The sequence below is a fragment of the Lotus japonicus genome, chromosome 3 (genome assembly GCF_012489685.1).
Source record: "Lotus japonicus ecotype B-129 chromosome 3, LjGifu_v1.2".
NCBI classification, from domain to species: Eukaryota; Viridiplantae; Streptophyta; class Magnoliopsida; order Fabales; family Fabaceae; genus Lotus; species Lotus japonicus.
The window spans coordinates 89,328,157-89,454,191 of record NC_080043.1 but is presented as its reverse complement, the minus strand read 5'-3'; the positions used below and the strand labels follow the sequence as shown (position 1 = coordinate 89,454,191).

Below are 126,035 nucleotides of genomic sequence, written 5' to 3'. Positions count from 1 at the left end.
TTTTTATATCAAGTTAAGAAACTGCATTGTAAGTTCACAGAGACAAAATGAACATGTATGTATGCTTATACTAGACACTGAATACTAAAAATTGAGTCCATATGATATGAGTAGAAAGTAAACCAATTTCAGGATAAAAAATAAACAGGCACACTTAAGCTCGTGAATTGGGCCAACAAGCACACCCTTCGGCTTTGGCCCAAAAGAATACGGGCAAGCCTTCTCTCAATGTGGAATAACCTACAGTAAAATCAAGCCTAAATAGTAAATACCACTGATTTTATTGGTACAATTTAAGGGTGTTTATAACCCAATTCAATTTAATCTAAAGCGATAAACATTAGATCGAATTGGTTTAAAATAAAATAAAAATCAATTTTTTTCCCGAATGAACTTAGATTCAAAAACATGGGCCAAAGCCCAAGTAGATTTAAAAAAAAATCAATTGGATGATAAAGTGATTTAGATTTTTCCCTCAAATCGAACCAATCCAGCCCAACAAGACCTTTCAACCCAAACAAAAACATGTCAACCACTCATTCCAATGGAGAACCCTTTTCTTCAATAACTTAGGGTTTAGGCGTTCAAACGTTGCAACATGTCTAGGAGAGTGGCTAGAGGATGCTGGAGGAGAAGCTTAACCCAAACCAATTGGGGTTGCAACTCTCAAACTTATAAACCATTCAATTTGTTCTTAGTAATATGAGAGTTCTTTCTTATATTTTCTTCAAATCCTATATTTATATTTTCTATTTTTAGTAATTTAGATATTAAATAATTTCATATTTTTGAAAATAAATAATGTAATAGTATTGTATTTAATAGTTGTTAATCAATATCAATCAATCAATCAATATCAATCAATATCAATATCAATATCAATATCAATCAATATATATTAGAAAAGAACAACTTCTAGCATGACGTGTCGCTCTCACAGGCCAAGTTAGTGACGTGTCGCTCCTAGATTAATTCTCACCTAATATTTTACATGTAAGTTCTTTCTCCTTGGCCCCACTTGCCACATGTGCACTGATTTTTCCTTACTTTATTTCTCCTTAATAAAAAAAATACATTTTTAAATTTTAGATTTGATTAGGATTTAGGTTTTTTATTTCTTGATTTTATCTTAATTTATTTTTGATTTATTTTTAGAGTATTAATTAATTTTTAAGGTATTTTTGTTGAATTTTCGGATTTTTAATTAATTCCGGATTTTATAAGTTTTTATTGTGATTTGCTAGATTTTGATAGTTTTTATCTATATTTATTTAGTACATTTTTTAATTTTAGATTTGATTAGGATTTATGTTGTTCTTTTCTTCAGGTTTTTTTTAAAGATATTCCACCAAAAGAGATTCTTTGGAAGCTATGGACGGTGAGTCCATTTTATATTCTATATGGAATTTTGCAATATTTTGATTTGTTTTTTATGTTTTCTGATTCTCCTTTGTATGTGATTCTATTTTATTCGTTTTTCTTAATTTGCATCTAAAATTTGTGTCCTATGTTATAGGAGGTGAAACATTGATATGTGTATGTTTTGATTAACCTAATCATTGTCAGTGAAGTGGATTGGGGGAGTGAAAGAATTGAGGGGAGAGAAAGGAGAAGTTGTAGATTTTTTTCCTTGCAACTTTTTTATTTGGTAATTTTTTCTTTTTGCCTGCTTCTTGCACCAAGGAAATTAATTATTATTGTTGGTGCTTGCCGTTACAACTACAGAACTACATATCATGGATGAGATTTTACTGCTTATCTTTGTTCGCTCAAGCTATACTATTGAGGTTAGGCTTTTAAAACTGGTGCTATCCTTTCTAATATGCTAAAACGCCTAAACCAATGTTCTAACAATAAATTGATTTCCTTGGCTTCCCTGGAAACATTTGACATGAATTTATCCGTAGGTACAGAACGGCAATGAGGTGCATACCTCTTTCTGACTACACTCTCTGATTCTCAGCTAGCTGATGATGAAACATGATTGATGACTCAAGATCTTATCTTGCTCTCATTTCAAGTAAGCCACGAAACATGTGAGATCAGTACTCATGGAGGTTTTTCTCAGTCCATTATATGTATGTATTCACCAGATAAGAAATAGAGATGTGTGTTTGGTGTTGCACTACTGTGATGCATATGTATATATTCACCAGATAAGAGATAGAGGTGTGTGTTTGGTGTTGCACTACCATGATGCATATATAGTTTTACTGACTTAGTTCATCAATTCTACATCTATCTATCATCATTACATATATTAAAAGTCACTTTTCGAAGACAATATTAGATTTTATAATTAATCATTGTTCTACTATGGTTCAATTAATCAAACTTTAGTGTGATTGGAAGTCTTGCTTGCATGAGTGTGTAATTATCACATTACGATTTAGTATCAGCATATATTTTTGATTTGGTTATTGTACTTTCAACAACAGTGCTACATAAAGCAAAGAGTTGTTTTAGCCGCTCAACAAATATAATGGGTCTACAATTTCTAGAGGGGTTTTCTTCCATTCATCTTCTTTAGTAGCATGTGATTAGTTTCCCCTTACAAATAGATCTGATTGGTTATGGAAACCACTGGAAGGCCATAGCCAAAAAGTGGCTTCAATTCATTCTTTGGCTTTCATATCTGTCTGCAAATTTGATTGCTATCTTTGCACTATCATAGCTAGATTGATGTTGCACATATTGCTATTATGTTTGGTGGTCTTTAGTCTATCCTACTCTAACATGTCTATCAATCTCACTTCATGAGTTCTTGATTTTCTGTTACTTAGAATGCAGATATGGCTGGAAGCTGCTGATTTGGAAGCAAGTTTGATTTGAATTAGCATGAGTTCATATTAATTCATGTTAAAGTTGGACAACAATCAGGAATAGCACCTAGGATTGCTGCTGATTTGGAAGCAAGTTTCATTTGATTTTTTAATTAGAAATAAATATTTTAATGATTTAAATTCAAAATGTGATACCTTCTTACTTTATGAAGTGCTTTTTTATGCCAAAGAACAGACTCTGGTTGCAGTGAAAACAAAATTTGCATATGATGTTAGGTACTGTGTGGAATTTGTGAGTGTGTTTGTGGATAATTTATAAGAAAAGCGGTGGTGATAATGAGGTAGAGAAATCTGAGAGAGATTTTGATGTAAATGGAGATTTTTCTTTCTTATGAGATTGCACTTTTAATCCTTATTCACACCATTCGAAATTTCCATTATTAATACTATTATTTTCGACACTTATGTCACTGACAAATAATAATTAGGTTCTGATGTAATGTATATTCTTTGTAATGGAGAATTAAGTAGTTGTTTTTAAGAGTCTTTTATATATAATTCAGATGCAAACAATATGCACCCAGCTATCACTTGAACACTAGAGCAAGTAAAGGGAGCATACTACGACTGCTTTACTATTCTGAATTTTTTTATCGCAGAAATGCTTCGGTAAGTACAACAAGCTCAAAAGCAGAATAGCATGATGAAACTACTAGATATTATTAATGAACCAAACCTTTCAGTTCCTAACTGTCAAGACCTTCGCTAGAAATTTGTTCTAAAGTACGCCCATTAGTACTACTATAAGAGCAAAGCAACATGCTTCTTATATTGGGAGATAGACAAAAGCAGAAGTTGCCTTAGTAAGCTTTCTTACCTAGATCAACAGAAAAAGCAACTGAAACTCGATCGTTGAAAGTTGGAATGACAAGGTTTACTCTTAAAGTCTTCGGCAGGAAGAGGATACAAGAGATCGACCTTGAAGCAAGCAAGGTATGGTGGGTGTCATCATCTTCATCGATATTACCCACCAGATAGACTTGAGAAAAGACTTTCAGGCATCCTAAGAGTAAGGAGAAGTTGTATCTAAATGTATTAGAAAGAGCCTAAAATCTTTTATATATAGGAAGAATGTTTTACATGAAAATACTTCTACATAAAAATAAATGTTAATAAGATTTCATCAGAATTTTTTTTTGTTACAAGAAAAACATAATATAATATAGTTTGATGTTAATTTTTTACTACATAATAATATAGTCCATTTTAATTTTTTTGTACAAATTATTATAGGAGTTAAATTCTCCTACGAGAAGAAATATATTTTAACAAGAAAGTACCTTCATTAAGTATTAATTAATGTATCAAATACAATAACAAATTTCGCGGTACATTCTTTTTTTTCTAAGATTAAAATGTGTTCTGTATGCTTTATTGGTGATTCTTCATATCTATAATTTGTGTTATTGTCTTTAGGCTCATGAAGAATGTGAAACGACTTCATGTTGATATGGGTCAAACATAGTTTATTTTATTGTGTAAAAAATGAACTCGCATAATCACGTACATAAAGAATCTTTTCTCTTTTTTTCATTGTAGATTAAATCAGCTATTGTTTATTAGCCATCATTAAACCACATCCCCTAATATGTTTTGCATAATTTGAGATTTGGTTAACCAATTTTTTTATTAGTTATTCAATTGTACGAAGTTCAATCTATGCAACAAGGGTTTTAATTTATATTAAGACTTTTTGTCCACTTTGCTCATCATTTCATACTCTTCTATTTCATCCGTTGTTTATTATATTTTTAATGATCAAGATATTAATTGACCTATCAAATATAATAGATGTATTCCCCGTGCAACGCGCGGGTAAAAAACACTAGTGACATTAAAATAATTAACAACAGTCAATTGTGGTTTTTTTCGAAAATAACTACTGTATTAATTTGATATTTAATGGTTGTTAATGACATTAGAATAATTAATAAAAGTCAATTGTGACTTTTTTACCATTAAGATTGATGTATGATGGAAAAGTTTTTTTTAATGATTATGGTTAATTTTTATATTACTCCCTCCGGTCCTATTTATAAGCAGCAAAAAAAAAATCACATAGTTTAAGAAATGTAGTTAAACTAGATAAAATGCATTAAATATGTCTTGAATCAAAATAAACTTCCAAAATTACCCTTTGTTATTAGTGTTGGAAAGTGGGAAAGAGAGAGAATAATTAATGAGACACATTTTACAAGCTAGAATTAATAAGGGCATCATTGGAAAAAAATAATTAATATAGCTCAAACTTTCATTTGGTTCTTATAAAAAGGACCAAGATTTTTCTTCTCTTTCATGCTTATAAATAGGACCGGAGGGAGTACAAAATAAAAAATTGAATGTACTCTAATTTTTTTTTCCTAATGTATCGAAAAAAAATGGTATCAAATATGACATAAAAAAATTTATATCAAATAGTTTTAAATGATTGATTTGGAAATTAACTCAAAATTTTTGTATTTTATGTTTTCGTATATACATCTGAAAGATTAAAATGGTTTTCATATATTAATTCAAAGGATAATAAATTAGAAAAAAAATGAATTAGAATGTAACTATGATTAGAAAAAAAAATTAAATAGGTGGTATGCGTATTGAAAACAGAAAAATGAGAGAGAAAATATGAAAATGTCTGATGTATGCCGACAAAGTACTTTTATTCCATCCGTACATGACGCGTGATCAATACTAGTAGAAACTATCACAAATTCCACTTGCTCCCAGATTGTCAATTTATAGTACATGAGAGGAAATTCAAGCAGGCTTTACAGAATTTACAGATTAAAGAATCTGGTTTGGTTTAACACAAACAATATGCTGACATGTAGATCAAATCATCATATAATTAGTATCAAACAATAAAATACTATTCAGTCTATTTGTGTTATATTTATGCATAAAAGTTTACAATATCAATTTATTGAAGTTTTATCTGAACATGTTACAATCTCTGTCCATAACTATCTCATAATGGCATTTTCTGCTTACAAGGGGAATGAGATGAGAGTCATGGGACCTTAAAGGGGACAAAGGGGAATGAGATGAGTGTCATGGGACCTAAGGTACCATGGTGTTGTCTCAAGAGGAATTTCTAAAGGATCAACTGTACCATGTTATAGTAGATTAGTAGATATTGCAAGCCCCACTTTCTTGAGAGAAGGACAACATACTAATCCGATTGAAATAAATCAGATGTATGATCACATTCACAAACAGCAGGAATTGACTCTTAAGTTATCCAAAGCCTTGCAATTCGTTTGGCTAATATTAATTGCCAGTTGTGAGACAAGTGGGTGCTCTATATTGGCCACATGATATCTCATTGGTATCCACTCGATCCAACAATCATTTTTCTTTGAGTTGGGTTTTCAAGGAACCTAAAAAACTATAAATACACTCATCTTGCCTTCACAAACATTCCAACAACACAAGTCAGAAGCATCCTCAACCCTTTAAAGACAATCTTCTGAAGTTGGAGATCTTTGCTTTGTTCTTATTTCTTCAAACAAACACAAAATATGGGTTTCTGTTTACATTCTATTCGACAGGCATCGTTCACAACTACACAAGCGGCTTCAAAATCTGTAGAAGTGCCAAAGGGATATCTTGCAGTGTATGTTGGAGTGAAACAGAAGCGGTTTGTGATCCCTATTTCATACTTGAGCCAACTATCATTCCAAGTGTTGCTAAGTCAGGCTGAGGAAGAGTTTGGATATGATCATTCCATGGGTGGCCTCACAATTCCTTGCAGTGAAGATGTCTTCCAACACATAACTTCTTGCTTGAATGGACTTATAAATCTCACTATTTAGTAGACTGACATAGAATAGTGGAGAAATTTTGTACAACTGGCATCTTCTTAACTTATAAAGATTACCCTTTCATGAGAAATGAGGAAATAATTACTATCTGAATTACAAATTGGCAAATTCAATCCTCTATTTTTCTTTGTAAATGAATGACTAATGACGATGAATTCAGCTAGCCTGGCCCTTATGATGCACAATTCTGGTTCTCTATACAGTAGATCACAAGACACAAATTATAGTCATTTGCTTAAGCCATATAGCAATAAGATATTCTGTTTCTTTACATTAACTAAGTTTTTTACTTGTCTCTCAATATTAGCATAATAAGTGCCATTTTTCCAAACCTCTCCCTAAATACTAGCATCTTGTACAATAGCATCTTCTTAACTTGTAAAGTACCCCTTTCCATGTAAAATGGGAAAAACTTACTATCTGAACTACAAATTGACAGTTTGTACTCTATTTTTTAGTGTAATGACAATGAACTCAGTTACCAAGTCTTTCTGTATCTCAAGATTTTCAAATCTCTCAGCAACCTTATACAGTAGCTAAGATTTGGGGAGGATTAATATCAAACAGGCAGCTAAGATTAGTATCAAACATTAGTTTATTTGGGGAGGTTTTTAAATCTTGTGCACTCACTTGTAAAATTAAAATGAATAGCTCCACTCATACATAAAGTGATAAAGATGCTTCCCCAGCCAACTTTCAAGGCAGTTAGCAATTGACTAAAAATCAAGGTTTAATTACTTCTTTACATGTTAACGGATGCCATCTTTTTTATTTAGGAAAGTAGGACAGAACCCTCCCGTGATTTATTAAGAGGCCTCACTTATGGATGACATCTATAGCTAAATAAATGTCTCATTCAATTAACTTATGGTTTAAACTCAATTCAAACAATTTGTGGCAATGAGACACATGACACATGTTAAGGGATGAATGGCAAATATGCTGGTGTTGGTCATAGGCAATAAGATATAAAATAAAAACCACCTTGTGTTCATGTTTTCAGTCATGTTATACTTTCTAAGTTTGATACTTGAAAGTTGCTGAGTATATACACGTAGAAAATGTGATTTCTACTTTTCTTTTTGTTACACTTCATAAATGAAAATACATTAAGAGTGTTAGAAAAAGTGTCCCCAAGTCTATGCCATAGCACCAAAAAACACCATCACACATAACTCAAACCTTATTCAGAGACCTTAATAGCAAAAATGGTATTGCTAATTCTATCGTTTTATTGGTCTCACTATTGATGAACTTTCAAAATTTGAATCAATACATGTTCTCATTCAATTTGTCAAATAGAGCCTGAATCAACAATTTTTTCAACAACCAGATGTTTATTCAGTCATTTAACACTTGAACCACACGTTCCCTACATACATTCTTGGCAAACCAGAAAAACTGTGAGTCTAACTAAAAATGTTGTAGCATTTAATTACACTCAGTAAGTCAGTACTCAGTATTAAAATAGAAGTCCAAAGATGTGGCACCTGCCCGATAGATAAAAATGTTGTAGCATTTCCCGCATTATAATTATAGTATAGTGCTAACGAAGATAGTGATCGATTGTGTTCTTTCATTTCAACGTTTTGTTATCCTGACAAAGCACGGTGGACGTCCCTTATCAAAGAGCCAAATATACACAACCTCCATTTGATTTCTTGATCCTTTTTTGCTTTCGTCAAGTGTACCTTAAAAACAACTCAAATTTCAAAATCCGTTGTTCTCAACCCCTTTAATATAATGAAAATCGGAAATGATGTGTGGACAATCACATTTAGCCGACATCCTTTCAACACATAGGTTATTAGTGGCAATGTTTAACCGCTGTTAATGTCTGCAATGACTAAAAATTGCCAGAAAAGTGTATCGGTTGTATGTATGGGGAATGTTCATATATCATTTTAAAAGTGTGTTGTTTTCTTGGAAAATCAACTACAATTGATTTGAAAGTCAAAATCAATTATGAGGAGAAACTTCATTGGGTAGTTTTTGTGTTTCAGAATTCGTCATGAAGAAAGAGAAGTTGGTCTAAACATTCTAATGTATGAGTTTTCTTTCTTTCAAGGATGGAGTGGCAGTTGAAAAGTTGAAGAGCTCATGCAAGAGTTAGAGAAGAATATCTCTAGGGTTGAGCATGTCATGTCATCCTTTGAATGATATGAAAATATAAGCTTTCTTTCTTTCAAAATGGTGATGCTTTTCCCTTTACTTTTCTGATTTTTATTACTTTTCTGCATCTCCCACATTTTGGTTTTCTGATTGATGCATTAAACTATTCAAAATTACAATAAACAACTGTGGTCAAGACCTTTATAAACCATGGATGAATTAGGAACATCATTTGCCTTGCCTAGTAAAGCCAAAAAACCAAAGCTACTTTAGGAGGGCGTGGAATGATTAAAGACATTGAATCATGCAAAACATGGTGACTGATTGGAAATAATTAACATTTCTTGAAGAATGGCCTCAATTTCTACTTCACGTGGACAGAAAAACATATAGAAAATATGAATTTTGCAGTAAAAGTACCAAAGATTCCTCAAAGCAATGTTACCTTTTTTATAGTGACAAAAGAAAAAGGAAGGAAAATGAAAGCCATTAACTCAGGCATGGGGCCAACTTGGAAATTAAAGCAATGTAGAAGTAGTGTTTCTCTAGTTCTTAAGAGGAAGATTTTTTTTGCATGATCTAATAAGTCCTATCTACTATCCAGTATGATCTAGAAAGAAGCCTAGAATATTCTCACAATTGAGCGAACATTTTTTGCAATAGTAGAGGAAAGTGATGAACATGAATCTGTTCAAGAAACTCAATTTTCTTCAATCTTCACTCATATTCAATGTCATATTAGTCTCTTCTACTCCTCATCATAATCAGACAAACTACTGTGAGAATATTAGAACTCAACAAACTCCTTTCTTGAATTCAAACTCTTCTTCTACACCTTCTCTATTAGCTAACATCACCCTGTGCAGATCTCAGAATCTGTACTTCAGAACATCCCTTGGCCTTTTCCATGTTTCTTCAGTTGATTATAATGTTAGATTATTAACAATCACTCACTCATCTTGTTCTTCTTCTCTTCAATATGTTTCTCCTCTAGAAATCACTGCTGGTTTCCCTTCTCCTCCAGAACCTAACTCACTTATTCTCTTCAATTGCTTAAGCAGAAGCGAACCCATTTCTCCATTTATGCAAGATCTTTGCAGAGACTTGTATACATGTGGAGATGCTGCTTCATCATCTTCTAAAACTCAAGACCATGAGAAAGAGAAACATCCTTATTCATGTTTAGTTGTTGAAGATCTAAGAAAAGTTGAAAAGGATTTTCATCCTAAACATTGGAACTGCTCTCACTACAGCTGGGTTCATAGAAACTCATCAGATGGTGGAGATGATGAAAGATATAAAGTGGGAATGAGGATAACTTTCGACATTCCAGCATCAGATATTTGCAAAGGGTGTGAAAATTCTAATGGAAGTTGTGGTGCTGGGTTGAAGTGTTTATGCCATCCAAAAGAGTGCAGTAAGTACCCTTAATTTGATCTTTAATCAGTTTGTGTTTACTTCCATTTGTTTTCAGTTATGAGAGGGCGAGTCTCTGCGCAATGGCTAATTGCTGCCATGCGACTTAACGGCAATAGGTTTGAGCCGTGGAATTAGCCTCTTGCAAAAATGCAAAGTAAAACTGTATACATTATATCCACAAAGTGAGTCCGGCCTCTCCCTGAGTGGATATAATGTATAGCGGGAGCTTTGTAGCACTAAATTTGCCTTTTTTAATGAAGAAAATATGGAATTGTTTGGTGGCTCTGACTAGAGAAATCTGATATGCTTTTGCAGCAGACAAGGTCATCTCCAAGACTGGGTCCATAAAACTCACTGGTGGTGTTTTTTACTCCCTGCTTTTTTCTTTCATTGGTTCAGCAGCCTTATTCATGCATGTCTAAAGCAAAAAGGACTGAATTTTTAGGTTAGAGTAATTTCTACACATTTTTCTATATATGCATCTAGTATCTAATTATTTATAATAGTTGAATCTCATTTGTTCAATGTAATTTGCATAAAACAGAGCTTAATCCTGCCCAGAATGTATGGTAAGTTGGTAAAATAAGTACTAAACATGAGGTATAGCAAAGAGTCTTAAATCAAATTAGTAGTTGTAATTGTTCACCAGAAAAATTTGATTTTTGACTGAGGGTACTGATTTTGGGAGATCCAATAAATGGAATAAGACTTTTATCAACAACTGCATAATATACTACTTTATAGATATAAAGTGTAGCTTTTGAACCAGCTTTGCACCTTGCAAGCAAAGTTTTCCTACATGAAACTAAGCCTTGAGTGAAATTATAATTTCTAAGGGACAAACAAGTTGTCGTATATGGTTTCCCAAAAAAAAATGATCCATTGACAATACAATTCTTTAATTAACAATAAGCCCCAATTATATTGAAGATAAATTGAACTCTGATATATCACAGCAACAATGACTAGAGACATAAAATAGAACAAAATAAACCAAAGCCAAAAGGAACTATTGCCAAGGTAAATATTGCCCTTGAACTACCGGTAAGGAACATAACTGATAACTGTGACTTAAACACGCATTGCACTTCATAAATATAAACTTTAAGGAACATAACTGTTACTTAATCAACTGAGTCCCTGATTATATGAACTTCTGAGACCAGTTTGGTAAGTTAACAAACCAAAAAAAAAAAATGGCAGAGGAGTTGTGATTGGAAGAATTCTTGACCAAAACAGTTTTCCTGAAGAAAGTTTAAGACAAAATGAACTCAAAATTGCTAACAAAGCAGAAGGCATGAAAGGCAGTAGTGTTTCGTTCACATTTTTCCTCATAATTTTTTCTCTCTTAGATTCTCCATCTCAAAAATTCTTATTTTTTCTTATTCTTAGAGAAATTATGATCGTATGGCTTAGAGATTAGAACACTTAACTGTAGTGATAAACAAACAAACACATTGCAGTAACGTTACTATAAAAAAATCTAAAAGATACAAAAATCATTTAACTCGTATTAACATAGATCAATTAGCCAAATTGTACATATTTGAATAGAGGCATCATATTTGAGCGTGTGGGGATGTAGTAAAGTGGCACTACCCGACTCGAACAAGTTTGGTTGGGGGAAGGATACAAGTGATTCAAACTAGGATTGAATTCTAACTCTAACCCGTACAAGACGTTGACGTGTTTCTTAAAGCCATCGTTGTCAAAATAAACGTCCTTGATCTTCTGAAACACTTGCATTGTATGCAAACTATCAGAACCAGCTTGATGTGATTTTCCAGCCACTCGATCCACTTTGAGAATCTGCCCAATCCTATCAAGACCGCCGTAGAGAGAATCGCAGAATTTCACCAAATGCTTGATATCATAAACCTTGTCTCCGAAAAACACCCTCACGACCCTCAAGAAATCCTCCAGTCGAGCCGGAAGGCTCCGGCGAGTCAGAATCTTGATCAAGTACGCGAAATCATACGCTGAGTGGAAAGTGAGCCAGCTCACAGCATTGTTGCGGAGAAGCCCGGACCACATCATCAAACGAGCGAAGCGGGCCGAATCAACGCCGGCGGCAGCGTTGCGTGCGAAGTCAATCCCCTGGCTGCGGAGCAGGGCGACGGAGTCAGGAGCGTGGGCGTCGCGGGTGACGTTGAAGTCGCAGAAGTTGAACTGCCAAATGAACGTGCAGTCGTCGGTGCCGAGGTCGGGGAGGTTGCCGGCGGCGTCGGAGAGGGTGAGACCAACTTGAATGAGGTTGAGCACGTCAACGTTGGCCTTGATGAAACGGTAGGTATCAGTGGGGCGGAGGTTGCGGTGGTTGTGGGGTTCAGCGGGCTTGAAGATGACGCCGGGGAACTCAGTATCCATGGAGATGAAAGGGTAGCGATGGATGAGTCCGCGGATGAGTTGGAATTCAGCTTCTAAGTTGAAGGCCCACACTTCTCGAATGATCACCGGCTTCAGTTTGGGTTTTGGGATGGAGTTCATGGTTGAATGTGAAATTGATTATCTTCAGTTCACTCACTTCACTTTTTCAGTTTCAGTCTAGTCGAGAGAGATGAACAAGAAAGACGTTGAGTGAGGGTTTCATTTGATAAACTGGATTTCATAAAGTGAATTTATAGTTTAATTAGTTTTAAATTACTTCATTTAATCAAACTGATTGATTTGGAAAAAAAGATTTGATTTCGTTGCTAAAATATTTCAGATTCGCTAAAAAAAATAGATTTGATAATATTTTTAATGAATGTCATTTAGTTTTATTAATAGTTCAGTTATTATTATCATATATAAATATAAATATGAATAAAGTATAATTGAAAAAAATCTCAACCTAAATATCTAACTATATCTGAGATAAATCTTTTGTGTAATAATTTATTTTTGAACGTGATTTTCAGAAGAAGTTTTAGAGAATAGCATCTAAATACCATAATAGATTTAGTTATGTTTTAAATTAATTTTATTATTAAGTGAATAAGAGAGAGTGACATTGCATTTTTTTTTTTTGGTTACAGGAGGAAAATAAAACGAAGAAACAGAAACTACAAACTAGCGTCTAAATACAATGACGCAAACATTGCAGAAGGTGGTTGTCCACAAATCTGATGCGGCGACCCCTCTCCACAAGTTGTTTATCTAACGGAAAAATCCAATTTTCACAAATAAAAAATTATATGGCCCATACTCAAATATCAAATGGATCACTAGCATCATTCCCACTTCCCACTGTAATTTAAAGGAAACATCAACCACAACAAGAACAAATAATAATAAAGGCTTAATTGCATTATTGGTCTCTCACCTATCGCGGTTATCTAACTATACAAGTAATTTGTCATCCATGTCTCGAAGCGAGACCAGGCCAGTTGAACAGCAGCTTCATCTTCATCAGACATTCCCGTGCTGTTCCACCTCTCGATTCCTTCTAGAGATCTGTTCATAAATGAGTGTCTCTAACCAGGATATATGTGTACCTCATAGAAAACTCGAGATTCCCTCAATTTATTATCCAAATCCTTAGCAGCCTGACACATCCAAAAATGTCATAAGATGGTGTTCTTGTATCAAAGAAATTTAGGCTCAGATCAACGTGTTTTCTAACTCTTCCCTTCCCCATTCAAACAAATATGAAGCTGAATAAAATCAATGTTACTACAGTCTTAGACAAACAATCACTAGGCTTTAGAAGTCTTTCGTACATTTTCTCTTACAAAAAAACACATAATGAATTTCACTTATCATTCCTAAACCTCAATCATTAGGTTTTTTAACAAACACACAGATCTGTTTTAGGAAAAGAGACTTTTTGCATACCAATTACAAAGAAATTAGTAGGATTGGGAAGGTAGGGAAGCTCCTTCCCTCACCAACAAGAAAATGAGGTGATATTGAATTGGAGAATACAGCTATAATAATATATGTAAACTGACTAAAGGGATTTCAACTTTCAAGTGTGTTGCAAACATACCTCAACATACCTCAACATCCGAAAAGTCAACAAATTCATCCAGCTCTCCAACCTGAACAGGACAATCGGAATTGGAAAGCAAGGAACAAGGAACGCCATAGAAAGCTACAACAGCATCAACAGGTGTTAAAAAGTAAGAGCTGGTAATAGCGAGAGCACCCCCCTTACAAAAGCCAGTTACACCAACCTGTTACAATCAAATATCAATTCACATTTTTCTTTAACCATCCTAACATATTCTATTAGCTTATCTAATCATGCCTAATAAAGTGTGTCAAACTGGCCCTCACACCAACTAAGAGTCAGTTTGGTTTCCGGTTGGAAGTACATTCGGCTTACATATTTAGTTCTCCAAGACAGTTAAGCAAAGTTGTTTGATTGAGAAAAATCACATTCACATCATCCAATCTAATGGATAAACAAATACACTCTACATCTTAAGCAGAAAGCTAATTTATGTCTGTTGAAAAATAAGAAGAACCTTTTGCAACCTTGGAATGGTGTCAAAAACAAAAATGACTCTTCAGACACAAGTATGTTGTTAACCAGGATAGTGTGGTGGATAGGAAATTCTAAAACAATAAATTTTCATCCTAGACAACACATGGAAAGAGACAAACCTTCTTAGAACCTTTAGTTTTAAGCCATTCAACTGAAGAATAAACATCCAACACAACACCTTCCCAATCATAACCTTTAAACAATTGCCTTACGTTTCCTCGGTACAGACTGGTGAAAAAAGCAAAACACATGAGTGATCCAAATTCCTAATACAGAATAATATGACACTGCATGATGCTTACAGAACAATTTTAGGTATCCTACTCTGGAATAAGAACTTTAAATCCACGACCAAGCTGAGAAATCCTCAAAGCATGATATTTTACACGATAATCCACACCCAACCAGTCCTGAAGCACAACAATTCCAGGCGCGTCGTCCTCACCAACAACATATGCATCAAATGTCTAATAATTGAAAACAGCAACATAACAGAATATTAGCGCGCAAAGTTCAAAAATATAATGTAATGTTTCTATACTGTAATTGCAATGCTAAAATCAGGCTAGAATGTAGAATTAGAAATGATAAAAGTACAAGATAACGTTACACATTGATGCCCAAAAATCAAGTTCTGTTACGAAAATTTAGTTTAAGTCTAAAACCTCAGAAAATCATAAAAAATGAAACTGTATCAGAGTATAGAGCAAAACAAATGAACCCCATGAGTTAAAAATGATTTTTTCAAGAAATAAAGGGAATCAAACAGCAAAGTATGAGAGGGGTTTGTGGCAACTCACAGCGTGATCACCCCATTTCCTTGGAATCTTGATTTTGTGGTAGGGAGCAGAGTCAGCGATGGAGGAGAAACGAGGAGGAGTAGCAAAGGGTGAAATGGTGGTGAAGAATTTGGGAGCGGAAGAAGAAGATGATCTCAAAACTCTCAACATTCTAAGTCTCTCACACTCACTTCAGTGTTGGCGCTCATTCAGGTTCAGGGTTAACATCTATTGATCATCTCAAATGTTGGCACCCGCCACAAGTCGAACTCTGGACTAAATAGCGCCCAACTATCAACCAGTGTTACCGCTTTTGAAGAGAGTAATAATATACATACACACTTCACTTTCTCTCTCGTCTCATTTCCATACATTTTTCTTCGTATCTCTCTGTCATTTTCTGTCTCATTACAAATCATATCATTCATTTTCTCTATTCTCTTCTCATTTAAATGAGATGTTAAGACAACGTTATTTTTTTAAAACTGTTTACTCCTTTAAAAATCGAAATTTAAAAACTTATTCATTTTCAAAAACGGTTTCCGACAACAGTTCTTAATTTCAGTTTTTAAAACTAAAATATCAGACCAACTAAAAAATCTTTTCTGACTCCGTTTTTAGTTCCCATATTACATTTTTTTTAATATTAGAAAATATCTCATTCAAACAACTTTTTTCTTTAAAAACAGTTTTGAAAAACTGCAATTAAACACACACTATGTGCTTTTTAAAAATAAAAAATTTATTTATGTTTGTCTAAAAAAAATATAAGTTGAAAATATAAATTTATTTTCACTTAAAAAATACACTAGAAATTATTAATTATTTCATGAGTTACTTAAAACAACTTTAAAAAATAATCAATTTTATGCTTCTTTTTTTGAAATGATAATTTTCAAAATCACACGAACACATAAAAATATACATAAGTGATAAATTATTTTTGAAAAAATGACTATTTAAGAAATAAGCAATGACAAGCAGGTCCTATAAGTAGCTGAAATTTTAAAAAATTAATTTAAAAATTAAAGAAATAAAATTATTTTATCTATTATCATCTATTTTTCTTTTTGAAACTTATTATCATCTAATTTCATACTGCTAAAAAGGAAAAACAAATATTATATTGAGAAAAGTCTTGTTACTCCCTCATGAAATAGCTTTTAAGGGACCCATTTTCCAACCGAGCAGAAATAAAAACTTTTCAAATTAAATCCATTAAAAAATATTAATTGAATTTTAAATGTTATTGAGAAAAGTCATGTCACTCCCTTATAAAATATTTCAAGTGCATGTACGATGAACGATTGATTTCAAAAATAAAATAAAATTGGTGTTATGGGTTTTAGTGGTTGTTGGGATTTGAGGTTGGAAATCTGATTTCTAGAGGTGATGATGATAAAGATTGAAGATGAAGATGATGAAGGTAGATGAAGAGAATGAAGATGGATGATGGAGGGTTTAATTTAGGGATTAGGTTATTAGGTGATTTAGATTACTGACTAAGGTTGTTTTTGTAATTCTAGTTATTTAATTATAAGATTAAATTAAATTAAATTATGAAAATTAAAGTTAATTAAAAATGACATGGATTATGCCACGTAAGCGTTGACCTATCCTGGATAACTTTGTCGGAGCTCCGCCCTCCAGCAAGGACTAATACAAAAAATGTTTCAAAGTTCAGGAATATATCGCTTAGTATTTTTTGAGGAGGGATTAAATTCAAAACTCGCTACAAAGACAGAGACTAATTCGATCATTTACCCTAATAACAATAACAATAACAATAATAATAATAATAACATATTATTCTGGAAGGAGAATGAGATGTTATAGGATCCGTAACCTTTTCCATCCTTTTCTCCTAGCCATCTATTATGGTTTCCTAAAATTGCTCTCCTTCATTATGTTTTGGAGTGTTCCAAAAAAATAAGAAACGACCATCCATTTATTTTGACTTTTTGACATTTTCAACAAATTTTTGTAATAGGTGGCTGGTAGTGCATTATCCTTATATAAAGGTTGATACCAAGGTGAGACACTTGCATGTTCTCATTAGAAGGGAATGCACTCATTTTATTAGAGGTCATCCCTGGATAAAATGGATGGGGTTGTCGAGGAATCATTACCTGCCAAGAGTCATGAAACCAAAGTTGGCATAAATGGTACCTTTTTTCCTCTCCTTCTTGTAATTTAGTTATTGTGATGCATGTTAACCATTCATATGTTTATATTTTATTTTAATGCAAGTGTTTGTGTTTCTGTATTAGTTTGGATTTTTGTTAAACTGTAAACTTAACGCTATAAAATCATGTTTTATTCATTTGTGGCGTGGGTTTAGATTTGTGAATTTATTTTTGTGTTAGTGCAACAATGTTATATGTAAGGAAAGAAAGTTGTAAAAAATGTTGATGTTGCATTTGTATTGTTTCAAAAGGAGAAACAAACATACACGAATCATTTCAACAACATTAATGTTATATGTTCGGAAGGAAAGTTACATAAAATGTTGATATGACATAGTTAATTGTGCTGTTTTTTCTTTTATGTGTTGAGATATGTGAAACTACGTTTGTATTGCTTCAAAAGGAGATAACACACACATCATTTCAATAACATCAATGTTATATGTTAAGAAAAAAAACTTGCAAAAAGTGTTAATGTGACAAAGGTTTTTTTTTTTTTGAATGCGATGTGACAAAGCTAATTAGTTTTACGGTCTAACTATTAGTTTTAACTTTTTATTTCTATAATTTTTAATCACACAAAAATGAATGATTAAATGTCAAAACTTGACATGGTAAACTTTTTTTTACGATTGAGAGGATCTATTTCCTTGATATTTAGTTAAATATTAAAAGTACAATATTCATTAATCATTCTTGTACGTAACATATTTGGTACGGAATATGATTATATAAATCCAACGTAACATATTTGGTAACTCTATCAACACTCATTTTTTCCTCTTATTCTTGTCAACATTTTGTCACGCTATTACTACCCATGCTTGAGGTTGATTCTGAAGGAAAAAATTCAAGTGTTGATTGTTTATTACGTTTACTATCACAATTTGCATAGAATTCAAGTCAAATTTACTCAGAAGTCAAATTTGTAGCTTCTAGAACGCAGGCTAAATATTTGTGTATTGTTGTAGATCACACAAAGGAGGAGGATGTCTACCCTATAGAGCAAGTCAAGCTCACTATTCCGATAGCTATTACAAAAACTGCTCTAAAAGGACAAGTAGAAGACATGCATACAAGAATCATGAAGAAAAACTATGAACATGTCTCAGAATGGTGGTTTGTCATCATTTTGATTGTAATGATTATCAATGCTTTGATATGTTGTAAGGCTTTGACAAGCAGCTCCAACTCCCTTGGTGGGGATTCTTGCTTTCTCTAGTGATTGCATTTGTTTTCACATTTCCAATTGGGGTCATTCAAGCAACGACAGACATGGTAATTTCCCTTGTCCTAGTAGAAAAAATGTATGTTTGAAAACTCTTCTACAATTAATTCTAATTCTAGGAAGAAGCTCATGTGAGTAGCTTCTAGGTTTCAAAATTGATTATGTTGAAAGAGAAGGTCTTCCAAACATGTTATATATCTATAATTGTTGAAAAGGTTGTTTTGCTTAACAGAAAGTAACTTGTTGTGCAGAAAATTGGACTCAATGTGATTACACAATTGATCTACAACGCTTCAATCATATGGGGAGTGGTGCGACCATAAAGAATGCTCACAAAAGATGACCTTTACCCTGACCTAAACCAGTTCTTCGACATTGATGGTCTACTTGCCCCTGTCCTAGTGTGGCTGCTTGCAAAGAAATTCCCCAACCACAAGTGGATTGAGCTCATCAACATGCCCTCATCATTCATGGTGTCAGTTGCATCCCTCCAATAAGATTAGTAAACTGCGCGCATTACTTGAGGAATGGTTGAAATCTTCTTCAACTTATATGTTTACAACAAGTTCTATCCATTTTTCTAAATGTATTTGAATTAGAAATCCATTAAGCATTGTTAGGTTATTTATTCGTCGTAATAATAATTTCCACTGCTATAACATTTTAATATATCTTTTTCCATTTTTTTTTCAATGGAAACAAGTTCTCCATAGCACAAGTGCACAAAAACTAGCTGTTTAAGTTTGGCCTATGAATCAAAATTCAAGGGTGAACTAAAAAAACAAATTAAACAAAACAATCCGAGATCGAGCTAAGCAAATATTTCACAAAATTTAGGTAAAGTCAAACCATACACAGAAACTGCTTTTCGGTACTTGACATTCACAAGTAGGGACGAATCCAAAAACTTCAAGTACTGGGGGAAATATTTGTTTATTTACCAAAATTTATGCTAAAACAACTTTGTATCGGTTGATTTATGCACTTGGTACAACATATATATATATATATATATATATATATATATATATATATATATACACGAAGCCATTTTTTTGAAAATAACCAATAAAATATTATAAAATTGCTAGCTGATGACAAAAGAGTAAGATTTAAAAAATTCTATTTTTTTATAGCCAAATATTAGTTGTTAGTATGTTAGTAAATTAGTCTATCTTCAAGGTTCGAACCCTGAACCCTGAACCTTTGCTAGTACTCAGTTTCATAAGCTGCAATGATGGAGAAATACCCAATTACTTTTCTGTTATGATTTATCAGAACACCCCAATTCCATTTATATATATTGATGATGTCTAATTTATTTTGAGTAAAATTATGGTGTTTCCTTCACTTTGTGATTTGTAGCCCATATCGTGCACATCATATACTCAACAATCTTAATTTAATTTGGTTTGACATTATTTAGCGTAGCTTTATGGTGATTTTACAAGACAAATTATAAAACGCATAATAGTCTACTAGAAAATGGCTTTCTCCTCCATTTCATAACAGCATTTTTATAACAAATTAAAGTATCACAAATATCAAATGTTACATAGTCCTTAAATATGAGGCTTACCATTTAGTAATGAAGCGCATAAATTTTCTCCATTTGAAGAGTCAGCTACAAGAAAGACCAAACATCCTTTCTGTTGCTATGAGAAGAAAATTCATGTACTTCATCACTTGAGGCAATAACCCTGTTATTAATTAAGCAACAAACAAAGCCAACTCGTCCAATTAAACAAACCTCTAGATATATAGCTCATATCACAACCCTGCAAGTGCTCGGTAGCAAACCGCTCCCTATGTTCAGGCCTCAGCACTATTCTTCAGAATGTTTTGTTACTGAGCACAAGGCTAGTGATAAGCTCCGCTAGCTAGCTACACTTAACTTAGAGCATGTTTGGATCAACTTCTCATTCGCCGGAAGCAATTTGGAAACTCAAAAGCTGCCTCCAGAAGCTTTTGATCCTGACAACAGAATCTGAAGGGTTTCCAAGCACGCTCTCACTATTCTTAATAAACAAAGGAAATTAAGGCGATAGAATGTTAATTAGGTCATGCATGAGCAAGAACTTCATCTTCATCCGACCCGGTAACACATTCATTCTCCTCCTCAAAAACTTCATCAAGAGAATTAGGAAGAAGAGGGTCATGACCCTTTCCAAAGGATCTAATGTGATCTTTGAGAGATCTCTTGTGCTTGAAATCTGAGCCACAAGTGCAATACCACAACTTGCCACAGTTCTTCTCATGAGTCCTCCAATCCCCTTTGACTGCAAATGTTTTCCCACATAATTTTCTGCACATGAAGGGCTTTGTCCCATGCTTTCTTTTGTAGTGGGTTTGGAGTGTTCTGAAGTCCTTTAAAGGCTTAGCCCTAGGATGGTTGATGTTGTTCTTGCAACCCTGAGCACAGCAATAGCATGGTAGCCTTAACATTGCAGCTGGTTGTGTTCCTCTAAGTGAGTCTGGTCCTTTTCTGAATTCAGATCCATGCCCCCACATATGCATCTGCAAATGGTAAACAATTGTACTAGCTTGAGTTAATTTACATTCTCATTTCTAATTTATCCACATGATTTTTCTATTGTGTACTAAGAAAAATCTAATTCATGCACATGTTAAATATTGTAAATAATTTGTAGTAAATGCTAGTAACAAAAAACATGTGGTTTATGGATATGTGGATAAGTTTTTTCACATAATTAATCCACTATAAAATTACTCATAATTCTAAACTTGCTTGAAACTAGATCAATAAAAATATAATCCTCATGTGTGTGCTTTATAATTTGACCTAGCAATGTTAATTAGAATCGTCCATGTTCTTGCCGTGATCATTATTTGAAGGAAAGTAATCCGTTCACATATAATTCTGCTCACAACCAGTAAAAGATATGAATGGAAAGATATAATGTGTGTTTTAATAGAAAATCTGGGATCACGTATCATTAAAAACTAAATGAATGAGAAATTCAGTGTGAACTATCAAAATCCTTATTAAAATATAATTGTCATTGATAGGGTCTAGTAAGTCAAACTCTCGTCAAAAAGCTACTGCTGTCCATAAAATTGATGAAATGTGTATCTCTCTTTGTATCCCATCTGTTTGAAATCTGAATTCCTTATATACAATATACAATACATTCAAAAGGAGAATCCAAAGTTTGAAAATTGTTTTCCTAATCTCAGATTTGGCCTAATACCACTCCTACCTACCGATGATTTATGCTATATAATACTAGTTTAAAACTATTCAGGTTTTTTTTTCCCAGTGAATAACCTCTTATGTGAGGAGGTGAGTTAAAAATATAATGTAAAATTATTTATGGATCTGCAGCCAAATTAGCAAATTAAAAAAAAAAAGTAAGCAGTTCTTTCTCTCCTCATTTATATAGCTCTAAAGTAAATCTAATCTTTGAGCTAGAATTGGCCTCTTGTGTCTCTAGCATTAATTCAATTTTTTAAAAGTGAAGGGAAATGCAAGAGACACAAGAGACCAATTCTAGCTCAAATTTATTAAAGTGAAAAAGAATGAAAGAAAAAGGTCAAGATCAAATAATGATGTATAAGTACACACTCAGTTGATTAATTGTATGATTGTTCTCTTGATTATCGTCATTGTCATTATCACCAAAATTAAACTACTGAAGCATCTACTTCAGTTTGGCTTGGATAAAATGCAATAAGGAATTAAAATTCAGAGTAGGTATGGAACAAATTAAAACTAATATAAATTATGTGTCTAATTGTATAATTGTAGGATAGATCTCCTGAATCATGGAAAAATTATATTTTCTGACTCTAGCTAGCTAGCTCACTAGGAGATCTATATAGTCCAAGGCTGTGATTGATGATTGTGAATAAAATTGAAATGCTCTTTAATTTGGAGACAATAATTATTAACCCCACCCCCGGATAATTTTACCACTTTTCAAAGAAAAAGAAATTTATTAATTCAATATCTTTTTGTGGAATGAAATTGAAGCCATTTTTTAAAGGTTAAATCCGTGCTACCTAGCTTTGTCGTGAGTGGTAACAAATCCTTCAAGGGACCACTTTTAAATACTTAGCTTAAGTTCCTCCTCCTGATCACACAATCTTTCACCTCGATCATTTCTAAAAAGAAAAGGAAAAATCATTTAAACTAATCTGTGTGTTCAGTTTTAAGTGAATCAATAGTAACCATCTCTATATATCTATATATATAAGTAAAGCACACTTGAACCATAACATTAAATATATTAGTAAAGATTGCATGTATTGTAATGCATTGAGTAATAACAAATTATCTTTGTAATAAATATATTAAATAATAAGATTAAAAACTGAAGAAAAAAATTTGTATTGTCAAAAGCTATTCAACTACCTACATTAAATATTCACAAAAATACCTATATTAAATAATAATAGTTATAATTTTAAAAAATTAACTTTAGCCGACAAATATTAATAATTAAAATTAATTGATTATAAATATTTTTTATAAAATTAATTAATTATAAATAATATTTAATTTAGATAAAATAGATTTAAAATTAATAAATATTTGTTATTAAATGATTATTGACAGTTAAAATTATCATAGAGTAATTTTTCTATTTAAATACATATATGGTGATAAATAAATTAAATATATTAAAAACTAAGCTAATTAAATTGGAGATATATATTAAATATGTTATGCATGTCATGTTAGTTAAAAAAATAGTAGAATAATTTAATTAAAATTATTTGTCTTAGAATTTTTTGCTGATAATAGTTATAATTTTGGTTTAAAATATGTTTTCTAATAATATTTAATATGAGTTTATAACCTCGTAAGAGGTTTATCATCGCTACACTCATCAACAATAGACTAAAAATGTATATAGTATACAGTGAAGTATTTAATAAACTTCCTAAATGAAATTATATTTGATATAGCTACAATATTTCTTTATGATAAAAAATAACAATCATTCTTAACCAACTTTCACTTTTGCACATTATTATAGTACACGAGTTTAAGAATCTTTTTAACTAAGTCCTTATAGTTTATTTAATTATTTGTGTTAACCACATGTATCAAGTGTAGTGAAAGTTAAAGGTCTATGCATTCCTTAAGGACGAAATCTTATCCGAAGAGTTAATTTTAACCCCTGCAATAGACATTCATTAGGTTGAACGATTTGTGTGTTGCAAATTGTTTTATGGAATTTTATAATTTTTTACTTTCTATAAAACTATAAAAAATTATCGAAAAAGATAAATTATTATCTTAATTCATAATTAAGTTAAAAAATATATGCTCTTACAAATTGCATATTAACTGATTAAATACTCATTATGCAATAAATAATATAATTTTTATATGTGTCACTAAGAATATGTTTCGACATTAAACTTTCATTAGCACACTTCCCATAAAGTTTCAAATGAAAATACTATTTTCATGGCAAAAACATGAAAGCAAGAGATAAATACCACTTTATAAAAGTCTTTTTACTTTTATAGATGATTTTACACAAACACAGACTAAATTATTCAGCTCTAATTATATATTTTCATCATTTTACTTAATATTGAGAGTGCATTACTATTTAAACATATAATCACCAAATAAATTGAAAATAATTTTTATTAAAGAAACATAAAATATAAAATACGTGCTTTACTATACTAAAAAAATTAACCCAAGAGGGTAGCTTAGTTGACAATACAGACAGAATGCGTGTGAAGAACTCTTGAATTCGATCCCCACACAATACACTTTGGGAAGGAATGAGGAGGCTTAATTATGACTAAATCTCAAATCTTCTTAATTATCTACTATTCAATAATTTTTCATATTACATAAATTATTCTTATAAATAATAGACACATAACTTAAAAACAAACTCGTGCAATGCACGGGGTTAATTTCTAGTTATGATTATGTTCCCCTGAAAGGAAAGGAAGCACATGCAATCTGACTTCCCTTTGGTATCACAAACCCTTTGCTAATAATGATCCCAACTTCAACCTTAATTTCCTTTGTAAACTTCACGTGTGTACTCTTACATATCATGAACTTCATTTCAAATTTATTTTAAAAAATTATAATAATTAGAAGCTCAATAATTCTCAGTCTTCACTCAATTTTTCTTTTATACCTTTCTAAAGCTTGATCCTTGCTCTTAGTTCTTACATAGTTTTTTCCACTTCGATCTCTTTATCAGTTTAAAAATTTGCAAGCATATGAAGTGGAGAAAATCTAGAGCTTTTATAATATTATTAGAAAAATGTTTTGTAGACATTTTTAAGGTGTAGACACCGAATAGACACTCAAAATGAGAAAGAAAGATAAGAGAGTTAGTGATGGATGATGTTATATATGATCGTTATGAGAAGATACACAGAGAAATTGCACATATGTGAAGTATCTATACTGTTTGGTGTCTGTATGATTACTGATCAGGTAAATATGAGAAGTAGAGATAAGCAACTAACCTGCATGTTGTTATACCTATTGAAGGTCTTGCTGCATATGGAGCAAACAAACTGCATCGGTCCAACAAGGATCTGGGCAGGAGTTGGTATCCAAAACCTTCTCTCCTGATTAAAAGAGCAGCCATTGAAGGTTTTCTTGGAGGGCTCTTCTTCCTTAACATTCAAAACCATCTTCTCATCATCATCATCACCTTCAAGAATATCTCCTCTAGTGTTTTCAGGCAATCCAATGTGCAAAGCCACAGTCACGTGTTCCACCTTTTCCTCTTTCACCTCCACTTGTTGTGTTCCAATATGATCTTCATCTTTCAAGGGCTTTCCACTTAAAATTGGAAAGAGTTGAATAGTCTCTTGGACAAGCTTCTTTTGAGTCACAGAAGAATATGTTCGTGTTGTTGATGATGATGATGGGGGTGTGGGAGTTAGATATGAAGCAGAGGAATTAGATGGTTTGAGCCACTCAATGAATGTTGGGGCATGAAGGCATAGATTCTTGTCCTCCACATCACACTCCATCAAACCCATATTCTTCAGGGAGAGAGAGAGTCCCTGCAGGATTAATTAGCGAAATTCTCTCCTCAAGAGAGAAAGGGCAATGTCTAAACTTTATGAGAGAAATTATTAAGCCTCCACTTATATGGTTGATATTAATGAAGAAAATGTGGAAGCTTTCTTTGTCACTTTGTGGACCTTTTCTTTACCTTTATTTATAGCCCTTGCTAGCTTTATTTCTCTCTTTTTTTTATTTTCCCTTGTTTGGCCTTTTGCTAGTTTCTTTTATTTTAGGGAGAGAAAGAGAGACTAATTGGAGAGGACCGAAAATGACATGTAAAGAGAAAGGATCCTAGAATAGCTAGCCTCTACTTATATATATGGTTGATATCAATCTAGGAAAGATACGCCCTGGTCATACATTTATCACTGAGAGATCTAGACATCATCAGCCCATATCATAAATTTTTTTTAAGGTAGCGTTTGGTATACAGGTGGGAAGGGAACGGAACAGGACACATGAGTTCCGTTCTGTGTTTGTCATGTTTTTAAGATGGAACGGAACGGGACAAAAGGCTCCAGGAACGGGACACTTTGGTTCCCTGGAAAAGGGTGGAACGGAAGGGAACGGAACGAAACCCTCTCTTAAAACTCTTACAAGTTCAAAAATACCCTTAATTTATATTTAAAAGTTTATGTATCTAAACAATTTAAAATCACTTCTAAAATTGAAAGCACTTATGAAAATCTACTTTTGTCAAAAAAATCACTTAAAATAAAATCAATTATTTTTTCAAATGTAAAATCACTTGTTGTAAGCAATGATAAACGGGTCAATTAGAGTGCGTTTGATTCAACTTATTTTAAAAAAATTACTTTTTAATAAAAAAATCACTTTTAAAATAAAAAAATCACTTTTTTAATCAAAATCTCACTTTTTGTGTTTGTTTCAGGTGAAGCTGAAAACAGATTATTTGAAACAGTTACTTTAGCTTATCATGAAAATCTATGATGATAGATGAGAGGAGATAAAAAACGTGATTTTAATTAGAGTAGTTAAACACGAATCAACTTAATTAAAATATGATCAATTATTTTTTCAAAAGTAAAATATGTTTTTGTAAGCAATGATAAACGAGCCAATTAGAGTGCGTTTGATTCAACTTATTTTGGAAAAATCACATTTTAATTAAAAAATCACTTTTTTATTCAAAATCTCACTTTTTGTGTTTGTTTCAGGTGAAGCTGAAAACAGATTATTTGAAACAGTTACTTTAGCTTATCATGAAATAAAAAAGTGATTTCAATAACATACTAAAACAACTTACACAATATATAAGTGATTATTTTAAAGAAATAAGTGATTACTTTAAAGAAATAAGTGATTATTCATGAAGCAAGCAATAACAAACGGTTTCTATGCAAAATGTTTAATTGAGTTCAATTTGTTTTCCTCAATCAAATATTAAACATGCAGGGTTATATATGTAATTAAAATCATGGTTCTGTTCTATTGACTTGGAGTTACCAAACACAACACACAGAACATTATTGTCCCATTTCATCCTGTTTTGTCCCGTTCCGTTCTGTTATGTCCTGTTCTGTTCTGTCACCAAACGCTACCATAAGGTTCCAGGAACAGGACACTTTGCTTCCCTGAAAAAGGGTGGAACGGAAGGGAACTGAACGGAACACTCTCTTAAAACTTTTGCAAGTTCAAAAATACCCCTAATTTATATTTGAAATTTTATGTATCTAGACAGTTTAAAATCACTTATAAAATCGAAAGCACTTATTATATTTGTAGACAAAGTTAAATAAAAATCTACTTTTTCAAAAAAAAATCACTTAAAATAAAATCAATTATTTTTTTCAAAAGTAAAATCACTTTTTATAAGCAATGATAAACAAGCCAATTAGAGTGCGTTTGATTCAACTTATTTTGGAAAAATCACTTTTTAATCAAAAAATCACTTTTAAAATAAAAAAATCACTTTTTTAATCAAATATCACTTTTTGTGTTTGTTTCAGCTGAAACTGAAAACGGATTATTTGAAACAGTTACTTTAGCTTATCATGAAAACCTATGATGATAGATGAGAGGAGATAAAAAAAAGTGATTTTAATTAGAGTAATCAAACACGAATCAACTTAATTAAAATAAAATCAATTATTTTTTTAAAAGTAAAATCAGTTTTTGTTAGCAATGATAAACGAGCTAATTAGAATGCTTTTAATTCAACTTATTTTGGAAAAATCACTTTTTAATCAAAAAATTACTTTTTGTGTTTGTTTCAGCTGAAGCTGAAAACAAATTATTTGAAACAGTTACTTTAACTTATAATGAAAATCTATGATGATAGATGAGGGGAGATAAAAAAAAGTGATTTTAATTAGAATAGTCGAACACGAATCAACTTATGTTTTTCTCAAAATCTCTTAAAAAAATTATAGTTAAAAATCAATATTTTTAATCTAAATAAACGCACTTAAAATAGCTTAAATAGATAATTAGGTTTCTGCTTTTTTCAATAGCATACTGAAACAACTTAAACAATATACAAGTGATTATTTTAAAGAAATAAGTGATTATTTCATGAAGTAAGCAATAACAAACGGTTTCTATGCAAAATGTTCAATTAAGTTCAATTTGTTTTCCTCAATCAAATATTAAACATGTAGGGTTATATATGTAATTAAAATCATGGTTCTGTTCTATTGACTTGGAGTTACCAAACACAACACATAGAACATTATTGTCCTGTTTCATTCTGTTCTGTCTCATTTCGTTCTGTTCTGTCTTGTTCCGTTCCGTCATCAAACGCTACCTAAGATAACACATGTTTTAGAGTAAAAATTAGCGTTGAAATTTATTTTAACTCTCATTTTTGCTCAGCATCAGTCAAACCGATGCTAATGTAAAACGTTGATTTTAAATTTTATTCCACTTAATGATAACGTCGACTCTCATGCAGTTATCGTTGGTTCCAACCGGCACTAATTAATCACTGGCCAAATTTGCGTCCACCTTCTATTTGTTAGTGGTGGTTCTGGCCGACGATAAATCATTGACCGACCAATTAGCTAACTGACGCTAAAGCGAAATGGATTTGACCCATCTCTTAAGCCCACAAGTTAGGGTTGGTCTGATCTACGCTAACCTTCGGTGATTTCTTCACCTGTGCATCCATTTAAGCTCGCTCACCTTTCAAACCCTCACGCGCTCTTAAACCCTCACTACCTCCAAAACGTCGTCACCCTCGCATCTACGCTCGCCCATCGCACGACCACAACTCCACCTTCTAGCTAGGCTCGCATTGAACCCGTTTTCAATTTAATTGGATCCACATGAATTTCAACCAATCAATTAGAGAGTGTTGGAAGAGAGTATTAAAGTGAGTGTTGGCCCACGATAAATCATTGACCGACCAACTAACCAAAGCTAAAGTGAAATGGATTTGAGTTGACCCATCTCTTAGACCCCCCAAATTAGCTAGGGTCGGTCTAACCTACGCTAACCTTTGTTGATTTCTTCACTCGTTCATCCATTTAAGCTCGCTCTCCTTAGAGGGTGAGATCATCACTCTCGACTCTCCCGATGAGACCCTCTTCAATATTTTATCTATTCTCTTGTTACTTAGTAAATTTCACACACTACCTACGAGAATGAGATTTCTCTAAGTTAAAATTTAAATTTAAATATCGTTTATTTTTATTTTTAAGGTTGAATCCTTATTTTTAAATTCAAATACAAAATATTTTACTAATTTTCTTCTAATTATGAAAGTCTTTTGAAAGTAATTTTCTTCTAATTATGATTATTATGATAATTTTATTTTTGATATAAATTCAAATTCATTTTTTAATAGTTTAAGTTGATGAATAGTTATATTAAAAGGTGTTATTAACACTCAATTTAACACTTTATTTTAACATTTTTCATGCATTCATTTTGATTGTTATTGTGGCCATGTTCAAGAGACATCTCCCGTGAAACAACACCTTTTTGAATCACTTGTCGCCTTTCGGAAATTTAGTTTATCTGAAGAGCACTGATAGTGGAGGACAGTACTTTTGAGGATTAGATACCTAAATGAAGTTCTTTTATGAGTTTGTCTTCTTCCTATATATCATCCTTGGATGAGTGGAGGATTTAATTACTTGGATTCGAAGGTAATGCACCTTTCCTTTACCAACCATATCCTCATCCAACTTCCTATATCAAAAAATTATCAATTCGGTCATTTGATTCAAGATTTGCATTTTATGTTGTTGAAGATCCAATTTTGTTCTAAGTTATTGAATGGTGTAAGATTGTGAATTTGGATCCTCTCCCCACAAACATCCTCATTCAGCAGTGTGCAGTAGAGTCTCAACACCCTTCATATTTATATTTAAAGGCCATGATTAATTTAAAGTGAGATAACAATTAAGTGATTAACTGTTTTATTGTGTAATTTATATTTTAACACTGCTGGAGGCAATTCAGGTTCTAAGATTAGCAGCGTGTTTATTTGAATTGTATAATTATAAGCATAATGCATTCTTTAATTAATTGTACTAAGTATTAAGTATTAACCAATGTTAAAAAGAAAGTATTAACCCTGAAAGAGTGACGTGGTGGTTGCTAATCACTTCATCTCTTAATTATAAAGTTGGAAGTTTAATTCTCACTCATGAAAATATAATATAGTTTGTGACAAATTATTTATCACTAGTGCCAACATTCACGATAATCCAATCTTTCACATCCATTAATGCTCAGAATATATATGCACGAAAATCTATTAAATTAATTTTCCAACGGAAAAACAAACAATTACTATATTAGTGTTCCAAGTTGTATCCATAGTTTCGTAACGCTCTTGCAATCTGAACCCCTCAAAAGTAGAGAACCACCCCACACCCATTTACTTCTGAATTTTGTTTCAAATTTTCCGGCGGATTTTGGTTAAAAAAATTTAAGAAAATTTTCCAAAGCAAAATTTGTAGAAAAAAATCACGGGAAGATTAACAGGAAACCACATTTTCGGAGACCATTGCTAATCTTTTCACAAAGGTGTGGTTGTCCTTAGTGTCGAGTGGTCTACGAATCATTGATGTCTTTAGTCACTGGATCATGCATTTTGATCATATGTGAAACCCTTCGTTGAGAAGTAACTCGGTTCACATGTATTATTTTCCCTAATGTTTCCTTCTCCGGGTTTCCTGCAAGGGTCGCCAACCTCATAAATAATTAACATTCATATACACGAATGAATCTGTTGTGCTTGTTAAGCCGAAAATGTTGAATTTCAAATATTTGAAATGTTATGTATATTACTCCAAAATGAAGCTTCCCCATAGGAAGAAATAAATGTTTCACGGCTGCGTCTAGCGTGAAACTGACCCACGGTGCTTCACTTTTATTTTTCAATGATAAGACTAAAATACCCTCATCTCCCCATCTTTGTTTTTCCCCTGTTTCTCTATCCACAACTTTCATCAACTTCTCCGGTGAGGAGTTCATGCCAAAACCAATTCACAAGAACAGAAATCTATGACATATACAAAATAACCCATATAATTAACACGATCCTCTAAAGCTAAGATGGATCATCATGCTCTTCCAATTAAGTGTAACAAAAATTCCAGAACAACCATGTGAAGACTTTTACGCCCAAAAACATGAGGAACATGAGAATTAAGGGATAAAGTTTGCGGATCATGTTGTTGATTTGAGGGTGCAGTGCTTAACGCAGAGTCAATTAACAATAAATGGAGTCAATAAAAAATAACATCAAAAGAATAAAGAAGATTGAAAGGTTAAAATAAATAACCAGATCTATTTTACATTGGATCCCAGTGCTTAGATTTGCAGTGCACTGGCTAGAGAAGAGAACCAATTCAAAATTGAAATTTAGCTAAAAAATAGATCTCAGACAAACGATGGTGTTGGTGGCTTCGACGATGAAACCCTAGAACAAAGGGAAAGAGCACCATGATTTTTTTTTTTTTAGATCTGCTTGTGAAATTGAAGGAGCTTTCTTTGCTTTTGCCTGAGAGATGAGTGATCTGAACGTCGCAGGCTCCAGCACTAGGATTGGATTACTCGATGCTGGGATCGGAAGATTTCCACAGGAACCACGACGTTGTTGTTGAACTTGTTCGCATCGTGGCCACGAACTTGGCTGGGCTCGGTGCTGGAGTTGATGGCGTGAAGGAACCCAGAGATGATGACGTCACACCAGAGAGCTCGGAGGAGGTGCCACCGGAGAACTTCCGGTCCTGGTGGCGTTAGACATGAAACCAGGAAGAAGCTTATGGGGTGTGGAGGAAAAGGATATTATTGAAATTGTAGTTTTAAACTTGATTCAATCTAAGTCATTGAATTGTTTAATATTACTTCCTCCGGTCCTATTTATAAGCATGAAAGAGAAGAAAAATATTGGTCCTTTTTATAAGAACCAAATGAAAGTTTGAGCTATATTAATTATTTTTTCCAATGATGCCCTTATTAATTTTAACTTGTAGAATGTGTCTCATTAATTATTCTCACTCTTTCCCACTTTCCAACACGATTAATAAAGGGTAATTTTGGAAGTTTATTTTGATTCAAGACAAATTTAATGCATTTTATCTAGTTTTCTATGCTGGTTGGGAAACACCACTGTCATGCCGGAGGAAGGGAAGTTGCATTACATGTCATTCCAGGAAACTAGCAATGGTAGGGATAAGAAGGGAGGGAGGAGTGTAATTTGGCTGTCAACTGTTTGGTTCCTGTGGCATTATAGAAATAGAGTTATTTTTCAAGGTGAGAGTGCAGACTTTTCTTTAGCTCTGGATTCAATACAATATAAATCATGGCTGTGGCTCAAAGGAAGAACAAAAAATTTCTGCTACTCTCTATATGAATGGACTTCCAATCCATTGATCTGTTTGGGATTCCTTTAAGATCATCATTTCAGTGACTGTAGGGACATATTCATAGTTTGCTGCGAGGCCCCTTTCCATTCGTGCTGGACAATAACAGAGCATATGTTTCCACTTGGTTGGTCTTGAAGGAGCTCTAAACTAAAAATGAGGCTTAGCCTTGTTGCTTTCTATTTGGTATTTCGCTGGATGTGTTATTTGAGAAAGAAGGCTATTGTTCCTTATGTTGAGCCTTTTCTTGTTATGTTTGCCTCTTTCTCTTCTTTGTATTTGTACATGGGTTGAGGCACCCCTTGTGCCTCATCTATATACTTTAGAAAAGAGGAAGGCTGTGAGCCCCACCTCCATGACTTGGCACTTCAAGATTTACTCTCCAACACCCCCCTCTTTACATGACAAGTGTCACCTTTTGATTGTTTTGGACCAAATTAATAGAGGCCCAATTTAATTTCAGTTTTTAAATGGAGGCCCAATAATCAAATCTTAATGATTTTGTTTTTATGGTTTATGACTCACAATTTATTGCATTCACACGATAAACTTAACGAGGAGGGGTTTACATCATCAACAATTTATTATTTCCATTAATCAGCAAATAATTCCAGCTCTGTGTAAGCATGGAAAATTCGAATTATTTGACTTCTTTTGCAACCAATAAAAACTGAATAATTTTCCTAATATGTTTTAAATGAAATTGAATGCAAAATGTGTAAATGCATTGACCAAATCATTATTACAATAAAATTAAGTAGTTTACGCATAACATTGAATTAAAAAATTGAAGGCATATTGTGTAAAGAGAATAATTTAATTGACCAAAACGCCGAGATGCTAATCATATTTAAATCATTCCTTATTTAAAATGGTGAAATTAATGATAATTACATGGTAAATTTGAATTCTGTCAAATATACACCACAATAAAATTAAGTGGTGTACGCATAACATTGAATAAAAAAATGAAGGCATATTGTGTAAAGACTTTGATTTCATTGACCAAAATGCCGAGATGCTATTCATATTTAAATCATTTCTTATTTAAAATGGTGGAATTAATGATAATTATATGGAAAATTTGAATTCTGTCAAATATACACCAAATGCTATGTGTTTAATCGTGACAAGCAAAAGTCAAGAATGAATATGAACCTTCAATTCCGCATATAATTATTTTTTCGTTACAAACTAATCTCTTCGTTACTTTTTTTTCCTTTTTTAAGATGATTATACCAGTAACCCTAATTCTCAAATTCCTATATAAATCACCTCATGGTATTCTTCAATTTCATAATTTTTTCCCACCAACTATTAGTTTTGAGATATACTTTGTTCGAATGGTAATCGACGATCTCGCCACCATCGATGTGACTTAGTCCGAGCTTATATGGATCCAAGCTTCCATTTTTCATGGACATGATTCTTATGGATGACAAGGTAAATCACTTTTCACATAAACATCATGTTTTACGTCCTTTTTTGCTTAATCTATAAATCTCTTATGTTCTCATTTTAATGAATTTCAGGGTTGTAAGATTTATGCGACCGTTAGGAAGACTCTGATATACCGATTCCAATCTTTACTAAGAAATCTTCAATTTGGAAAGTCAACATGACAATTGAAAATAAAAAAGTTGGGTACCTGCAACTTAAAGATGAAATCATTGAGTGTTTACTCCTATGGTTTAAAAATTAATTTGAAGTAAATTTCCCATAAGTTATGGCCACAGATATGTAATAGAATTAGTTTATTGTGTAGAGATTTCAGATCCCTCACAATATATGACCACAGTTATAAGTCAGAATTCACTCCATTTATGTAACGGTTTTTTACTTTTTAATTAGGGGATCAATTAGAAATTTGATATCAAAAAATATATAAAATCCATGGTGGTAGGCGGCATTGTGCATTCACCTACACCACAAAACGTTAAGAAGGTAGTTTCTGTTGAGGTCAGGGCAAAGAGAAAAGCAATATTATCAAATAGAAGAAATTGTGGTACCTCATCAAGATCATCCAACCCCAATTCTTCTACCTTAGATATCAATACTCAAGCTCTAGATACACCTCCTTCAATTTCAAGAAAATTTTTCTCAAGTACTGCAAAGATCTCTTCAAAACACCACTCCCAACAAGTCAATAGCAGTGCAAAAAAACCAAGGCTAAAGCATGTCAACCCCTTTCAAAAGATGAAAATTCTAAATGGGGGTAAGAAAAACTCTATTGAGGCAGTAAGATATTTAGTTGAGGAAGTTGGCATCAATGAAAAAAATTAGGGTAAAGTCATTCTACTGAATCCCCATATTCTGGTCCAACGCATTGACATTTCATGGAATACTCGATATATGTTTCTTAGCAAAGAGTTGGGTGCACCCAGAGATAGTGTTGTGAAAATGGTCAAAAAAACACCCCCAGCTTCTACATTACAGCATAGATGATGGATTATTCCCTAGAATAAATTTCCTAAGGAGCATAGGAATGAAAAATCCAGATATCTTGAAAGTCTTGATTAGCCTTACACTGTATTATTCATGGAATTGGAGTCCTAACAAAAAAAATCAATATTTCTCATTTAATTTTATTTTCTAATATAATTTATTTGCCTTATTTCATTTAATTTCCTTCAGATCTTCGTATAGAGGATGAAGAATTACAGAACTTATGTCTGATTGAGATTGAAAAAATATTGCAAGGCAATGAAAGGTCACTCAAGGAATTTCCATGTTTACCATATCCTAAATTTTCAGAAATTCATAATTTTGAAAATAGATTCGTTGCAGATGAGTTGAATTATAATAGGGATGAAATGGTAAAGATTCATGATGAATTGGTCAGTTCTCTTACTTCAGAGCAAAAGATTTTTTATAAGAATGTTTTGGATGTTGTTTTGTCTGATAACAGCGGATTCTTTTTCTATATGGTTTTGGAGGAACGGGAAAAACATTTGTTTGGAATACATTATCTGCTGCTTTGCGTTCAAGGGGCCTTATCGTCTTAAATGTCGCATCTAGCGGAATTGCATCGCTATTGTTACCTGGAGGTGGAACTGCTCATTCAAGGTTTTCTATTCTTATTTCAATAAATGAGATATCAACCTGTAATCTTTGTCACGGTTCCCCAAAAGCTGAGTTATTGAAAAAAGCAAGTCTTATTATTTGGGATGAAGCACCTATGTTAAACAAACATTGCTTTGAAGCTTTAGACAGATCTCTTAATGACATTATGAAGACTCAGTTTACCCATGATTATGACATTCCATTCGGAGGTAAAGTTGTGGTACTAGGAGGCGACTTTAGACAAATACTTCCAGTTATTTCCAAAGGAAGTCGTTCAGAAATTGTCGGTTCAGCTATCAATTCTTCATATTTGTGGAAGCATTGCAAGGTAATGAAGCTGACTATTAATATGAGATTGCAAAATGCTACATCGACTTCTTCAGCAGCAGAAATAAAAGAGTTTGCAGATTGGTTGCTTCAAGTGGGAGATGGTACAATTAAAACGATTGATGAGGAAGAAACACTTATTGAGATTCCTCCAGATCTTCTTATTGAACAGTGTAAGGAACCGTTGCTTGAATTAGTTAATTTTGCATATCCAAAACTTGCAAATAATTTGCAAAAAAATTCATTCTTTCAAGAAAGAGCGATCATTGCACCAACACTTGAATGTGTAGAGGAAATCAACAACTTTATGTTAGCAATGATTCCTGATGATGAAACAGAATATTTGAGTTGTGATACTCCGTGCAAGTTAGACGAAGATTCGGGTGTCAATGCAGAATGGTTTACATCTGAATTCCTAAATGATTTCAAATGCTCTGGAATTCCAAACCATGCAATTAAACTGAAAGTTGGTGTCCCTACATAGACCAAACTACAAGGTTGTGTAATGACACTCGAATGATAGTCAATGTTTTGACTAAATATATAATTGTTACTACTGTTTTGAATGGAAACAATATGGGTGAAACAACATTTATTTCAAGGATGAGCTTAACTCCATCTAATTCTGACATCCCATTCAAATTCCAGCGCAGACAATTCCCTGTTGCTCTATGTTTTGCAATGACTATAAATAAAATTCATGAGGAATCTTTATCTCATGTTGGACTGTATTTGTCAAGACCTGTCTTTACTCACGGGCAGTTATATGTTGCACTTTCTAGAGTTAAATCTAGAAAAGGGTTGAAGATGCTCATCATAGATGACGAAGGAGTTGTAACTAACACTACACGCAACGTAGTGTATCAAGAAGTCTTCGATAATATTTGACATGTAAGTGTTTATTTATCTTACATTTAATTTCAATTTCAATGGTAGAAATAGAAAAACTGATATAGTTAATCTCTTTATTGTTTTACAGCATAAAAAGATATCAAGCAAGTTATTGATCATCTAATTTGAAGGTGTATAGACGTTTCTATAAGGTTAGCTTACACTTTCAAATTATACACAGTTTATATTTGTATTAGTTACTGATTATTACACTAATAATTTTTCCTTCCTTTATAGGTTCTATAGCACAAATATGCTTGATTGACAACAAGCTCGGTTATGAAGTCTTTATCATTAACCATGCATGGACTACAATTTCGAATAAGGGTTCATGTTGCTGTCATTGTTATTTTTATCTTATTTCAATTTCCATGTAATGCATTACTTAAAATCGTGTTTTTTATTTCTATTCAAGTGTAGTCCATGTGAGGTATCTACAACCTCATTGAATAAATATATTTACTATGGTTAATTCATCTACATGTTTGTAACATATGTTCTGTTCCATATCTTTTATATATACTTACTGAAAAGAGACTAAACTAAGTTAAAAACACATTACTACTGATTTATCTTTACAATAAAATTAATCGCCGTGCGACGCACGGGTAAAGAACACTAGTTTGTCTATATATCTATTCACTTTGCTGATCAAAAAAAAAAATCTAGTTTTACTATATTTTTTAAACTATGTGAATTTTTTTTTTTGTTGCTTATAAATAAGAGCGGATCGGATGGTATTTATGAAAGTGAAGAACCGTGGGTCAGTTAGACGAAACCATGTTTCACTCTTGGTGACTTAATTTCTTCCGTAAGTGTTAAGGTGTTAGTGTGTAACCTGTTATTGGTTTATTCAAAATAGGAGTCCGCAATTAAAGGATGGGTCTTGGTGGATTTGATGGAGGGAAAGAAGAGACCAGTTGATTATTGTGTTGCCTGGACTCAAAAAGGTTGAAAGATCAAGGAGTATACTCTATATTCTTTCAATAAATGAGTGACAATTGGAGATTAATATGATCGTTGTGGTACACGTTTTACCTTCTTCTCATATGTAATGATTACGTCTATGAAGAGGATCAATAGTCAATACACTAGTCCACGAAGGAGTAATTTATTTTGGTTGGGGCCGGGTCTAATTAAGGCTGACCCTAAAGTCATAACCATAATTATATCTCCTGCATGTATTGAATTTTCAGTTGGGTTTTATATATAATAATAATGGTAGAATGAAGAGAATAGTTAAATAAGGTTTTGATATGGGTTATTTTCTTATTTAGCTATTCCCTCTCCATTATTATGATGGGAGCAATAAGTCATGATCGATCGGTTTGATGATATATATGTAGATTACCTTTATCTTATTGCTCGTTGATGGCAACTTGCATCATTTGTTAAACGTTTAAGGTATCTAAGCTTGCAGTATTATGCAAGCCAAACAACCCATAATTTGGAAATACTAACCATAAAAGCTCCAAGTTAGGAGCGTTCAAACGAGGTCAACCAATTTGCATTGATAGACAGAATAAGCGTCGGCTATATTCGATGCTATGTTTGTCTAAAAATAGTATTATAAAGTTTATTTAGTGTCGGCTAACTAGGTTCGCGCTAATTATATTCATCAACCAGAAAGTTGGACGATATGATGAGAGCTAATTAGTACGGCATTGTGTTGGCCATATATAGTGTCAAGCATGTTGACGTCATGACTAACGCTAAACCACCAGCTTCAAACTGTTTAGACCAGCGTTTTCTTTCTGTTCAGCCATTTAAATCTCTCTAAGAGTGCAACTTTTAAGAATCGAATTCTCACTTTAAAAGTTTAAAAAATTCATTGAATATTTCATGTATTTATTTAACTGCAAGTGTAATTTTTTCTGCATAAATAAAAATTTCTTATCATAAACATTCTCGGAACATTCTAAGCTAGGCACATTAATTAAAACACTAACACATGTCATATATTAGTTTTTAAATACCTATGATAAATCTATAAGAATTCTCCATCAATTTAGAATATAATTATTTTTAAGGTAAATTATCAATAGCTAAAAGTTCAAATGTTGGACGTTAGTGAAATTTATTTATTTATTTACTCCTATTTATTTTGAAATTACGTTAGTGGAAGTTGACATCACAACCTTGCATCATGGTGGTTGGTCTAGGACTTAAATTAATCCGTGACAAATACTTCTAACACATTTACAAAATTACACTCACATCATAAGGTTGAATTTAATTATTCACTTAGTGGAAGCAGTTTCTGCATTCCTGAGTGCCCAATTGACATTGACCATGGCAGCTTTGATTCCTTTGAACCGTTGGAATATGAAATGGGAGAATACCAACCAGAGAATGTTTATTTTCAATGGAGAAGACGCAAAGCTTTAGAAAAAAAAACTTAAGTGGGTGTTAATGTCTAGACTATGTTGGCACTCCATTGAATATGGGCTACACATGTTGGTCTTGTTTCAAAATTAGAGAACTTCGTCACTTCCAAATGTTCATCATTACTATGAAACTTTCAAGTAACTACGAGATGGAGGAAAACAAAAGGAGAAGATTACTTACTTCAATTATAATAACTTTGGGCTAATTTCTCTTTACTTTAACAATTATGACACTTGGAAGCATTCTTTGAATTGAATTTTATTATGGAATCATTCTTAAACATGCACTTTAGCATATATTGCATTAATTTGGTGTTTGTTGTACTACCTTGAGTTAATTCAAGGTGTGATATCTAAAATGAGTTAAATTTATTTGTTAAAAGTTCGATTTTATTATATCATAATAATGTAGTATTCCATTGTTAGAGACATGAAATTTGTTTGTTGTGTTTTTTAACATTTGTTCCTTCGTCAAATATGGTCATTTGACGCGCGTCGCCACCACCATCGTTCGTCTTCACTAATCGTTCATTTGTTATTAAAAAATAAATTTTATGGAATGAAGTTAATTGAAAAGTAAAATAAAATTTGAAAATGTACAATTTACATTGAACAACATAGTAATAATCTATTAAATAACTTAATGTGGGTATCACACCCAAAAAAAATTTATGGGCACCACAGAATTTACCATTTATTTTTCCTTAAAATTCATCTAAGTTTTTTCACAATTAATTTAGACATTAAAATCAACTCTTTCAAAAAACGCAACATTGTTGATGTGATTGGTTTGATTTTGTAAATGTCAATACATTTTTTAAAAAGTGCGATGAAAGTGTTGTTTTTATAATTAAAAAAAATCAACCAATTACATTTAATGTGTTGGAGAGATTGTTCAAAAAGTGTATGCTTGTTTTGATATGGGTGCAAACTCAAACACGATGTCACTTGTTTCAATGTTTAATTAACGGAGACATGAACCCTAGTTTGTAGAAGCAGAGTTATGCCGTATTAAGTTATATGTAAATTTATACTAAGTTCAACAGAAATTCAAACAAACAAACTTATTTCTTTCTATGCTGATTTTATTTTCAGTAAGCTTTAAGATGGGTCATTTTCTCATAAATTTTCAATGGGCTAAGCAACTATAGCTGCACGGTCTGCATTACCCTGTCCAAAAAAAGCTTGACTTTATCTACTAGTTAATACCAAAAAGAATATTTTTGAAGGTTAAGCTGGATTGACAAAAAAAAAAGGTGAAGCTCGACCTAAATCAGGCATTAACCTGGTGGTGATTGTCCAAAAAAAAATTAACCTGGTGGTGCTCAGCTTGTTTTCTAATTTCCAAAAGTCCATTGACCAAAAAAAAAATTTCCAAAAGTCCACACTACACAAGACCCAAAACAAAAGTGCATGCTAGTATGCTAAGGATGAAGAGTAATTTGTATCCCTTCATAGATAATGCTTTTTTATGAAGCTTCATAGATATTTAGCTGGAGGGATATATAAGCTCCAAATCTCAGATATATGTATAAAAAATCCAAATCTCATAGATATACAAAAAAAAAATACCGAGCAACACTGGCCAGAGATACATATGCAATCTTTTATCTTTTATGCGGCCCTACCAGACCAAGTAATTATTGTCTGAGATGTGCTATTGCATGCTTTGCAGGAGATATTTTATTTTATAATTAAACTAGTAAGTTACCCGTGCTGTTGCACGGGTCGCGGTCCGGACCGCGATCAATTTAACTAAACAATTCATATTTAAAATTATTTAAATATAAAGATAAATTGCTTTTTTTGAATAAAGCAATTACAATATATGTTTTAAAAATTATGCTGGAATTTTTAAAAAATTATTACTTTTGTTAGCATAGATATTTTCCCGTTGATTAATTAATTATTTATTTAAACATTAAAAAAATAATTTAATAGTTACGAATATAATTAAAATTATAATGAAATTGTTTATAGAATCATTGACAAATAATTATATATTAAAATTTAATGTAAATTAATATTGTATAATTGAAGATATAATTAATCTCTATATAATATAAAAATTTACTATGTAAGGTTTTTTCAAATTATAGGTTTTATTAGCATAGATATTTTTCCCCATAGATTAATGAAATTGTTTATTTTTTTGAAACTGAAATTTTTTGTTTAAACATTGAAAAATAATTTATTAGTTAACCATAATAATTTAAATGATAGTGAAATTAGTTATTTAAGATTTGAAAATTTATTTTTTAATAAAAGTTAATGTAAATTAGCTCCTAATTAGAAATGAAGATATAACTAATCACTATATAATATGAAAATTCACTATGTAAGAAATATCTAAAAAATATAATTTTTCTTAGCATAGATATATACCCCGTTGATTAATGAAATTAATTATTTAAACATTGAAAATTAATTAATTTAAATAATTTATTAGTTAACCAACATAATTTAAATTATAATGAAATTATATATATATATATATACATTTTTCAACATTAATTTTATAATAAAATTTAAGTAGTTTAAATCTTTATGAATGAAGATATATCAATCTCGATATAATATAAAAATTTACCATGTAAGGATTTTGAAAATTATAATTTTTGTTAGCATAGATATTTTTCCCCTTGACTAATGAAATCGTTTATTACTTTATTTCAACATTTAAAAGTAATTTGTTTAAATAATATTTAGTTAACCAAAATATTTTAAATGATACTGAATTTTTTTTTTTCAAAAAAATGACAATGAAATCATTTTTAAAATTACGTGGCTTGTTGGCAAAAGACGTGGGGTTAGAGTTTGAGGGAAATGATATTGATGCTATTCGGGGTTTGGAAAAGTTGTATGAGGATCATTTCGAGACTTGATTTTCGTTTGTTTCTCTCGGGCTTTGTTTTTTGCTTTTGTTCGGGTTGGGATTTTTTCAGCTTAGAGAGGTTTCTTTTGTTCGTCGGGTGTCTCTTTTATTGGGGTCTCTCGCCCCCTAAGAGCTTGTTCTTAGGGGTTTTTTTGTGGATAATAATATATAATCCTATATTTAAAAAAAAATCAATTTTAAAAATTTATTGTTTCATTTAGCATATATATATCTTCCCAATTGATTGAATAAATGATTTATTTGAAAAATGAAAAACATACTATTGAAATAATTTATTAGTTTTGTTTTGAAAAAAAAAATATTAGTTATGAAACATAATTTAAATTGTAATGAAATATTTAATGATTGAAAAAAAAATTCAAAAAAATCTATTGTAAATTAACTTTATGTTAATCATGATGTATCTAATCTATATATAAAATAAGATTTCATTAAGTAAGATTGTTTTTTAAGAGAAAAAGTGTTTAGTCACTACTTCAATTCACTTTATTTTATTTTGCCCACTTTGTACAAAAGGCTTTTATTTTCCCAATTTGTACAAATTTATCAAAAAAAAATACAAATTTAAAATTACATGAGAGTTTCATACCAAATAGCGCAACTCCTAGAAAAATCACTATAAACCAGATAATACACAACTTTAACCAAGACGATAGGACTTGACTAAATAAATGGAATATTGCATTTAGAGTGATGGGCTGTATCAAAACAATATATGGAATGTAAAAATTAAAACTCAAACAACAAAATTAAGCATTTAAAGATGTTAAATGCTATACATAAGGTTGTAGCCTTTGCCTATAATAGGTCTTGTTTTACGAAAGCAAAGTGGTCAATCAACTGCTTTAATAGGTCTTGCCCAGTGATAAAAGTTAAGCTTAGTCTAACTTCTAGTGAAGACACATCTAAGGGTGTTAAAGCATAAATATTCCTGAGACCAGAGATAAAGCCACCTAGTCCAACAAAGAAAGCAAGTCAAAGAATATATCAGTAATAAATTACAACATAGATGAAAGCAATCCAGGCTGATTTTTCTCATCCTTGAAAATACTCTTACAACAAAACTACCCAACTAAAGTATATAAAAACAGTTTGAAATTTGTATAAAACTTTCAGTGGACAATTTACAAATGCTCTGAAGCCAGCAATTAGATAGTAACAGTATGCTTTGTATAAAAGTGTTGCAAATGTCATAGCTATAGTAGGTATATTTACCTAGAAACTTGTGAAAGAAATTGTTACAATTTAGACTTCCATTTGCAACTAAATAAGGTCACAAACTGTAACTATAATTGCTATTAAGAATAGGATGAAACTTGATCAATTATAGTGAAGAAATAGCAAGTAATTTAACTGGGTTAGGAAATAGAGAACCCTCTTTGAATTTGATATTCAACTCCATCATCTGCCACTTTGAAAACAACATAAGCTCCAAATCGTTTATTAACTTTGTTAAGAATTAAGATAAATCAATTAAATTCTCTCAATCTTTCAAGCATTACATTAAATAGTTGTTAAGATCGTTCTTGTCAAAGATAGTTTGAAATGTATCATAAGCACTTCAATCACAAAATGGTTAAATCTGGAAAGGATCACATCAATATACAGACATATGCACAAAATAGTGAGACTGAAGAAGCTTTGTCTGAAATAGGTCAAATCTGAAATAGAACAAAAAAAATCAAAGCTTTGTCTTCAAAATCTGATAGTACACAAAAAAGGTCAAAGCTTTGTTATCAAAGAAAGCAATAAGTCAAGACACAAAAGAAGAACGCAAAAGAAATAGCAGATCTAGCTAAAGATCTAACAGTTGTGCTGGAATATTGGATATCCATGGAAACAATTTATGAAAGAGGAATTGCAAACATACTCTTTTTTACGCTCTTTAACACACTCCTTACTATTGATATAGTTTATGAAAGTCAACATCTTTATCATGTCATTGACCACATGCCAAACATTTTGTTGAAATTTTTCAAAAATTTAATCATAATCATAAAGAGGGAAATGATTACATTTCCCCGTTTCTGAAGTCATATTTGTTAGTACTTAATAGAGGAAAAAAGAAGAATGGTGGCAGTAGAAAGCGAAAGAATGAGGAAGAACAACAACAGAGGAAGAACAAAAGAAAAATAGCAGGGAAAAAAATAAAAATCAAACCTTGATGTGTTACCTCTTATGGAGAAGACAGAGGAAGAACAACAACAGCTTGCTTTTTGTTTTCCTGTCAAATGGTAAGCCTAATTTGAGAATGAGATAGATTACAGAGGAAGTAAAAATAAAAGCGTTGAAGAAAGCTACTTCAAACAAATGAGTGTAGAAGAGGAGCAGTGAAACATGATGAGAATGAGAGTATACTAAATTGGGAAGATGAACTCCACACCACAGCTCAAGGAAAAGAAAGGCAGAGAGAGAGAAGGAGGGAAATACAGAAATAGGAGTAGCAAGATTTGAGGGATTAGGACAATTTTGAATTTTGAAAATGAAAGAAATGTGAAAAGCTAAAATGAGCGGGATTTTAAATTGTAGTAACTTTTTCAACTTTTTCTAAGTAAAGGAGAGCATGACACGTGGCCAGTAAGGTCTTCTTTTCTTAGAGTATATTGATATAATAAGTAAAAGTGTTATTTGAATATATTTTGATACATTGAAAAAATAACTTACACCATCCAAATGATTAATCCCTCAACATTTTCCTTCCCGACTCATACGTCATTTAGCTCTTACCCGTTACCACTTGACTTCAATTCTATAAAACAAAGTTAGTGTTTAATGTTTAAATTCTATAAAACATTTCTGTCAAAGAAATCTAAGAAATATTTGTATAAATTTTTTTGAAGATATCAAATAAAATGAACTACTTTCTTATTATTTTTTTTTTGTAAGAAGGAAGCAGAAAAAACACAAGCGAAACAACAAGAAGGAAAAAACGGGCTAGTTTAAAATGAATAAAAAGGCCTTTGGATCCATATCTTGAATTTGATTAACTAACTAGGCTTAATTGCAACTTTGGTCCCTGACGTTTATCAATTCCACAATTTTAGTCCCCCACCTAATTTAATTACACGAATGGTCCCTGACTTTGATGCCCGTCTGCAATGTTGGTCCTGTCGTTTATTTGTTAACGGAGGAGGCTTACGTGGTTGTCCAATTGGAGAGAGAAAGAAGGACTAAAGAGAGAGGGAAGCACGTGAGTTGCACGTGAGACCTGCAACGGTCATCTACCCTCTTCCTCCTTAAAAAACAGAGCACCGTGAGGAAGATATTTCGAAGCTTGAGATATAGCGAAAATGGAAGAGATAAAGAACGAACGAGTCCCTAGAGGCGAAGAAGAAGGTTGAATCAGTTGCTGGTCTCTTTCTCTCTCCAATTCAACTTCCACATCAGCTAAGTGATCATCCACGTAAACTTCCTCCATTAACAAACAAACGGTAGGACCAACGTTGCAGACTGCCAGCAAAGTCAGGGACCATCTGTGTAATTAAATTAGGTGGGGGACTAAAATCGTGGAATTGGTAAACATCAGGGACCAAAGTTGTAATTAAGCCAAATAACTATTGATGTGATTGTTTAATAGGTCATGCATTCATTATCAGGCAATTGTCCTCATATTTTAGGTTTCCAATTGAAAATTGAGATCCGACAATCCGTCGCTATTAGACTTGAGTCTCGCCGTTATATTTATTTGTCTTTAATTTTTTTACATAAGCATTTATTTGTCTTTAATAATATTTTATAAACTATAAATTTTATTAAATTAATTATTTATAAAATATATGAAGTATATTAAGTTGTAAATAAATAGAAAAGTTAGTAATAATGTATTAAGTCATTTTATTTTGATTTATAATATTTAATTATTTTTTTTACTTCCCATTCACCAAAAGAATTATTTGATTTATAGTAATAGATTTTCTCTTGTAAAACAAAAGTATATATTTCGTAATATTTTTATTTTTTGAACGTGTATATTTCGTAATAAGTTATTGAATAGTATAAACATTTAATACTTGCATTTAATGTCTTTAAGGTGTCTTTTCTAAGAATGGGAGATTTCTCAAACATACAATTAATCACACCTCTCCAGAATTAAAGAATTTATATAATCGTTGTGATATCTATGTGCAAAAATCAATATCAATATCAATATCAATCAATCAATATATATTAGAAAAGAACAACTTCTAGCATGACGTGTCGCTCTCACAGGCCAAGTTAGTGACGTGTCGCTCCTAGATTAATTCTCACCTAATATTTTACATGTAAGCTCTATCTCCTTGGCCCCACTTGCCACATGTGCCCTGATTTTTCCTTACCTTATTTCTCCTTAATAAAAAAATACATTTTTAAATTTTAGATTTGATTAGGATTTAGGTTTTTTATTTCTTGATTTTATCTTAATTTATTTTTGATTTATTTTTAGAGTATTAATTAATTTTTATGATATTTTTATTGAATTTTCGGATTTTTAATTAATTCCGGATTTTATGAGTTTTTATTGTGATTTGCTATAATTTGATAGTTTTTATCTATTTTTATTTAGTACATTTTTAAATTTTAGATTTGATTAGGATTTATGTTGTTTATTTCTGTATTTTATCTTAATTTATATTATTATTTATTTTATCTTGCCGTTACAACTACATAACTACATATCATGGATGAGATTTTACTGCTTATCTTTGTTCGCTCAAGCTATACTATTGAGGTTAGACTTTTAAAACTGGTGCTATCCTTTCTAATATGCTAAACGCCTAAACCAATGTTCTAACAATAAATTGATTTCCTTGGCTTCCCTGGAAACATTTGACATGAATTTATCCGTAGGTACAGAACGACAATGAGGTGCATACCTCTTTCTGACTACACTCTCTGATTCTCAGCTAGCTGATGATGAAACATGATTGATGACTCAAGATCTTATCTTGCTCTCATTTCAAGTAAGCCACGAAACATGTGAGACCAGTACTCATTGAGGTTTTTCTCAGTCCATTATATGTATATATTCACCAGATAAGAGATAGAGATGTGTGTTTGGTGTTGCACTACTGTGATGCATATGTATATATTCACCAGATAAGAGATAGAGATGTGTGTTTGGTGTTGCACTACTGTGATGCATATATAGTTTTACTGACTTAGTTCATCAATTCTACATCTATCTATCATCATTACATATATTAAAAGTCACTTTTCGAAGGCAATATTAGATATTATAATTAATCATTGTTCTACTATGGTTCAATTAATCAAACTTTAGTGTGATTGGAAGTCTTGCTTGCATGAGTGTGTAATTATCACATTACGATTTAGTATCAGCATATGTTTTTGATTTGGTTATTATACTTTCAACAACAGTGCTACATAAAACAAAGAGTTGTTTTAGCTGTTCAACAAATATAATGGGTCTAAAATTTCTAGAGGGGTTTTCTTCCATTCATCTTCTTTAGTAGCATGTGATTAGTTTCCCCTTACAAATAGATCTGATTGGTTATGGAAACCACTGGAAGGCCATAGCCAAAAAGTGGCTTCAATTCATTCTTTGGCTTTCATATCTGTCTGCAAATTTGATTGCTATCTTTGCACTATCATAGCTAGATTGATGTTGCACATATTGCTATTATGTTTGGTGGTCTTTAGTCTATCCTACTCTAACATGTCTATCAATCTCACTTCATGAGTTCTTGATTTTCTGTTACTTAGAATGCAGATACGGCTGGAAGCTGCTGATTTGGAAGCAAGTTTCATTTGAATTAGCATGAGTTCATATTAATTCATGTTAAAGTTGGACAACAATCAGGAATAGCACCTAGGATTGCTGTTGATTTGGAAGCAAGTTTCATTTGATTTTTTAATTAGAAATAAATATTTTAATGATTTAAATTCAAAATGTGATACCTTCTTACTTTATGAAGTGCTTTTTTATGCAAGAGAACAGACTCTGGTTGCAGTGAAAACAAAATTTGCATATGATGTTAGGTACTGTGTGGAATTTGTGAGTGTGTTTGTGGATAATTTATAAGAAAAACGGTGGTGATAGTGAGGTAGAGAAATCTGAGAGAGATTTTGATGTAAATGGAGATTTTTCTTTCTTATGAGATTGGACTTTTAACCCTTATCCACACCATTCGAAATTTCCATTACTATTATTTTCGACACTTATGTCACTGACAAATAATAATTAGGTTATGATGTAATGTATATTCTTTGTAATGGAGAATTAAGTAGTTGTTTTTAAGAGTCTTTTATATATAATTCACATGCAAACAGTATGCACTCAGCTATCACTTGAGCACTAGAGCAAGTAAAGGGAGCATACTACGACTGCTTTACTATTCTGAATTTTTTTATCGCAGAAATGCTCCGGTAAGTACAACAAGCTCAAAAGCAGAATAACATGATGAAACTACTAGATATTATTAATGAACCAAACCTTTCAGTTCCAAACTGTCAAGACCTTCGCTAGAAATTTGTTCTAAAGTACGCCCATTAGTACTACTATAAGAGCAAAGCAACATGCTTCTTATATTGGGAGATAGACAAAAGCAGAGGTTGCCTTAGTAAGCTTTCTCACCTGGATCAACAGAAAAAGCAACTGAAACTCGATCGATGAAAGTTGGAATGGCAAGGTTTACTCTTAAAGTCTTCGGCAGGAGGAGGATACAAGAGATCGACCTTGAAGCAAGCAAGGTATGGTGGGTGTCATCATCTTCATCGATATTACCCACCAGATAGACTTGAGAAAAGACTTTCAGGCATCCTGAGAGTAAGGAGAAGCTGGATCTAAATGTATTAGAAAGAGCCTAAAAGCTTTTATATATATGAAGAATATTTTACATGAAAATACTTCTACATAAAAATAAATGTTAATAAGATTTCATCGGAATTTTTTTTTGTTACAAGAAAAACATAATATAATATAGTTTGATGTTAATTTTTTACTACATAACAATATAGTCCACTTTAATTTTTTTGTACAAATTATTATAGGAGTTAAATTCTCCTACGGGAAGAAATATATTTTAACAAGAAAGTACCTTCATTAAGTATTAATTAATGTATCAAATACAATAACAAATTTCGCGGTACATTCTTTTTTTTCTAAGATTAAAATGTGTTCTAAATGCTTTATTGGTGATTCTTCATATCTATAATTTGTGTTATTGTCTTTAGGCTCATGAAGAATGTGCGACTTCATGTTGATATGGGTCAAACTTAGTTTATTTTATTGTGTAAAAAATGAACTCGCATAATCACGTACATAAAGAATCTTTTCTCTTTTTTTCATTGTAGATTAAATCAGCTATTGTTTATTAGCTATCATTAAACCACATCCCCTAATATGTTTTGCATAATTTGAGATTTGGTTAACCAATTTTTTTATTAGTTATTCAATTGTACGAAGTTCAATCTACGTAACATGGGTTTTAATTTAAGAATTTTTGTCCACTTTGCTCATCATTTCATACTCTTCTATTTCATCAGTTGTTTTTTATATTTTTAATGATCAAGGTATTAATTGACCTATCAAATATAATAGATGTATTCCCCGTGCAACGCGCGGGTAAAAAACACTAGTAATGTTTAAAAAAACAATCTTTGTGAAAAAAAAAATTAAAATAATATATAATTTAAGGAAGAACATGTAATTGTGCAGACACTCAAGAGAGACATATTAACATTTTTCTATTTTATATAAAAAAAATTATTTCATTATCTTCTCTTTCTATGTCAGTCAAGATCCATACATTGTGCTAATATCTACATAATTTAAAGAGGATTAAAAGTTGGAGCAAATAACAATCTGACACAGCTTTCAGTGTAAAGCCAAGTAGACAGACCCTTTGGTCCAGTCTGTGAAAGCTAACAACATGAAATGTTTGAAGCACAATAAGAAGATGCTATGGAATCAGAAGGGTCAAGCCAACAAATATGCTGCTGTCTAATGGAACCTTGAAGAGGATATTCACCAACTTACACAGTTTTAAAAAGTCAAAGCTTCATCTTTAAGGACTCAAATTCAGCTAATCACTCCCCCATTAATGCAGAAAGGGTACCTAAGATCTACAAGTCAAAAGCAGAGGAAAAACTAAGGAAAGCATCTTTAGCTCATTGATTGAAAATTTGAAATCCTTCATTCTCTGACACACATCTGTGACAGGTAAGCATCTTAGTGTTTTTTATGTCTAAACAGAACATCCCATGTGGTCATTGTACTTAAAAAAAGTTTCAAAGATGAGATCTACCCTTTATTATTATTCCTTCAGGGATGGTTTCAAGAGCAGCAATAGTGTTACTCATGGGTCTTCTGGGAATGGTTTATCAGGGAACTCAACTTCCCCCTAATGATTCTGCTATTACTCCTGTGGTTTCACCAAGAATCAGACTCAGAGATGGAAGGTACATGGCTTACAGAGAAAGGGGCGTCCCCAAGGAGAAAGCAAAACACAGCATCATCATTGTTCATGGATTTGGAAGCTCCAAGGATATGAACTTTCAGGCACCCCAAGTACATGCCTCAATTTTTTTACTTTTTTTCTGAAAACTTGCTTATATATTGATCTGAAAATAGTGGTCATGGTGTTTGATCAATGGATTTAGATCCAATTAGCACAGTAGCTAAGAATGTTTGCAAGGAAATATGTGGAATAGATTCAAAATGCTAGGAGTACTATGCACAAATTAGTTCATGTTGTAGTTCTGATTAGACACTTGCATAAAACAATAGGTTTGTATTTGTCTTTTTATTGAGCCTTTTTAAAGTGTATTGGATTCTGAGTTTGGAAGCATATTTTCAATACATGAGGCTTATAGCATGTTTGCTATCAGCTTATATTTCCTCATAATCAATTATGGCGGTCAGAAACCACTCATAGAAGCTTCTCTCTAGAATCAATTTTGCATTTAAAATCAACGTAGAAAGATTTCCAAATATGCACTTAGACTTCGTTTAAGAAAGGTTACTTAGAGCAAGCGCTTATGCAAATGCTTGGAAGAGCTTATGAAAAAAGCTATAGCCTACCTATAACTATTATTGAGCTTATTTCCATAAGTTATTCAAATTACCTTATGAATTAAAGTTTATGCTGTAACTTATTTTCAACTTATTTCAATAAGTTTTTCAAACTGCCTTATGAATAAGTGCTTATACGATAAATGCTTATTGACGTAAGTGCTTGATCAAGTTTTTTGCACAAACACACTCTTAGATATGTTTAAAAGTTGCACTGCTACCCATTTAAATATGACAACTAAGATAACATTGACACTGAATCTGCAGGAACTGATAGATAAGTTGAATATACATATTGTGCAATATGATCGAGCTGGTTATGGAGAAAGTGATCCATACCCCAAACGCTCATTGGAAAGTGAAGCACTTGATATTGAAGAGCTTGCAGATCAATTGCAGATAGGATCAAAATTTTATGTGATTGGAGTCTCAATGGGGTCATATGCTGCCTGGAGTTGTCTGCACTACATCCCAAACAGGCAAATTTCAAGCCTCAAAATATGTATTACTATGTTTTCCCATATGAATATCGTTGGTAATTTTTTTACAATAAAAGTGAGTTGAAAGTGAAGTAATTTATGTTTGGATATGTTTAAAGAAAAAAAGTGATTTTTATGAGGTAATGTTATGAAATTCGTTTATGAAATCTCACAATTGATTATTTCTACTGCATAAGCTTCTCCCTGATCTCATAATCTATTCACTAAATCAAATGTTAAACATCTATAAATAGTCTTAATTTCATCACTAGTTCAACATTTTTGCAGGCTAGCAGGGGTGGCTATGATAGCCCCAATCATCAACTATAAGTGGCCTTCTCTTCCTGAGAGTCTGGTAAAGGATGACTATAGGAGGAAATTGGTCAAATTTTCTCTGTGGCTTGCAATCTATACACCTAAACTTTTGCACTGGTGGGTGTCTCAAAAGTGGCTCCCTTCAAATTCTGTCATAGAAAAAAATCCTGCATTCTTCAACGGAAGAGATATAGATATTTTAAAAAGAATTCCAGGGTTCCCAATGCTTACTAAGGTAAATTCCATGTTTCTTTTAACCTGTTTTATGTGAATATAAAATACTAAACAATAAATATAGCAAAAGACAAAACTTAAATACAGTATTATAGGTGCTAAGTATTATCTCATAAATATTTTTGAAGAGTCTCACATATATTCACATATTTAATGCACATAAAGAAAGAGATTGATACAAAAGTCAACATAAAAGAGTTTTCACATGAGATAATATGATCCATTCACCGTATAATACTGTGCATAAATTTTGTCCTATTGTAAATACCTCCTCTATGAAGACAATTGTAATGACTCCATGTTCCCACTTACTCAGGACAAGTTGAGGGACCAGGTAGTTTTTGACACTCTCAGGGGTGACTGGCTGGTGGCATTTGGAAACTGGGAATTTGATCCAATGAAGCTAAGTAGTCCATTCCCTCATAATAAAAGTTCAGTTCATATTTGGCAGGGCTATGAAGATAAGGTGGTGCCCTCTAAAATCCAGAGATATGTTTCAGAGAAACTTCCTTGGATACAATATCATGAAGTTCCTGATGGTGGCCATTTAGTTGTACACTATAGTGGTATATTTGAGGCTATTTTGAAGGCCCTTTTACTCGGGGAAGAAAATCTTTCATATAAACCTAGACCAGCAATATCTGTATCTTGATTTGCCATGATCTCATAGTCTAATATGTTTATTTTTGATTTATTTTTTAGGGGAATGTTAAAGATGTAAAGCACATTCTTTGGTTGAAAGGAGGGAAATCTCAAATATGTAAATTATACACACTTTTAAATAATGTTCATTTGATATTATCTTTTCTTTTTTTCTTTGTTGATCTAAGCTTCATAAAATTAAAGTCTAAGTCAAGTGAAATGAATAGAGAGTAATCAAACTTTAATGAAAGCACCACAGCTGAACACCACAAGTTCACATTACAATACAAGTCCCTTTGCTCTGATCCACCTACAATATTGGAAAGCTTAAAGGAAAAAATAAGAGAAAAATTATTCAGTCACCACCAACAATAAAACATTGGCAAATCAAATTACAAATGGCAAATCAAGAGGCTCCAAACTTCCTGCTGGTTAATTCCATTTTCAGCATTTTTTTCCCCTTGATAAAAATATTTTAGCATTTTGGTAGGTGTGCTAACACGATTCATGGAAGCTAACATTGAACTTGTCATGACACTATAAACTCCACAAGGAGTCACCGGCCAGAGTATTACGTGAGTGGTGGTGACTGAAGGAAAATAAAGAGGATGATGAAAAGGGAATGTGGATGGTGGCGGCCGGTGGTGGCTGCACATGGTGCGGAAGAAGTGAAGATGAAGAGAGGGAGAAAAAAAACACCAAAAAAAAAAGGAAGAGAAAATTATACATAATACATGTTTGAAAATCATTCTAGAATTGATTTTAAAGTCAAAATCAATTATGGGGAAAAGCTTATGTAAGTAGTTTTTAAGTGACATAATTGATTTAAAAAAAAAGTTGATACAAACAATGTTGATAGAGGATAAACTCTCTCATATGTGTAATTGTCAAAATTTTGAATTTGAGTTAGTCCTAATTCGAACTATAGTTACTTAGCAAAACATCTCAGTGAGAGATGAAGCTTGTAGTCGCGTCTAAAGAGAAACTCCAAAAAAAAACTTCATACCATTTTATTAGAAGTTGATAAGTGTTGTGCGAATGATCATGGGCCTACAATGGATGTTCTAGAGCATGTTACCTTTGAACTGAAGAAAACTTATGTGAAATTTATGGCGGTTATAAAATGCCACGACTGTATTTTATAATTGTATTTAAAACCCGTTCAGGGTTTATGACTATCTAAAACTACCACAAAACCCGTGTACGTCAAGTATTATTGAAATGTGCTAGAGAATACATATGTTGTTTATATGAACAATTAAAACACGTAAAAATTTAACTCCCGCAAAACAATCTTAGGATCTTGACCCTAATCCGCTGTGTTGTTCAGAGCTGAACCTAACCAATCTTACCAAACAAAATAGCATGGTTCGTGGTAGAAGTGAAATCGAATCAACTAAAGCTTGATTTAATAATATATAACAATTTAAGAACTAGTTATTTATCGACTTACACAAATGACAACCAGGGCGCGTACATGAAGTAACACAAGTGATTCTAACTTAAACAAAGATCTCTGTTCCGGTATAGAACTAAAGAAGCAGGGCTAAGCAAATCAGAGAGCGAAGAGAGAAAGAGAGAAAGTCAGAAATTGGGTAAAGAGTTGGATCCCCCACCGCTTGAGTGGTGTCTCATATTTATAACATGATTTTGACCCGCTTGGGATCATGGGTCGCCCGGACCAATAACTGTACAAATAATGAGAAGCCCAATACATCATAAAGCTGATACGCCCGTATCAGTACACAAGCCCACAAGACACCAAGTCTTAAAAGCTTTAAGACGAAGTGTGTCTTCTTTTCGAGCCCACAAGTAATCAACTCACCCAACACTAGACAAAGACTAACAAGTAATTGACACGCCCAAAATGTGCAAAGGAAATAATGGGCACACAGGCTGCAAAATTAAAATTTAAAAGACATAAAAGCTAAGTAGTCATTCCTTTGACATTTCAACTTTTGCTGATACTTCTTGATCTTTGTGTAGCGCGTGCAAGTTGACCCAAATCGTCTCTTCGCATCAATCACAGCCTCACTGTCATTATCATGATTAATTTTCTCTTCCCCTAAACCATGATCACAACCTGCTCTCATAATACCACAAGTAATAATGCACAATAATTTGAAACTTGAACAAAATAAAAATTAAAGACTTAAATGTAAATCAATAATATGGAACACACTTACTTCACATCGCTTGCACATTCATCTATGCTCAGTGTAGTGTATCCTTTGTAAGATGAACTTTATCATAGAAAACGATATTGTTTAATATCGCCCAAAGGACGATATTGTTTAATATCGCTCAACTAAAGAGTTCGAATACGACTTTTCATCAGAATCATCCCGCCTTTCTTTACTGTATATAGTAAAATAACTGTGAAGCAAATCTCATAGAATTTGTAGAGTTTTATCTCAATCAACTACTTTGGAATCATAAGGCCTTTGTGTATATAACTTAGTCAAAATTTCTCATTTCTTGACTTAGTTATTCATGGAAATCAAAGTCACAATATTTGATTTCATTAATATGCTCGCGTGGAGACTTGTGCTTAGTTTGGACAAGCTTAAATCCAATTTAAGGCTGTGCTTATGAATTCGTGGTCAAATGCTCTTGTTTTAAGAGACTTACTCTTTCTCAATTGTCTGACGTCGCCCAATTGATAGACCTTAGTTGATATGTTTCCGCCATGGGAACAAATAAAATGTTACGCCCTTGAACATTTTTTAAAAGGTTATGCTTCGTTAAAAACTCTCCCGCCTGGGGTAGAGAAAAGAGTGCATACCTGTTGCTCCTTTCTTTTTCTGTACATAATGTTTTATGCTTTGACTGTTTTTAGTCAACTCGTCACCTTGTTAGCATAAGATATGATATAATATAACACATTGACAATATCAAAGCTATTTGTTCCCATTCATGACAATTTTCAATTTAATTGATGATTCTTTCTTACAACTGGCCAAATTGTAAAAAGAAAGAACAATTAAATTGAAGGGTAACTTTGCACATTACGTTAGCAAGTTTGCAAACATTAATCTGTCATCTCTCTTATTCACTGAAGTTTCTCACTTCCCACTACTTGAGTAGTAATACGGTTTGAAGAACAAAATAATCACCTTCTCTATTTAAAACTGCAGCTTATCAATAATCCATCTTCACATATAAATAACACACAGTGGGTGGACTAAATTAATTTTATAAAATAGTTACTCTAATCACTTTAAAAATGGATATAGAAAATTAGTAATGCACCTTACCAATAAACTGACTGTATACCCAAAATGTTTTAACTGCCACGCCCACTTTGAAAAATTTAACCACTGCTCCACCCAATGTTTTAATTTTCACGCCCAAGTAAGAAAAACTAACCTCCATCTCATTTTATTGAAATTAAAAATTGCAATAACAAAACATAATCCTAACACTTGCACTCACTTGAAAAGTAGACACTTGCACTCTTTCAAAGAAGAATTTCGACACAGGAACAGTTCAAGCATATATATACAGACATCATGTATGTCACAAACTCATCATATAAATGTATCTCGAGAAAGAAAACATGTTTTAAGCACAGATCTTTCAAAAACAGTGTTGGAATAAAGATCCTTCAATCAACCAAGAATCAACATTAAAAGAAATGGAGTCAAAGAACCTGATTTACGGACAGCAATGAAGCAAATCAACTTTGCCATGAAGGGGCTGATAGGCGAATCAAACTATGGTTTACAGCGACCAAATCGCGCAACCATGAAATTCTCTCCGTGAAGGACACTTTTGAAATTCACCGACACAGATGTCATATCTTTGCGCCTTTGAAACTTTGGAAGGGCGGTCCAATTTGCGTCTAACTTCACTTTCCGCAGGTGCTATTGTAAGGTTCATAATCAAATGTAGCTCGCCCTTGACATTATGAACATTAATAGAGAAGTACTTAGCACAATTAAGTAAAAGAATTAACTAATGACTAATTATCAAAGCATTAATTTCAAAATGTAACCAGTGTCCTTAAGATATTCACTTTTCCTGTATCAAAGACAATTTTTACAGCCTACTCTGCCACTTTCTTTCATTTGGCCAAACTCATGGCAAATCATACTTCAAGGCATAAATAGCAGAAACAAGCAAATCATGCTTTGAAACACAAGCAACAGAACTAGAATAAGGGCAAAACAGGTAGCATAGCACACAGAGCTTCAAATAACAGGTTCAAAAGTTCTCTAATTTTTCCTTGTGCAACAGGAAAACAGATATATATAACTTAGAAATCAATCCAGGAAAGCATCCTTTAGAAAGTATTCTACCACAGTTCATGAAATTAAGCCAGAGGGAACCACAAAAACTATTTGTCATTTACGGTGGGCGCCAATGTTCCGGTATAGAACTAAAGAAGCAGGGCTAAGCAAATCAGAGAGCGAAGAGAGAAAGAGAGAAAGTCAGAAATTGGGTAAAGAGTTGGATCCCCCACCGCTTGGGTGGTGTCTCATATTTATAACATGATTTTGACCCGCTTGGGATCATGGGTCGCCCGGACCAATAACTGTACAAATAATGAGAAGCCCAATACATCATAAAGCTGATACGTCCGTATCAGTACAATCTCTAATTTAAGTTCATATATATATATTATGTAGGAAAAGTTATCCATTTTAGGTAAAAAGATGTTGGTATGCTACAATATATGATCTTAGTCACTATTGTCGAGGTTGGATAGCCGAGTTAAAAAACCAAAATTTTCATTCTTACTTTACCGTCCCGCGTTAATTTCGTTGTTATGTTCTTCCAAGAATATATAATATAATAGTGTGAGAATGTGATTACTGATTACGCCTCTTTCTTAATCGAAATTCTCAAGCTTGATCCACCATTGACTTACTTCAATTCCAATTCCAATTCCAATTCAAGGTAATCATCAATCTTCTTCTCTTCCTTCTCCTTCCAATCAATTCATCTCAAAACCCCCAAATTCGCTGCTCTCTCTCTCCTAGGGTTTCGCTCTCTCTCAAATCCCCAATTCACCTGCTTCGGAAATTATCAATTGATCCTATTTTGTTGTCTGCATTACGTTGGATTCTTCCGAGTTGCTTTGATTTTCTTGTTGGTTTTCGGAATTTAGTAGAATTTTCAACTCAATTTCCTGTTCTTCTCATCTTTTCTGACAATTTGGGGTTTTCGCATTGGAATTTGGTATTTTAGATCCCTTGAAGTTAGTGAAGTACATTGGGTTTTGTTATTCTAAGAATCAAAGCTGGTTAGTATAAGATTCTAATGCTAAGTAACTTTTATGTTGATTCTAGAAGCTGGAAAACATAGCTTCAAGTTAGTGCATTAACATTTCTCTCTTGAGCATGATTTAGCATAGCGTTTTTCTTCAGTAATTAGTTACATACTTCGGCTTGTACGATTCTGATGTATATCGATTGTGCTGAGCTTTATGTGAGCTGGGTATAGTTTTCTTTGTAGCAATTATACTTTATCTAGCTGCTTTACTACCTTATCTTGATGTAATGACGCATTTAGTAAAATCATGATATGCTTACCTCTGTGCTGTATCATCGAATTGCTGCCAGGAATTTGGAGGCTTTCTCTTGACCTGTGTTCCTAGCTTTTGAAAGGTCAGCACTTAGCGGCTTAATGTTGAGTTCTGGAAATAACTTAAACAGCAGCAGCGGCAGCGGGGCAGCAGATATGCCGCCCTTGCCCCAGTGTTTGCCACTAGATTCGATTACGGTAGGACATCAGAAATATACTGGAGAGCTAAGGAAGGTTTTAGGTGTTTCTGCTGGAAACACATCAGAAGACCATTCTTTTGGAGCTCAACATCCTAAATCAGTGGCCCCAGGAGCCTCAGGGGAGCTAAAGCACTTAAAAGAAAGTGTACAAGATGCCTCCAGAAAGGCAAGGTATAAATGTTATTTCATCCTTATTTCCTTCAACATAGTCTATAGATCTGAAGAACTTCATTCGTAAGGCTAAATGACTACAAAATTTAGGATGACTAGGTCAATTGTGATATGCATGGTCTAATTTTCTTACTGTTGGTCTTATGATTTTATATGAGGTGTTAAGTGGTGACACAATATTAACCATGATACAGCCAATGTTAAGTGACAGTTATGTGAAAATGATGTAGTTTTACTAGTTTCCATAATATTCATATGATGTAGTTGCCACTGGCTTCTTTCTCTTGTGATTCTGTTCTGTTGTAATTTCCTTTTTGGATGCTGGGGTTTTTTATTATTATAATCACCCTTGGGGTAAGTAAAATACTTGTGAGTACGTAATATGTTTCTATCTACTGTAGAAGTGTTAGTTTCGGATGTAGTTCGTTCACCTATTCCTAATAGAAGTGTAATATGTTCATCAGGGATAGATCCAAAATGTTTCGGGAATATATATCCAAATTGGATAGGTTCAGGGAGGCCTCAAACTCAAAGAAAAGACAAAGGGCTGATACATCAAGTGACAGGGGAGGTGGAGTAAACTTAACAAAGATGGGTAGCCAGATCCACAAAACCCCTAATGATAGTCTGACTCAGAGATCAGAGGTCAAGACCTCAAATGCAATGCTGAACAAGCGAATGCGCACGTCAGTAGCAGATCTGTGGGTGCGTATGTGGTGCACTATTCTTTGTCTGTATATTGCGAGATGGAATGTTTTAGACCTGCTTGGTTGCAGAGTATTGTTCTATGTATTATTACAGGTCTTTTAACACAATGGAGTTTCAATTTTGTCAAGGGTGTAACAAGAATGCATTATACACATACTTGTTTACACGTTTAGATTTTTAAGCTCCTATTTTATCTCAAAGAAATGGTTTAAAGTTTCTTTAAGCCTAGTTCAAAGTTCAAACACTGGGATGAAATCATTAGAGTCATATCATTTCACTGTCTAAGTAAGGCTGTAATAACAAAACATAACACAAGATATTAAAATTGGACAAATGTTCTTTATACTCTGTTTTCCTCTATAATCTTAAGACATAGTTTAGATATCTGAATTTCTGATAATCTGTTTGTGTGTCCATTTTCATTCTTTCTTCATGACTTTGTTCTTTTCATCATGCTGCTCCCAGGAGGAAAGTAGGTCTGCTGCTATTGGAAGGCAGCAGATGCCCACAGAGAAGGATGGAAATTTAATTCAGACACTTGGTGGGGGCTCTGTTCAAAATGAGGAGAAAACTCGCAGATTACTTGCTGGAGGTGAAGGATTGGATCATAAGATAAAAAAGAAGAGGTCTGTTGGAGCTGTAGGCAACAGAGTTATAACTGGTGAAAGGGACATAAAGCGAGCTACTATTCCAAAGACAAATACTGATTTGAAGACACGGCTTTATGATGCTCAGGGTTTTAGGTAGTATTTTTGGTCTTTTTTTAAATTGCATGGTATATTTTTCAACTGTAAGGTTAATTGTAGATGAAGTGTGTTGGAGGCATTTTAGGTCTTTCTGCAGATCATATATGCAATAATTTCACTCTTCTATGTTTTAGACTGAGGTGGTGATGCCTTGCCAGCACCCCCATAGGTGCACCCATTGCGTGTCGCAATGTTGATACTTGTGCTGCTTATATCATCTGTGTCGTTATCTGGTTCATTCTGTATTCTGTTGCTCTTGCTTCTTTTTCAAAGCATTACATTGTTTCTTGTTTAGAACACTGTTGAACTTGCATCCTCTTAACTGGCTGTTAAATAGAAGTGGACTCTCTGGACAATTGTCTGTTCTGTTTTGTTAAATTAAATCTTTTGTTTTGCAGGGTCTTGAGGAAGCTTTGATGTACCTTTCTTTCCAAATTCATGATTGTTAAGATTAACTTCCTTTTACATGTAATTTAGATGATTTGAATGATCCCTTGAACGTGTAGCTTTTACCGTTTGGAAAATTGATTAGCTAAAGAAGTCATTGATATTAAATCCAGATTCTAGATACTAATGATATTCCCCTTTTCTGTTCAAATTCAGAATTTGATCAAGAAGTACTTCTACTGAACTTGACCATACGCTGAAAAATTATTGATGGCAGTTTAAGCTTTAGAATACATAGAAGACTAGGCTTTCAGTTTGTTTCTTGTAGTGAAGTTATTATATATATGGTTTGCAGTAATGCATCCAAGAGAGAGCTTGTTAATCATAGATGATAATGATATAATATGAATGATTGTCATTGTATGCCTCTCCGTGTATTTCATGTAATCATCAAGGTTAATGATGAGCAATTTGCTTCATTGCTATAGGTTGGACTCAGCTTGAAAGTTCCAGTTTTTAATTACATGTATGTTTGCATGTATGGTGCCCTTGACTAACCTATTCTAAGTTTGTAACCATCATGAAATAAAAGTTTCTCTCAACATTGTTGTTTTCTTTCCCTGCTAGTCTGTTCCTCCAGTAGTTTATTTTCCTCTTAAAATGTATATGCTGTTTACTACACTTGGGCAGCTCTTCAAATATCTGGTAGTCACATCACATCATTGTCAAATGCTTTGATTCAATTTTAAATATTGAACAAAATAGAAACAATAAATATATTATATTAACAAGCTTATTGTGGTGCAGATTGAAGGCACTTGCTGGATCTAGTGGAAGCAACAAGGCTGAGAGCTTTTCAGAGCCTACTAATACAGGTGTGCATTCAATGCTTACTAGTGAGCAAGGTGTTTCTTCTCTTCACAGAGACCACATAGCTGAGCAGAGAGTTGTGCTGAAAAGAAGCAACAGGTTTGAACATATCTTTACAATGCTGTGGTGTTAATATATTTTTACAGCCTTGTTGCTTTAGCATTCAATTTTGTTAAATGTTGATGATTCCATAATCAGGGCAAACACTCAGGAGGACCCTGCGAGCAGCCCTAACACACTAATTAAAACCAAGGCATCTCGGGCACCAAGAACGGGTTCGGTTAGTGCGCTAGAATTGTCTAACATTCAACCTTCATCTGGAACTTTTCCAGGTTGGTAACAGCTTTTAAAATCCTGAAGTCTCTTAAGTTGGTATTGTATATAGCTAAAATCTTACAACATCTATAGGTTCTTCTATGCATCCAATGACCCAGTGGGTTGGTCAGAGGCCACCTAAAAATTCACGCTCACGAAGAATGAAAGTAGTTTCTCCTGCCTCACGCAATCTTGAAGTTCAGGTCTCATCTGAAGGCTGTCTGACTTCTGATTTCAGTGTTAAAGGTTCTTCTGTTGGCAACAATGGATTTCAACTAGCAAGCAGTGTAGACAACAGTACTCCAAAATATAAAAGAACACCTGATGATATTTCATCTCCATTTGGACTATCTGAAAGTGAAGAATCTGGAGCTGGGGAAAACAGAACACAAGAGAAAGGAGTGAATGGCAGTGACTTTGCTGTGGCTGTTGATAAGGATGGAGCTTCTATATTACAAAGGAGGAAGAATAAAATACCAACAGATGAACCTGGAGATAGTGTGCAGAGACAAGGAAGAACTGGAAGGAATTTATCGTTAACAAGGCCCGACCTTCCTCCAGGGAGGGAGAAGTCAGAGAATCCACCAATTCTGAAGCCAGTACTAGAATTGAGGGCTAATGATAAGAGTAAAACGTATGTTGATTTTATTTTTCTCTCAAGTTTATCCTTTCTCCTTCCGTTAACCAAAGCTGTTATCAATTATCATACCTTTTGTTGAATGCAGCAAATATGGGCGCCCTCCTACGAAAAAGCAGAGAGAGCGTAAAGTTTCGACTCGTGTAGGGAAGCAACTGATCATTGGTTCTGAATTTGGAGGTAGTGTTGATTTCGGAAACTAAGCTTTAATTGTATGGGGAAGTTTAGTTTTGTGGGGTGGGTGCCTAAATTCCTTCACATTTTAGTGTGTTGGTTTTCCCAACTTGAATATTTTCATATGTATATCTCAAACGGAACTATTTAGGCATTTAGAGGCTTGCATATCAAATCAAATACTTTTGAATAGTTATGTATATCAATATATATATATATATATATAATATTTATCATTCTACCTGGTCCAGATATCTCATGTTCTTGCATTAAATTTATTTTTCTTTATTTCTGGTATATTTTTATAGTAAGAATAATATATAGTCTTGTAATATTATATTCTATATTTGCTTTTAGTCATGTTTTCCCACATTGCCAAAATAAAATATGACTTTCTACTTTCTAGGTGAATCTGATGATGATCGCGAAGAATTAGAGAAAGCTGCAAATGCTGCTCGTAATGCTAGCAGTACGCACTTGAACCATTTTACCTTCTTTCCAAATTGCTGCATATCTTCCTACTGTTATTGCCTATGATATTCAATTTTATATCTCACTAGTTTGCTGTCTTATTTTATGTAGAACTTGCTTGTTCGAGTGCATTTTGGAATAAAATGGAGTGTATTTTTGCTTCTATCAGCTTGGATGATGCATCTTACTTGAAGCAACAGGTAGTAACTGGGTCTTGAACAGGCCATGCTTTTCTGGAAATGTGAAGTTATCGATTTATTCTCAATATGTTGAACAGTTTCTGACGTACTAGTTTTTGGTTTATTGGTTACTGAATCAGCTCAATATTGCTGAGGAATTCAATAAAAATTTATCTCATATGTTTGGGACAGATCATGATATCTTGGTAAGTATTTAGGATTGTACATAGATTGCGATAAATTTATTTTCTGAAATATATGTGGGAAATGGAACAACTTAAATATGAGCTAATCCTTTTGAGGAATGTTAGTAAGTAGTAACTGGTAAATTTTCATTTCCTCAGGGTGTTGTTATAAATAACAAAACCACTCAAGGTTCAGAGGAAAGAAAGAGAAGCCACTGTGATGAAGAATCAACTAAGTGTGATGCTTTAGATGGGAAGAATGAAATGGGAAGATTGGACAAGGTTACCCCATTATTCCAAAGACTTCTTTGTGCTCTTATTGAGGAGGATGAAAGTGAAGAATCATATCACCAAAGCGAAGGAAAGAATATATCTCGACAGTGTGCTAGTGATGATTCTCACTGTGGTTCTTGTAATCAAATTGATTTTGAACCCAAAGATCGGGATAGAATGGACTCTGAAGTTGAATCAAAGGTGGATCTTCAAATTCAGAAAAATTGCATGTTGGACAGACTATCTTGTGATAAGAGTACCACATCCAATACATTTAGGTATCCAAATACATCCAGTTCCTTGCAAAGCACTGGAGTTTGGCAGGGAGATGAAGAACTTTCCCTTTCAGATATTACACTCACCAGTGAAATATGTTCAAATGATCTTGATCAACTGCAGCCTGCTGAAATAAGTGTTCCTAGCTTTCCTTCTCCTGATGGACCGTATCAGCTGATGTCTCTGGATGACAGGCTGCTGCTTGAGTTGCAGAGCATTGGCTTATATCCTGAAATATTGGTAGGCTTTTATTTCATATATAGAATTACAAATGTCAGTTATTTGAAGCTTACTATATTTAGATTCATGGCTATAATCCCTGAACTTGCTTTGGTTGGTGCAGCCTGATTTAGCTGAGGAAGATGAAGCTATAAGTCAAGACATTGTGAAACTTGAGAAAGAACTATATGAACAGGTTTGCACTGCTACGTTTGTCATTGATATATTTTAAGCATATTTGTCTTATTGGCCTCTAATTTGGTCCAATCTTATATCATTGTCCCTTATTTTGATTGACCAATAGAATGGGAGGAAGAAGAAAAACTTGGACATAATTGACAGATCTATTCAAAAAGGGAGGGATATGGAAAGGCGGTATGTTCTGATGATGCTTTGCATGTTTTGCTTTTGATCCTTCTTTATATTCTATTTATTTCATGTTACAGATCATGTCCTCATTTCCTCGTTATCTTGCCAGCATTCAGGATCATGACTTCCCATTTATTGAGTTTGTGCTGAATATGTTATTGATTCTTATTAAGATTAATGTGCTTACTGTGTAGGAATATTGAGCAAGCTGCCTTTGACCATCTTACTGAAATGGCTTACAGAAAGAGATTGGTAATAAGCTTTCCTTTTCCAGCCTTCATTGTATTCTTTTTAAGATCTGCAAACTTCCATTTTTATGGTTATAAAATTTCATCTTTTTTATAATACTTAATTGCACTTGTTTGGACCTTGTTCTTAGTCTCATACAGAGCATCATAATTGGTTACACTGCTGACTCTGTTGACTGTTGCATCCTGGCCATAGGTATTATGGTGCTAGGGTTGGCTTCTTAAAGCCTAAATTCTTAAAGCCAGTCTTTTGTCAGGCTTAATTTCAATGCAGGGACTGATTTCCTGCAGGCTTAGTCGTTTACACCTTATTGTCTTAGCAATCCCCTTCTTAGTCTAATGGGAAAAAGTGAAGTATTGGAGTGCTATTACCAAATGCTCTTATTTAGAACCTATGGTAGATTTAGAGAGATGCAATTCAAATGCTGTTGGTTGTCAGTGTCTCTTTTTTTGGCCGAGATATATCGTTCAGTAATATGTGTCAGTTTTTAATTGACTAATGGGTGAAATACTGTGTACTTTGGCTTTCTGCCCCTTTTATAGCTTTCCTTATTCAGCTTATGCTGGTCATATTTTTCTGAGTCATAAACGCAAGTAAGGTCTCAAATTGACTAGAGATATACCAGTGCTGTTAATGGCAGATGGCGGACAGCCAAAAACCCAACATATTTGACAAATAAAGATGGCCGATGGCGGACACCAACAGACTATGGCAGGATATCGGCCATGGTAAAAAGCTAAAACCCGTCGTGGCGGATATTTGATAACACTGATATATACTTACAGAAGTCCTTATGGCAATCCTCACTCCCTAAGCTAGCTTTTGAGGCGGAGTTAGGTTTAGCCCAAATTTCAATATGGTACTAGAGGCCACACATGTTGGGCCTCCCGCCAATTTAGAGTTCAAGAATCAACCTGGCCTACGGTTGTTTCACGGCTATTTTAGGACAAATTAATGAAGTTCATATAGTTTCGTAAATATCCCATGATGGGAATAAGGGCATTTCCATAAATATGAAGTTTGTTATCTCCACGCTCCAAATATCCAGTCCTAGGCATAAGGGGTGTGTGTGTGTGTTAAGATCCCACATTGACTAGAGATATGACTGAAGAAGTTATTATTAAGGGTAGCGTAATCCTCACTCCTAAACTAGCCTTTAGGGTAGAGTTAGGTCTAGCCCTAATTTTAAGATGTTAGGATACAGTTTTTTAGGATTGGACTTCAATATTTGTTATTCCTTGTTATCTTATTGTTATAATTTGTTAGTTTGTTTCCCTATTTATTTTGTCCTGTACTAGGAAACCTTGTATATAAATATTTTACTTTTGCATCATGTTAATTATCAATCAATTATTTAGAATACTTCCAGTTTCAAGAGGAAACAACTTCATTAGTGGTTTGAAGTTTTGAACTTTTTCTCTGTTATTTTCATGGTTAATTTTGATCTACTTCAGATTCCACCCTACAATCCTTTTCTATTTCTTTGCTGCCTTGTTTCCTATGAATTCTTACTATTTTCTATGATGATGGAGGTGGCATGATCATATTCACCATCTTCTGTGTGATAAATACTCACAAATAAACAACTTACGTGAATTTAACGGTCTCTTCTGATAATCAATTTAGTTGAATTGTGGGTAGGGGGTTACAATTCAAAGGTCACTGGTAAATGGTAATATTACTTTAATGGATGATTCAAGGCATTTTGTGAGTCGTAAATCAACTTCAATTTTGGCAGGCATGTCGTGGAAGCAAGAATTCAAAAGGTGCTGTTCACAAAGTGCCAAAACAAGTTGCTTTGGCTTTTCTCAAACGCACGCTTGGAAGATGTAAAAGATATGAAGAAGCTGACATTAGCTGCTTTAGTGAACCTACCCTACAAAATATCATGTTTGCCCTCCCTTCACGTGAGAGTGATGCACAACCTGGTGATTGCATTGTTTCTGGAACAGCCAGTAATACATGTTACAAAGCTTCTCCTCAAATTGAAGTCAGAAAATCAGGTATTTCAAAAATATGCTTTTGCTTGTTCTTGTAATGGTGTCAATGGATGTGTTGTTAGTTGTTACCCCTTTAACATCTACGCCCTCTCTCCTTGCTTATGCAAGTGCTGTTTGTCTGTTTCATTGACCTTATTTTTGCCGACATTCAAGAGATTTGTCAGTGCTGGTTAATTAATTTTCATTTTCTTCTCAACTTTTGTTGTGTCTCTGCAGGTGCGGTTTCTAGTACTTCTGAGAAATATGATGTCCAGATAGATCATGCAGACAGGGGACTGGTTGATTCTTTTCAAGGTTCAATTCACTCATCAGAACAAGCATCATCTAAGAATGGGTCTGTGTTTATCAAGGAGAAGAAGAGGGAAATGCTGGTCAATGTTGTTGTCAGTGGTTCCTCTTCAAGAGCATCAAAATTTGATGGTGCTGTTCCTGGTGGAGTGAAGGGAAAGAGAAGTGAGAGGGATAGGAACCAGAGCCGAGATCAGACCAGACAAAATTCTATTCCCAGAGCTGGACGCTTGTCACTGGACAGTAGCCAAAATGAGAACAAACCAAAAGCTAAGCCCAAGCAAAAGAATACCGCATATGGACATGATAGGTTTATGGAACCAAAGGAATCTGCTTGTTTACCAATTCATGGTTCTAGTCTATCTGTGGTTGGTAACCAGGACACTTCTCAAGCAAAGGAATCAGCTGACCTTGGGAATTTGCCGCTACCTGATTTAGGTTCTATCGAAGAATTTGGTGTATCTGGTGAGCTTGGTGGGCCGCAAGATCTTAGTTCTTGGTTGAACAACTTTGATGACGATGGTTTGCAAGAGGATGATTGTATAGGCCTGGAAATACCAATGGATGACCTATCAGACTTAATGCTTATGTGAAAGAATGTAACTTATAGACTCTACCTGCAACAGGTATTGTATCCGAAGGAGAATTTGTATGTATTCAGTGAACTTTGTGGGTATGAAGATCTTGATGCTACTTGGGATTCTCAGGAAGTGGATATTTTGGTGGTTGGGAGAAGAATTTTGAACCAATTATAGAGTAAACCAAGTTGATCTTGTGTAGAAAGTTGTATAGAGGAAGTGGTTCAGAGGATCTTCTGCAAATAATGTTTTTGGTGAAATTGCTTCCAGATCCCTTTCGTATCTCAATGATACGAGTTGTTTAGCATCTTGAACATAACTGGTTTTGCTGTTCTGAAGTCCTGGTATTGAAGTGATTTTTTCTTTGGAAAATGTAACTTCAAATATTGAGATTGAAGCTATGTCATTCATTTAACCAAAGGTGTCTATGGATGGATTCTTTTTGTCCTTGCTGTGACTTCAGTTACATGCAATGTAAATAGTACTTCATTTGGGGCCTAAGAAAATGCCTCTCATTTATTCAAAGGTGCCTAAAGTTGGTTTCTTTGTCGACCTTAGCTTACACGATTTTGTTGATTAATGATTTACTATCTTATGGTCAAATAATGTACACCATGCTTGCTCTGTTCTTTCTGTCAGATTCTTTTTGTGGCTTCCCTTCCCATTTGAAAGACTGTTTTGTGATTTCAATTATGATGTAAACAATTAATGCTTGGAGAGTTAGCCATTTCTTCTCAATTATGATAGTGTTATGATATTGTGTGTATTGTAGTCATTCTCTTTTTATTTTATTAAATAGAATCATTTCTTAGGTCAGGTTCATTTTCTTTCAGCTTCCTATTGCCATTTGGCTACACACGCACGCGAAGTTCATTATTATAAAAATATATCGTATCTAAGAGGGCAGAAAGAATAGAACTCAATAAATTTAATTTTCCTTTGTAGCCTTGACAACAACAAGCATAATAACTATTTGAAACAACAAAATCTTCTTTCATTTTAGTATTGTCAAATTGAAGGTTTTTTAGTTAACTATTTGAAACCATTAGTTCAATACTTTAATGTAGTCCCCACTCTCAATCACATAATGACAAAGGGTGTATTACTTTGCTCTAAATTGATACCTAATCTAAAGAGACATATGCATTGGACAAAATAGAACAAAAAAAAGTTGTAATTTAAAATCTCATCAAGATTGGATGGTTAATATAGGAAACGCGAACATAATGACCCATATTTCTATCCTTCCTAATAATTAAATCCCTGTTGCCCATAATTGATTCAAAAGCAGTATATTAATCCTCAAGGACAAACTAATAGAACTACAAATATAAAAATAAATTATCATGATAGATCCTCATTCAGAGTAAAAGATTATCTTAACCAATTAATCATCTTCTAGAGTATGTCAACCAATATTTTCTATTTCTATTTCCCATTGGAAGCTACTGGAAAATCTTAATAATCAAATATCAGGATGCTCAATGCCAATTCAATACGACCTAAAAAGCATTGTCCTTTTTATTAGTTTAAACTTTAAACTCAAGTAGAAGCTTCAATTCCTCATCATTCACATTAAACTTGAATTCCATTTACAATAAAACGTCTACACGAAAGGGGTGGAGGATTTAAAATAAAAAAGAGAAAAGAAAAATAAATTAATATATATTCTTGATGATGCTGACACTCTTTCCATCTAAAGCAGCCCCAAAGATACATCCACTCTTTCATGCTAACATATAACTAGTGTCAATTACATATACATCCTTCAGAAATTAGAGAAATGACCCTGGTGAGATTGAACCATTTGCAATTCCGTGGTTGTTTGGCATGAGTTATCATCGCTGATCAAAGTCCTGTTGAACAAAAATATAATTAAAAAAATTAGGGTATCACATTTCAATGAAGCAGATTTTGAAGTTTGAGATACACAAGATTTGTTGTTGAAACTTGAATAAACGTGGTAAAGTTAAGAAGAAGAAAAAACTCATTTTGACTATTTTTTTCTTAATCAAGGTTATCTCACAGTCATTATTAGCCCGTGAATCATTTGTCCCACAATCAGTGACTATGTGATAGAGGACTGATTAATAAAAAAAAATTCATTCATAAAAATGAGAATTGAATCTCCGACTACTTACTTAAAGGATGAAATGCAAAACTAGGTATTTAACCCATTTAGAAGGATTAATTAATCCTTTTGACCAATTGATGAAGTGTTACAGATTTCAGATGTTGAAATTAAAATAATGTATTTAATTTCTTAGTATATGGTGTTAGATCTGCTTACTGCTGGTGATCTCGTGGTCTTGATGCCCAGAGAGAACTAAGAGCTCGAAGACGACCATAATACTCTCCAATCACAACAAAACACCTTGCTGCTTGACGAATTGTCAGTAATCTACATAATTGGTGAATACTCTGTTGCCTCAAATTATCAGCCTTCAATTCAATTCACAAACAAACAATTTTAATCAAAACAATTAATCAAGTAGTCAAAGGGAGCTGAGAGTATATTTTAATGAATAATCAGTCAAGTAATTAATATAAAAAGTGGAATCAAACAATTTTCAAACCCCAACTACCATATGAGATGGGTCCCCTTATCTAGCTAGGAGCACATATAGACAAGAGCAACATGCTATCAATAGGGTTGAAACTTATGAGGTTGTCTTATCTATGAACTAGACTTATTTTACATAAATATATCATCTTTTATGACTTTCCCTATCGTTAATCAAGAAAAAATTAATTCATAAAATAAAATGGTTTTTCTACAAATTAATTTCAGCATATAAGAAACATATTGTAAATAATTGGTACATAGTTTATGAGTGCATGGATTGATTTTAACATGGTCTAATAATAAAATTGCTCATATTTATATAGCACTTGAATTTAATTTAAAGAAACAATATGAAAATCTAGTTTAAAATTTTTAATAACTAAAAGTCTACTTGAGGTTTATGCTTAATTAAACAACAAGCCATCACTGTTTTCATTTTTTGTGGGGGTCTATTCCAGGCATCATTGTCTAAAACCAACTTGTGATTTAAACATTTTAAGATGGACAAAACACATCAAATGGCTGGCACTCAATGTTTTGTCAAACACATATATGCATGCACCTTGCTAAGTAATAAACTAAAGTACCCTAAAATTAACGATTTGATAATTAAAGATGTATACTAATTATATTGTACAACCGTGTCAAAAACGTAGTAGGTGATATATAAAGTCAACCTAGTTATTTACAAGAAATTATTAATTTATTTAATCACTTTGAAAGAACTTGATGCAATAGTGACACGCATGAAGTCTACAAGGGTAGTAGTATAATGCTTATCAAAGAACCAAAGATAGATATATAATATTTAATTTGTCATTTGGCAAGCGTACGTGTAGGGATTATTTAAAAGAAGTACTTTTCAAGCTTTGGCTTTTTTACATTTTAGCCATATACTGGGAAAAAACTCAAAAAAAGTGAATTATCTCAAGTTAAATTAAGCTAAGAATATTCTACTTTCTAGTATAAGACAAGGCAGAATTGCGGCGCAAAACATGCATGAAGTGGATGAATGAGCAAAAGAAACAGGATGACCTAGAATTTGAAAGTAACATTTCAGCTATAATTACTAATTATGCATCACATATCATTATCAATATTTGATATACAAATATTCATTTACACCACTATTTTTTCCTTTCGATTTTCACTTAACTATGTAAAATGTAAGGATATTATGTACTGTAATAATTAATAAAGAATGGTCCATAACTAGATCTTTAAATGATTTAAGTCAAAAGAGAATAAAACAAAGCTATGAACCGAATTGAATGGTCACCAATCCATTTTCAAACAAAAACTTGCTACATTTCACACCCTAGATTTACTCCTCTGTTCCTAAGTAACTGACACTAGTTCTAGCTGAATTTTGTTCCTATTTATCTGCCACTTTACAAAGTTCAAAAGAACATTAATTATACTTTACCAATTGTACCCTTCATTTATTGGTGGTAGGAAAATTGAAAAGGTAGAATTAATAAGAGAGATAATGGGTATAATAGGAAGTTAGATTGTAACTTTAATAAAACAAAAACATTAATTGTTATTTCTTAATACTTGTGCAACAACCTTAAAATGTCAGTTAAATAGGAATGGAGTGAGTATATCATAAAGAAATTATTAATTATGCTACAAATAATCATGACACAGATGTCATCACCATGAGGCTTTACGTCAACTCCCACACCAAATTTAATGCTCAAAAATACTTTAGCATTAAGACATAAGAAAAATATTCCCCTATTTCATAATGTGAGCAATCAATTCAATAAAATATGACATTTTGCTTAATAATTAAATGCCCCCGTTACTTTAGATATGAAACATGGCACAATATATGATATGAAATTGTTCATTAGTACGTATAAGCTTTTCCCTATCATGAAAAAAATCGTAAATTAATTTTTGTGCATAATAAGTATATTATAAAAACATGTAAAAATATAATTTATTGGTGAATTAGTTTTTACATAATCCACCATAGATATAACAACGTAATTGATTACCTGATGGACAAAACCTTCAAGGTTGGCAAGCTTGCCCATGGCGACGACCATTTGTTGCACACCGTCGACAACAGGAGCACCTGCGATCGTGTCAATGAGAAAATGGCGGAGTTGTTCGAGGCCCTGTGAGAGAGCTTCTTCTGCTTGTTGTGATGAATGCCTCAGACCATATATGCCCACTATTTGCTGCTCTGCCAAAGGCTCCAATTGTTGTATCAACATCTAATAATTAATGAAAGATATGTATGAGTTAGATAATTATAAAAATATGTGATTAGTTTAAAATTAGTGGATTTATCTAACAATTTAAACATGGTTTATAATATATACTTAATTCATTTCAAACAAATATAACATATACTTGATTTCCAAGAGAATTATTGTTAATTTGTGAACCAGATTTTTCTTAGTTTACGGCAGATAATATTATACTAAAAGAATATATAGATAATACATACTGTGATGAGCTCTGAGGGTCTAAAACCACCTATCCAGAGGAAGCATCGCTCAGTTGGGGAAGTCCACATGCCATTAATGAGGTGAAAAACATCTGATTTTGCAGCCACCCCCTTCAACCGGAAAAGCTCATCATAGTGATACAGATACCCATCCACAATGACTCTGAGTTCGTTGTCGGACAACGGCGCCTGCAGCCCCGTACGGAGCTCCGCCATGTGCTGGTGATCATCTTCTAACCACCTAGCGTACTCCATGTCAAACATTGCAGCTCCTACAACAAAACAATGATTCACTTGTTAATTACTACTTGCTAACTAATAATGCTAAATCACAAATAGAATTTAAATTGTGGTTTTGATCTTGGTTATATCAAGTAATTGTTTATATACAAAAGTGGGGTTATGTGATCACAAGTACGGTTGTGGCATCCATTGCGAGAACACAATTTTTTTTATATTAATTGTGGCCTCAATTATGGTTACAAATCGCAATTTTTTTCTTATTACGATATCGTATATATTTTTAATATTATTAAAAAGTAATGGGTTGGATGCACCAGTATAAATATCCCGTAATGAAACTGACCTAGCACCATTTCATTTCAGTCCTCAGATGGACAAAATCAATGGATAAACCTTAATTTAATATGCTTTATTTTTTAATTTTCATTCCAAACGTCATTTTGTTAGGACACTAGCACTTTTTGTCATACAACTTTATCTTTTTAATCCCAATGTGTTAACTAAAAGTAGAAAGGACCGCACGTTTTCTATATTACTACATTTTAATATTTTTTTTGTAACAATATTACATTTTAATATATTACCATGATGAGCTTAATTATTTGAATAATGGTCTTTTTTTACTAGCTTATTTTATTACAAGGATTCAAACGCGAATTAGGCCATAACCATTAGTCAAATTCCAAGACTTCTATATATCTGATTCTAGATTATTTTTTGGCATAGGGTTTTACTTTTCAAACTCAAAATAAAAATTTGACTTTAATCTTTTGGTTTTATTTTTAATTAACATATTCAACCTGCATAAAAAAGTTGCGTGTATAGCAAGTACTCACCGACGACTTATTTCCTTGTTTCTTGCTCCCTTAATTTCTAAAGTATAAAAAAGAGTAAAAAATTTCCCAAAACTTTCCGGTATTCATATGATGCCAAATTTTTCCATGCTTCCCTTCTATCTTTTACTAGAAAAAAATTGCATTTGGAAAAGCAACAAAAGAACAAAAGAAGAAAAAGGGCTAAACTCACCAGAGCTTAAATTGCCACCAGCAACACCACAACCCAAGAACAGTCCCTGTCAAATTAAGCAGCACAAATAATTATCATTAGAAGTTTTAAAAAAAAGCAAACATTATGCACTATTTTTGTGTGATAAACTATTTCAAGATAACATTCATTAAATATTATTTTTTCACCTACATATTTTATAATAATTCAATAGTCTAGAGTATTGTGTGTGAGACTATATACCTGGGAGCGCAATCTTTGAAGGTCTTGTTCAAGGTGGGAGAGTTTTAACCTACTTGACTCTAGCTGCTGCACATAAGCCTGTTTGCAATGTAGTGAAGGATAATTAATGATCAACACAAATACAACATGTATCTACTTATTTTTTTATCTGAATCAGTTCTGACATTTAGAAGCTAGAAGCTCCTATAAGAACTAATTGCAACTTCAGAATTAATTGTATAGAACAATCGTGATGGTCATATGCAAAAATTAAGAAAAATGTTTTCTTATCCATTATGATTTTCGGCTTCAATGTAATTTTCTATCGTGTATCCAAGCATTGAGGCCAACTTTTCACTCTTTGTAATCAAAAAATTGTATATGTAATTATATGAGACACACCTTTTTTCTGAGACGGCTTTTCTTTGCAGCTTCTCTGTTTTGAGCTAAACGCCTTAGTGTCTGAACCCAAACCAAACAAGAAAAAAATTGAATTACCACACATGAATACATAAAAATAAAAGTATAAATATAACTTGGAATACAACATATAATGCACAATTGCACATTATAAATAAATGTGTGTGTGTCAGTGTGTGTGACATTCAACAATCAAAACCTTTGCATCAAGTGGCTTTTCTGATGTTGAACCTGCTCCTTTCCTCTGCAATAAATAAAACCCCAAAAACAAAAAAGAGGAGTTAATTCATATTGGAAACTCGAATATTTAAATTACTCAAGCTCAGTGTTAAATAAGGAACTAGAAAACCAGCATAATGAGGAAAGAAAAAGATTAAAAGAAGAACAATGTTCAATGTTACTCATATTAAAGTGCTCACAGAATTTTTGTGAATTAGCATTTCTGAATCCAGAGGCCCTTTTTCTTGAGGAAGCATGAAATGATCAAGATGATATGGGTAGCAAAAAGCATCATTATCCACCATTGTTTTGGAGTGTGTATTGTTGGTATTTAGATTTCTAATTTCTAAGTACTCCAGAGTTAAATGGGAAGAAAAACAGAATTTTTCAGTATGTTAAGGGGATTCAGTGAAGTGGGGCTGGTTTTTAGCTGTTAAAAAGGAAAACTATGATAAGGACTGAAAAGATTCTCACTTATGTTTGTCACTTTGTCACGTTCATCATACTCTCTCTCTCTCTCCTCCCCAATTTATTTTCATGTCAGAGATTCATCAGAAAATCCTTCATGAATCAGGAAAAACTCTGTGTTCTCTTGATTTTCTGAGAACTGTTGGGATCGGTGCAGTTCTTTAGTGCAGAGGTTCACTGAAGGGAGAGGGACAGAGAAAGAAAACCAACCAAAAGGTCCAAAACAGTGATGATTGCATGAAAGAGACTAGAAACATGATTGGATACATTGTAAAATATTAAATATCACAATAAACAGTTGTAAAAGTTAAAAGATAAGAGAAATTATTTCTGTCCACACTAAATTTTGTTTTATCGTTATTTTATACTTTGTATCTAAATATGCACTAACTCACCGCTTATTAATGTGAAATGGAAGGAAAAGATAGAATTTAGAGATTAACAGTAGAAAAAAAATGTTTGTTTAAGAACACCTTTTCCTGAGCTGATTTTGCTGCTGGTTGATTCTGTGGTGGGTCAGCTTTTGAGGCATCATGATCAGTAGTCTTCTCATGTTGAAGTTGGTGTTGTTTTTGCTGTTGAAGCTGCAGGTGATGCTGATCAAAAGCATGATGATGGTCTGAAGAAGATGCCTTTATACTTGTAGGAGAGTCTGTTTCAAACTGAAGCTCAGTTTTGGTTGAAAGAGTGTTCATTCCTGATCCTGATTCAGTGCTTTCCCCTCCTGACTTTGAACTTCCCTGTGTTTGAAAACCCACCAAATTCTTTGATTTAGTGGCTGTTTGAAAATCCTTATACAATTAATTATAAATACAGAATCAACTCTAGGTAGAAGCTTCTGTTATAGATTTCATGTTTCAGAATTGATTCTGAGTAAAGAGAAGTTGGCCCACACATGCAATAAACTCATCTACAGTTTTTGAAAATGAAGTTTTGAATTGGGAAAATTCATATATATCCTTATCAAAATGGAAGGTAGAAAAAGGGATTGGAATTTGATTGAACTAGTGATATTGCTAAGTTCTAAGAATCTTTACATATGGATTGGTCAAAGATGGAGAACTGAGAGAGGCTACTACTCTTGGTGTTGTTTGTTGGAATCTCATTGGCCATGAAGGGAACATTTCCAGTGTAGCTGCAGGCCTGCCTGTGAACAAAGCTGTAACAACAATCACAAAATGGAAAATCTCAGAAGATCACAAAAATTTAAAGGCTTTATGATTCACAATTATATCAAAAGGTGGAAGGAACCTAATCCTCCTTTTTCAACATCCATGGAGTCAGCAAAATCATGCAAGGGAAAGTCATCATGTTTCCAAGATTGTAACCCCATGCCATCTAAGTGTATTGCCTTAGAATCATTATGGTACCTAAAATGGTAACTCCCCCCACTCAGCACTTTAGACATATTCAAACTTCACTCTTTCCTTTCTCTACCTTTTTGAGAAGAGTTAGTTATGCTTATCTAATGTCAGAAAAAGTTAAAGCCATGGAAATGGAAAAGAACTTACTTGCTTTGGCTTCATCATTTCTAATCTTAAATCCTTGGAGAACAATTGCCTCTTCAAGCTCTCCAAAATCAAAAGCTTCCCCTTGATTACTAAAGAAAAAAAACATCAAAATCCAAGTCAGATATATATTATGTGGAATGGAAATTAAGAAGCAAATTTATAAAAATGAAGAAACATCCATATATCAATTCCTTCTTAGGAATTCAATTACTAGATCAACTTCTTTTTCATCATAATCAACTCGAAGAAACTTCTATTTATAATTGAGTCTGGCTTTAGAATTAATAATTTTTCAAGTTAAAAGCTATGAGATGGAGAAATAGTTGAAGAATACATTAATCCTGATGCAGAGGTAGTTATCCCATGAAGAACTCCATAAGGAACATGGTGAGTTGAAGGCCCTGACTCAGACAAACCGGTTTCTCCGATTGTTTGGCTCGCCATGCAAGACTATTCAGACCATTCTCTTCTTCCCCTGTAGCTAAAACTGAAAGGTTCTCATTTGCCAGAAACTCAACTCACAAACAAAACTTGATTACCATAAGAATATTAAAATTGCTTGTGTGTGTGTGTCCATATATATATACACACCTATTTAGAATCCCTTGTCTTCACCACTGTTTTATTTGGAAATTCTAAGGACAAATAGGTATGTGGAAAAGTTCACACAGCAGAGAAAGATCAAAGCTGTGTTTTCAAAGTAATATATAAGTTGCCACAAGAGGGTCCGGCCTTTTTCTCATACAAGTTCCTCTTTGCAAAACTTTAGATTTTATAGGGTGTCACTATCTTTCTTTGCCTCCTTCTCTAGTAAGAAACCTGATTGATAGGTGTGTTTGGCTTGCTTTATCAATGTCCTTAGTTGTAAATACTTCAGATTGAGAAACTCACTCTGTGGTACTCTCAAATCTTGTACTAGCAATTAACAAACTTGTCTCATTCCACTTGAGATTCTTATTGATGAGAATCACTTTTAGATAGTTATAGATGTTTGACAATCGACTTAGATAATTGATTTCAATTAAATCAATTTTTCCGAGAAGCTAGAGTGAGTACTTTATGGAGTGAACATAATCAATTATGAGATTCCATATTTGGACTTCACAACACTACACTATAAAAATCAACTTCACTTTTACCATAATAAATTTGACCAAAATCAATTCTTTCCAAAAGCAAATGTGACGACGTTGATCTATACATACTTAATGTGTTTTAGAAATTCTTTTGCAGTTGATTTTTAAACCTAAATTAACTCTAGTGAAAAACTTATTATGAGTGTCATAATATATCTTGAGAATTAATTATGGAGAGAAATTTCTTATAATATGCGTCTTACGACCGATCTTCGATTCGAAATGAACAGACTAGCAGAGCTTCTTGTAGTAACTTCTTAATATCAGAATTAATATCAGAATTGATTTTGTGGTAAAATAAATTTATTCAAACATACTTATCTCTTTGAGTTTGTGGGGTTCAACTTTGAAGAGAGGGTAGAAATAAAATTAAAAATAAGATAAAAACCAATGAAATTAATATAATTGGAGGGGTTGGGATCCTCTGCAGGAAATCACTAGAATCACTGACTCCTACTCCACTCTCTCTCTCCTCTAACCGTCTGTGTTTTCTTATTGGCTCCCTTATGGCTTCTTCTACAGAGCTGAATGTACTCAATAGGAAAAGGTCAAATATTTATTTGGTTTTATATAGCAACAAAATGAAATTGAATTCAGTACAAGATCAAGATGAGACAAGTTTTTCTTTCTTTTTTACTTTTACTTTCTGTTAAAGATGGCAAAAAAATGGGGACCAAAAAGAGAATGCTCTAAAGGTGACTTTTCTTGATCCGTTTTATACCTCAGAGGTGATATGGATGGATTTCACTTTTGTTAAGACTAGAAGAGGCTATATATGAAAGAGAGTTCTTTTACACATATGATAAACACTTGTGCTAATACCATTTCAACCAAATCATTAAAATAATTCCCACAAGCACACCCACTTTGTGTATATAATCACAACTCTCAGATGGATTTGTTTGGTATTATCCCCTTCGTTGATAGGTCAACATCCATTCACTGTCATCACCTAAAACCATGCCATGTTAATATTTCATGTCATGTGTTTGCAGAGCAATATGGTACACAGGACAATCATGAACATGCTTGCAACTTAATTTCTTTTTTTTGTTGATTAGTATCTTAAATTCATCATTACATGTAGTTTGGGCTTAACTCTTAAATGCTCTCCTAAGAGTAGGCTTAACAACTCATCTTTTAGAGATTATAGTATTATATATTACAAATGTGTTTGGTTTCCGTCGGGAAACTGGAATTTGTTATCGTATAATAAAATCAATTCTAGGTGAAAATATTGATGTTTGGAAGTCATCTTGTACAATTAATTTCAGATTCAAAATCCATTATGGTAGAAGTCAGAGATAATACCATCTCCGTTTAACATAATCAATTATAGAATTTTACAATTAAATTTCACAATACCATTTAAAAAAATCGCATAGAAAGTTATGGTAATGCATCAAGAGTTTCCCAAAGTCAGGTTATTTCTCTTTCAGACTTCCCTTGCGATGTATAAATGTATTCAAACATAAATCACTTCACTTTTTATTATAATTTATTTTACCAAAATAAGTTGTGACAAACGTTGATCCAAACATGTGGTACGTGCATTTTTTGAAATCTTTCTTAAATTGATTATAAATCCGTAATAATTTTAGGGATAAACTTCTATGAGTAGTTTTTAAATTTTAAATCTAATTCTATTGAAAGATAGGCAGATCCAAACATGTATTGCAGTAGAAAAGTAAAGGCGTGATGAGTTTTTTTTTCTTCAAAATTTAGAGTAGGCAGGACATAAGCTTAACATTTCAACAATTTCATTTGTTAGATATAAGTGCAGGACCAACATTATATACTGATAAAGAGCAGACAGAACAGACTAAAAAGAGACAAAATGGAGGACGTTTAAGGCAGTGTATCCGATCTAACCCATAGGAGGTAAAATCAAATGTAAAATCTTGTGCTTATCTAGTTATCTAATACCTTTTATAGGTAATATGCCTCCTACTACCAATTATTCCTTTATGATGCCAATGATTGGTCTTAAAATAAGTGGTTTGGCTAAAAAATAAACTCAAGAATTAGGTGACAACATGCATTTTAAGTGTATGTGTACCATTGTTCCCAATATACCTTACAACATATGTTCTTCACATGAACATGTTTTTTGTGAACCAGATATAGTTCCACGAATCTGGCAAATCAATATCTTGAGCCGTAGTTCTTTGAGCTCCACAATCTGGTAATTGGTTCTAGAATTAATTATGTTCAAATATGAAGTCATTACTTGATAAGCAAAAGCATCCATGAACAGTGACAAAACTAGTTTAGGATACAATTTATCAAAAATATGAACATGTTCAACAGAAATGGCATAACTAGACTTGATAAAAGCCCCCCAACACTAGATCCAACAATGGACCAACAAACTGAGTAGAAACTTTGGAATCCTGGTGGCCCATATCTTCTTACTCATAGATCAAACTGTGATGGCTGCTTTGCCAGGCAGCAAGGTCCTCAGGGAACCATTCTGCAATTTCCTTGTTGGCGCTTTCTTACTAACCTAGAATTCCTAGCAGCGGGTAAACAATTGCTTTTGTTTTTTACATACAATCAATTGTTAGTATGTAATAAATAATAAGTTCATAAAATTTGTTCCTTTAATATTCCAAAATTTTAATTTTGTAATTTTCTGTCTTAAATACATCTCACTTCCCATGACTGCATGAGCCATATTTGTCACAATAGTTTAAAACCTATACTTTGAGAATTAAACATGGAATTGCAAAAGAAATGCTAATCTTCTGTCAAAAACCACAATTGTAGTAATATGTACATTGATAATATGCAAATCTTCAGTCCATTGATTGAAGACTTTTGTCTTGACAACTACCTTTGTTCAAACTTTCACCAAGCTTAGTTTCATAAAAGGAAATGCATCAAGCTGTCGTGGAGTTTGCACCATTAAGATATCTAAAATGGACTTTCTTTCAATTAACACGAGCAAACTTCAAGATCATCCTTACTGATAAAATAACATACAACACTTCCAATGCTATTCTCCAGAAGCTGCATGACCTTCGGATTCAAGTTGTTACTGTATAATCAATGCAGTAGCTTTTTGATATTTTAATCCAGGGGTATTTGAAAAAGAGTAATGCTACTTTGAAAATCTACACCATAACATGTTTTGTGTTCCTCTAGACAGTAGTATACTGAAACAGCCAAACAGGTATTTATAGTGCAAGTTGGCTCAGGAGCAACCATCATGTAGCTGGCCACGTAAATTGAAAGATATTTTTACATAAAATAACCATAATTCATCTCAGTAAAGAGTTAAACAACCCATTAGTCAGTGTAAAACATGCCAAACATCGACTCTAACAAGCTTTTCAAGGTATGAATGACTGTAGCCACTATCGTAGAAAGTGCGGACAAGTCCAAATAAACAAATCAACAACCACAAAAAAATGGAAAACCAAGAGCATAAACACTAAAAGGTGCAAGGAGAGTATCCAGATCTCTCCATGCACTTGGAAGCGGAAATCATGGTAATACAGCACACACCAACGCATATGATAAGAACCTTAGGAGAACCACACCACAAAAGGTAGCAGTTGTAGTTGGAGAATGGAGAGCCAAAGGCCTTATAAACCCCACATTAGAATCTCACACTTCCAATGTGGGACTCAAGTCTCATACCTTGCAATTGGATTCCTAACAACATAACTGTCAATGATGCTGCAGAGAAATGCACAAAGCACACAAGAGAAGGAAATACAGCCATAACATGGCCAATGAATAGAAAGAGTAAATTTTCACTTCTCAAAGAGTCAGGAACAAATCCGCCCCCCCTCTCCCCAAAGAGAGAGAGAGAGAGAGAAAGAGAAACGGTAAAATGTGAGATGAACAGGTCCAAGCAAGGCTACGTCTAAGTTTGTCTTAATGGAGTGCCAATATATAATGAGAAGCCAAAAGTAAGTTTGTGCCTTGTGGGTCATCAAAACAGGCACAATTTGATCAATTCACATCTTAAAATAGAAGAGAAACAAAAAAACATGAAACTCCTGAGAAAAATATTTCTAACAATATACCCTTGAAAGCCTCTTGAATGCTACCATTCATGTAACAACTATCTTCCCCGTTGCAGTGGTATTTATTTATTGGTCTTAATTCTAACATTAAGATTCCAGAACACATCTGAAAACATAATATTTTCAGATTAGTTGATGACTTTTCTGCTTGCAACCAGGTATCGAAGTCCTGAATATCTGCTATGCTTATGATCTATCATTGTCGGTCAATCACGCAAATTTTAAATAAAGACTCGAACCAATAAGTAAAAAGTTGTGTTTAAACTCTTGAATTCTGTAAGTTACCTGCAAATGTGCATACTGCTAAAACAATCGGACTTAACAAGGCATTTAGAAGAATTCTATTCAAAATTAAAATGTGGATCTACATGTGTGTATCTTCTCATCAGCTGAATCATGGACCTGGTGAAATTCGCAAATATTTTGCATTCTTCATCAGACTTGGCCTCGGAAACCTCCCCATGAATGACCAACTTCTTGAGATTGGGGCATCGCTTAAGCAGCCCCTCAACCCAGTGGGAGAAAAGATCATTGAGCACATTCCACCCAAGCTCCAAGATAACAACATTTTCCAGATAGGCAGCGCCTAGTAAACCATAGTGAACCACTCCGTATCTCACATCATAACTCAGAGATAAATGGTTCAGGTGTGGAAAGCAACTGGCAATTGTTTCTAAATCTACAACCTCATCCTCGTCGTCAAACATCACATCCCAAAGCCTGAACTTCTTCAAGTTTGATGACCTCGAAATCATCTGGTAAAATTTTGGCCATATCATTGTGAAGTTGCTGATATCCACACTCTCAAGATTCTCAACTGTGTCACCAATATCAAGATGTATAACACTAACATCGTCAATCCTAAAATGCTTCAAGGTCCCCTTGCTAATGAGTTCGAAAATCTCAAGTGCGCAATCTTTCAAGTGCAAGCTCTCAATCCCATCAGCCTCCAATATAATCTTGTCCATACTGATTGCTTCAAAATACACACTCTTCAGCGTCGAGCTACTCAGTTCAATAGTTGCCATAGCATCGGACATTGCAATCTCTGGATTGACAAGTTCCAAAGCTTCAATCTTGGGACATGCAGACAACAAAAGATTAAGATCCAAAGCAGATATACAGACATAACTCAATGAAAGAGATTTCAAACAAGGGAACCTCTGATAAATAGGCTCAACCCCCGTAATAGTATTATGAGCCAGATCAAGTATTTCCAGCTTGTGCCTGCCACATATTTCGAGAATGTTAACATTAGGCGTGGTCCTCACATTATAGAACAATTGCCTCAGAGACTCCCTGGTGTACATGAGCCAAGCAATAACAGTTGAAGCCGAGAATGCATCCACATCATCCATCAAAATGGAGAGGGACTGCAACCCTGAGGTCTGAAAAATGGTCTCTGTGATCAAAATCTCGAGGCGGGTCGTCGTCAAATCGCGGTAAACAGGCCAATCAACCGAGCTGAAGGAGAGCGTGTTGAGGTGCTTGCAGCACGCCAGGCGCCATTTCCTGCATGTTGCAGAGGCTACGACCACGTCTCGCGCAGCGCTCAGGTGGGACAGTATGTTCCCAATCACTTCAACAGGAAGCTGGTCCATGGTGTTACAATCTGGAAACCCTAGCCACACAAGTACAGTATTCATCAACATTCAACAATCAACAACGAAATTCAAATACCTAAGATTCTTGTTCCATCAATTTGTCTACTCAGTGGATGAATTTGATTAAAAATGGGAATAGGTTAATCAAAATTAAGGATCAGAGAATTAATTAAAAATTAATAATAACAAGAATGATAATTGATTGGAAAATGGTAACCTACGAATGGCATGTACGAGATTGGGAAGAAAGATTGGTTACCTGGATAATCGAAAGAGAAGGAATGAATGAAGGACGAGGATGTTTGTTTGTTTGTTTGATTGAGATGAAAAGAGGAGAGAGATCCGAAGTGAAGTGATTCAAGAGAATCACATGTGAACAGAATCACTTTCTGGGAATGTGAAACCCCAACAAGTATCAAACCAACAACGCAAACGCGCGTTTTGGCTAATTGGCTTTACCTCTAAGGGGGCGTTTGTTTTGGGGAATGGAAACACATTTTCGGATATGTTGAGACTTAAGATTGTAATCCCTCAGTTCTATATTAGTATAAGTCAGTTTTTCAATTTTTTTTCATCATATACACCCTTTACAATATTTATGCATTAATTATTATTGTTCTCATATTTACCTCATATTTAATATAAAAGAGATAGTTTAATTTTTAAAAAATTAATTTTGAGAGAGAAATTTATGAGTAATCTAGGGAAGTCAATAACTTTTTTTACAAATTTATTACTAATAATTATTTTTCTTAATTTTAGAGAATTAGGTAAATGTTACTTGTGACCTTCATATTTGGGTGTCGGGGTTTTACGTAGGTTGCAGAGGAGAGGATTCACTTCGGCCAAAAATTGGGGCTCTGGAGCATTGGTTGAGCTTGTTGTGGGATGCCAATGTTCGGAGAGCCACCTGTGAGGTGGATTGTTTGGATATTGTTGAAGTCTAGGCCGAGGATAAGTACTAGTTCCATATCTTCGCATATGATTTTCTGGATCTCAAGCTCCTCTTGAAGCGTGATTGGAGTATCGACCTTCTTCATGTGCCTAGAAAGGCAAATGAAGCCGTGGATTGTCTTGCGGGTCTTGGAATTCGACTGCAATACCCCTGACTTGTCTTGAGAGTCCTTCTCAGCAGCTTGTACCCATTTTGGCTAAAGACTCGTTAGTCTTATAGTGTTTTTTTTTTTTACTTTTCCGATGTAAAAAAAAGATACAATGTGATTAAAAAAAAACATACATGTGAGAAGTTGTGACAGTGACTCAGTATCCATTTGCATTTGACTCAGTGAGTTGAAAAAAACTCTGCATCTGGCTTCCGCTTCAGCATCTTCATTTCTGGCATCTATGGCTGAGCCCCACAACCTCATTCTCCTTCTTCTTCTCTGCGCCACTCTACAATCTTCACCTCGTTTCATTGCAGCTTCATCCTCGGATCACCTCTACAACGTTGGAGACAGTGTCCCATTGTTTGTCAACAAACTAGGACCCTTCAACAATCCTAGGTTGGTTCCCTTTGTCCCATTCCAATCCAATCTCTCATTGCTTTTCCTCATCTTCACACTCACTGAATTTCTGTTTATCCACTACTTGTCTGTCACAGTGAGACATATGAATTCTATGATTTGCCATTCTGCAATCCAGGTAAAACAGTCTTAGGTTTATGCTTGATTTCATGATGTTGGAATGGAATCAAATAATTATACTTAGGTTGTTAAAAAGGATGTGTTTTTCACAGACCCAATTGTGAGAAAGAAAGAGTCCCTTGGGGAAGTTCTCAATGGTGATCGTTTGAGCAATGCTTTGTATGAGTTCAAGTTTAGGAAGGACAAGATTGATGAGACCTTGTGCCAGAAGAAGCTTACAATTGATCAAGTTGCAAATTTGAAGCAAGCTATTAACCGTGATTTTTACTTCCAGTTTTACTTAGATGATCTTCCTTTGTGGGGGTTCATTGGGAAAATTGAAGTGGATAGATGGACTCCTGGTGGGGGAGGGATAAGCTATTACCTTTTTACACATGTTCAATTTGATGTTCTTTACAATGGGAACCAAGTCATTGAAGTAAATGCATTTGGTGATCCGAATCGCGGAGTGGATATAACGAAAGATGTTGACATTGATGTTAAGTTCACTTATTCTGTTACCTGGAATGCCACTGAAGTGCGATTCGAGAACAGGATGGACAGATACTCAAGAGCTTCATCGCTGCCTGTCTATCGTCAAGTTCATTGGTTCTCATTCATTAACTCAATAGTCATCATTCTGCTTTTGGTTGGTTTGCTTGCCCTACTTTATATGCAACATTTGAAGAGCGATTTGAGAAAGTATCTTTCTTCTTCTTCCTCTTGTTTTCTTTCTCATAGTCATGTGAAAGCATAATTGTAGTCTGTATTTATTTGTTAGACTAACTAATTTCATTCGCAATTTAGGTATTCTAATGCAAATGAGGAAGATAGAGAGGTTGGTTGGAAGTCCATCCACAGCGATGTATTCAGACATCCTCCAAACTCATCCTTACTTTTTGCTGTCGTGGGAACCGGTACTCAATTGCTAATCTTGTAAGCTACTTTAGTGTTCGAAACATATTCCTCATGCCTCTTGCCTAAAGCTACATATGCACAGTCTCTGGTCTTTCAGTAGCATTAAAGTTACTACAATATATGAAGGTCTGTGATTTATGGTTTCATATCTGCATAAAAGAACCTAGGTTTTTAACCAAATCTTGTAGCTATCTGTACCTAGACTAATTAGTGATAACAAAGGTCAAAATAATTCTCCTTCCGCTCGGTTTCTGCTTTTCCACTTCTGTTCATGTGCTGTTTTGCTTATGGTGAGGGTCACACTTTCCTTTGATTCTTTGTATAGAACTTTAACTAAGCAGAGGCTGACGTTAGGAATGAGTACTGAGAGAACAAGCTAGACAAGATAGGGTTAGAAATTAATGCATTAGAGAAAGTTGGAGGCTAGCAACTGGCTTGGCTGATTTGAGGGAGAGTAGATCAGATCGAGGGTAGTCGAATAGAGGTAAAGGGAGAAAACTGTGTATGAGAGAGAGAGAGAGAGAGAGAGAGAGAGACAGACAGACAGACAGACAGGAAGAATTTAGATTTAAATGGTTTGTTATCAGACAAAATTTACAAAAGGACATTATGGTGTCATTTGATTTATGTAACCAACCTAACCTAGTGGGAAAAGACTTGTTGTTTTGAGAAGAGGCAAATTTTGTTTACTTGATACAAACTCAATAAATCCACCTGCGGAGGTTATCAAATAACTTTATTTATGCAATCTTTCATAGATAGATTTCTACCCCAATTCTTGCAACTTATGCACTAGCCTGATATATCTTTGCTCTGTACAGTTTCTTTTTAATAATTGTGCATCATTATTCTACCATGAGCCTAAATGCTCCTGACAAAGGCTGTATCTGTTCTATTCTCACTCTTGATCTCTTCGCTTATACACACATGGAATGCATGTTGAAATTAGTTCCTAAAATAGCAGTCAGAGTGGTTTATATGTCTAGGTCTAGCTTACCATACAGCCATGGCATTATCTCTGTTAATTTGTGTAATGTGAGAAGAAATAAAAATTGCACCTAATTAACTCTTAGCTTTGTTCCACTTTCTGATATAAACTAATGTTCCATCTTCTTCAGGCTCTTTGTCTTACTATTTCTTGCATTTATCGGCACTCTGTATCCCTACAATCGCGGAGGACTGTTAAATTATCTTGTCCTGCTATATGCTCTTTTATCTGTTTTTGCTGGGTACTCAACAGCATCCTTTTATGGCCAATTTGCTGAGAATGGATGGGTAATACTACCTAATTTCACTGGAAAAAGGCTTGAATTTGTATTTTATTTTTAACTATCTATAACTATTCTGTGACTTGACCTTAATTCCAGGAAAAGAGTGTTAGTCTAGCAGGGATTATTTACATGGGACCAGTGTTTGTTGTAGGCTCTGTCCTCAACATCATTGCAATATCATACGGGGCCACGACTGCACTCCCGTTGGGCTCGATCGTTGTGATTCTTGTTTCACTCGCATTTGGTGCCATCCCCTTGCTTGCATTGGGTGGATTGATTGGATATTGCTTTAGATCCACATTTCAGGGCCTTTCCACTACAAAGAGGCATCCTAGAGAGATTGAACAACTTGCTTGGTATAGGAGGACACCATTTCAAATGTTTATTGGGGGGTTTGTGCCTTTTAGTGCAGTTGTCTTGCAATTACACCAAGTGTATGCTAGCATGTGGGGCTACAAGATATATACTCTTCCTAGCATTTTGTTTGCCACACTCATCACTGTCATTGTGATTATTGCTCTAGTCAATATTGGTTTGACATACATTCAACTATCTGCAGAAGACCATGAATGGTGGTGGAGGTATGTTGTGTTGCTGACATTAATGCTTGCGCTTTGCTTCCATTTAAAGATCAACAGAAAATGTTCACATTATGATCCATTCAAATACATAAATTCTTCAAAGGCTTTTAATGTAAAAGGAATTGGACTGCTTTGTAGTTTTCCTTCGTTGCTTCTGACTCTGATCCCTTCTACTCTTTATTCTCTCCTCTTCAATAATACTTCTCTTCTTTTGATGATAAATAAGTACATGGTTTGAATCAAATAAAATTGTGGAAAAAAACTCAGAAGACATTTATCTGTTGATGTTTTTTTGTCTTTAGCTCGGATGTCTCAGCCCGTTCGGGAAACTGTAGTTATCACTCCCAACAAATGACTTTCCCGGAGTTCGAACTAGGGTGAGAACAAAAATTCGAACCCTGGGAAAATTATTTGCTGCAAGGGACAACTAAAGTTTCCAGAACAGGTGCAAACATCCGGGTCGGAGACAAAAAAAAATGTACATGTTAAATGACGTTTTCATGAGAATTTTTGAAGTAAAGAAGAGTAGGATCTATTAACATTAGGCACTGTTCAGTATGAGGTTTTGTCATTAATGTTTTCTTTTTGGTGGATGCAGATCTGTGCTGTGTGGTGGATCAACATCCATTTTCATGTTTGGGTACTGTATCTTCTTCTATGTGAGATCAAGTATGAGTGGATTCTTACAGCTATCCTTCTTTATTGGCTACAATGCATGCATATGCTATGCTTTCTTCTTAATATTTGGTGCGATCAGTTTCCGAGTGTCATTGCTATTCCTTCGCTGTATATACCATGATGTTAAAAGAGAGTGAGTCACCTATCTCAAGCACAAAGCAATATTGGTTACATTATTGATGGACTCTGCAATTCTGGAAAGTGAAGTCTGCACAATGGGACATATGGGAATTCCTTCACTGAATTATTTTACAAGGACACTTGTGCAGAAATTGTATCCTTTATTTTTATTTTGGGTTTTTGAATGTGGACTGAATCTGTGACTGCACAATGCACATTTTGGAAGAGGCTTCCTGGTGGCCAATCTTAGCCTTGGTGGAAGATATTAGTGGAATGATGTGGAAGGTAGGTTGCTAGAGACCAGGTGAGTTTCTCAGGGAAGTTTAGTCCCTAAGTTCTTTGAGGAACTTGTTCTTGTCCGGGTGTTAAGTTTGTGGGGAGCTTCATTTAGAGCCCGTTTGGATCTCGGCTTATTGGAGCTTATTAGAGCTTATCTACTAGAAAGTGCACTTACTAAGCTCCATTAAGTGTTATCTGGTTTGGATCCAAATGGGTAATTGACATTAATATTTACTACTACTGTGGTGGTGATGTGCAACAAATGAAACTAGCAGCTGCACTGTAGTATACTCACCACCTAGATTGCTTAGTTAGTACTATAAGGCTTAATTACATTTTGAATCCTCCAAGTTTAGTGATTGTGATTTTGATTCCTTACTTTTCAATTTTGCAATTTTGGTTTCCAAATTTAGTGATTTCACTATTTCGATGTTTGTTGTGCATGTAGTTCCAGTAGTTTTACTAACTTAACGTCCAATTCTTAATGTTCTTTTTGCTGGTACGGTTAGTTGTCATATTAGTAAAAAGGGTCTTCTCAGCAACAAAAAAAAATGTGTGACTGCATTTGCAAAATTAAGAAAAATAATGACTCAAAATTGCAAAAGGAGAAGAAGAGGACTACAACTGCAAAACAAAACTAGATGAAACAAAATTGTGAAAAATGAAGTAGGGAACCAAAAAGATGAATCACTGAAATAAGACATCGTGATACATTATGGTATTTAGTTAGGGGCAAAACCTCTGTATTATGTTGATGCAATTCTTCATAAATCAGTTGAGTCATTTTTTAGGTTGGTTCAAATCGGTGTACCAATTGATAATGTCATAAAAACGCAGAAATAGCAGTGCAATGAAATCGACCTAAAATCTAATAGATCTAAGAAGTGTCTTCTGCACTATATTAAGCATTGATTTAAATATGGATAATTCTACTTAGCCTGAAATATCTTTTTTTTGTTACAAGATGAAAAGTACATAGCACTACTCTTTAAATATCGATAAAAATTTGATTGAATCAGATTCTGCTGAAGAAAATCAGTTTGAATCAATTATTTTCTCTTTATTATTAAAATTTTATTTAATCAAATGTTTTCAATCCAATAATGTTCAATTTCAAGTTATGAAGACCTACATATATGAATTGATTTTGAATTTAAAAAACTAACTTACCTTCTTATTTTTTAAGGCTAATTTAACAAAATATATCATACAAAATAAAAAATATAGCTAATTATCATTAGTATCACTAATTCAACTACGATTGAACCAATAAACTATTCAATTACCCCAATAAAGAGTGAACTAGTATTTTTTTTAAACATGATATTTAGAACCTTCAAACTATCAAAATTAAACCAAAAAAAAAAAACTTGAGGATATTGCACTTGGGACCTGACTAAACAAAACGGATCTTATTAACAAACAAGATCACAGCATGATAAACCAAACGGATATAGGATGTTTGTAGCACCACTTGACAGTGGCTGAAATCACATAGTGGAGCACTAAAGCTGGAAAACAGTATTTACAAAAGGAAAAACAAAACTCTCAGCTCCCTTAGCATGTATGCATGACTATAGTGTAAGAAAGCCATTATACCATATATGCACGTGTGTAAACATTAGAGAGTAGAGGAAGTTCTTGACTTCTGAATCTTATCATCCTTTGAAGGAGGTGATGACAGTGTTGCATGGTAAGATGAGGAAACAAGTTGTGCTAAAGCAGGAACAGCCCCACCTGCAGTTAATTCAGTTACATTGTTATCAATTCAGCAATATAGTAAATCTATGTCACAAGGATAAAAGCAATTAAGAGCTCTAAAAGAAAGGTTAGCACTTATCAGACACAGAAAATGATGTCTGGATAAGTACAGAATTATCACTCTTGAACACGAAAAATTCTTGCAAATGTGAGAAATGCTCGGTGTGTTGTGTGTGTTAGTTGAACTTATTATCTAGTACCTACCAAGTTAGTAATAGCTCAAGATTTAACTAAAGACCTTATACATATAGTATTAGTATATAAGCGAAGCAAAATGTGGTAACACAATCAGAAACTCACCTGCCAGTCCTGCGCAGGCTGAAGAGAATACTATCACAGGTGGTGTCTGAAATCAGAGAGAGTTTTCAGTCAGAATGATGGTAACAATTAACAAGTTTACTGAAATAAGAAGGCAGGAAGTATCTCTCTGAGGGTGTTTCTTCTGGCATAAATGTGTTGAAAACTACTGAAGTCTATTTCACATACTCAAATATGCAAAAGATGTTCCAGTCAAGAATGCAAGTGTTATATGTTCTAAAAAATGTGGCTAAAATTTTCTCTAGTAAAATGCAGCACGTAGAAGAACCGCTTCAAGAATGTAATTGAGACCAGCACCATCCCCCAATCCAAATGAAAAGAAGATATGTCTACTGTTGGCAAGTGGAAACCAAAATATCTTATCATAAGATATGGCCATCATGGAAGTATTTATGTACTAAACACTGTCTGAATAAACTGACATAGATAAGAAGCCCTTTTATTTAAAGTTATAATATCATGGTTCTCTTACAAATTATAGAACAAGATATAAGTCAGCTTACTTCTATGCATGACTATAGCAACAAAATCACTTTATACATAAATGGAGGAAGCAAGGGTGTCTAGGTCACAAGGGCTGTTCTCTTCTTGAGTCTTGACATCATAGGAAATTGACTAAGGATGTCATAGCAATGCGAAATTTGCATCAATTCTTGCCATTGTTTTGGAGGAAAATCAGAAGGAAGTTCAGACTTAGTAAAATAATATCTCCATGAGATTTTATTAGGGAAACAAAAAGAAGCAGAAGAAGGAAAGAACCTAGATCATGAATAGTTACATTTTACAACTTACAATAGAATACTGTGAGGTGTTTAGGCTGCTTAATCTTTCTCTAAGAGCTTAAACAAGGGTGTCATAGCAATGTGAAATTTGCATCAATTATTGCCATTGTTTCGGATGAAAATCAGAAGGAAGTTCAAACTTTTAGTAAAAAAATATCTCCATGAGATTTTATTAGGGAAACAAAAAGAAGCAGAAGAAGTAAAGATCCTAGATCATGAATAGTTACATGTTACAGAATACTGTGAGATGTTTAGGATGCTTAATCTTTCTCTAAGAGTTTAAAACAAGTCCAAAATATTCACCTCCATAGACACATTAAACATGAGGAAAAGGTATAAATGAGCAAAAAGACAGAAGTATAAAAATGATGCATCAAGAGGGAGAACTGGAGAACTAATAAAATAAATGACAAAAACAAAAAGGGCGATCAAAGGGCACAAGAAACTTACACCAATGAGAAAATGTAACCACATAGGTCCTTTTACATATCTACGGACAACTGGCATAACTGCATTACAAAAGAAAAAGAGAAACCCTATTCAATAATAGTCTTGGCTGTTAATATAATCAAAACCTCATTCTAAGTTTGGAATATGAGCTGTTTCTGCAAGTACAACATACAAACCAATCAAACTTATACATTCTCGTTCATTTTATTATTAAATGCTGCAAGTCCCTCAACTCAAGTTTGAATGCAGTGCATCATAGTAGTTTTAATGACAGTATTTGAGTTTTCTAATATTCATAAGCAATGAGCTAAATTAACACTGAACTACCTAATATTAGTTTACTCATGACTAATGAAGGTGGGGCAATAAAAAGGGCAGCACGGTGCATTAAAGTTTCCGCTATGCGCACCGACCGCATGGTCTTATGTACACAGCCTTACATTATTTTTTATACAAGAGTCTGTTTCCGCGACAACTTTTTACTGTTGCGCCAAGGCTCCCCTTAATTCTATAACAAGTTTTTTCATTCTTCAAACATGAATGAATACAATACCCTTTAGAGCATCATAGAAACTACAAATGAGTGTAAAAACACATACATACCATGGTTGAATCCATAAAATGCACTTGTAGTGCCACCAACAGCAGAACCAATCTGCAAAAATTTAAAACAAATCCAGTAACAATAAAAAAGTCAGAAACCCGTATCAAAATCAAACTAGTCCCACCATTCACCGCATGATTTAGATCCAACACTCAACAATTAAACATAAAAAAGGGCAAGTGAAAAATTGGATTTTGACAACAAATAAGAAGTGGGGTTGTGGAAAATTTACCATAGAGAAGCTGTCCCTGACGAGGGGTGCAATGGTCCAGTCACTGGTTTCCTGCAAGGAAAAAAGCATGAAATTGAAAGGGGAGAAAAGGGGAATTGAATTGAATTGAGAGAAAGTGTGGAAGTGGAAAATCATACCATCTCCTTTGAAAGGGGTCCTGCACAGTGATGGCATCGAAGGTCGTTTTTACTGGAAGACATGGTTGGTTGGTTCTGTGTGCAGTGGCGGATCCAGGACCCGGGGGTCAGGGGGTTCAAAATTTTCAAATGAACACATCGGTAAAAATAAAAAATTACAATTTCTAATACAATAATACAAAATCAATAAATTGGGGAGACCACAAAAGAGAATACATTAAACTTTCACTTTAAATAATGTCATGCACTCTATAATTGCTGCAGCAGAAGAATTGAACAAAGTGTCCAAACCGATGACTCATCACACTTTGAATGAAGATTCCTGATGTTTGTTTGTGTTAAAAGAAACAAGAAGAAAAATGGTAAAAAAATTAAAGGATAAATGAAAGGTTAAAAGTAGTATCCGGTCATTATTGTACAACTAGACTGCTTAATTCTTCTGGCATTTGTCATTCCTAAAAGCATTATAATTGAGAAAGTGTATTGCATTAGCATAGGTTCTCCACAATCACTTATTTCAGCTAGTGTGAAACATGAAACATTATCACATTGCAGTCATTTTGCATCTTCTGGTTGATGCCCTTATGAATTGATAAGAAAATCCCATGACTCCAAAAGGTCCAACTTATCATGTAATATATAAAGTGCCTCAGGTTATATTATGGAATTAATTGATCTATCTAGTTGACTACACCCAGAGGGAAAAGGCTTTGGTTGCTGTTATGAAGCATTTCAGTCTCAGATATCAAGCATGAAGCTTTGGTTGCTCGATTGTGATTTCAAACCATCTATCTTCCAACTTTCAAAATTGAAATTTCAAAGCAGCAGCACATAGAAAGCAAGATCAGAAAACACTTCATAGGACTCCTTGAACTCACACTTGAAGACTAACTCTCTAATCCAAACTAAAATCAATATTTTCAACACATCTTATGATCTTAACATAATTCAAAACATATCAATCACCATTTACAAGGTTATATTTTTTTGAAATCAAAAAAGGTTATATTACCACATCATAAGAGGTTAAATCAGGGTAGAATTTCTTTCCTAAAGCCAATGGACCTAAAAATTAGAACTTGATTGTTTCAAAGCTTTCAGCAGGGAAGATGTGTGCACGTATAATACCAAATCATGTTTCCTTTTCTTCCCTCAGATCTCAACGACATGGGTTTTCAGTTTTCACCAAAAATCAATTTAGCAATCAATTAGCTGCATACAAAAATCAATTTAGCAAGTAGCAACCTTACCATGTTACCCAGTAACCCACAGACTGAAACAGAAATAAGAAGCCGAGATAGGCAGAGGCGCGGCGGTGACTGGTTATGCGTGGCCGGTGTTGCGTGTGTACCGGTGGACCTAGGGTAGCGACTAGCGAGAGAAAGAGGGTGAGTACGCTGTGTGAGGATTAGGGATAAATTAAATTGATTGAATATCCATGTAAAAATAATCAATTATCATGTTTTTTTTTATACTTAAAAAATTGGATTTAATAATCAACTTTCAAAACTAAATTACACTCATATAGGAGATGTTAGCTTGTAGCAAAGGAATATGCCAAATTTGACTAGTATGATGGTGAATAACATTTCATGCCCCTATCAACAACTCACTTGTGTACTCTGTCTACATACGCAAATTTAAGTGTTCAAGTGTAGTGAGTCATCCAACGCCTTAGTAATTTTTTATGCATAACCTGACAAGTATTGGCTTTTACTATTATTTAACAAATCTACCGGAGCATGACAATTTGATTCACAAGTAAATTGCTTTATTCCAAGCTTACAAGCTAGCTCTAACCCTCTAATCATAACCAACAATTCAGTCAAGAAGGCATCACCCTCGCACTCGAAACTACTAAAATCAACAATCCAAGAGCCATCATGATGACGAAGGAAACCATCATAACCAATAGACGCATTACATAAAAAGGAATGAACCATCAACATTTAGCTTTCGCAAAAGGACTAGTGGCAACTCCCAAAGAAGAACCACAGATCGTCTTAACACCACGACCTAAGCAATTGTTTATCTCTTACAAATTACATTTATGTTATGCCAAGCAACATGAAACAACCATGGTCGAAGCTTAATTTTTTTAAAACTTCGTTTTTACATTACTTTCAAATACAAATTCATTCTTCTAAACCTAATTCAATTAAGTTTAATTTGATCAAGCTTAATTTTATATAATTGTCAAAACTAAAAACAAAATTTTGTAGGGAATTAAGAAAAAAAAAAGGGTTGGTGGGTTTGGGCGGCTAGTAGTGGATCTTTGCCCACAGTATGTCAAAGAGATACCCAATCATATAAACCCCAAAAACCATCACTTTCTCTCTCACACATTTACAATTACCACTTCGTGTTCTCCGCTTCCTTCCCAAAATCAATTCCAGAATCATCTCTGTCAACACTGTAAGCCCTTCGAATCTCGATCTTTCACTCTCTTAGCCACTAGCTTTGTTGTGTATTGTGGATGGTTAGATTGTGCATTTTGTTTTAGCTAGTTGTATATACCTTTTCATGAAACCTTGATCAGGGTTTGTCTTTTCTTATACCAGCTTCTTCTGTTGATTTTTCTGCTAAACAGTGTCTTCATTCCTGAAGGAACTTAAGGGGTGTTTGTTATTTGGGGAAAAAATGATTTTTTTTCAAAACCCCTTTGTTGGGTTGGGGTTTTAGGGGTTTTGACTGTATGGAATGTATTTGTGAATTTTTGGGTACCCTTTTTCTCTATGGTTCACACTTGCACTGTTGTTTGGACTCAATGCATAAACACATCCAAAAGTTACAAGCTTTATGTTCTCTGCCTCGCTTGTTTTTTATGCAATTTAGTGTTGTTGGAACAAGTTTAGAGAGTTTTGAGACTGGTTTTGAGAAAGTATTGCCTTTGAGAATAGAGTCAGGTTGTTTTGATTGTGAATTTGGAGCTTCGAGTGAAGAGTAGAGAGCTACAATCTTGCTTCTTCTCATATTGCTCCATAAATCAAGAGCCTTTATTAAACAGGAATGGAATTGGTTCTATTCTTTGTAAAATTTTATGGCATATATTCATTCAACATCATGGTATCAAGACAATTCACATTTTGCTTTTGGATTATACTTTATTAGCTACTTACATTTGTTTATTCTGTAATTGATTGTGGCAATATCCCCTTCATTAGACTCAATCCTTGTTTTATATCTCTTGAACCTACTTGTTCTGAAGGCATCTTAATGGTACCTTGTTAGAAAGCTAAAGATTTATTTTGGGTATAAAGGATTGTTTGTTGCATTTTTGTCTTCTGGTACCTGCAGTTTTGTATTGTGTTCTAGTTAGTATTGGCCAATATTACATGTGGTGGTTATACTCTAGGTGAAGTAAATTTGTCTATAATCTTTGGGCTAACTTAAAATTATAATCCTGGTAACTTTATTCTGCTAGAAGGGTATCGTTACTTGATGAATGTTTTTGCCAACTAATGTCAGTCGTATAGTACTTAAAACTTAAAAGGAATTCAATTGGGTTTCAAGTCTCAAATTTGCATCCATTAGTATATAAAGTCTATTTAACTCATTTTGTGCTACTTAGTCTTAATTTTGTAAAAATTGTTTTATTTTCAGAGGCAACCATGTCAACTGTGAATGTTTCTCCCAGTTGCATGTTTCAAACTGCAAACCGAAATCTATCCACTGTTGCTACCGCAGTAAAGTGCCCTATCTCTTTTGGGTCTGTGAAGAGTGTTTCCAGATCTTTTGGCTTGAAGTCATCCACTCCGTCTAGAGTCACTGCCATGGCTTCTTACAAGATTAAGCTGGTTGGCCCAGATGGAAAAGAGAACGAGTTTGAAGCCGAGGATGATGTTTACATCTTGGATGCAGCAGAGAATGCCGGAGTCGAACTTCCTTATTCGTGCCGTGCTGGAGCCTGCTCTACCTGTGCTGGGAAGATTGTTACTGGTTCAGTGGATCAGTCTGATGGCTCATTCCTGGATGACAATCAGCTGAAGGATGGCTTTGTGCTCACCTGCGTCTCCTATCCAACTGCAGACTGTGTAATTGAAACTCACAAGGAAGGAGAACTCTACTGAGAAATGCTGGCTTTAAAGTTAAAACTGATGCTGGAGGAATTTGGGAAGTTAAAAGTAGACTTTGCAAGTAGTTTGCTTATTCTTCTTTAGAATTAGTCTTTTCTTCTGGGATTATTAATTATTTGGAATGGTGAATTTGTTTATGGGAGCTGAGCATTGTGGTATTGAGAAGCACCTTTGATTGGCTTTTAAATGTGATGAGTGCTGTTTCGTATAGCTTTGAAGCACAAAATGAGGCATTGCAATAGTTAATTAAAGAATTTACATGAAATAAATCAATGGTTAATATCAATCCACATGCATGACAGATGGTTGGGAATACACATACGGTTCAAATATGTCTTGAGTCAAGTATAGATGATTAGATGCGGTTCCCCCCATGCGCAGATGCAAGTGCAATGCAAAGCTGTTTGTCTCTCTTCAAGTAAAAAATGAATTAAATATGTGATATAAAAATCATTCTCATATCTTTTACTCAACAGTTTTTTTTCTTTTTACAACAAAACAAATTTATTGATCAAGAGAACAACCCTCTCTTGTAATAGGGGAGAAGAACAACACATCCATGAAGATATACAACCAAAACCACCCCATGAAAACCACACTTCAGATTGTGCCTCATTAACATCTTACTCGGAAAAATTTAATTCAACACTCATTGGACATATATTGTGTTGTGAAATTGGGACACGATCTATAGTTTTTTAGTAACTTGTGACTTATATGTATATACTAATAGGTGATTGATTCAAATGGTTCATGTTTGATTCCCTTTAAACTATGTCTTAAGATTGAGCTACACCAATATTGTCTTCCACAGAGAATACTTGTATTTGGCAGAAAAAGAAAACAGCTTGTAGCATATGTATTAGGAGTGCATACTGGTGGAATTGAAACAGAAGGGTTAAGTGCCATACTTTAGTATTTGCCTCTAGGGTGTTCATTGGATTGAATAGAGTTCTATTTGTTTCACTTGTATCAAATTTTTAATATTTGTCAGGTCTTGATTTTGATTTTTGAGTGAAGGATATTGTTATTTGCTCTTAACACAAGTGAATTACTTAAGATATATTGTGAGATTGTAATGTGAAATCCTAGATCCAACAAAGACGATTACGTTACATAGCATTGGAAATTCGTTTTAGGAAACGTGCCATCTCTGTGGCATCAGCTGGCTTTCATTGAGGAGGGTGGTGCTTAACAGTTAACACGTGCGCTTCACTGTGATTCGTGTTAGTAGTATTTTATAAATCATTATTTTCATCATAGTCAATTCATTTCTGACCACCCTCCCTCTTGTAAAAGAAAATTAATTCATTTCTGACCACTCAAGTGGCATACACCATGCAGTGTTTCAAAGAAAAATGCACCATGCAGAAATCATCCCACTTAGCCGTTTCTCTCTCTCTCACACGCTCCTCACTTTCTCTCATCACTCTTCCTCTTCCTCACATCACAGCCTGAGTTCTCTCTTTCTCTCTCACTCAACGTTCCTTAATTTTACAGAATAAGCAACGACAGGTCATCCTCCTCCAACCATAGCAAAAAATAAGCAACACATCTTATTTTCTCCAACCAGGTTAAGCAACCTGCGTTGGAGTTGCTCTTCCAAAGGCTCCCATTACTGTTTAGTATTTAGAGTATGGTTGATAAACAATAACTACTTATTACATTTATGAATAAGTATAAAGTGCTGAAATTTACGGAAATAAACCAAAATCAGCTTATAGATAGTTACATAAACAGATCAAACTCACCCAAATTTCACATTGATTAATGTAATAGATGCATTTTCCACATTACTAAAAGTCATAGCTTTTACTGTCTACAATTCTACATCGATAATCATAATTTAAAGAAACTATCATACTCCATCATAAACATACTTTACTTGAAATTGAACCGTTCCAAAAATTTATATTTGTCAGAATTATGTTGAAAAATTATGGTGCAACTTTGTGTTGGTTTTCTTCAGAAATCTTCAGTCCTCAACATAGCATTACCACACACTCTACATCAATGTCAAGCAATGCATGTGTGATACACCACACACATTCCGTCCATGTGGACCGATCCATGTGTACTATCACTTCACACGTTGCATTCATATCGACCGATGTGCCACGTAGATAATTTTTCTTTACATGTCCATACTTTCTTTCAACAACTTGTGCAATTCTAATTGTATCAACACATCCATGAATTATACTTGCCACAAGCCAAAATTCATTCTTTCATCTAGTTTATCCATAAAAAACCTGACATTGCATTTGTATGCAAGCTTTAAAATGCACATCAGGTAGGTTCATTAAAAAGAGATGTGGGTTATAATTGACATGCATAATACTGAGATTTCCTATGAAGAACATTTTCAAAACAAATTTTTTACAATATCACCTTTTTTCTTCTTTCTAATATCGAATATTGCACAGTGCATCAACTAGACAACTACATAAATTCTAAGAGTGTAATATCATATCAAACCCGTGGCTCTGAGTAGAAGCTATCCTCAAGAGCCATCACTATAGACAAACCATCAACTTTGATATCATTGTTGGAAAAAAACACATCACAAAAATATAACAAAAGCACAATTACCATACAAAAATATAACGTGAAAAAGCCTAAGTCAAGAAATTACCACAACTGGTTTAAGACTGAGAAAATTTTGTAATATATAAACATTCTCTCAAACATCAAATGATGCTAGTACACCCACAGTCTAAAAAAAATATTTGATTTCATCGTGCAATACTCTAAAACAGAAGTCTAAGAGAAAAAAAAGAAAGTTAGATTAAAGCTTAAAATGCTTACATCAGATGCATCTTGAAGGCTCAACTTGGGTTAATATATAGCTTTAGCCTCTCCATCATTTACTATTTTAGGCAATATGAGACTTTTCCAAGATATTCTATTGCTCCCTCTCTTCCTTTATCATACTAGGCAATGTAAGACTTATTTGAGCATTGCCATCAACCCCAATAATGAGAGATGTGATTATTAAGGTAATAAGAAAAAAATTATAAAAAGAAGAATGGTGTGAAAGAGATGGTACAGAAAACTGATGTTTGAAATCAATGTTGTTATAACAATTTAGTAAAAATAAAAAAATAGTTATAGTGAAATGTTTCTTCTTTTTCTTTTATTTGTTGTTGTGTCATTATTATTATTATTATTATTATTATTATTATTATTATTATTATTATCTTTTTTGGTCTTTTATTATTATTATTATCTTGAAAAACTTACTGGAAGAACGTTGCAATTAAAATGATACAGAAATGACATTGCTCTGTTGAAAACAGAGTTGCTCTGCTCCTCATTGAGGTATGATTATTTAATATACACCCACACCACACACACACACACACACATTATGAGAAGCTCTCTTTGGTGGCATCATCTCAGTTTCTGTGCCAACAAGGGTGGTGGTCTCAGTTGGTGATTATGGCCAAGATCAGATCAGAAATCACAACTTTTTCCTCCTTCTTCAAATCAGTGCCTTTGCTTCTTCTCATCATTTCTGGTTCGTTATCTACTTTGTCTTCTTCTGCATGATTGATTCCCTTTAATTCCAGAAATAAAGTGGATGAACTAGAAAAGAAAAGAAACAGCTTACAAGTTATCCTACTAGTCCTATTCTGTTCACACACTTGCCTTGGAAATGGAACATTCTTTCAACCCTTGTTGAGTTGTGATTAGAAGAATACTACTCCTTTTAGCTTCACAGAATGAAAGGCCATGAGTATAGTATCTATAACATTATCTCAACTTGGTGTAGTCTCTATTCTCTCTATACACTCAAAAGCTTAGATTTGCTGTGGTACTATATTTATAATAACTTTCTACTTTTTTCTTCTTCACATTGATGTGGAACTCAGATGAGTACCTACTTTGGCGCAATAGATGGCCATCTTGATTATTGGGCAGTAATGAGCTTCATCTTTGTTAGTGTTCATTTTTAAAGTGAGTGGTTAATGAGAGTTAACCAGATATTTTCTCTCATGAACATTCTGATTGATGTTTCTAAATATATTTCATTTTTCAGATTCATTTGTGCAAATTCATGGCCTTGGTTTTGGAATCAACTATGGACAGATAGCCAACAATCTACCTTCTGCAACTCGAGTGGCTGTTCTTATAAAATCCATGAATGTGAGTAGAATCAAACTCTATGATGCTGATCCAAATGTTCTCATCGCCTTTTCGAAATCGAATGTGGAATTCGCTGTAGGACTAGGAAATGAGCATCTTCAGAACATGACAAACCCTTCTAAAGCTCAAGCTTGGATTCAGAATCATGTTCAACCTCACCTTTCACAAACCAAAATCACTTGCATCACTGTGGGAAATGAAGTTTCCAATAGCAATGACACTAACTTAATGCAGAACCTTCTCCCAGCAATGCAAAATGTGCATGGTGCCCTTGTGAATCTTGGACTAGACCAACTAGTTTCTGTCACAACAGCACATTCTTTCAACATCATAGCCAATTCCTACCCTCCTTCAAATGGTGTTTTTAGGCAAGATCTGATGCAATATATCCAACCCCTTTTGGAATTTCTTTCACAAATCAACTCACCTTTTCTCATCAATGCATACCCTTTCTTTGCATACAAAGATAACCCAGATGAGGTTCCTTTAAACTATGCACTTTTTCAGCCAAATCAAGGCATGGTTGATTCAAAAACCAACTTGCATTATGATAACATGTTGTATGCTCAAATTGATGCTGTCTATGCTGCCATCAAAGCTGTGGGGTACAGCAACATTGAAGTGAGGATTTCTGAGACAGGTTGGCCTTCTAAGGGGGACCCTGATGAAATTGGAGCTACACCACAAAATGCACTATTGTATAATGGTAACTTGATGAGAAGGATAGAGAAGAAGGAAGGAACTCCAGCAAATCCTTCAGTTCCAATTGATATTTATGTGTTTGCACTTTTTAATGAGAATATGAAGCCTGGTCCTGCTTCAGAGAGAAATTATGGCCTTTACTATCCTGATGGCAATCCTGTTTATAACATTGGATTGCAGGGTTATCTCCCAGAGATGGTTATGCCATCCAAATCTAATGTAAGTTAACACATTGGAAATTTCACATGCCTATCAAAATTCTCATAATGTTTTGTTTTTAATATATTTGGCTAGTAGATTATAGCATGTTTGGATCAACTTATCTTTTTTTGAATCAATTCTGAAATCAAAAGTTACTCATTAAAGTTTCTTCCCAAAATGGTAGAATCAAAGATTTCCAAACTTAGTTTTTATTTTCATGTATCTTAATGCTTCCATCACTTTTCATATGCAGTTTTTGTCTGTCAATTATCTCGTCTGTACAATTACATGCTTGATTTTTTCTTGGGAGCTTTCAAGATTGTGATCAGAAGAAGGGAGGGATCAAGAGGAAACACAGGGAATCATATACATCATTCTTTTGCCATATGAAGTTATTCAGGTGAGGAAGATTTACATTGTCCATGATTTTTCTTTCTCTCTTTCTATTTCTAGTTTGTTTGTACTATTCCTTGTCTTTTATTTGCAAGCTAATTGATATTTTCTCGGTCAGTATTTTAGTATGTGTGAGACACCACATGGATCATTTAATACTGAATCCATGATGGAGTATTTTATTTTTTTGAACTACATGATGGAGTAAAAACTATTATATTTCAGTCTATTAGACTGAATCCATGATAGATTTCATTTTTTATTGTCTCTGGTCACATGCTACATAATCAAGGCCTCAGATCTTCTATCCTCAAATGTACCTCAATTTACTATCTCACAAATCTTATCATGTCAATTTACATGCTGGTTTTTAAAACACCATTTGAAAATATGGATCCACTCTACTATATTATTGTGCATGTTTGGATATATGGTGAAAAAACACGATAAAAATAAAATTACAATGGTAAATCACTATGAAGATAAAATTACGGTGGACAACTAAAAAAATTAAAAATAAATTGCTACTATCCACCATAATTTTAATTCGACTATAGTTTTTCACTATGTATCCAAATATATACTTAGGAAATTAGAAATGATGATAAGCATATGTGGGAAAGTTCAGTCCAAGGCTCAAAGGCAATACATAATTTATACCACACTTTATTCTCTACTTTCTAATTGTAATCTACAAATTAGAATAGCTTGAAATACTTCAATGTGAAAGTTTTGGAACCATATTTTGGAGATATTCTTCCTAAAATATCAATTAAAGTAGAGCCTGTCAAATGCTGTGCAATTCGTGCGTGACCCAATTGGACATTTGTGCCGACTTTAACCACCGTACCCCTAGAAAACCTTAGATTACTGGTTAGTTAATTATTAAGATACTCTATTGAGTCTCCACCTTCCACATCCCCCACTTTGTAATCAACTAATCATGCATATATGAGTCTTCCTGTGAATAAAATTATTCTTGTCTTCAGCTGTACAAAAGTCCAATTGGGGTTGCATCAGATCAGAAAAATTTTAAAAAAAGGCCTCAGAACCTCATGCTAGAAATTCAAACCCCACATGTTTTGTCCATGGTTGTGAACCTTATCTTTGATATAGGTCCCTCTAGTTCCAATAATTCCTCCCTTCCATTTCCTGATGAAATTTTTGTTTTTTGTTTAAATACTACTTGGGATTTTCCTGTTGCTATGTTTTTCTTTTCTGTTCTTCATCATGATTCATGTAAAATGTTCAAAACAGAACCATTTTGTATACCCATGACAAAGTACGAAAATGGAAAAATAACGAAAGGCACAAGGTACTTTTTGTTCATAAAAAGTGCACTGGAATGTTCTATTTTTCAATTTTCATACTTTTTAACTCGTATCCAAAACATGCTCAAACCTGAGTGTTCAGTAAATGGTTAGTGCAATTGTATTAAAATCATGTGGAATATTCTTCAACATTAGTCACCACTCACCAGAAATTAGCTGGTATAGCTTTTATATAAGATGGCATGGTCCATGCCTTTGAAAGTGATTGTAGTATCCATACATTAGCTTGATCCAAAGGGGATAAGATTGACAGAGCATCCACTTAAAAATTTCTGGCTCAAATTAATATAATTCATATGGTGCATTAAAGAGGCCATTTTTTATAATTTGGCACTAGAAACAGAAAATATTGTCACACCATGTGTTAAACAACAGAGGAAAAAATAAAGAGCATGTTTTGATATTGGCAATAACTTGTTTAGTTGTCCTTTTCCCCCTTCTAAGTAGAGTGAACAATTTTCAGACATGTTGTTACAGGTTTTTATTCTGCCCAAAACATAAGATTAATAGTGGACACACAACTACACAAGCATGTCAATATCAGAAACTACACTTAATATCATCTTACTAATAAAATTGAAGATGAGATTTCTTATTAGTTGTTACTTTTAAATTTAAATTGTTAAACATAATTTAAGAAGTAATCTAACTTGTTGAGGATGTAGTCCAAGTTTAGATACTGGTTGGAAACCATGTGTGGACTGTCATAGTACACAGAATTTCCTTAATTTTAATTTGCTTCTGTCGACATGATTTTAAGATTGTATTTTTCTATATTGTATTCAAATATGCTCCTAATGTGAAATCTCTTAAATTGGTTGTGCATGTTGTTGACTTTGATGTATCTTTGCATGGGACAGGGCTTTCTTTTCTTTTGTCCAAGGCAAACTCTGCACATTGCGTGAAAAGCTATGTGGAGGCAAGGTCGGCGATTTGGTTCATATAAGAGAAATTCATACATCATGGCTTAACTGCATTTTTGTTCCCCCGTATATTATTGGTGTCACAATTGTACCAAATAGCAATAATCAAATATATGAGGAATGTAGTAATTTTTTTCTTACACATTTTTTTTCTTGATAACACATATAAGCATCAATATGCATATGCACTAGAATATGAATTAGAAGTACCCCAAGATTGGATCCCTAGAAAGAAAATATTACTTTAATACTGAGAAAAAAGAAAATATTATTTTGATGTAGCCATTTTCTAAATGTATCTCGTGACAACAATTTAATAGAAAAAGGGTAGGGGACAAACTTTGTTATTAAGTTACATGATTTATCATTCATTTTTTGTAAAAAAGTTAGATGATGTAAGTGATTGTACATTAAACCACGGGTTGTGATGTAGTGATTGTTCACCTCATTTCTTAATCATGAAATTTAGATATTAGATCATTGCTCAACCGTATTACCTAATTTTTAAATATTAAATGTATATAAAAATAATAATTGAACAACTAGGGAAAAAAATGAATATAATTCGTTCGAGCACTAGTAATTTATCTTATCTTATTTTTTATCAATGAAATTACACAATATCAATTCAAAAATACATGAATATGATATTTATGACCTTACATGAACGGTATTTAAATAATATGACACAACGTTTATAGTGACACAAATTTGAACCTAAGAAAAATTATTTGATGAAAAACTGCTAAAGTTTTCTGAATTAAATTAGTCAGTCCCTCCATGAGGCTGATGTCATAAGACAAAATAAAAAAAATGTTTATGTCTTGATAATATAAAAAATTAAAAATTGATAAATTTCACATCCTTACCAAATTTATTATTTTGGGTGACACCTAAGATTAAAAAAAAAATTGGGCATTTTGGTAATAGATGGTAGAAGCAAGCACTGTGAAACTGCAGTGATGAAATAATGGCGGGAAAATAGTCTTACTACATAACAAGAAGATCCCTAACCCTAATTTCAATCCCAATTCAATCGAAATCGAAGCAGAGAAGAGAATGGCAGAGCCTGATGATCTGCCCAAGACTATCGTGCGCCGCGTGGTGAAGGATAAGCTCTCCCGTTGCTCCGAAGACGGTGACATCTCCATCCACAAAGACGCTCTTCTCGCATTCTCTGAAAGCGCCAAAATCTTCATCCACTACATTTCCGCAACGTAAGCACGCTTAAACCCTAATTTCTCTCCTCTCTTAAATCTCCGAACCCTAATTTTCAACCCAACATTGCTGAATTTGAGATTTGAATCCCTTTTCTTCTGTTTGGCTAATCAGAAAAAAATTAGGGTTTAGGTTTTAGAGGCATTTTGGGGGGATTTTTCAGTGGATTTCGACGATTTGTTCGTTGGAAGTTAAATAAAATTGGAACTTTTTGAGAAATAAGAAGCAGAGCAGTGATGGGTATTTTATGTGCAGGGCTAATGACATATGTAAGGAGTCAAGGAGGCAGATTATCAATGCTGAGGATGTTTTCAAAGCTCTTGAAGAAACCGAGTTCGCTGAGTTTATTCGCCCTCTAAGAGCTTCTCTTGAAGGTTACTTTCAGTTACCTCTATGTTGTTACATTCTTGACACTAAATGAGGCTAGCTTTTCCAAACTATCCATGATTTTAGTACTAGAACTTTTAGTTTTAAGATGAGATTCAATGTCAACAGAACAATGTCATTGTTTATTTAATGATCATGGTATTCTCAGTTTGAATTGGCATCAAAACTTGAAACAATAGAAGTGAAAGCATTGTAATGTAAATATGTAATTAAATGACATGATAATGTTTTACAAGGCTTGAGTGTGTATGGAGAAGAGTGTCCCCGAAGGTTAGCTCAAGTGGTAAGAGCTAGGGGACATAAAGGTTTGGGAGGGTGGAGGGTGAATGGTCCAGGGTTCGAACCCTGAGGAGGACTAATTTACTGACAACTAACATTTGCCTATAAAAAAAGTATGGAGAAGAGTTGTTTAAGTATTTGTAAGGAGAGTTGAGCAGATGGTAGAAAGTCCAGTATAGGAAATTATAGGTAAAATTATCAAGAGGGATTTAGAGGTAAATAATTTTATATGAGAGAACTTTATTAATGATAGAGTGTTATAGCTTAAACTGATTTATGTAGCTGGTCCTACTTAGTGTAAGAAGGCCTGATGATGAATTGACAATAATAAAAAATGTCAGTGAAATTTGGTACAGTATTACTTTGAAGTGTCCATCGTTTCTTTAATCTGGACTTGTTTCATGTTATGTGTGTATGCACTAACTCTAACCATCAGACAACATATGATCCTGTCATGTTAATTACTTTGTTCTTCACTGTTATGCTAAACAAATAAACATGACCAGCTTATGAGTAATATCTGGTTCAAAGCTGTGGAGAGGAAAGGGGGTCTGTTATTTCATTCATATTGAGGAATGTATGGATGTTGTAGTTGGAGAAGGAGTACATTTTTACACAGGACGCTACTTTGTTATGTTTTGCATTTGTATCTGTCTGAAGAGATTTATGTAATTTATTTGTGTTTAAGAAAAAAAGAAGATAAATGTAATTGTTTTTATTTAACTCGTTTGCCTTGACATGGCACTCAGTAGTTAGTTTATTCATACTGTGTTGGTACTATTTGGGGGACCTTAACACTTTTTCTTCATTGCCTACCAGAGTTTAGGAAGAAGAATGCTGGGAAGAAAGCTGCAGCGTCAAAGTACAAAGAAAGTGAGGCAAAAAAGAAAAGGAAGTTGGAAGGCGAGTCATCCAATAAAGGTGAGGCATCTGGTAAAGGTGAGGCTGAGGATGAGGCATCCGATAAGGGCGATGCTGAGGACGAGGTATCCGATAAAGGCGATTCTGAGGACGAGGCATCCGATAAAGGTGAGGCTGAGGACGAGGCATCCGATAAGGGCGAGGCTGAGGACAGCGAAATAAATGAAAGGGATGAAGGCTGTAGTAGTGATGATTGAGTCAAGGGGTTATAATTGATGTTGTTATTTGGATAATGTGCTTGACTCCTTGTCACTTGGATGCTGTGGACATCTCTCATCAGTATTGATAAATGCAATACATATAGCTTTCAGCCAAGTCACATTTTTGTCAGTAAAATGCATCCCCCTCCCTATTTTTTCTTTTGATGCATGTAGCTTTATGGGAAGGAAATGATGTCGTACATATTGATGATTTGCATTTGGGGGACGGGTTAAATGAAGAGGTTGAACAGAGAAAGGTGTGTTCATATACTTACCTTTTTATATGAAAATGCCTGAAAATTATGAGCTCAAGTAAGTTCACTGCATTTGGATTTTAAAGCCTTAATGTATGCCCTTGAAGGATGATAAAGGTTTCTGAATCTGAGAAGGCTATGGCGTTCCTGGTATAGAGGAACTTAGATTGTTGGATCTTTTTTCACCTGAAGAGAAACTGTCAATTTGGATGTTGTTAAGGAGTTTTTGGGCTTGACTATTGCAAAGAAGAATCATGAAGAAGTAAGCATCACAGGCATGTGTCAAGGACACTTTGCCTATATCTCGGAAAGCTTGCTAGCCCTTGTTGTCGGTTATCCTAAAGACAGAATGCAGAACGCATGAGTGTTGACTAGGAGCTGGAGTTCAATTTTGACATGGTAAGGAGAAAGCTTTACGGGGTGGAGAATCTGGAGAATAATATGGTCCCTTATCTCCTACCCAAGGCCGTCTTGTAGGAGATACTGAGAAAATTAGGAAAGATATCCTTCGACTTTTGGGATTTGAATTTGTCTCCACCACAACACCCAGCAATTACCACCACCACAAAAAGAAACCTTCATTACCTGCATAAATAAAAAAACTCACCAGCAAACCACTCAAACACCACCACCACCTGCACCTCTCTTCATTATTAAAGCATCATCAAGTCTACATCTCTTCACATTCCCTACACACCTACAAATGTCTCATTTCAGTTAGGTCACCTGTAAAATTGCCTCTCTCAGCTTTTGTGGGTTTTAGATGTCATGAGCTTCAATTTATCTACAAACAAACACATTCTCAAGTACAATGCGAACTCGTAGGAAGAAGATCTCATGGAACCAACTCTCTTCACTAGATAAGAACTTGTCCTCTTCCCCAGCTCAGATGGGGCGAGTTCCAATCAACCTCGAGGAGAGGGTGAATCTTCACTTGAGAGTTTTTTGATGGAGAATGACACAATTTGGATTATCTTTAACCCTGGGTCAGTAGGAGGCCAATTTGGGCCAAATACTTAACTTCTTTATTAAAACTTAATATTTTGATTAGTGTATTTTAATGGGAATAATGTCTAGCATCTGCAATTATTAAGTTGTTTCCATTTGTGAAGATTTTTTTAAATGAGAATTTATGAGGTTTAACTAAAACAATAACGATAGGGAGACTTGGGGCCTGTTTGATTGTGTTTTCAATTTTCTTGTTTTCAAAACTGTTTTGTAAAATAATTTTTAAGAACTGTTTTTTAGAACAATATATAAAAAAAACTTGTTTGGTAATTAGATTTTAAAAATTGTTTTGGACATGAAAAAACAAAAATACTTGTTTGATAAATTTGTTCTAAAAACATGTTTTCGAAACAAAAAAATAGAAAACTCGTTTGAATGCATCTTTAGGGAAAAAAAGTTATTAACATAAATTTATTGAATCAAATTAATTTTCTTCATAAGGATTTTTTTTATTTTCTTCATATATTTTTATTAAATTGGTATTCTAAAATTAATTTTAGCTTTCCATTGAGATGTGCTCTACTTCTTGAATGTCATCATTACATTTACATGAACCCCAATGTCATCGAGGTATTAATCTTCAAGCTCATTTTCTTCATCAGTATTTGGTGGGTCTTGAGTGGAGGAATGATTACTCGTGGTGCAGTATTTCTATTGAATATGATACCCAATAACTTATAATGTCTTTTCTTCTGAAATTGAGCAGCATGTTTATGTGTCTAAAATAATAAGTTATAAGTCAATTAATTATTGCTTTCAAAGTGGATAAAAAAACGAGAAAGTGCAGCTTTTGCTTCCAGTAACTTATCACAACTAGCATCACCATTCTTTGCTTTTGATGCCCAACAAAGAAACAAACAGAGGAATAGGTTTGAGTGTTCGACGCCCTTGAAGCACAAAACAAAACAACAGGGGAAGCAATTGCAAAGAAAGTGAGAAAATTAAGTAATATACATGTACAAATGGTTTTTTTGGAAAGGCCAAATTATATATATATAAAATAGTAGCAACTGGGATGCTATAAACCCATGTACAAGTATAAGAGAAAGCAAGAAAACATGAACCAGTTAGCAATCTGGTTACCCTACAGCGACACAAGCCAAAGGAAAAAAAAACACTATGTAACAGTATCAAAGATAAACCAGTCACAATCCCAGCAAAAAGACTAAAACCCTACGACCTTCAATTTCAATTCAGCAAAGAAAAACTACCAGCGCTTGCAGGAAGGAAAATAGCACAGCCAGGAGACCAACTCAGTGAAAAATGATCACAACAGCAACTCAAAGCCTCCAGAATTAATGATTAAAAAAGAAGAAGAAGAGCATAACACGTTTGATTTTGTTGAAGGAGCAATTGCAGAACCACACAAACAGAGAGAGAGGAAAAACGAAATAGAAGAACCAAACGCCCAAAAGGCACAGAAGAGGAACCCAGAAGAAGAACCACAACTTACTTCACTGAATCATTGAGATCACGTGAAATAAGAGAATATGAGGAGAAAATCCTTATGGCAAGAGAAATAGAAGAAGAGGAGGAGCAAATTTACCTGAGAAAGAGAGGAAGAGGGCTGGCGGCCACTCACAGTGAGAGCGAGAGAACGAGCTTGCTAACTGAGAACGAAAACCCCTATTTTCTAATTTCCAATAATTATCATTACTGTCATTAATGAGAGAACAGAAAACAACATGTTCTCCGTGTTTTCTCAAATCTAAAACAAAAATTAAAAAATAGAGAACAAAAACAACTTTTTTCTGTTCTGAGTTTTTTGTTTTAAAAACAATAAAATAGGAAACAGTTTTTAAATTAATTTTTTAAAAACAACTTAACCAAACAGGATTTTTTGTTTTTTAATTCTATAAAACAGAAAACTATTTTTAAAAACAGTAATCAAACAAGCCCTTGATTTGCACCAACTTAAAAGTTAAATCTGCTCAAAAAAATCTTGAGGTACTAAAATCACCCATAATCAAAACTTGAGCCTACAAATTAATAACAGCACGCAAAGTTTTATACTACAGAAAGAACTAGAGGTTTTCTCTGGTTATACAAAGGTCTGAAGTGACTTCGGGATAACATAGGAAGGATTCAAAACACATTAAATCCAGTGAAAACATTCATGTGATCAAGAATAAATCTACAGTAAATATCTAATGGAAAACAATTGTGCATCAAACTTCAATACATGAACAAGCTTGTGAAGGCACAAAATAAAATATATTTAAGGGAAGGGGTGTGCCACCATAACATTTAAATCTACATCAAAACAAAAACTAATATGGACGATATCTACGCCCTTGGCCGCCATCATTGTTGTGCCTTCCCTTACTTGAACTTCCAGAATTCCTGTTGCTGCTCCCACCACTATCACCACCACCACCACTCCTGCCACCTCTTTGATGTGAGGGTGGTGGAACTTGCGGCTGCAGTCCTGGTTGTTGCCTGCAGAGAAAATGAATCATCAGGCTTTGGATTCAAAAATATCATAGCAAGTTTCAACAATATCTACCAATCTTCATGTCATGATATGGATGCTATAAATACACTATACATATAGAGTAACGCTTTGCAGTTCTACTCACAAGACATATCCAATGCGTCCATCAGCCAGAAGCATAGGCATCATGGACATTCCAGGGGGCGTTTGACCCGCTCCGTACATAAAAGGCTGCAAAAGATACAACTCCAACCATCAGAATCTCAGAATTAATGGCTTGTGAATGAAAGGATAAATCAATAGCATATATAGTATTAGTACATAGATCAGCTAACATGTAAAATTCACTCCATGCAGCATTAAACTAACAAATCTGATGTACCTGGTTTCTAATGAAATTTAAAATATATTGAACATTTAAACGAGGTATGCTATGCAGTAAGTCTTTCAATTCTATCCACGTTAGAAGAGCTTATATCAGTGTTGTCAATCCTGGATAACGGTGCGTAGCAGCCAACCCCCAAAATGGTAGTGGTGCTAGTTTCATGACATTCATAATTAACAATAAAAAACTAATAGGTTCTTAAACAAAACATACTAGTTACCAAAAAGGTAAAAACATGAAAATTCAAATAAAAGTTTCCTATAGCATTGCTTTAGTGTGCCATTGACAACCTTGTTTACAATGTCCCTATGTAGTAGCAATATAATGATTTATGTTAACCCAAACCTTCGTGTAGAAACACACAAAAGAATAACTAAAGGGAACAGAAATGACTTACTACCTGTGCAAGACCGGGAGCACCATATCCTGCACCAAGTGCGCCATAGGGAGCCCCAAGCAAACCATAACCAACACTTGGTGGATATCTTGGAAGTAGTCCTTGCTTCTGTGTATGTAATACTCCAGGCTTTTGATCAGCCTGTGGCTTCGCTAGAGAGCACTCTAAAACTTGACCTGAAACTTAGAACAAACATCATTAATATTTGTGAATTGTTAAAATACATAACTAAGAAAATGTGGAAAATTAAATCCGAATATTACCTTCTATTTCATATTTGTTAGTGTTTTTTAATGCTTTCATAGCATTTGATCTCTCTGCAAAATGCACAAAACCGATTCTATTCTTTTCCTGTCCAGACTTTGGTGGTGGGAGAACCACCTTTGTGATCTTCCCATGGTGTTCAAAAAGCTTCCTCACCTGCTCTTGAGTTACATTCTTAGGAAGGTTCTTCACATATACTGCTTTCACCTGTTCATGCATGTGTATGAATTCATTATATTCAGTGTGCTCAGAGTAATGCATCTAGGATAAAAATAGTTCAAATACTAGTTCAATAGAATAGTAGTTTACAATCTATATTCAATACCATATTTAGTTCCTGTTAGATATTAGTCATCTATTATAATGACTTCGCCCTCAGACAACTTTTCCTCTCTCAAGGGTCAAAGCATAATACCAAAGTGGCACCATTCTCCGTAACCATATGCTGTCACTGTTCTGCTGCCAAGTTTCAAAAGCCTGCAAGTCCTCCCAGTGTCTCAGTGCAGTGACTATCTCTTGCTGTTGGCAGTGCATCACAATGGCCACTGGAATCCTACGTTTCCCCCCTACACATGCTGCAGTGTCCATAGCATCTTTCCTCTCAATTGTGGCCACAATCCAACTAGCATTAGTGCATGTGTTCCCTCTCTGACAGCTGACATAGCTGTGATCTCCAGTTCTTAACCATTCAGGTCTCTTGACAATGAACTGAACCCACCATTCAGGATCAGAGGGAGCTCATGTTGCACCTGCTATGGCCAGGCCCAGGTTTGGCAAAGTCTACAATAGGAAGCCCAAGTCCACTGGCATTCTGTCAAATGACAAGGCCTTCTAGAATGTTAGCATTCCTAAATAACCACCTGATGAGGTGTTATTATTAGTATTGATGAGTAGTACAGCTAGGGGGGGGACCACTAGGGAGTGAGAGGAATATATGTTAGTTATGGTGAGAGAATGAGGTAGGCTTGTTTTTGGGTTTAGGATTGGGAGAGAAGAGCACTCTCGAATTGCTCTGTTAATTTTCCTTTGTTCTTGTATTCTCTAACACAATTTCTGGGTTTCATACCAGAAATTCAGTATAATCAATACAATTTCAGTTCCAGTTTCCTTCATATTTTTCTGGTACCTAACATTGGTATCAGAGCTCCCGATCCTGAGGGAGCTTTTATGGTGGTTACGCGAGCTGCAATGGAGTCCAGAGTTGATGACCTAGAGCGATCTGTTACCACGATGAAGGAGATGGCCACAGAGCAATTTGAGGAGCTCCGGCGACTCATCATGAATCGGGAACGGAGGCGCACGCGAGGAAGATCGAACACACCCAGAAACCGGCGACCATCGCGAGACAGAGAGCGAGATCGCGACGCTTCGTCTTCGCACTCCGGGTCGCGAACCGGGTCACGAACCGGGTCGCGTACCTCAGACCACAGCAGGGAGCGATTCGATCACCCCCATCGCGTCCATTTGCGTGCTGTGACTGGAAGAAGGGTCGACATCCCCATGTTTGATGGAAGCGATGCTTATGGGTGGATTAATCGTGTTGAACGGTTCTTCCAACTCAGTCGTGTAGGGGAGGAGGAGAGGTTGGAGATGGTGATGATTGCCATGGAAGGGAAAGCACTGGGATGGTTTCAATGGTGGGAAGAGCAAGCTGTGGAGAGAACCTGGGAACCTTTCAAGCAAGCCTTGATAAGGAGATTTCAACCCACCTTGGTTCAGAACCCTTTTGGCCCTTTGCTTAGCATTAAGCAAAAAGGGAGTGTCATGGCCTACAGGGAAAGCTTTGAAGAGGCAGCAGCACCCATGAGAGGTGCTGATAGGGAGATCCTGAAAGGAGTGTTCCTTAATGGATTGCAGGAGGAAATCAAAGCTGAAATGAAATTGTACCCTGCTGCTGATCTTGCAGGATTGATGGATAGGGCCTTGTTGATTGAGGAAAAAAATTCTGCTCTCAGAGGAGAAAAAGGAAAGGATGAGGACAAACGTGGGTGGAAGGATAAGGGTGGGTTTGGAAGCAAATCTTCAAGTTATGGGGGAAAGCACATAAGTTATAATTCCAATCATCAGGGGAAGAACAATACTGGACAGGAAACCAAACCAAAAGAGACCCAGGACGATGGAGGGAATGAAACTAAGAACCCTGAGAAGAAGTGGCAAGGGGGACAAAGACTCTCTCAAAATGAGTTGCAAGAGAGAAGTAGAAGAGGATTGTGTTTTAAATGTGGTGAGAAGTGGGGAAGAGAACATGTGTGTGCTAAGAAACATTTCCAATTCATTCTCATTGAGGGAGATGAAGAGGAAGAAGAGGAAGACATATTTGAAGAAGCTGAAGATGGTGAGTTTGTTTTGGAGGGCAAAATACTGCAATTGTCTCTTAATAGTAAAGAGGGCTTAACATCTAACAGGTCTTTCAAAGTTAGAGGAAGACTTGGAACAAGGGAAATCTGGATTCTGGTAGATTGTGGAGCAACCAGCAATTTTATCTCCCAAAATATTGTGAATGAACTAGACTTGGCTGTTGTAGCAACCACTGAATATGTGGTGGAAGTTGGAAATGGGGCCAGAGAGAGAAATTCAGGAGTGTGCAAGAATTTGTCACTGGTAGTGCAAGGAATCCCTATCACTCAACATTTCTTTATCCTTGGGCTTGGGGGCACTGATTTAGTCCTGGGAATGGATTGGTTAGCCAGCCTTGGGGACATTGAGGCCAACTTCAAAGAACTTATTATTAAGTGGAACCTTCAGGGCAAGCAGTTTGTGTTACATGGAGAACCGCAGGGTAATAAAATTCAGGAAGCTTGCAAAAACATAAAGAGCACAAGGAAGAACAAAGACCTGGATTTCTGTCTTTCTCATGAGTTTGTAGAAGGTATCAACATAGCAGTAGCTGAGGTCCCTGCTGAATTGAGAACCGTTATTGAAAAATTCCCTGTGGTGTTTCAAGAACCTCATGGGCTGCCTCCAAAGAGGCCTACTGATCATGCTATTATACTGCAGCAAGGAGCAGCAGCACCAAACATAAGGCCCTATAGGTATCCATTCTACCAGAAAAATGAGATAGAAACTCAAGTGCAGGACATGCTCAAAAATGGGATTATAAGGCCCAGCATTAGTCCATTCAGTAGCCCTGCAATTCTAGTGAAGAAAAAAGATGGAGGGTGGCGTTTCTGTGTTGACTATAGAGCCTTGAACAAGGTTACTATACCAGATAAGTTCCCTATACCTATAATCGATGAATTATTAGATGAGATAGGTTCTGCTGTTATCTTTTCTAAATTGGACTTAAAATCTGGTTATCATCAAATAAGGATGAAAGAGGAGGATATTCATAAAACAGCTTTTAGAACTCATGAAGGACATTATGAATATCTAGTAATGCCTTTTGGGTTATCTAATGCTCCTTCAACCTTTCAGGCCCTCATGAATCAGGTTTTGAAACCTCATTTAAGGAAGTTTGTTTTGGTTTTTTTTGATGATATACTAATCTATAGCAAGAGTTTAGAATTGCACATGGAACATTTGAGGTTGGTGCTCCAAAGCTTGCAGGAAAATCACTTAGTAGCTAATAAAAAGAAATGTTCATTTGGCCAACCAGAATTGGTCTATTTAGGCCATGTAATCTCCAAGCAAGGAGTAGCTGCTGATCCCTCTAAAATCAATGACATGCTGAATTGGCCTCAACCCAAAGAAGTGAAAGGGTTAAGGGGTTTCTTGGGTTTGACAGGGTATTATAGAAGGTTTGTGAGGAATTACAGCAAGTTAGCTCAACCTCTAAACCACCTCCTCAAGAAAAACAACTTTGAATGGAATGAGGAAGCCAGTCTAGCTTTTGCCAAATTAAAGGAGGTAATGACTACTGTTCCTGTGTTGGCAGCACCAGATTTCAGCAAGGAATTTGTGCTTGAGACTGATGCATCAGGAAAGGGGCTTGGAGCTGTTTTGATGCAAGAAGGGAGACCAATTGCATTCATGAGCAAGACTTTATCTGACAGAGCTCAGGCAAAATCAGTATATGAAAGAGAATTAATGGCTGTGGTTTTCGCAATCCAGAAATGGAGGCATTATTTACTTGGTAGCAAGTTCCTAATCCACACAGATCAAAAGAGCTTAAAGTTCTTAGCTGACCAGAGATTGATGGGTGAAGATCAGCAAAAATGGGTTTCCAAATTGATGGGTTATGATTTTGAAATCAGGTACAAACCTGGAGTAGAAAACAAAGCAGCAGATGCCTTGTCCAGAAAAATGCAATTTTCTGCCATCTCATCTATTCAGTGTGAAGGCTGGAATGACTTAGAAGAAGAGTTATTGGCTGATGAAAAATGTAAAAAAATCATGCAAGAGCTATTGACACAAGGGCAATCTCTAGCAGGGTATCAATTAAGGAAGGGAAGACTATTTTATAAGGACAGAATAGTGTTACCAAAGGAGTCCAGCAAGGTTCTCACCATACTCAAAGAATACCATGAGTCTGCTCTTGGAGGCCATGCAGGGGTCTTTAGAACTTATAAGAGAATCTCAGCTCTATTTTACTGGGAAGGGATGAAGATGGACATTCAGAAATTTGTGCAAGATTGTGAGGTTTGCCAGAGAAACAAATATGAAGCATTGAATCCAGCAGGTTTGTTACTACCTCTTCCTATACCATCACAAGTGTGGTCTGATATTTCTATGGATTTCATAGGGGGCCTTCCTAAGGCAATGGGGAAGGACACCATCTTTGTGGTGGTTGACAGGTTCACCAAATATGCCCATTTCATAGCTCTCTCACACCCCTATAATGCTAAGGAAGTGGCTGAAATATTCATAAAGGAGGTAGTAAAGCTACATGGGTTTCCCAATACCATAGTTTCTGACAGAGACAGAGTTTTTCTTAGCACTTTCTGGACTGAACTCTTTAGATTGGCTGGAACCAAACTGAAATTTAGCTCTGCCTACCATCCTCAAACAGATGGGCAGACCGAGGTAGTAAATAGGTGTGTTGAAACCTATCTCAGGTGTGTGACAGGAACAAGACCTAAGCAATGGCCAAGATGGTTGTCTTGGGCAGAATTTTGGTATAATACCAACTATCATTCTGCCATCAAAACCACTCCCTTCAAGGCCTTATATGGGAGAGACCCTCCTGCTATCATCAGGGGAACTGATTCTGTCACTTCAGTAGAGGAAGTGGAGAAGCTTACTGCTGAAAGAAACCTTATGCTAGATGAACTCAAGGAAAATTTGGAGAAGGCTCAAAACAGAATGAGACAGCAAGCAAATAAACATAGAAGAGACATTCAATTTGAGGTAGGGGATTTTGTGTATCTCAAGATTCAACCCTACAAACTCAAGAGTTTGGCCAGGAGGAAGAATCAAAAGTTGAGCCCTAGATACTATGGTCCTTATCCTATAATAGAGAAGATCAATGCTGCTGCTTACAAGCTTCAATTACCAGAGGACAGCCAAGTTCATCCAGTATTCCACATTTCCTTGCTCAAAAAAGTAGTGAAGGAGGGGATCGTCAGCCAACCATTGCCCAAAGATCTAAATGAAGGGTGGGAGCTTCAAGTAGAACCTGAAACCATCTTGGATGCCAGACAGAATGACCTTGGAACCACAGAAGTTCTAGTGAGATGGAAGAATCTGCCAGCTTTTGAAGATTCCTGGGAAGAATTGGACAGATTGATAGCACAATTTCCAGACCATCACCTTGAGGACAAGGTGAATCTTCAAGGGGGGAGAGATGTTGCACCTGCTATGGCCAGGCCCAGGTTTGGCAAAGTCTACAATAGGAAGCCCAAGTCCACTGGCATTCTGTCAAATGACAAGGCCTTCTAGAATGTTAGGATTCCTAAATAACCACCTGATGAGGTGTTATTATTAGTATTGATGAGTAGTACAGCTAGGGGGGGGACCACTAGGGAGTGAGAGGAATATATGTTAGTTATGGTGAGAGAATGAGGTAGGCTTGTTTTTGGGTTTAGGATTGGGAGAGAAGAGCACTCTCGAATTGCTCTGTTTATTTTCCTTTGTTCTTGTATTCTCTAACACAATTTCTGGGTTTCATACCAGAAATTCAGTATAATCAATACAATTTCAGTTCCAGTTTCCTTCATATTTTTCTGGTACCTAACAGCTCATCTGTTAGGGTCTGAAGTATTGCAAAAGAACTCCTATGCACAAATGCCAGAACATGAAGGCACATCAGACATCCCCTTCGCAAATGACTGCCACAAATTGCCTCCTATGAAGATTTCTAGCCAGTCACCAGCCGCAGTTTCTAATTTCATTGTAAATGAAGTCCTAGCCACATGCCACAACATGAAGGCACATCAGACATTCCTTTCACAAATGACAGCCAAAAAATTGCCTCGCTTGAAGTTTTGTAGCCAGCCACCAACCCTAGGTTCCTCGAACAAAGTGATATCTCACACCTGGGTAAATCCTTAACCCTTCCCCCTCTTACTAAAACTACAGAATGTTCTGGTAAATTATGGTCAGTACCGGGTATATAAGCAGTGATTTCAAATTTAGATGTTGGTGGAAAAGTTGCCCGAAAGATCATACTTTGATGGGTTATCTGATCTGAAAGTCAGGTCCAAGGTTCTTCAGGTGAACCACCGTAGGTCCAAGTCAGATAAGGGGGGGGAGGGGGGGGGTTAGTTACAGGGTAGAGAATGTACATTTGTGAGTGGCGGAATCACGCTAAGATCATGTTAGTTATTCTTCCTTTTGGGCTAGGATTGGGCATGTAATATTTTCCAGTCAGGAGTTCTGCTCTTACCTTTCTGTTAATCTACTTTGACTAATCAATAAAATAGTCGCATTCTCCTTATTAGATAGGACCAATTCCTATCAATTGGAGCTTTCATTGAGAGTTAGTTGTGGGGGAGAATTTACAGGATAGAGAATGTACATTTGTGAGTGGCGGAATCACGCTAAGATCATGTTAGTTATTCTTCCTTTTGGGCTAGGATTGGGCATGTAATATTTTCCAGTCAGGAGTTCTGCTCTTACCTTTCTGTTAATCTACTTTGACTAATCAATAAAATAGTCGCATTCTCCTTATTAGATAGGACCAATTCCTATCAATTGGAGCTTTCATTGAGAGTTAGTTGTGGGGAAGAATTCTGGTTTTGTGCAAATGAGGATGCCAGTTCAACATTCAATGCTTTGGAGACTCGCATGGTAACTGCTCAGTAGGGCTCAAAAACCAGGAAGTAATGTTCTTGAATCAACATTGAAGGAGCGTACGAGTCAGTTGAAGAACCATTCAACTAAGCTGGGTATCTTAATGAACAGCGTTGGAGAAATTGCTAAATTTCTTCCGGAAAAACATTCCGAAGTGTGAGACGAATTCGAGTGCCTATGACAAGGTGAGTATGCACCAGACTGATAGTGGCATTCCAAATAAAAAAATGTCCCTTCTTTTATTTAATTAAAAGTATTTAGAGAAGAGCTTCAAGGAAAAAGGCGGAAGACTTCTTATATATGGAAAGTAGGTCTGGTCCGTGCGACTCTTGGGGTGTCTACCATCATAGCTGGACCTAGATGAAGTCATATCCTTATTCGCAAACTACAGCAAACCTGTCTTAAGCATAGTGCCAGTAGGAAGGTAGTCTTTCTTTGAGAGAGTTCGGTAAGGCTAACAGTAGCAAGCACTCCTTCGAAGCAAAGGAGGCAAAGCAATAGGAGGATTGATTGCCAGTTTGTTTAACAATTAAATCTAGTAGAAAGTTGGTCAAACTCTTGAAAGTGAGGAGCAATCCAATCAGTGCGAGCGGGAAGTTCATTAAGTCCAGTGAATGCGAGGTCTTAGTTAATGAATGCATTCATTCCGAGACTCCATTCCCTGAGGGCTGAACTCTTCATCTCTCAAGTCTATGGCTATCAGTCCCTTGCTTTTCTTTTACTTAAAGAGACCAGCCTACTTGACCGGAGCAAACGCTATCCCTATGTGGACCAGACTTACAATAAAGGAGTGTGGACAAGGGGATGTTGGAGCTCTGGAGTAAGCTTAGATGAATATTTCATCAATGCCAAGCAAATCAACTTCCTATGTTCAATGCTGAAGACCCAATAGACGGATTTCTCGGGCGGAGACATGCTTCACAGTGCAGGACACACCACCTGAAATGTGTGCAGTTAGCTCAGACATGCACAGATGGAAGACTTGGCATTGGTCCAAGGTGCTAAGGAGTCTGAGCCAGAGTAGGAATGGGATAGGTACTATGATCACTACACTAAGAATCCTTTTCGCGTTTGAGGGCGCTTTTCCAAGAAGGAAAGATAGATGAAAACATGGAGGAATTTGAGATGATGACTTCCCACCTGCCGCCCATGCCCGAAGAACAATATAAGGGCCTCTTCCTCAGTGGCTTGTGTGAAGAGATACTTAGAGAAATATTGGGCATTGAACCCAATAAACCACTACAAGATGATTTTTGCAGCAAAGACAGTGGAGCGCAAATTAAGTTGAGATTTGAATAACGGAGGAACATCACATTGGAAGAAACCAGGAGACTCACATTATCTTACTTTGACAATAAGAGTGGGCAAAGTCGTTGTGAACCAAGTTGCTGACGGCAAGGTTTTTTTTGGAATGTGGGCAGCATTGTAGCCCGACCCATCGATATCCGTATAAATAACTATTTTGTTGATATGGGAAGGAGAAAACCTAACACCTAAGGGTGGCAATGTGGATTCGGCCCCCCAGGCAAGGCGGGTTAGGTGTCCCGACTCCAATTAGGCGGGTCGATCGCGTGGGTAGCACTATGTTTTGAACTAGGTCCATTTTCACCTGGAAGAGATTCATTTTACTTATAATCAAGAAGAAATTTGGAAACTAAATATAAAAAACTGTGAAACAATTGCAGAGGGGTTATTTTCCTAAGCAAGCAAATCCTGAAAAGTCAGTTATCTCAAAAACAGACCATATGTTCCCTGCTGTTAGAACTTTCATTATAAAAATTAAACAATGCTCTTAAAATCAAGCAAACAGCACCTGCACATCAGGACAATGATGTGAGCATTATAGTTGCAGACTTCTCATTATAATAAAAAAATTCTTGTCACATTAACAACAACTGTCAATATTATCAGCTTGGCTTAAGATAAGGAAGGCATGTGAGTCAAAACCTGAGAAGAAGCAGAGGAATCAGCATTTTTAGGGTCAGCCCAGCTCACTGTTGGGGCATTGTCACCTAGCTTAAATGTTGGGCTCATCATCTTTTGCCTCGAATGCTCAGCACATGCATGATTATAATAGTCAATAAAAGCAAAGCCGCGGTTGTTGTTAATGTTCTTCACATCCTGAAACAAAGGATAAACAAAAGTGCAATGAAATAAGAAAACCAAATGCTGATTCTATGCACTTGCAGTTGTGCATGAGGGTAATGCAAATGCAATTCAACATGATTGCTCTGAAATTTTAAAATGATTTAGGAATGACCAACAAATATTCCCGGGATACTTTCAATTAAAAGAAGAAAAGTAATATACAACAGCATAGTACATACCTTAACTAGTTCTACAGCGGTAACTCCAGGTCCAGCCTCAGTCACAGTTTTCCTCAGATCTTCCTCGCCCCAGCTTCTAGGAACATTGCCAATAAAGAGACGGTTTTTCGCTTGAGATGTTGAACATCTTATTTTTTTACCCTGAGAGAATGGAGAATTGATACAGTTAAGAATTGAACATATATCAAAGTGCATAAATGATATTATCTGCATTACACATAGACAATGTCTGTAATACTAGAGTTGTACAATAGCCAAATTGCTAACAATTTACAACGAGTAATGGCCATGAATTACATAGTGACTGAGATGAACTTATTACCTTAAATTCTGTATTATTCAGCTCATCAATGGCTTTAGATGCCAATTCCGCATTTCTAAAAGTCACAAAACCGAAGCCCTTGTTCTCGGAAGAATCTTTTCCTTTCATTATTCGAACCTGTTCTCATCAAACTTTCAAGTTACTGGGTGATATTGTGTATCAGTATTTAGTGTAAGCACAAGAAAATAACAATAGCACAAGCTTACCTCTACAACTTCCCCAATAGACTCACAAAAAGCTTTCAAATCCTCAGTTGAGGAATCATGAGGAAAGCCACCAATGTAGACTTCAGACCCATGAGGAGGAAGAGAAAGAAGTTCAGCATGCTTTTTCTTCTCATCATCATCTTCCATCTTGGCATCATCCTCTTCCACTTCTTCAACTCCTTCCTCCTCTTCTTCCTCTTCCTCTTCCTCTTCCTCCTCCTCTACCTCTACCTCCTCCGGGTCCTCCTCTTCTTCCACCTCTTCCACCTCCTCTTCTACTTCTTCCACTTCTTCTTCTTCTTCTTCTACTTCTTCATATTCAATTTCTTCTTCCATTTCTTCCTCAGGATCATTTCCCTCGTCCAAATCGACCTTCTCATCAGATTCAACCGGCTTTTCTGGTTCATTTGGCTTAGCAATTGATGAAGAATTTGCTTTTCCCCGAGGCATCTTACAAAACTAATTAAAGAAGCTTGTGAGGCAACTGTGTAGAAGGCACAGAGGCCAGAAGAATTCCTGGGAAGAAGTATACACATATCGAAAGGAGGAAACTAAAACAAAGGCCAAAAAAGGAGTTGCAGCGAACCAATCTCAGTGGAACCGTGAAATGAGATAAGACTTAAAGGGCCGCAACGAGAAAGACCTTTTTATTAAAGGGACAATGATAACATAATTAGCAGCATTGACAGGCAAGTCAATAAAAGATTAGCAAAACGAAGCAACGAAGGTGGTCTGAGCGAGCAGCAAGCTCTTATATACCATAACAGTCAAACGGGTGGCAACGAAAAAATCAAGAATCGCAGGAGCATGAAATGCAAATATGAAAAGTTTCCACTCAAATGCAAGGTTACTAGTTAAGTGTCAAGTAGGCATTAAAGGGATAAGAAATGGTAGAACAAAAAGGAGAATCATCAAGTCTCGAATCTCAGAAAAACAATATAGCAGTTTCCAAACTAAATGTACCAATCTCTGCACCCTCCTGCCACACAAATTTACAGATACAAACACTGAGATACTGTTGTTTATAACTTCTACTACCCTAACCACAACACATCAAATTTCATACCCACACAAAATGTCTATCCAACTATCCCCGCATACAACAAACAGCAACATTCAGATTAAGAGGCAAACCCTAGAATTTATGCAAAATTACGAATCAGAGAGAGAGTACCTTGCGATTAAGGATTGAAGCTACGCGAATTGGGGGAAATGGAAGAACAAAGCAGCACAAAACTACCTGAAAAAACAAGGAAATTAACACAGCTCAAAGATTTTTTCAATTTGATAGAAGAAATTGGGGAATTGACGAACCCTAGATTTCTGTCTCGCTGATTCTCAGAAACGCGAAGCTTTGGTGCCGCCGTTGTTATGGATAATTACGGTATGCGACAAGCAGCGTCTTTGCGGACCAAGGCGTCGAAAGAGATATATGTCACTACTGTGTGTGAGTGTGAGGATATTATGGTAAATTGGATAGTTAGATATTTTCTCAGGGCGTGTTGAAATGCAAAAAAAAAAAAGTGAAAATTCACATCAGATTCATGCCTCTTCATGGGGATGATGCATTGGTTTATTTTGTGTGTTGGGTGAGAACCGTGATAGTGCTTATTCACACGTGATGTTATTCAAGTTATTCGAGCGATTTGGATTGGGAGTGAAGTGTTACTGTGTTACGTTCACTTGCGTCACTCGCAAGTGGAATAGTGTGGCGGATGCTCTAGCTAAGTATGTCTCTCAGATGCATGCTTCTCTGTGTTGGGATGTTTTATAGTAGCATTTTTTATATGTTTTTATTGTTCCACTTGTTACCAAAATTAAAGATTATTTATGTCATGTTATCAATATTATTATATTAATATAAATTTTTTAATTGACATATTACAATATTATTTGTTGGGAAAAAATAAATAGCATTAGGGAATAAAATATCCCAATTCAATTATTATTGGTCTTTTTTCTTAAACTGTTTTATTGGTCTCAAAAGTTAAAATGGGTTGACCCTTCAAGTACACTAACACTTAAAATGATATAAGAAAATAATAAAAAGTCTTGAAGAAAATAAGTTTATGGAATTTATAAGTTTGAAGATGAAAGAATATAAAAACAAAACAAAAAACAGATGAAAGAGCGTGATTAAAAGTTTTATTTATTTATTTTTTAGTCATTTTGTATCCACATGAGCATTTTAGAAAATAAAAATCAACACCACTAAAAAGTAAAAATCTACAAGTCAAAATGAGGTATCATCACTCAAATGGATGGAGAGATGAAGACGTCACATGTTATTGAGTTAAGAGATGAATTTTAGTGAATTTCTTTTCATATATCAATACACATAGCGAAATACGACATTTGACGTGAACAGTAGAATCTCGTGAACCATTGAGTCCTTGAATGTAAGTTGTGTCGAGACCATTTTTCTCAGAGCATGTTTGTCTGCGTGTCGCGCATTGTTACCTCAATGTCAAATTCCTCGTGTTATGTGACGTATGCGATGAATGTTAGCTTCCTATGTGTGTATTCTCACAGTTGGTTGTAAATTAAGTCCATGGTGAAGTAGACCACGATGGATGAAGGTTGAGTAACGCTCGAGACCAATTATGAGAAACTTTACCTTGCTTGGGCTCTAGTAACTTGTATGCGTGTAGGTAGGACTACTCGTTGAGTTTAAGCATATTAATAAGCGAAGGAAAGGAAACTAACATGATTTCCTTTGATGCGGTGGCACTTAATGTCTGCATTGTAGTGCTGAGATTTGAGAAGAGTTCTTAATGGTGGAATGAGTCAAGTTCCCTGAATGGGGTGTTAGATAAGGTGAGAGCTTCGCCGTGCCCGAATCCTATTGCACCAAAGGCATTGTCAACAAGTTGGGTTGTTCAGCCCGAATAAGTAATTCGCCATGCGTCGGAGAAAAGACATATTTAACCCTACAAATTAACCTTTGAAAAAAAAACTAGAAAAAACAAAATTGAGTGAGTCGAACGAGTCTGAGTCTAACTCGCGTGTGCACACACACACACGAGAAGTGAACACAA

The 126,035-nt window shown here is 34.4% G+C and overlaps 14 protein-coding genes and 1 pseudogene across 28 annotated transcripts in view; 8 read left to right on the top strand and 7 right to left on the bottom strand.

Moving 5' to 3' along the window:
- The first annotated feature begins 9,335 nt into the window (after nt 1–9,335).
- On the top strand, nt 9,336–15,796 carry LOC130747155 (uncharacterized). Of its 3 annotated transcripts, XM_057600008.1 has the most exons (3): nt 9,338–10,193; nt 10,511–10,640; nt 13,213–15,796. In XM_057600008.1, the coding sequence occupies exons 1-2, from the start codon at nt 9,452–9,454 to the stop codon at nt 10,615–10,617; spliced, it is 849 nt and encodes a 282-aa protein (XP_057455991.1). In that variant the 5' UTR covers nt 9,338–9,451; the 3' UTR covers nt 10,618–10,640; nt 13,213–15,796. The 3 variants fall into 3 exon arrangements, with proteins under 3 accessions (XP_057455992.1, XP_057455991.1, XP_057455990.1); XM_057600009.1 differs by lacking the exon at nt 13,213–15,796 and having other exon boundaries at nt 9,336–10,193; nt 10,514–10,916; XM_057600007.1 differs by lacking the exon at nt 13,213–15,796 and having other exon boundaries at nt 9,339–10,193; nt 10,511–10,805.
- LOC130744980 (probable CCR4-associated factor 1 homolog 11) lies at nt 11,723–13,201 on the bottom strand. The gene has a single exon (XM_057597135.1). The coding sequence runs from the start codon at nt 12,680–12,682 to the stop codon at nt 11,723–11,725; it is 960 nt and encodes a 319-aa protein (XP_057453118.1). The 5' UTR covers nt 12,683–13,201.
- Nucleotides 13,513–15,616, bottom strand: LOC130744979 (uncharacterized; annotated as a pseudogene).
- Nucleotides 15,797–20,335: 4,539 nt separating the features above from the next.
- Nucleotides 20,336–25,952, bottom strand: LOC130747154 (zinc finger protein WIP3-like). Its single transcript, XM_057600006.1, has 2 exons — nt 25,337–25,952; nt 20,336–21,376 (listed from the first exon to the last, which is right to left on the bottom strand). The coding sequence occupies exons 1-2, from the start codon at nt 25,859–25,861 to the stop codon at nt 20,921–20,923; spliced, it is 981 nt and encodes a 326-aa protein (XP_057455989.1). The 5' UTR covers nt 25,862–25,952; the 3' UTR covers nt 20,336–20,920.
- Nucleotides 25,953–50,089: 24,137 nt separating this feature from the next.
- LOC130747153 (uncharacterized) lies at nt 50,090–53,158 on the top strand. The gene is made up of 5 exons (XM_057600005.1): nt 50,090–50,456; nt 50,563–50,804; nt 51,576–51,787; nt 52,076–52,337; nt 52,653–53,158. Exons 2-5 carry the CDS (start codon nt 50,565–50,567, stop codon nt 52,986–52,988), a joined length of 1,050 nt encoding a protein of 349 aa, XP_057455988.1. The 5' UTR covers nt 50,090–50,456; nt 50,563–50,564; the 3' UTR covers nt 52,989–53,158.
- Nucleotides 53,159–57,725: 4,567 nt separating this feature from the next.
- LOC130747151 (uncharacterized) lies at nt 57,726–68,352 on the top strand. 2 transcript variants are annotated; one of them, XM_057600003.1, is made up of 17 exons: nt 57,726–57,880; nt 58,546–58,878; nt 59,343–59,583; nt 60,052–60,329; nt 61,527–61,688; nt 61,788–61,921; nt 61,998–62,538; nt 62,630–62,721; nt 63,122–63,184; nt 63,298–63,386; nt 63,506–63,571; nt 63,710–64,339; nt 64,443–64,514; nt 64,623–64,693; nt 64,882–64,939; nt 66,675–66,939; nt 67,153–68,352. In XM_057600003.1, exons 2-17 carry the CDS (start codon nt 58,610–58,612, stop codon nt 67,815–67,817), a joined length of 3,696 nt encoding a protein of 1,231 aa, XP_057455986.1. In that variant the 5' UTR covers nt 57,726–57,880; nt 58,546–58,609; the 3' UTR covers nt 67,818–68,352. The 2 variants fall into 2 exon arrangements, with proteins under 2 accessions (XP_057455986.1, XP_057455987.1); XM_057600004.1 differs by lacking the exon at nt 57,726–57,880 and adding an exon at nt 57,920–58,226.
- A 997-nt stretch (nt 68,353–69,349) lies between these two features.
- On the bottom strand, nt 69,350–77,746 carry LOC130747150 (transcription factor TGA9). Of its 6 annotated transcripts, none has more exons than XM_057600002.1 (13): nt 77,512–77,746; nt 77,255–77,407; nt 76,921–77,009; nt 76,489–76,556; nt 75,883–76,149; nt 74,922–74,966; nt 74,705–74,764; nt 74,324–74,401; nt 74,102–74,147; nt 72,833–73,104; nt 72,375–72,596; nt 70,093–70,244; nt 69,350–69,658 (listed from the first exon to the last, which is right to left on the bottom strand). In XM_057600002.1, the coding sequence occupies exons 2-13, from the start codon at nt 77,362–77,364 to the stop codon at nt 69,571–69,573; spliced, it is 1,497 nt and encodes a 498-aa protein (XP_057455985.1). In that variant the 5' UTR covers nt 77,365–77,407; nt 77,512–77,746; the 3' UTR covers nt 69,350–69,570. The 6 variants fall into 6 exon arrangements, with proteins under 6 accessions (XP_057455985.1, XP_057455984.1, XP_057455983.1 ...); XM_057600001.1 differs by having other exon boundaries at nt 76,489–76,568; nt 77,512–77,744; XM_057600000.1 differs by having other exon boundaries at nt 76,447–76,556; nt 77,512–77,743.
- Nucleotides 77,747–82,346: 4,600 nt separating this feature from the next.
- LOC130747149 (F-box/LRR-repeat protein At1g67190) lies at nt 82,347–84,217 on the bottom strand. 2 transcript variants are annotated; one of them, XM_057599995.1, is made up of 2 exons: nt 83,957–84,217; nt 82,347–83,714 (listed from the first exon to the last, which is right to left on the bottom strand). In XM_057599995.1, the coding sequence occupies exon 2, from the start codon at nt 83,692–83,694 to the stop codon at nt 82,435–82,437; it is 1,260 nt and encodes a 419-aa protein (XP_057455978.1). In that variant the 5' UTR covers nt 83,695–83,714; nt 83,957–84,217; the 3' UTR covers nt 82,347–82,434. The 2 variants fall into 2 exon arrangements, with proteins under 2 accessions (XP_057455978.1, XP_057455979.1); XM_057599996.1 differs by having other exon boundaries at nt 82,347–83,705.
- Nucleotides 84,218–84,969: 752 nt separating this feature from the next.
- LOC130747148 (transmembrane 9 superfamily member 5) lies at nt 84,970–89,596 on the top strand. Its single transcript, XM_057599993.1, has 7 exons — nt 84,970–85,199; nt 85,298–85,338; nt 85,433–86,021; nt 86,127–86,255; nt 87,356–87,512; nt 87,605–88,089; nt 88,688–89,596. Exons 1-7 carry the CDS (start codon nt 85,042–85,044, stop codon nt 88,902–88,904), a joined length of 1,776 nt encoding a protein of 591 aa, XP_057455976.1. The 5' UTR covers nt 84,970–85,041; the 3' UTR covers nt 88,905–89,596.
- Nucleotides 89,597–90,559: 963 nt separating this feature from the next.
- LOC130747147 (uncharacterized) lies at nt 90,560–94,887 on the bottom strand. Of its 2 annotated transcripts, none has more exons than XM_057599992.1 (7): nt 94,701–94,887; nt 93,451–93,772; nt 93,314–93,364; nt 93,081–93,132; nt 92,478–92,536; nt 91,228–91,273; nt 90,560–90,903 (listed from the first exon to the last, which is right to left on the bottom strand). In XM_057599992.1, the coding sequence occupies exons 2-7, from the start codon at nt 93,511–93,513 to the stop codon at nt 90,788–90,790; spliced, it is 387 nt and encodes a 128-aa protein (XP_057455975.1). In that variant the 5' UTR covers nt 93,514–93,772; nt 94,701–94,887; the 3' UTR covers nt 90,560–90,787. The 2 variants fall into 2 exon arrangements, with proteins under 2 accessions (XP_057455975.1, XP_057455974.1); XM_057599991.1 differs by having other exon boundaries at nt 93,451–93,525; nt 94,701–94,886.
- Nucleotides 94,888–95,704: 817 nt separating this feature from the next.
- LOC130747146 (ferredoxin, root R-B2) lies at nt 95,705–97,734 on the top strand. Its single transcript, XM_057599990.1, has 2 exons — nt 95,705–95,865; nt 97,054–97,734. Exon 2 carries the CDS (start codon nt 97,062–97,064, stop codon nt 97,518–97,520), a length of 459 nt encoding a protein of 152 aa, XP_057455973.1. The 5' UTR covers nt 95,705–95,865; nt 97,054–97,061; the 3' UTR covers nt 97,521–97,734.
- Nucleotides 97,735–100,823: 3,089 nt separating this feature from the next.
- LOC130747144 (glucan endo-1,3-beta-glucosidase 14-like) lies at nt 100,824–105,506 on the top strand. Of its 3 annotated transcripts, none has more exons than XM_057599989.1 (5): nt 100,830–101,046; nt 101,402–101,467; nt 101,569–102,596; nt 102,832–102,978; nt 105,163–105,506. In XM_057599989.1, the coding sequence occupies exons 3-4, from the start codon at nt 101,670–101,672 to the stop codon at nt 102,901–102,903; spliced, it is 999 nt and encodes a 332-aa protein (XP_057455972.1). In that variant the 5' UTR covers nt 100,830–101,046; nt 101,402–101,467; nt 101,569–101,669; the 3' UTR covers nt 102,904–102,978; nt 105,163–105,506. The 3 variants fall into 3 exon arrangements, with proteins under 3 accessions (XP_057455970.1, XP_057455972.1, XP_057455971.1); XM_057599988.1 differs by having other exon boundaries at nt 101,402–101,486; XM_057599987.1 differs by lacking the exon at nt 101,402–101,467 and having other exon boundaries at nt 100,824–101,046.
- A 656-nt stretch (nt 105,507–106,162) lies between these two features.
- On the top strand, nt 106,163–108,345 carry LOC130747143 (DNA polymerase II subunit B4). Its single transcript, XM_057599986.1, has 3 exons — nt 106,163–106,442; nt 106,699–106,817; nt 107,929–108,345. Exons 1-3 carry the CDS (start codon nt 106,285–106,287, stop codon nt 108,225–108,227), a joined length of 576 nt encoding a protein of 191 aa, XP_057455969.1. The 5' UTR covers nt 106,163–106,284; the 3' UTR covers nt 108,228–108,345.
- A 3,133-nt stretch (nt 108,346–111,478) lies between these two features.
- On the bottom strand, nt 111,479–124,466 carry LOC130747142 (heterogeneous nuclear ribonucleoprotein Q-like). Of its 3 annotated transcripts, none has more exons than XM_057599984.1 (11): nt 124,312–124,466; nt 124,172–124,237; nt 122,998–123,513; nt 122,792–122,908; nt 122,470–122,610; nt 122,090–122,263; nt 115,808–115,963; nt 112,972–113,179; nt 112,712–112,884; nt 112,072–112,157; nt 111,479–111,931 (listed from the first exon to the last, which is right to left on the bottom strand). In XM_057599984.1, the coding sequence occupies exons 3-11, from the start codon at nt 123,445–123,447 to the stop codon at nt 111,763–111,765; spliced, it is 1,674 nt and encodes a 557-aa protein (XP_057455967.1). In that variant the 5' UTR covers nt 123,448–123,513; nt 124,172–124,237; nt 124,312–124,466; the 3' UTR covers nt 111,479–111,762. The 3 variants fall into 3 exon arrangements, with proteins under 3 accessions (XP_057455967.1, XP_057455966.1, XP_057455968.1); XM_057599983.1 differs by having other exon boundaries at nt 122,998–123,456; XM_057599985.1 differs by lacking the exon at nt 115,808–115,963 and having other exon boundaries at nt 122,998–123,456.
- A 1,527-nt stretch (nt 124,467–125,993) lies between these two features.
- LOC130747141 (protein transport protein SEC23 D) overlaps nt 125,994–126,035 on the top strand; it is a 7,778-nt gene continuing 7,736 nt past the window's right edge. Inside the window, exon 1 of the mRNA XM_057599982.1 lies at nt 125,994–126,035. This exon is cut by the window's right edge and continues 370 nt beyond it. The gene's annotated coding sequence lies outside the window, so the exon portion shown is untranslated.

What these genes read in the sequence shown, in the direction of transcription:
- LOC130747155 (XM_057600008.1), top strand. Translation starts at nt 9,452, where the DNA reads ATGAACATGAATCTGTTCAAGAAACTCAATTTTCTTCAATCTTCACTC. An exon ending in ATGCCATCCAAAAGAGTGCA is followed by an intron (nt 10,194 to 10,510) that starts GTAAGTACCCTT and finishes ATGCTTTTGCAG; the next exon opens with CAGACAAGGTCATCTCCAAG.
- LOC130744980 (XM_057597135.1), bottom strand. Translation starts at nt 12,682, where the DNA reads ATGAACTCCATCCCAAAACCCAAACTGAAGCCGGTGATCATTCGAGAA.
- LOC130747154 (XM_057600006.1), bottom strand. Translation starts at nt 25,861, where the DNA reads ATGGGTTTGATGGAGTGTGATGTGGAGGACAAGAATCTATGCCTTCAT. An exon ending in ATAGGTATAACAACATGCAG is followed by an intron (nt 21,377 to 25,336) that starts GTTAGTTGCTTA and finishes TACCATTTGCAG; the next exon opens with ATGCATATGTGGGGGCATGG.
- LOC130747153 (XM_057600005.1), top strand. Translation starts at nt 50,565, where the DNA reads ATGGTTTCAAGAGCAGCAATAGTGTTACTCATGGGTCTTCTGGGAATG. An exon ending in CTGCACTACATCCCAAACAG is followed by an intron (nt 51,788 to 52,075) that starts GCAAATTTCAAG and finishes ACATTTTTGCAG; the next exon opens with GCTAGCAGGGGTGGCTATGA. An exon ending in GGTTCCCAATGCTTACTAAG is followed by an intron (nt 52,338 to 52,652) that starts GTAAATTCCATG and finishes CCACTTACTCAG; the next exon opens with GACAAGTTGAGGGACCAGGT.
- LOC130747151 (XM_057600003.1), top strand. Translation starts at nt 58,610, where the DNA reads ATGTTGAGTTCTGGAAATAACTTAAACAGCAGCAGCGGCAGCGGGGCA. An exon ending in GATGCCTCCAGAAAGGCAAG is followed by an intron (nt 58,879 to 59,342) that starts GTATAAATGTTA and finishes TATGTTCATCAG; the next exon opens with GGATAGATCCAAAATGTTTC. An exon ending in GGACAGATCATGATATCTTG is followed by an intron (nt 63,572 to 63,709) that starts GTAAGTATTTAG and finishes TCATTTCCTCAG; the next exon opens with GGTGTTGTTATAAATAACAA.
- LOC130747150 (XM_057599997.1), bottom strand. Translation starts at nt 77,364, where the DNA reads ATGGCGAGCCAAACAATCGGAGAAACCGGTTTGTCTGAGTCAGGGCCT. An exon ending in CAAAATCAGCTCAGGAAAAG is followed by an intron (nt 74,967 to 75,882) that starts GTGTTCTTAAAC and finishes TATTTATTGCAG; the next exon opens with AGGAAAGGAGCAGGTTCAAC. An exon ending in TTCAAAGATTGCGCTCCCAG is followed by an intron (nt 74,148 to 74,323) that starts GTATATAGTCTC and finishes TTAATTTGACAG; the next exon opens with GGACTGTTCTTGGGTTGTGG.
- LOC130747149 (XM_057599995.1), bottom strand. Translation starts at nt 83,694, where the DNA reads ATGGACCAGCTTCCTGTTGAAGTGATTGGGAACATACTGTCCCACCTG.
- LOC130747148 (XM_057599993.1), top strand. Translation starts at nt 85,042, where the DNA reads ATGGCTGAGCCCCACAACCTCATTCTCCTTCTTCTTCTCTGCGCCACT. An exon ending in TTTGCCATTCTGCAATCCAG is followed by an intron (nt 85,339 to 85,432) that starts GTAAAACAGTCT and finishes TGTTTTTCACAG; the next exon opens with ACCCAATTGTGAGAAAGAAA. An exon ending in TTGAAGAGCGATTTGAGAAA is followed by an intron (nt 86,022 to 86,126) that starts GTATCTTTCTTC and finishes TTCGCAATTTAG; the next exon opens with GTATTCTAATGCAAATGAGG.
- LOC130747147 (XM_057599991.1), bottom strand. An exon ending in GACCCCTTTCAAAGGAGATG is followed by an intron (nt 93,365 to 93,450) that starts GTATGATTTTCC and finishes TTTTCCTTGCAG; the next exon opens with GAAACCAGTGACTGGACCAT. An exon ending in GGTTACATTTTCTCATTGGT is followed by an intron (nt 91,274 to 92,477) that starts GTAAGTTTCTTG and finishes CTCTGATTTCAG; the next exon opens with ACACCACCTGTGATAGTATT.
- LOC130747146 (XM_057599990.1), top strand. Translation starts at nt 97,062, where the DNA reads ATGTCAACTGTGAATGTTTCTCCCAGTTGCATGTTTCAAACTGCAAAC.
- LOC130747144 (XM_057599987.1), top strand. Translation starts at nt 100,968, where the DNA reads ATGGCCAAGATCAGATCAGAAATCACAACTTTTTCCTCCTTCTTCAAA. An exon ending in GCTTCTTCTCATCATTTCTG is followed by an intron (nt 101,047 to 101,568) that starts GTTCGTTATCTA and finishes TTCATTTTTCAG; the next exon opens with ATTCATTTGTGCAAATTCAT. An exon ending in TTATGCCATCCAAATCTAAT is followed by an intron (nt 102,597 to 102,831) that starts GTAAGTTAACAC and finishes TTTCATATGCAG; the next exon opens with TTTTTGTCTGTCAATTATCT.
- LOC130747143 (XM_057599986.1), top strand. Translation starts at nt 106,285, where the DNA reads ATGGCAGAGCCTGATGATCTGCCCAAGACTATCGTGCGCCGCGTGGTG. An exon ending in ATCCACTACATTTCCGCAAC is followed by an intron (nt 106,443 to 106,698) that starts GTAAGCACGCTT and finishes TTTTATGTGCAG; the next exon opens with GGCTAATGACATATGTAAGG. An exon ending in TCTAAGAGCTTCTCTTGAAG is followed by an intron (nt 106,818 to 107,928) that starts GTTACTTTCAGT and finishes ATTGCCTACCAG; the next exon opens with AGTTTAGGAAGAAGAATGCT.
- LOC130747142 (XM_057599984.1), bottom strand. Translation starts at nt 123,447, where the DNA reads ATGCCTCGGGGAAAAGCAAATTCTTCATCAATTGCTAAGCCAAATGAA. An exon ending in CCGCTGTAGAACTAGTTAAG is followed by an intron (nt 122,264 to 122,469) that starts GTATGTACTATG and finishes CCTTTGTTTCAG; the next exon opens with GATGTGAAGAACATTAACAA. An exon ending in TGAGAAAGACAGAAATCCAG is followed by an intron (nt 113,180 to 115,807) that starts GTCTTTGTTCTT and finishes ATGCATGAACAG; the next exon opens with GTGAAAGCAGTATATGTGAA.